At 53.6% G+C, this 137105-nt stretch overlaps 7 protein-coding genes across 12 annotated transcripts in view; 3 read left to right on the forward strand and 4 right to left on the reverse strand.

Annotated features, from left to right (window-relative positions):
* Nucleotides 1-5977: 5977 nt before the first annotated feature.
* Nucleotides 5978-18283, reverse strand: PTGS1 (prostaglandin-endoperoxide synthase 1). The gene is made up of 11 exons (XM_032982606.2): nucleotides 18130-18283; nucleotides 12215-12331; nucleotides 11920-12060; nucleotides 11092-11235; nucleotides 10483-10664; nucleotides 10292-10375; nucleotides 9729-9975; nucleotides 8870-9156; nucleotides 7966-8113; nucleotides 7265-7640; nucleotides 5978-7187 (listed from the first exon to the last, which is right to left on the reverse strand). Exons 1-10 carry the CDS (start codon nucleotides 18230-18232, stop codon nucleotides 7285-7287), a joined length of 1809 nt encoding a protein of 602 aa, XP_032838497.2. The 5' UTR covers nucleotides 18233-18283; the 3' UTR covers nucleotides 5978-7187; nucleotides 7265-7284.
* A 10404-nt stretch (nucleotides 18284-28687) lies between these two features.
* MRRF (mitochondrial ribosome recycling factor) lies at nucleotides 28688-43007 on the reverse strand. 4 transcript variants are annotated; one of them, XM_042786645.1, is made up of 7 exons: nucleotides 42903-43007; nucleotides 41344-41572; nucleotides 40798-40953; nucleotides 39448-39566; nucleotides 36491-36582; nucleotides 30738-30897; nucleotides 28688-29208 (listed from the first exon to the last, which is right to left on the reverse strand). In XM_042786645.1, the coding sequence occupies exons 2-7, from the start codon at nucleotides 41516-41518 to the stop codon at nucleotides 29131-29133; spliced, it is 780 nt and encodes a 259-aa protein (XP_042642579.1). In that variant the 5' UTR covers nucleotides 41519-41572; nucleotides 42903-43007; the 3' UTR covers nucleotides 28688-29130. The 4 variants fall into 4 exon arrangements, with proteins under 4 accessions (XP_042642579.1, XP_042642578.1, XP_032838599.1 ...); XM_042786644.1 differs by lacking the exon at nucleotides 42903-43007 and adding an exon at nucleotides 42362-42409 and having other exon boundaries at nucleotides 41344-41573; XM_032982708.2 differs by lacking the exon at nucleotides 42903-43007 and adding an exon at nucleotides 41887-42091 and having other exon boundaries at nucleotides 41344-41573.
* Nucleotides 42425-53906, forward strand: RBM18 (RNA binding motif protein 18). The gene is made up of 5 exons (XM_042786646.1): nucleotides 42425-42685; nucleotides 48565-48691; nucleotides 49911-49997; nucleotides 51824-51909; nucleotides 53281-53906. Exons 1-5 carry the CDS (start codon nucleotides 42573-42575, stop codon nucleotides 53438-53440), a joined length of 573 nt encoding a protein of 190 aa, XP_042642580.1. The 5' UTR covers nucleotides 42425-42572; the 3' UTR covers nucleotides 53441-53906.
* Nucleotides 53907-57383: 3477 nt separating this feature from the next.
* On the forward strand, nucleotides 57384-75930 carry LHX6 (LIM homeobox 6). 2 transcript variants are annotated; one of them, XM_042786837.1, is made up of 10 exons: nucleotides 57384-57458; nucleotides 57931-58071; nucleotides 58325-58510; nucleotides 58580-58701; nucleotides 64316-64536; nucleotides 67202-67302; nucleotides 67386-67481; nucleotides 69427-69601; nucleotides 70299-70402; nucleotides 72127-72262. In XM_042786837.1, exons 1-10 carry the CDS (start codon nucleotides 57384-57386, stop codon nucleotides 72145-72147), a joined length of 1242 nt encoding a protein of 413 aa, XP_042642771.1. In that variant the 3' UTR covers nucleotides 72148-72262. The 2 variants fall into 2 exon arrangements, with proteins under 2 accessions (XP_042642771.1, XP_042642772.1); XM_042786838.1 differs by lacking the exon at nucleotides 70299-70402 and having other exon boundaries at nucleotides 57426-57458; nucleotides 72127-75930.
* Nucleotides 75162-90328, reverse strand: MORN5 (MORN repeat containing 5). Of its 2 annotated transcripts, XM_042786840.1 has the most exons (6): nucleotides 90241-90328; nucleotides 90008-90155; nucleotides 89563-89674; nucleotides 88506-88637; nucleotides 76502-76617; nucleotides 75162-75267 (listed from the first exon to the last, which is right to left on the reverse strand). In XM_042786840.1, exons 1-5 carry the CDS (start codon nucleotides 90285-90287, stop codon nucleotides 76538-76540), a joined length of 519 nt encoding a protein of 172 aa, XP_042642774.1. In that variant the 5' UTR covers nucleotides 90288-90328; the 3' UTR covers nucleotides 75162-75267; nucleotides 76502-76537. The 2 variants fall into 2 exon arrangements, with proteins under 2 accessions (XP_042642774.1, XP_042642773.1); XM_042786839.1 differs by lacking the exon at nucleotides 75162-75267 and having other exon boundaries at nucleotides 76533-76617; nucleotides 89820-90155.
* A 23-nt stretch (nucleotides 90329-90351) lies between these two features.
* NDUFA8 (NADH:ubiquinone oxidoreductase subunit A8) lies at nucleotides 90352-92657 on the forward strand. The gene is made up of 4 exons (XM_042786841.1): nucleotides 90352-90492; nucleotides 90585-90748; nucleotides 91775-91940; nucleotides 92410-92657. Exons 1-4 carry the CDS (start codon nucleotides 90442-90444, stop codon nucleotides 92545-92547), a joined length of 519 nt encoding a protein of 172 aa, XP_042642775.1. The 5' UTR covers nucleotides 90352-90441; the 3' UTR covers nucleotides 92548-92657.
* Nucleotides 92658-108094: 15437 nt separating this feature from the next.
* LOC116964829 (carboxyl-terminal PDZ ligand of neuronal nitric oxide synthase protein-like) overlaps nucleotides 108095-137105 on the reverse strand; it is a 38311-nt gene continuing 9300 nt past the window's right edge. Inside the window, exons 3-11 of the mRNA XM_042786963.1 lie at nucleotides 118271-118363; nucleotides 117520-117578; nucleotides 115957-116065; nucleotides 115421-115562; nucleotides 114891-115051; nucleotides 113166-113333; nucleotides 111551-111716; nucleotides 110585-110942; nucleotides 108095-110149 (exon numbers count right to left, since the gene is read on the reverse strand). Coding sequence (XP_042642897.1) covers nucleotides 109660-110149; nucleotides 110585-110942; nucleotides 111551-111716; nucleotides 113166-113333; nucleotides 114891-115051; nucleotides 115421-115562; nucleotides 115957-116065; nucleotides 117520-117578; nucleotides 118271-118363 — 1746 coding nt within the window. The 3' untranslated portion in view covers nucleotides 108095-109659. The remainder of the gene's footprint in view (nucleotides 110150-110584; nucleotides 110943-111550; nucleotides 111717-113165; nucleotides 113334-114890; nucleotides 115052-115420; nucleotides 115563-115956; nucleotides 116066-117519; nucleotides 117579-118270; nucleotides 118364-137105) is intronic.

Consider the following 137105-nt stretch of genomic DNA (forward strand, 5'->3'; position numbering starts at 1 on the left):
CATGAACGTTACAGCTACTAAATGCAGCAGCTGCACGTTATGCTTCCGTCCTGCAGCACCTCTGTCATTACTGTTTGTCAGTGATTACGTTTTCATTAAGGTGTGTTTGTTTATTTTGTTTATGCTCTACTTCCTTCATAAATCACATCGTAATAGGGGGAAGTAATTTTCAGGGTTTCTACGACATTCAAGTTCACCCTGCCTCCAGCAAGTCTTGTGCTGCAGAGGTGTGAGAGAACCTGGGCAGCGTTTGAAGCATTTAGTGATGTAAAGCGAATGCAAGCGGGAGAATGGCTGCTGCAGAGCGAGGCTCAGACAGCGTACGCAGCGCAAACGAGCACGCTGAGCCTGCCCGCTCTGCACTTGGTTATTAGTGAATCGTTTTCTGCGTGATTAATTTGATATTGCAACATGTTTGCTTTCTCATGCATTGCTTATTTTGCTTGTTATTTTTTAATTTTGAGGGAAGTAGACTATCATTAGCTAAACATTTGACCCAATGTAATGCTGTGTTTAATGATTAAATTTAATTGCAAGTTTTATATAAGGCACTTTGGAACTCCAGGAAGAAAGGCAAACATCTCTGTGTAAGCACTGGGTTCTTAATAATGGACCTTAGGATAGAAAAAGAAGAATTTGTAATTGTATCGATTTGAACTGTGTTTTAAAAAGTAGTATAAGCAGAAAAATAAATAATTTGTGATTAAAAATTACTGAATTGGCACAAATTGTAGCAGTTTTAAGGAAACTGGCAGAAATCCAGTATTTAAGATGTAGTAAGAGATTATTTCTTTCCATCTCAGACTTGCAGGGAAAAAAACATGGAAGTTACATGAAATTAAATCATTGAGCGTGGATATCAGTACATTTAAGAAACAAAAGTCAAAGTGGCTGTAATTCATATTCAGGATGAGATTCGGTGAAGTCTGTCGTGCAGACAGGGTGCATATTAGCATCATAATAAAACCTGGCTTGGAGAGGAGGTCAGGGGAGAGTTGACTGCTTGAGTTGCTTTGAATTTTTATTTTTATAAAGTGCTTTTTTTTTTTTTTTTTTTTTTTGCCACTGTGGCAGCAAAACTGTAATAGGATCAAACCCTCCCCTGCTGCTCCGTGTCGGCTGGCCTGCAGCAAGGTGACTCCTGGCTATTAATCTCCAGTGCTCAGGTATGTGATAGATGGTTTGCAATGCCCATAGCAAAAAGATAAAAAGGTCAGAATCCAGTTAATCATTGATCTGGAAGAATATAATAAGCACAAGGGAGAGCGGGGGGTAGAAAAGATGTGCTGTGGTGCTGGGTCTGGTGCTCGGCACAGGCAGCACCGCTCTGAGGAGGACGGGGGGCTGGCGGCACTGCTGCGGACGCTTCTGTCCATTCTTGAAGCTAAATCCTTCCAAACTGGCCAACTGGTAATGCTGTGCCCTAAAAAACCAACATTCTTAATGTGCATTAAACAATAAGACAAAACTAATTGAGAATAGGCTAGTTACTAATCTGTGTGTGTGTGTGTCCTATCCACTCAATACAAATAAAAACTACAACTCATACCAACGCTGTATCTGTAAAATTTCGCTAATTTTAGATGTGATCCTGACCTGCAGATTAAGAATTGGGGTGTATTTATATTCACGCAGGGGAGACTAAAGTGAAAATGAAATTGTACGAACACCTACATAAAAATAAAACCGTTTTGAAGCATGCAGCTTGGCATCAAGGGCGTCAGGCTTTCGGTGTGATCCAGGTGCCTCCCCCTTCCCCCAAAGCCGTTGTACTCTGTCAACTTCATTTACATCGATGCATTCCTACTAAATGAATAAAGGATGTTTTTTAATTTTGTCAAAGATGTTTCATCTATCTTTTCTGGCACAGCAGCTTCCCTGGCACGTAACAGGGCTCTTGGCAGCGAGCTGTTTGACTGGGGCAGCGGGTTTTGGAACGGTGCAGAGCTCTGGTGTGGCGGGAGGTAGAAATTAGTCAACACCAGTGGCTGAAGGGGCTGTACGCTCGAATCTTTTGTCACTAGACCTCGCCTTGCCTTGGCCAGGTGTCCTGCGTGCTCCTGGATACCAGCTGAAGTTAGGAACGGGTTGATTTGCCCACCCGCTCTCCCCGGCCGTGGAGCCACGTGTCCCTGTGCCCCTCCTGGAGGGGTTTCAGCTGCAGCCCAGGCAGCCCCCACCCGCAGGAGGGTCTGCGGGGACCCCGGCCACGGGACGGGGCGTCCAGGGCCAGCACGGGGACGTCAACCCAGGTACCAGCCTGAGGGTTTATGTCCCTTCACATCTCCCGGTTCTCTCACCGGTAACTGCCGCTTTTTTCCGATGAAATTGGTCTGAGATACGAACATCCCTTGTGAAAGGCCAAGGGAGTCTGGAGCCCTGGTGCAAAGCGACTGGGGTCACCTTGTCGCATACTGGCAGAGCTGTGCAGGCATTGTTCACGCTTTAACATTTCTCGGATGCAATTCTGCCAGCATCTAAAAATCATAAATAACAGCAAACTTTCTTGAATCTGTTTGTTTCAACAGGACAAGAGAGCTCAGAAAGCAAGCAGCTGGTCCTGGAAAATAAGGTTGGTACCAATCACTTAAATGTTTCAAGACATCTATACTAGCTGTATATCTAAAATATGACTATAGGTCAACACGTGGTTAAGATCTAACAAACAAGACTTCCTTCTACTGGGATGTTACATGCCCTGTTTTTGCTGTCTGTCCTTTTTTTTTGTCCCATTTTCTATCTGCTATTTCTCAAGCACAGGACAAACGTGCCAGCATGGCCCAGGTGGGTTTGGCTCTTCCCACGGGTAGCAGCTCTCCAGTCGGTCAGTTCTGTGCGTCACCTTGGCTGCAGCCTGCTCTGGTTTACACCCTTCAGCTCAAGAAGGTACATGTACCAAGCCTGTCACCTCTATGTCTGATTTTAATCTTCAAGAATTACTAAAAATAGGAGTTGAAAAAAACACTTGTCAAGTAGGTTGTATTGCCTCTGGGAAATATTTTGTTTTGGAAAAAGCAGCGTACTGCAGAGAGGGCAGCCAGAAACCGTGTTTTTTACATCAGGGTGTAATTCTCCATTGGGAGAGAGGAGTGTAAAATCACCTGAGTTTGTTCACATTTAGTGATGTTTCAATACAAACAGCAGAATTTGGCCACAGAATGCGAATGCACGAGGAATCACAGGCGGCTGCTTGGTGAGGGCAGGAATGAAATCACAGGGCGACCTTAACACAGGCATTTAATCATGGTGCTGACCTGCGTGCCAGGCAATAAGGGACAAGGTTTAGAAAAGAAAAGTTTATAGTGGAGTTTTTTTTTGGCCTCCAATCTACCACTCCTTTCTAAAATGTTCAAAATACGCCTTCGCTGAAAATCCAAACAAGCGTTTCTGTGCGATCGCTGGCGTGACTCACGCTGCAAAGGGGCCTGCTGGGGTGGGCTGGGGGAGCCCGGGGGGCTCACGCAGATGGGGGATCGCTTTTCCATTCAGCCTTGGGGCCCTGCTGATTTTTGCCACCATGGGGTTTAGACAACTTCCCATCGTGGATCTTGCTCAGGTGTGGGGCCAGAGGGGCACGGGCTGCCCGGAGAGGGAAACCGGCTGCAGCCTCTGCCCTTGCCTCCACCGTAAGGACAGCTTTGCATGAAAAAGCATTGCAAATGATTGATCTTCTGTGTACGGTGTGCTCTGGTCAGCAATAACCTCAGTGAATCATCGCTTCAGAGGTCGCACAACCACAGACAGATGTTTTCATTGTTGCTGCTCGCGCCGCACGAACTCAGGCAGCGCCGTCCTCCCGTCCACGTCCGTCCCTGCACGGGGGAGCTGCAGCTGGGCTCCTCAGACGCGCTTGTTTAAATCTTCAGAAGATGTCCTGTGAGTTGTGTTTACCAAGAGCTCAAACAGAGGATGGGGAGCCATCCCCAGGGCTCGCAGTGGCGGGGGGCCCCTTAGAGCCTTGCTTGGATGATGCTGGTGGATGCACCAGACTAAACACCGTGTTTAGATGCAAACTACTGTCTTCCACTGCGGACACAGCTGCTCATCGAGACGGACAAGTTGAGGTGGGGACGTGAGTGATTTCTACAAACTGCCATGGCTGGAAGACTGGCAAAGCAAACGCAAGGGCTTGGCAGTGCTGGGCTGGGGGAAGCTCCCTGTGCGGGGCTGTGGGTCCCCAGGCTCATGGCGGAGGAGGTTTCAGTAGCATGTTGGATGCTGTGCCTGGTGTTGGTACATGTTGGTCCTACAAAGAAACTATTTCAAAGCTTTTCCCGCTTTCAGAAGGGTGAGGTGCAGGAGGGAGATGCTTTGCTGTCCTGGACTGTGCCGTATGGGAGCTGGGGGCACAACTGGAAGAGATACCAGGCTTGCCAGTGTTGGCTCAGCTGAGCTAGTTCCCGGTGAAACGTTCCTCCTCGGTGGCAGAGGGCACCTAGGCAGCTCTCTGTGTGCCCCATGGGCTCTCGTACGCTTATCGGTCAGTACCAAAACAGCGCTGGCAGCCCTCGATAGCTACAGACAAAAGCAGGATGTTTGTGGTCTAACTGAAACGAGCCAGGCTCGTGCCTTTAGCCAGATGATGGAGGATGCTCGAGGCTGGAGCAGGGGCAAGGGCAATCGTACGCACATTCTGGCAGTGGGCTCCGGCTGGCTGGAGACACGGGGCGCGTGGACCCCAGCGTGGATTTGAGACACACCAACAGTCTTTGGACTGGGTGTTGCTCCCCATTTGCTGCCGTTTGCCTTTTCACAAGCGGTGCATTGCTGGCTGAGCGAGGGAAGCGCAGCGAGGGTCGTGGTTCTCGGGGGTCACCAGCCAGGGCAGACCCTGGGGGAGAGACCCCCCCACACTGCCATGTAACAGGCTGTCAGCGGGTGTTGGTCATTTTGGCACCACCATGCGCTGGCTTCCCACCCAGAGGGGAAGGGAAGGGGAAAGCTGGGGAAAGGGAGCCACGAGGTGAGAAAGGACCGTGTCCTCCTCTCGGCTTGCTACTCAGCACTTCTGTGCTACACGGTGCTGCAAGCTGTGGGGGAGCGGTCGGGCTGGGGTCTCTGCAGTTGCCCGGGCAGGGCCAACCCAGGTGAACAAACCAGCCCGCTGTGCCTTCGTGGGTCGGGCCTGCCTCTGCCTCCCTCCAGGCCATTAGGAAACTAAAATCCAGGTGATAGCCTGGTAAAGCCATCTCATTTCTGAAGGGTTAAAGAGAGGGAGTGAGAAGGCTCTTGCCTTGGGAGTCTCTGCTTGCAGATGTTCCCTTGCTATGACATCCTCCTAACGCATCCCTGCCAAGGCACCAGCTCTTTAAATCTCCCTGGTTTAAAATTCCCGTAACGCCTCCCTACAACCGGTTTTATTATTGCCTGGAAGTACCTCACGACCCCCTCTTGAGGAGTCTGGATCATGACATACTTGCTTGATCAGGGATGAAAACATCAGCTGGTGCGACCAGCAATTATTGAAACTTGCAGGGCAGGTGGGACATCACAGGATTGTCACTCCATCCCCAAACGGCCAACACCCTCATCCATCCTCACCCCCCCTTAGGGACAGGCAGCAGAGAGTAGGAGCTGTGTCTCCCTGGCTATAGCTACCTGGAAATCTCACGTCTGTTGTCCTCCTGGCCCCTGCCTGCCCAGTTCCTTGGGTTCTGGCTGGCCCCAGGGTTTGAGGCAGCACCCTGCACTGGGACTCCCTGCCCTGGTTCTCCCCTTGTCTCCCCCAGTTTTGCGTGATGGGCTGAGGAGCAGCCGGCAGTGCCCAGGAGGACAGGGGGGAGAACCCCGTGAGGAGCAGCGCAGCCCCCACGGCCTCGTGGCATGAAGTCCCTACGCCGGGTGGAAGTCCTGCTGGGATGGAGCAGGAGCCCAGGAGCGGTTCCCTCCTCCAGCTCAACACCAGAGGAAACCGCAGCCATCTGGTCTCTTACAGACCGTGGCTATTTCATGCCTACAAAGTACCTGGCCAGCAAGATTTACATGTGGATAGATTTTATGTGATAGAAATACACAGGGTCGGATGTAAGCGCCGTGTTATCAGCATCGGAGCAGCGCAGCACAGGGCTGTGGGGGGGTGGTGGATGGAGGGCAGCGCAGCTCAAACCTTCACAGGAGACTCAGGCTCGGAGACCCCCCACCAAAGCATCTCGAGGGGGGTCCCCGTTTACTTCTTTTGATGCAGTCAGCAATTACACGGCACAGTGCTGGCTGCATGGCCCCGCTGTGTCCCAGCAGGGACACCAGCCTTCCAGCAATGCTCCAGGGACTCTTCTTCTCCCCCAGCTCCTGCTGCCTCCTGAGCGTCCTGCCCTCTTGCAGGGCCTGGCGCTGGCAAGACAAAGCTTGGAAAATGGCTGGAGGAAATGGGAGGAGTTGGTAAAATCATTTATTTTTTAAAAATGTCCATTTTCCTGGAGGTGAATCAGGATCTGATGGGGATCCAGGTGACAGTGGCTGTCAGCTACCATGTCATTATGTCAGTGAGGGCTGACATCGGCGTGCATTTCTGGAGCAGGGCAGAAGCGAGGTCTGTGTGCCTTGGGGACGTCATTTGCTGAGCTATTAATGCAGGGAAGTGTAATGATCATAGGATGGAAGAGACTTCATCACAGAGGTAGCATCTTGCTCTGAGCAGCCCAGCACGGGCAGCCAGCAGTGGGTGCTGGGCTCCCACCCAGCAGCTGGGAAATGCAGGAGGTCTGGGAGGCCCCATCTGATGCTCCTCCCCAGGTCTCCTCCCGCAGAGACACTGCTTTGGCTCCTTCTTCTGGGCTGTGTCTCGGCTATGCCCACGTGCTGGGCAGGCTGGGGTGGATGGACCGGGAGGGGTCCCCGGGCTCCGCGCTCCTCTGTCCCTGTGAAAGAGGGGCTTGCTGGTGGCCTGGTGCTGGAAAGCAGCGGGGGCAGTGGGTGACGAAGCGGAGGGGAGTCCGGAGCGTTCCGGGGAGGCGGGCGTCCCCTGGGGAACCCCAAAGCTGGCTTCATGCAAGGTATTCACTAGCAAAAGAGTCGGGGCTGCTGAGGACAGCAGTGGCAGCCACACTCCTGAGGCACTCGAGCTTCTCACAGAGCTGGTACCGGCCTCTCCTCGAGGGCTGGTGTGGAGGATGCCCAGGATGGGACCATCTTCTGTCCTGCTTCTGCTCGGCACAGGGGTGGGCAGGTCCCTGTGTCCCCGCCGCTCCCTGCGAGAAGGAACGGGATAGTCAGTGCCAGGCTGGGAGCTGGGCTCAGCCGGCGCCTGGGCAAGGACGGTCTCTACCTGGGCAAGCTGTCCTGGTGCTAGAGCTCAGTAGATGATCCACCACCCCGAGGGCTGCCGTTTTCCACAGTATCCGGCACACGGAACGCCACGTACGGGCACTTCTTCACATTGAGGCACACGAGCTTCTCGAGCGACGCTGTCTTAACTATCTCAAAGCCGGTTGCTCCACCGAATGTACTGGGTTTCCAGTACTCTGGGGAGCAGATGGGGTTTCCAAGAAGCCCCTTCAGGGAAAACGGAGCTCCGATCTCTACCATGCTTTCCCCAAAAATACCATTGGGTTGGGGTTTCTCAAGCAGCAAGCCTGGATAAAACTCCAGAGCATCGATGTCTCCGTACAGCTCTTCCAGCTCCGCCGCTTTCTCTTCCTCTCCTGCACCAAATGAACATCACAGTGCTTTAGCAAGGGAATCGCCCCCCGGCAAGGACTGGCCTTGCTGTGGGTAACAGGAACGTGGCAGCTCCTGCAACCCAGGCAGCGGCGAGCCCAGCACTGCCCCCCGCACCTCATCCAGCCCCGCGTGAGGAAGGAGCCCTGCGGCGAAGCCATCAACCCCGGCTGCCCCGGCGCGAGGGGCACGGCCCGGCTTGGATGGGTGAGCAGTTTGGGGGGCAGCTCGTGGTCTCGTACCCCCTGCCTGCAGGCACAGAGCATCCGCGCAGCCCCGTGAGCTCCTGCGGCAGCCCCGCAGCCGTACCTGTCAGCTCCTGAAAGGACTTGTAGGGCTTCATGCCAAACCTCTTCCGATACTCGTTAAACGGCTGTAGCCTCAGCTGACGGGACTCCTTGATGACCCCAACGGCCACGTTCAAGATATTGGCGTTGATGGTTTGTCCCCCACCGATCTGGAGGGCAAGAACACAAGGAGGAGCACACGTAAGGCACAAGGCAGGACCAGCATCCGCCCCAGGGGAGCCACCTCACTAAAGCATCCATGTCCTGGGCACCGTGTCATGGAGACCCGCACGTCATCGCAGCGGCAAGAGGGACAGTGCCAAAAAACAGCTGTAGAGCACCTTGAGCCAAAGTCAGTCCTGTTCCCAGGGCAGGTCGGGGAATGGCGCAGGAGAAGCCCTGGATGGACGGTGACCCACTGGCCTGGGAGAATGGGAGAGATCACGGGGGTTTGGGGTCACGTGGAGAACCCAAACACCTAAATTGCAGCGGGTCTGTGCCTCAGCCTTGCCGTTTTGCACAAGCAGAGGGTCAGAAATGCAGATGTAATCGCTTGGAAGAAAACATCCATGTGATGGCAGCAAAGGACAGTGCCAGACAAGCTGCTCCCATGCCCAGGCTGCTCCACAGCCCGCTCCGGGCCAGGAGAGCCCGGCTTACCGCAGGCTCCTGGCATCACCCTGATGTTTACTACAGTCCCAAGAGCGAGCAAACGGGGCTGCCAAGGCCCAGCCTTGCTCCGGCGCTTGTGAGGAAGGCTCAAGGCATGTCCCTCAGGTGCTGCCCTGGGTAGAAGACTCTATGTGTGACGTGCAAACGGGGACATTCGTTACTGCGGTAACGGCACTGCCTCTACAGTACCACCAGCATCCCGCCCCGGGTCCCACAGCCCCGGCGCGGGCAGGGAGGGGACAGCAGGACCTTACCCTTCCTGCAATCTGCTTGGAAAAGGACTCCACCAGCGCCTCCACGCCATAGTCCATGAGCATGGAGGTGTTGTAGAGGAACTGCTCGTAGCTGTACTCTTCCCCCTGGACGATGAAGGAGTCGGGCATCAGCCCATGCCAGTGATAGAGCTGGTTGAACTCCACCGCGATGCGATTCCGGTACTGGAACTGTGTCCCAAACAGCAGCTCGGGGTCAAACTTGAGGCTCAGGTAGTACCCGCTGAGGTGCTGGACATAGTCTTCAATGACGATCTTAATGGTCTCCCCTGGGCAGGAGGGAGAGAAGCGGCCGTCGGCTGGCAGCAGCCAGAGGTACCAGCTCTGCACCCCGAGATGTCACCCACAGGCTAGGGCAGTGAGTCCCAGCACCCGTCCACCAACTGGGACCTTTCTGACTACGGGCTTGTTGAGTTGGTTGGGAATTTTCCAGTGAATTATTTTTTCACCAGCAAAGGTCAGTCTGCTGAAACCGAAATGGTTCCTGAGGAAAGCTGACCTTGATAGGCTTCTTAGAGAGAATATGGTGACATGGCTTTTGTCTGGATACTGGTAAAAAGGGCATTTTCATGAGATTACAGTAAATTTATAATGAACATTAAAATGAAATCATTCCAAATGATGACAAAATTATTCAAAATTAATTTTTTGGATGGACCAAAGCCAATTTTTGCTATACAGACCCAAGCCAACGATCCCCAGAAGGCTTCCAGAGAAAATCCTCCAGCCTCTAAAGCCAGCCTGGCCACCATCCTCAAACGCAGACCGACCAACAGCCAAGCTGGGAGGTGGGCCACGGGGTTCCGTGGTGCCCGTGCCCCGCGGTGCCACCGGTCCTCACCGATGAGGATGAGACGAGCCGTCTGGAAGAGCTGCTCATCGCTCCAGGTGGGATGTTCCCGTTTCAGGACGTCGCAGACGCGGTTGTGCTCGCGCAGCCAGAGCGTGGCATACATGCAGAGCCCCGGCAGCAGCCCAAACACCTCTTGCCCCATCGCCAGCTGCTTCTCCTTGGGGATGTCGGATGGGTAGACCATGTGAACCGGAGCATCGGTGACCATGGGGGGGTACACCTCTCCATCCACCACCTTGGGGAGACAAGAACAGGATGGCAGAAAGGGAGGAGGGGAGAAAACCACCGCAGTGGAAGCCTGCCCAGCCAGGACCTGGCTCCCTGCGGGCACCCTGGCTGCTCCCCTCCACGCTGTGGGCAGGACAGAAACGCCTCCCTCATACAGCCCCGGATTGCTGCCGTCAGAACAGCTACACCCCAAATATTGTCCCTCCGGCCAGCAGCCACATGGGGCATCAGGGCTGGGGTCTCCCAGGAGCTGCCAGAGGACCTGGGTTTCAAACCACCCTGGATCACAGGGCTGAGATGTTTGGGGGCGCGCCAGGCGGTACCTGGAATTTCAGCTTCCCGTCTCTGAAGAGTCGCAGCTGGTGCTGCCGCTGCAGGTTGTCCCCGTACAAGTGCCCGAGATCCACCTGCCAAGACAGCAAGGCATCAAGGCTGTTCCGAAAGGCTGTGAGCACCCCGGTCCCCCTCCTGGCTCCCCACACGCCCCCGCACCCCCAGCTCCAGCACCCCTCACCCCGTGGCCCAGCGCCTTGGTGAAGCCGCGTCCCATCTTCCCGGACGTCTTGAAGAACTGGTGGGTGAAATGCTGGGCGAAGAAGGCAAACATCAGGTTGGTGCCTTGGGGATCGGCTTCAAACTTCTGCCGCAGCAGGAACCTCTCCGCCAGGAGCTGGGGGTCGGGCAGATGCTGCCTCCCTGCAAAGGATGGAGGTTGAGGGCAGATGCCCCACGCCGACCCAGCCGGGTACTGGCGCTGGCTGCGGGGCTGTCGGCGAGAGCTGCCGTGTCGGCTGCAGCACCAGGCACTGACTCCTCTGCAGAGACACCTTACAGCCCTCTTGCACAGGCTACGACACAGCCCAGCAGCTCAACCTGAGCTGTCCCAGCAGCACATCAGATGCCATCAAGCTCCTCCTGCCCGTGGGACCAGCTCGGGCAGGACAGCGGTGGCACGTGGCATTCCAGCGGTGCCTCGCAGATGTGTCCACGGCAGGGAAAACTTGAGCATGGGGAGGTGGGAAACACCGATGCTGCACCAGGTACAGACCCAGGGTGCTGCTCCAGCAACTCAGCCCCACACCTGGCACCGCGCAATGCCGGACCCCCCGGGCCAGCCATTTACCTTTGGTCCCCATGGGCGTCGGGCAGTTGTCTGGCACGGGTGGGAGGACGCGGGTGTAATAGCTGACGTTGGCGTAGGCCTCCCAGCTGATGTAGCCGTAGTCAGAGTTGAAGGTGGGGGGGCTGGGGATGAGATTGGCACGAACTGAAAGGAGAGAGAGGGGGGGGGGTCACCACTGTGGGGCACGGGGCAGCACCCCGAGGGCTCTGCCCCCAGCCCCTGCCCACCCACTCCGTGCTGCCAGCTGCCCTCCCCTGACACGCCGAAAGCAGGAAGGTACCGGCAGCGGAGGCATGTGGGCGTCCCGGGGTTTGCTCTGAGCCTTTTAAAGGCTGCAATTCCCCGCAGAAGAGGAGGGATTGTACTAATGCACCACATGGATTCTTGGATGATGAATGAGATGACAACCACACAGAAATGGTAAAACCAACAGCCGGAGCCTTGCAAATGTGCTGCTATGGCTCCAAGGGCTGGAACCTAAATATTTATGCAAAGAGGTGAATGTAGGGACATGAGTAACAGAGGCCATATTTCCACAGGCTTCTTTCCGTGCAGCTGCTAAGAACCCTTTGGCCCGGGGGGCGCAGTGTGCTGAGCTGCTCCTGTTTTCCAGCTGGCTGGCAGCCTCCCCCAGGCAGGGTGATGGGGTGATGGGGTGATGGGGTGACAACCTCCCTAGGTCTCCCAGTGAGGTGACTCAATCCCGCTGCCCACCGTGCCCATGGGAGCTGCTCAGCATCACTGCAGCCACACCACCCACACCTCTGCTGATGCCCCGGGGGGGTCCCCAAGTCCTGCTGCACCCCGAGACCCGCTCCAACCCCTCACCTGTGAGCACGAGCCTCATGAGCGTGTCCCTGATGAAGGTGCTGTTGATAATGTCCCAAAACCACTTGAAGTGGGTCAGGATGAAGTGGTAGAAGGCAGGACTGGGCTTCAGCAGGTCGTGGAGGCGCGTCCAGAGCTCGGCTGGGGGAGACAGACCAGGCAAATTGCTCACCCCGCTAACGAAGCCCATTAACAGCCCCGGCCCACCCACGCTGGCGAGAAGGCGTGCTGCAGGCGCAGCGTGCCGCGCCAGGACCCACGGGGGCCAGAGGTCCCGCGGGCGACAGGGACTTACGGGAGGTGCAGTTGTCCCCGAAGTATCCCGTCCGCGTGCAGTCGCACTCGTAACCTCCCGGGCCGACCCTCACGCACACCCCTTGGTGCTGGCAGGGGAAATAGCAACAGGGATTCACTGCGGGGAGAGAGAGACATCACCACCCAGCCGCAGCGTCACCGCGGCCAGCGGCTCCCTGCTCCTCACGGGGTGACGCCGCCCCGCGCAGCGCCGAGCAGGGTCCAGCTCGGGGGGGTCTCCCCGAGATGAGGAGCTTTGACGGCAGCCACCTCCGTGAGCCCAGGCTGGTGTTAACGGCGTGCTGCAGGAGCCGAGCACTGCCCTGGCCGTTGCAATATCAGACCTGCAGTAGATATTACTGCTCAGCTTTTACCTCCCTGGTGACGCATTTTGGGCAGGAGCATTGCTTCGGCACCGTCCCTCCTTCCTTGTGGAAGCCACCCTTGTCTGAAACACTCGGGATTGCCAAAGGAACCGTCCGCACCCCGTGGTGATGCACCGATGGGTGCTGCAAGCCCCGGTCCCAGCTCGGGCTGTTGCTGCCGGGGCTGTGCCCTGCCCGGTGCCCCGTGTCACCGCGGGGCCATGTCACGACGGTCTCCTGCGCGGCCAGGGCCGCAGCCTCGTGCACAAGGGGCTGCTGTGCCCCCGGAGCCCCAGCGTGGGACAAAGCAGTGCAAACACAGCACCGGTGTTAATAAGAATGACAATTGTCAGGGCTGAAGTTTGCTTTGGCAAGCGGCTCCCGCCACCCGGAGTGGATGAAAAGGGCCGACCGCTGGGCTCGCTCCCCCGGCTGCCGCCCAGCCCCTTCCTCCGCCGCCTTCGTGCCCCAGCCTGCAGACGCGAGATAAGGGCCCCCTTCCCGCCCACCCCACGGCAGTGGGATCCCGTGGGTCACAGGGAGACCCCCCCACCCTGTGACATAAACAGCTCCCGGCTCTGGGGCAGCGCTAGGCACCCATCCATCCGCACCAAGCCCTTCTGATCCCCCCTGGAGCCCGCAGCACTTTGTAACTCCACCATTTTCAGCCCCTCCAAGAGCAGCAAAACTCAGGGGAGAATGAGAGCCGAGAGCTGGGGCAGCCGGAGAGCCCTCTGCCCTTCATTAGCCCAAGGGCTGGGCTGGAAATTCAGATGTCCTTTGCCTCCCGAAAGCCTCACCGGTGCCAACCTCAACCTCACCAAGCTGGGTCGGTCCCCGCAGACCCGGGATGGAGCCTTTGTGCCAGGAGAGTCAAAGTGCCAAGAGACAAGACCTCCTGGAGCACACCTGGCTGAGGGTTTTGGTGCGCATCGGCAGGACGGCAGGCACCAGCCCCACCGGGACGCAGAGCGCTCGGGGACAGGGGTGCCACCGACCACAGCGCTCAGCTCCGGTGCCACCGGCTGCGGGGACAGGGACAGGTAGCGGGCCCGGAGCACTAGACGGGACCGAGAGCCGTTCCCAGTGTGCCCAGTGTCGTGGCTGATGAGGGAAGGTCTCCCAGGTCCATCGGCTGCTCTGTGTGGTCCATGAGCTCACCAGGCCCCTGCCAGACCTGGTTCAGATTCTTCTGGAATCTGGGAACAGGTTCCAATGCTGGGGTGGAGGGGCAGGCACGCAGAATGGAAATCACATTTTTTCCATAGGAAATTGCAGCTAAAAATTAACATCTTTGAAAAATAAAGCTAATTTTGTAAAGTTGCTCAGTCTCCCAGCCAGCCACAGGCTGGGGGGCAGGGCAGTGGCTGCCCAGGAGCCCAGGGCTTGGCCAGCAGCTCTGCCCCGGCTGCGCTCAGCCCTGTGACCCCAAATCCCTCACATCACGGAGGCCGGCTTGCAAAGACGCGTTCAGCTCCCAGCCCTTCCATCAGACTCCCTTTCATCTCAGATCTTTTCATGTATCCAGATGGGAGGCAGCAGGCAGGTTCTTATTTATCTCAGACAAATTAAGGTCAGACCACCCGTTTGGTTTTTTGCAAGACGGGAACTTTTGCAAAGGGGGCCGTGTTGAAGCACAGCTGGTGCATCCTCCGGGCTATTCCTGCGTCGGCAGCTCTGCACTTGACTCCGCTGCAAACTTTGCAGGCACCTAAAAAAGCAGCCCCGTGCCGTGCCTGGTGCAACCCCGGAGGATGTGAGGCTGCCCGTGGGCACCGGGAGGATGCTCCACGCCGCGGGCTCTGGCACGGGAGGTTGTGTCCTGCCCCATCTCTCCAGCTGACGTGGGAAGCCAGAAGTTCGCTTTGCCGGGGCTCTCCCCGGCGCGGGGCTCGATGGCATGTCGTGGCCGAGCGCTCCTCCACGGTGGGTTTGGCAGCACGCCGGGCTTGGCCGAGCTGTCTCCTCCCGCGGTTCACGGCGGTGTCAGCGCCGCGGGGTCCCGGAGGTGGGGTGGGACCGGCATGTTCCAGCCAAAAGGGCGGGAGGGGGATGCAGCATGTCCTGGCCCGTGACAGCAACCCCTCTCACGTCCTTTCGGAGCCTCCCTCCCGCGGTGGCTCCGTGCCTCTCCCCACCCCGGCCAGGAATCCTGCACCAGCCCTGCCGGGATGGCTCCAGGTGTGGGGAAAGCTGCTGCCAGCCTCCACGCTGGAGCACAGCCCCCTCCGTGACGGCAGAGCTGGTGAACACATTCCATCACTGCTGAAAAATGCCAGATTTTGGGGACAACATCTGCTCTGAGAACCGCAGCCAAAGCAACCTGGGGTGACTCACGGCCGGGCTGGAGCAGGCTTGCTTGATGGGACACGGCTCCACGGCCGCAGGCTTTGATGATGATGAAAGGCTCACGCACTTGTTTTTCTGATTCAGGGAGGTTTCCTCAGGCCCACGAGCTGTTCACAGCACACGCAGTGAAGCCAGATTGTCATCTGCAACCACTTCTGGCGGCACCACGAGCCAGAGCAGCGTGCCAGGGCCGCAGCTGCATGCCACGTGGGGCTCGGCCATCCTCCTCCCCGCACCTGAGCCGGGCTGCCAGCCTCAAGGACTGGCGGGGGGAGACACAGCCCCGGGGCTCTCGGTGTGGCCACAAGCCCCACTTTGCAGCCCAGGTTGAAGCTTCATGTCCCCTGTTACAGAGGGGCTGTGCTGGGAGGAGGCAGTTGATGACGAGCTACCGATACAGGCATAAATCAGAAGCGGCTCGGCCAGGGATCCCCTCACCCTCCTCTGCCCTCACACCACGGGGCTGGTGATGTTCGGGTGCTGCCGCACCTCCCATTTGCCAACGGGTGAAACGTGGAATGGCTGTGGAGAGGACAGTCAGGTTTATTTTGCAAGAACACTTGTGTAAAACTACACCCCTGAAGGCAAGCCAGCAGCCAAGGGTAATATCTGCAGGGGAAAACAGAGAAACACCATGGGACCGGCTTGGCTCTGCTCACAGCCAAAGGAAAATTCTACAGAGAGCAAACATCATGGCTTGGAGCCAAGGTGCAGCCAGAAAGGAGTCAAGTAGAAATGCTCTAAGCAGCAAACACTGAGCGAGCAGATCCCAGCCGAAGCCCAACATCCTGTTATTTGGTCTCCAAGAGCAGATCCGAGGGCAAGATTAGGGCTGTGGTCCTCCCGACGCAGTGCTGAGAAGGAGCAGGAGCCCAGCCGCTCTGCTGACAGCACCTTGGGGCACAGTGCAGTTCCCCTAATTCCTCAGTCAGATATTTCCCTCCCTAATTAAGGCTTGGAAGAGAGTCATCCTTTCATGTATATCCCAGGTATCTTTTTTTTTTTTTTTTTTTTTTCCCCCACGTAGCAAAATTTGCTTTGATCCCGCCATGCAGCACTCAGCTCCAGGGGCTGGTCATGGCTGAGCCATCCCAGTGTGAGCCCATCCCAGCTGCTTCAGGCATGCTGGTCCCCAGTGGGTCCCCAGACCCTGTCCTGTGCCCAGCAGGACACACAGATGGTGCTCTTGGCTGTCCTCAGTCCCCAGGAGGATTCTCCGGGAGATGAGTCCCATGCTGGGAGATGGCCAAGCCGGAGGAAGAACTGCACAGGGGCTGTCCCTTGCCTGTCCCCACCACCTGTGGTCCAGCCCAGTGGGGTGACAGCCAGGTCCATCCCATGGGGTCCCTCCTTTTGTGCAGACGGACCCGACGGGCCCCGCAGCGGGGTGCCCACCCCCTCCCCAGCACCAGCCCTCCTCCTCCAGCGTTGGCTCCTGTTGCTCCTGGCTCTGACCCTTCAGCCTGAGGCCAACCAGCCCCGAGAGGTTTGGCCATGCTGGTGGCACCCAGCCCTGCTGTCCCCAGCAGCTGGACCTGCCGCTTCCCGCCGGGTCGCACCCCGACTCCCGGCGTCGCCCGCAGAGCAGGCACAGGCCACCCTCTGCACAGCCACAGCCACGGGGCCTCAAAGCGCTGCAACCCGGAGTCATGTTCCCCTTTCGGACATGTACGCTGCTGAAAAAGGGAAGCCTCCACCTCGGGGTCACCGGTTTTGCATAGGACCTGCTGCTCCAGCTCGGAGAGGTCCCCCCTCGCCCAGCAGGATGGCTGTGGGGAGGGGACGTGGGTGGTGGGAAGGGTGACAAGCCCCGCTCCGGCACCCAGCTCTGCCTGCCCAGCCCAAACCAGCTCGGTTCGGGTCGCTTCTCCCACAGTTCCCACTTTCCCTGCAATGGTGTGTGGGGGGGGGGGGGTGGGGGGGTGTCCCTGCTCAGCTCCACACGCTCACCCTGTGCGTGTTTTGGGGGCTCTCGGGTTTGGGCGTGTGACTTCCCACAGCGGCGGGTGAACCCGGGCAGGCTGCTGGGGACAGGGTCACCATCAGCACCGTTTGCACCCCAGCCGGCCGGAGCCCCGCCGAGGGATGCAGCCCACGTGCTTGGGCTGGTTTTGCTGAGAACATTCTTTCAGCGAGGAACTGTAAAACCTGCAAAGTGCCACGAGCTTCGTGCTGGGACGGCGTTTTTCTGCGGGGAGGAAGGTCATTTCACGGAAGAGGGACTGGAGTCAATGCCCCGTTAAGGACCTGGAGGAAACTGCAGTGGAGGAGCTGGGGATGGAGCTGAGGGGATTCGAGATGAGGTTTTATTTCCCAGCGCACTCTGTGGATGCCTGCCATAAGCAGCGTTGCTCCTTGACATCCCCAGGTGCACGGGCAGCCTGAGCCCACCGGGGCCGTGCCAGCACACCGTGAACTGCTGCGGCACGTGGGCACGGGAATGAAACGATGGCTCGGACCACCAGAGCCATCCCTGCCCCTCCCAGCCCTCCATCCTCACCCCCAAACCGCAGCTTCCCCTGGTATGTGTCTGGGGAGAGCAGGGCAGGGCCCTGGCTGCTGGATTTTCATGGATACTGTCCCCCTTTTTTTCAAGAAGCCCCATCCCAGCTGGGAGGCTGCAGGGTGCTGGCCCTCACCCCCGTGGGTCACCCCAGGGTGGCCGCAGTCCCGGGACGGCGGGGGGCTTGGCGGGAGCCCAGCCCTGTCGTGCAGCCGCCCCTCAGGCCAGTGACGGTTCCTCGGGTCCCTGCGTGTGGTCCCTGCGTGGCCGCAGCGGGAGGGAGAGGGGAAGTTTGTTTTTTCACGGGTGATTTTACTCTCCGGTCAGGCGTGACGTGCCAAATCCTCCAGCTCCGGGTGCTGCGGGGACTCTGCCCCAGCGGCTTCTGCCCGCGGCCCGGCGGGGACAGGACCGGCGTGGGGCGATGGGCACGACCCGGCCCCGTCCCGCGGCGCTGAGCCGGGGCTCGGGGCAAACGCCCCGGTCTTTCCCGGCGACCGCCCCCCCGTCCCCTGCGCTCCCCCCGGGACCAGGTGTCCCCCCTCGCATCTCCCGCTACCGGATCCCCCCCAGGGTCCGGTCCCCCCTTCACTCCCCTGGTCCCCCCCCCGATGCGGGATGTCGCCGCTCGCTCCCGCCGGTACCGGCTGCCCCGGGGTGCCCCCTCCTCCCTCCCGGTGCCCCCCCCGCCCCTCGTACCGGAGCCGTCGGTGGCGGCGCTCCCGGCAGCGCAGAGCAGCACGGCGTGGGCGAGCAGCAGCCCCGCTCCCGGCGGGGCCCGGGCCCGGTACCCACCGCCCATGGCGAGAGGCAGCTCCGCCGCGTCCCGCCGCCGCTCCCGGCCCGGCCCCGCCTCCCCCCGGCCCCTTCGCGCCTCCTCTCGCTTCCGAGGGGACGGGGCGGCCTCCGACAGCCCGGCCCGCCGCGGGGAGGGGGGGGGGCTGCCCCATCCCGCGCACCCCACTCGGGGGCCCCGTGGCCACCCCGGGTTCCTGGCCGTGCCCTGAGCCCCGTATCCCCCGGGAGCCCCCCGGCCATCGCCAGGTCGCTCCGTATCCCTCCCAATCCCCATGTCCTCCCCCAGCATCCCCATGCCCACTCCCTGGTTCTCATGTCCCCCTGCATGTCCACACTCTGGTCCCCATGTCCCCCAGCATCCCCATGCCCACGTCCTGGTCCCCATGTCCCCCTGCGCGCCCACACCCTGGTCCCCACGTCCCCCAGCATCCCCATGCCCACGCCCTGGTCCCCATGTCCCCCTGCATGTCCATGCCCTGGTCCCCATGTCCCCCAACATGCCCGTGTCCACACCCTGGTCTCGAGGACCCCCCATGCCCATCCCCTTGATCCTCAAGTCCCCTGCCTCGGGTCCCCATGCCCTGGGGCACCCTGTTACAGCTCGGGCAGTGGCACAGTCCCCGTGGCGTGGCCGTGGGCTGTGGGCCTGGCCCAGCTCCCTCTGACCCACTGCGGGAGGCTGCCCCAGCAGCGCTGCCCAGCTGGCGCCAGGAACCAGGCTGCCCACAGCCACCAGCAGCCAGAAAAGCTGAATTTATCAGTGAAACCATCACTGGTTGTTTCCTGCCTGGCTGCTTTTCCCCTCACTGCACCAGCCTGCTGACAGCGGGGACAGGATCAGGCCAGCCCAGCCCAGGCAGGCACCAGCCACCCCGCAGGGAGCGCGTCTGGCCAGGAGAGGCTCTGCGGGCAACTGGGGTGGGCGAGAGCACGATGGGCTGCAGACCTCGCTGGGCCAGCCTCAGGGGATGTCCCCAAGCCTGGTGGCACCCAGAGACAAGGAGCTGTGGCTGCTCGCCCTCTCCTGTGCTGCTCTGCAGCAGCGGCAGTGACCCTGGTGTGGGCCTGGGAACGTTTCACGATTATCTCGGGTTTTGCTGTCACCTCCTTGCAGAGCAGCAGGAAGCCCCAGCAGGGTTGGGGGGTGCACAGTTCCTTCGTGGTTCCTGCACGGTTCCTGTGCTTGGCGTGGAAAGCGGCTGTGGGGTGGGGATGGGGCAGGAGCGGGGCTGTGGGAGGGGGGCTCATGCTGTGGGGGCTTTGCTGGGTTTCAGCTGCAGGGAGGGACTGTCCCTGCAAGGCAAGCGTCCTTCGCAGCTGTCCAAAAATGAACAAGGGCCTCAGCTCCAGCGTCAGTGGGCAGATGTACCAGCCAGGACACAAACATGAGCTCAGCGGGCTCTCGATGAGCTCTCATAGGGTGGGGACACCAGTTGCCTCCCAGTGACGAATATGTGCTGGAAACGAGGGGCAGGTTTTGCCGTACGTGTGCAGTCGGGGCCGTCAGCGTGGGCTGGGGCTGGGGCTGCTCCTGCCCGCTGCTCCTGCCTGCCGGCAGCACCGTCCCTCTGGGCACCGTGTGCCCAGCCGCTCGCCCTGTCCTCCGGCCTCTGCGACAAAGAGCACCCAAACCGCCTGGATGGGCACCAAATATAAAGCCGTGGCAGGCTGGCGGATCAGCACAGAGGGACGGATTTCATCAAGCCGTCAGGATGGTTTCAGCAGAAGCACGGGGAGGACGGTGTCAAACAGGCACCCAGGTGCTCCCCGGTCCCCCCCCCCCAGCCCCGTGCCTGTGTGCTGCAGGGCTGCAGGAGTGGGGCAGCGCCGGTTCTCCCCCCCCACTGCCACCACCTGCCCCATGGTGTCACAGCCCCACAGAGGTTTACCCTGTGGGTGTGCACCTTTCCCCTCCATCCTCGCAGGCAGCACCACCAGCTCCCTCTCTGGCCTTTCCCCCTCCCTCCCCGCACACTGTTGGCCGCAGCATTGGGACCAGTTAGAACCCAAACCCCCTCTTTGTGCCCCCCCCCGGCCAGCTCCGCAGCCCTTGGGGATGTCCTGGCTCTGGCAATGCTTCCATGCTCGCAGCTCTGTTCCCTTCCCCCCCTTGTCAGGTTTTAATAATCATTGGCTCCCACAATACGGGAAATGGTTGCAACAGCCCCAAAGCCAGCTGTCTCGCCAGGGCCACCGAGGGGGAGCCGTGGAGGGGCTGTCCCCGAGCTGCAGGGTGAAGGAGGGGACTGCTGGGGGTGGGGGGGTGTCCCAGCCATCCTGCACACCCCCATCACTTCTGGCATCTCATCCGGTACCCAGACCCCTCGCCCCAGGCGCTCGGTGCCACGCTGGGCTGCCCAGCACAAACCCGGCAGCTACCCACCTCCCCGCTGCCAGCCCCAGCAAACCTCTCCCCTTCCCCTTCGTGGCGGCAGTCTGTCTGAGCTGCAACCCGGGACGTCTGTCCTCATGTCCCAGCCTGGAAAACAGCCCCGGGTCCCCAGACGAGCCCCCGTCCCCAGCCAGGGCAAGGGCGGGTGGTGCTGCCCAGGCAGCACGGTGGGTTCCCCTGGCAGCGTGGCCACTGGATCTGGCCGGCAAATGCCCCGACATCACTCTGTAGTAGCAAGGGAAATCTCCAGCACGGTGCTGCCAAGCCTCCCCCGCCGTGCCCATCGCCGCCACGATCCTGGGGGAAGGCGGGAGGAAAGCAGACAAGCACAAAGGTTTCCTTCGGCCTGATGAACCCCCTCGGAGGGGCGAGGGGGGCTCTCGCAGGGCAGCGGCGCCAGCAGCCGCTGTCTCTGAGGTGCACGCGGGGTGGGAGGAGGCGGCTGCTGGGCCGGTGCTCGTCCTGGGGAGCACCGAGCCGAGCCGGCCGGGTGCTCGCCGCTCACACCGCAGCAGCCGGCCCCAGCCAGGAGCACGAGCACCGTGGGGCCATCGACGGGCCGAGGTCCAGCCACGTCTGGGGGCTCACCAGAGATTTGCCCCCCCCCCTTCCATCCCCATCGGTGGGACTGGGGGAGGTGAGCGATGCGAGGGGTCTCCCCCAGCCTCTTGACCCCAGACCATGGCGTGGCGAGCGGCCTCGCTGTCACGGAGCGTGCAAGCTCCCGCAGTGCACGAACAGCCCAAAGTTTGCGCTGGGAGAATAAACTCACACGAGCAGCTTTGGGAAGAAGAAGAGCCTCTCCGGGGCTGGGTGGATGTGGGATGGGTGGCTGCTGCTCCTCTGAGCACAGGGCAGCAGCAGGGACCTGGCCGTGCCGCGGCTCCTGGGAGCACTCCTTGCCAACCAGCTGCCAGCAGGATGGACGGTCGTGTGGCAGAGGCAGCCTGGGGTAGTCGGGATCTGGCTGGAGGGTTTCAGCCCCGAGCACCCAAAACCTTCTCAGATTTGACTGGAGCAGGTCCTGACTCCTGAGAATCCTCCTCTCTCCTCCCGTGCGGTGCCGGGGCCTTGCCGCGCCTCGTGCCACACTCCCAGCCAGCTCCCCTTGCCAGCACCGCGCCGGTCTCATGCTGCTCTTCTGCTTTTCACAGCAGCAGCCGCAGCCATCAGGCCTGTGGCTTTTCCCCTTTTCCTCCTGCAGCTTCCCTCCTCCTTCCGGAGACATCGCCGGAGTTTTGCTTCCTTTTTCTTTCCCCCACCAGTGCAGGAGGGATGCGACTGTGGCTCTGCCCCAGCACCAGCTCTCTCAGGGCTGTTGGTGCTGCCCTGGCGATGTGCTGGTGTCGGTGCTGGTGCCGGACCTCGCTCTCTGCCGAGAGACAGCAGCTGAGCAGGACGGGCGCGGGGACTGCCACGGCTGTCTTGCTTCAATGTAAAATAGGATGGGGAAGGCGATTTTGGAGCTGCGCAGCAGCCGTGCTCGGCGGCACGCTGAGCCCCTCCGGAGGAGCAGCGGCTCTGCCTGCACGGTGCAAGGCCTGAGATGCCGGTGAGAGGTGGCTGCCATGGCGTGACCCCATCCCGGGCCCCCCCATGTGCACATCCCGGGGCAGGGGACAGCGAGACCCCAGTGCTGGCGGAGGAGCCGGCGGGGCTGCAGGAGCCGGTGCTGCCGGCGCGTCCTCCCGTAGGGAGGCAGCAAAACACCGTCTATGGCAGCACGGCCTCCGCCGGGGCTGTGGGAGGCACTGGGAGACACTGGTCCTGAGCTGCTCTGCCTTGGGCTACCCTGCAGCTCCTCTCCACTCCCCCCCAGACCCCTTTCCACCAGGTTTGGGGTGCTACTGCCTCTGTGAGCCTCTGGGGCAGGACAGCGGGACCCAAGACCCTGCAGCAGGTTGGCACCCAAAACTCCTCCCCCCTTCCCATCTTCCCAGGGGTGCTGGAGCTGGGGGGACACCCCGTGTCGTGGCCTCACAGCCTTGGGGTGAGGGGGGTGAGGTGGCAGCTCAGGGAGCCCACCCCGGGCAGTGAAAGGCTGGCGTGGAGCCTCCCCGAGCCCCGCGTGGGGAGCGGAGCTGTGGGGCAGCTGGGCACCCCACAGCTCCCCAATCTAAGGCTCCGGGGGTGACCGTGCCTGGGAGGAGCATGTCCCCTGATCCCAGGGGATCTGTGCAGCCCGTGGAGCATCCCCTGGCCTGACCCATCCTTGTGCATCCCTGAGAGGCTCCGTGGGTGGGACGTGGCTCAGCATGTGGGCCCTTGACCCTGGGCTGCAGGGGCTGGGAACAGGGAAGCCAAACCCCCCATTTTTCTACCGTAAGGTTAAGAAGTGTCTGGTGACAAGTCCCCCATGGGGAAGGTCCCCAACAGCCGCAGGAACTCCAACCCAGCACCACGGCACAGCAGATGCTGGTGGCTGGAGACCCCACACGGGGCATCGGTCTGGTCTGGTCTGCCCTGCACTGGGCTCAGGGGGGCTGTGGGGGTGCGGGGCCAAGGGGGGGCTGCAGCGGGGCAGCCCGGGGGGTGAAGCTCTTCCCAATGGCCGAGCAGGGCTGGCAGCCCCTTCCCCAGCTCCGTCGGGCACGGCAGCAGAGGACCCAGCGTTTCCTCCGGCGCGGGGAGCTGACAGACGCTGTTTGGGGGGCTACAAATCAGAGCTGAAAAGTCAGGGCTGGACAGGCTGTCTGGGAACTCGTAACCTGAGCCCCAGGAAAGGAGGACTCAGGAAAGCGCTTTCAGCAATCATATTCATCATCTTCAGCTCAGAGTCATTAGGCTCGCGGAGCCCAGCCCCGCCACCGCCAACGCCTCCCGCACGCAGATAGAGCCGCTGGCTCAGACAAATAAATGTTTCCAGCTTCCCGGTGGATGCGGCAGGTCAGGGAGCATCTGATGCCAATTACCCGCGGTGTAGGGTTCCCCGGCCGTGCTCACCAGCAGCGTGCAGCGAGGTGGCTCCCGCGCCCCAGCCCTCCCGCCCAGGTCTGCCCCGGCCACAGGGGTGCTTGGTCGCCTGCATGGCCCCTCCAGTTTGGGGGGGCCCCATGGATCACCCTGTTTCCCGGGGTAGGAGCCAAGAGGGCAGCCAAGGTGGGGGGGAGTTTTAGTCTCCCGTCACAGGGGGAAGAGCAGCCCTGTGCCACCCGTGTTTTGGGGTCCTCCATCCTAGGGTGAGGGACCGGCGCAGGGATCGCCCAGCCGAGCGTTTCAAGGGATGCTCGAAGGCCACCTCACCACGTGGCTGTCCCCACCGTGGCGGCAGGTTTGGAGTCACCCTGGCCAAGGGTTTGGCAGAGCCCCGGGTGCTGGGCACCTGCTTCAGCGAGCACTGGGAAGCGTGTTGGGGCTGCGTGTCACCGCGTGACACCACGTGGGTGCCCTGCACCCTGCTGTGCCCACCGTGCGTGGGTCCCAATGACATTCCTGGGGTGGCACATCCCCATCTCAAGGTCCAAGCAGAGGGGGAGCCGAGGGAGTCTCCATCGGGTTCAGGACCAAATTTACAACAGACCATGGTAACCCACAGGGCTGGGAAGGGACGCCAGGGTCCGGGGAGATGATGGCAGTCAGCAGAGCCGTGCAGCCTTGCTGAGTGCTGCTGTGAAATGGGCGCAAGCGGCTCTCCTCTCACCCAGCAGCTCCTGGGGGCAGCTGCACATTTCCACTTCTCCGGGCTCAGCCCGGCCTGGATGTCCTTAATTGCCCAAAGGTCGGCGTCCCCGAGCCCGGGGCCACGTGTCGGAGGGACCCCGGGCAGGAACCTGACACGGACGCGAGTCATTCGGGATCAACGCTGGAGGCCAGGAAATTGCAACGGACGTGAACCTAAATACGCCGCACGTCCCCCCAGGTAATCAGGGGTCGGGCCAGATTCCGGCTGACAGCTTAAATGCCTTAATTCCTCGGCCGCTGCGGTTCGAGGGGGTCCCGTGTGCCATGGGCTTCTCCCAAACGGTCTCTGAGCTGGAGATTTATCTGTAATTGGAGGCATGTTGCATTCCCCTGAAAGTAGCCAGGTCCTGCTGGAGGGGGGCTGCGGGAAGGCAGCCATTTCCCTTATGGAATTATTTACCTGATTAGAGAGTTTATTTTATCAAAATTGCTTCAGAATGGGGCTGCTCGGTGTGTCCAGCATGGGGAGCTCCCCGGTGGGGCTGGCGGCCTGGAGACAGGTAATTTGTGTGGTTAATGGGACTAATCCACCAGGCAATTGCACCAATAGATTTCACGGCTGCAAAGTGCTCTGTTCCCATTAATTAAAAATCTGTTAAGAAGATTAGTGCATAAAGGTATCAAAAGAAACCAAGAGTTTCTTTCCCCACCGGCCCCCAAAGGCGAGTGTGGGAGTGCTGGATTGCTGGCATTAGCACAAAAATTATTCTTTTAAAGGTAAGGGCTTCACATCCAAAGTAACCGCTAACAGTTTTCCCTGACTTCCCTACCAAGAGGTCCTTTATGTTTAATTATAGTTTGTTTAAATTAGCTCTGATTGTTCGCGTGGAGCGCTAGCTTAAATATATTTTGAACGCGTGGTTCCCCTGTGCCCCGCCGGTGCGGTACGAGGAGGGCAGCCTCCGGCCGAGCCCTGCGCCCCGGCAAGTGCCCCCGCCACGGGACAGATGCTCGGGGACACCCGGGAGGAGTCGGGGGCCCAGGAGGGTCTGAACTCAGCATCCCCTGGTTGAGATGGTGACGGGCGGGAGCTGGGGACGGTGGTCCCCACCATCGGCCGGGGCTCGGCCGCCAAGCCCGGCTCCGTGGCCGGCGCCGCGGCGGGCAGCTCGCCGGGGCGGTGGGCTGCTGGGCTGGCCGGACCCCACCGGCGGCTCCTCTGTCAGCAGGAGCCCCGTGCCGTCACCACCCGCACCCCGCGGACACCCCGCTCCCGTCCCCGCGCTGCCGCGCCCGGCCCGGCACTGCTCAGCCCCTCGCTCGGCGGCCGGTGCCGCTCCTGGCCTTTGTCCACAGCCAGACACTGAGCAAAACAAAAGCAAATTCCCCGGCAGCTGAAGGTGCCATTTTTACGGCTCGGCTGAACGAGGAAGTATTTTTTGATCTCTTAAAAATCCTGAATATTATCTGACAGTTTATCTTGTTTCTCCGCATCCGTGTCTTTGCAGCAACGCCAGCTCATTTACATGTGTATTGCGCCTGCCTCCACGGGTGCTGAGGTCAATTGAAACTCAAGAAAAGAGGAGAAATTTATGCAAAACTGTTGATTGCATTTGTATGTAATGAAATCATCCAATATTCATCTGACTATAGACTCTAATCTGAAAGGAGAAGTGAAGGACATAAGAGTCACTGGAAAGCAATAATGAGCTTCTGTAGTGATTAAAAAAGCACTTGAGCTTTCTGAAAATCCAGCCAGAAATCGTGTCTAATCAACACGGAATATAGGAGGCAGAGATTACATTGATACATTTTGCAAAGCTCACTGTTGAAAATGTATGCGAGCTGTAAACTCTGACATGCCATCCATGGTCTGTTTTATACAAATCCGGGCGGCACACAATCAGCGCCCGGGCTCGTCCCTGGCACAAAGCAATCTTGGTGTCTCTGCTCGATGACTCACAAGGAGCGCAATCACATCTATTTTGAAGAGCAATGTTGGTTTTTAACTGTGTCGAGAGCTTCCAGCTTCCTCGGAGTTTTTCCTCCCTTTCACCTCCACTTTGTGTTTTCCCGCGGGCGCGGGGCTCGGTCAGGGAGGCGGCGGGAGGCCGGTGCCCACCCCAGTCCCTGCCGCAACCCCCCCGGTTCAGCGGCTCGGAGCAACCCGGAGTGTCCCGGCAGAGCCGAGCGCAGCCCCGGGGAAGGGGGGGGGTATCTCTGCCTGGGGTGCGATGAGCGGGGATGCTCACAGGGGGTACCGCTCGTGCCGGGGGCGCATCCCCCTCGGGGACCACCACCCCGCCAGGCCACGGCAGCGGGGAACCCGATGGTGCCCCAAATCTGTGTGTGCTGGGAGGGCTCCCGGTGAGCGTGGCAGGGCCTGGAGACCCCGGGGTGCAGCTTGAGGGGGTCCGGCCACGGCCCCTCCCTTCCCCCCCCTGCCCTCACCCACCCAATGGCACTTGCTGCTGAGGCCAAACTGGTGATGAAGAGACATCACTGACATCAAATCCACCTTCCACACATTTTCTGGCCCGTGGTCCCTTTCCCTCCAGGGTTATTCAGCGCAGCTGGAGCTCCTTCCCCACCCGCCAACAGCATCAGCTGCAGCTTCTTATCAGCTCTGGGTGCAATCCAGCCTGGAGCCAAGCAGGAGAGGTTCTTGCTGATGCTGGTGGAGGAAGCTCTTTGGAGCAGGCAGGCCTTGTGCTGCAGCTCCTGGAGTGGAGCAGCAGGCGATTTGGGTGGCAAAAAGAGAAAGTGGGACCTGTCCGGAGCCCACCCGGTGCGCCAGCCGGCTGCGGTCGCAGTGAGTGTCTGTCCTCTCTTCTCCTGGGTGGTTCGCAGTGGCCCGTGGCAGGCGGGGGGTGGCCCCCCCCCCCCCCCGGTCCAGCACGCAGCTGTGCACCCGGCCGTGTGCGGCTGGAAGGTGCTGGGGCTACAGCCACTGCTTTTGTCCGCCCGTCCCGCGGTGTGAGGTCCCACCAGGAGCAGGACGGGCCGCGGTGGTCGCGGCTCCGTGGGCTCACGTGCTGCCTGCGCCGCTTCGCTGGTACCGGGGGTGAGAGCAGCATCTGCGGGTGCTTTGCTGGTCCTGGCTGATGCAGAGCACGGGGGGGGGCGGGGGGGTGTGAGCTAAGGATGCAGGCAGACTCCCCAAACCTTCCCTTGCCATGGGGTCGTCAGCTGCGGGCGCTCAAACAGGTCTCTGCCTTTCTTCGTATTTAAAAGCTATTTTTGCACCTCGTTTTGCCTCACCAGTGTGGCCAGCCCTGGACCCCCCTCCCCTGTCTCCTGAAGGTGTGTTGGGGACGGGCAGCTCCATCCCCAGCCTGGCCCTGGTGCAGTTTTCCCGTTAGGATTTAATTCATGTGAAGTAGAGTAAGATGCTACAGGGTGAGGTATAGCAGTAAATACTTGGGGAAGTTCCTCTGTGCGATGACCGCCTGCAGCTCTGCTGCCTGCCTCCACCAGCCCACCACCATCACTTCGACTTGGAGAAGGGGAAGAGGCTGGAGAAGCTGAGCCTGAGCCAGCAGCAGCTCCTTCACCTACCCTGGCTCAGAGGAAGGAACACCCAGCTCAGCAGCCACAGGTACCAGGGAAACCCTTTAAGCCCAGGCTGTTACTGGGATGCTGAGGCTGCAACAACAGCAAAAAACAAAACAAAAAAAAGAACAAAACTAGTTGATAAATGTCAAAGAAATACAGTAATTGGCTGAAAGCAATTTACTGAGCCATGTAACTGCCCTGGGCTTGCCATTTTCCTTTATTCATTTATCATGGTAAGCGCTTTGGCCAAAATACACAAAGCAGAGAAATTGTTGACATGTGGGGCCCTAGCAGAGCAAATCCTTCATCCTCTTCCCCCCCTCCCCACTGCGCACAAACTAACTTTTTGGGATTTGTTTATTTAAGGACTGTAGAGCACTCGGTGCTCTTTGAACCCCAGCGCCTTGGGAGCGGGGCTGCGGGGCTGGCCACCACCTTCCCTCCTCTTGCCACCACCCGGGGCTGCGGGGAGGCCATTTGCTGCTGTCGGGAAGTACCTGCTGGTAGGGAGGAGTTGAGCTGTGTGATGCTCTCAGGACCCCGTTCTGCTTCTACCTCCCCCACCCCCTAAAATGGGGTACTAGTGGCTCGCATGGGTATTCTGTAACTGGTCAGTGAGGGCAGATGATGCTGGTTTTGGAAAGTTCCTGTGTTGGCTTTCGGTCTTCACTCATACTGACAGCGCTGGCTTTCATTCTCTATCCATGAAGGCCAGAGACCTGCAAAGCCTGTCTCCCCTGCACCCCTCCGTGGGGAGCTCCCTCGTGCCTTGCCCGTGGCCAGGCTGCAGGCAACTCTGCTGGCCACGGCAACGGGCGAACGCTGCTCTGGGGGGAGACGTGAAGCCAAGGCAGGGACACAGCGACCAGGAACTGCCTGACCCAAGGCTGCTCCTTCACATCTCATTTCAACTTTATTTCAAGCAAAAATAAACCCTGAGGTTCGCAGCAGGACAGCGCAGGTTTCCCTGGCGCGTGGTGCTGGGGCACAAACCGGACGGTGCAGAAGGCGAGCTGGGCAGTCGCTCCCCCCACCCCGTGCCTCGGCCTCTGTGCTGGGAGCTCCTCCAGCAGCCTCCAGTTCCCCCTTCCTGGTGTTTTATTTTGAACCTTAGTTCACCCACTTCTGTTGCCACCTGGATGAAAAACAGCGAGGAGAGTTCCCCCGTCCCTCCAGCACAATCCAAGGTGGGGGATCGGAGCAGCCAAAGCACGGAGCTGCTCTGGAGAACTGGCAGAGCCCTCCAGAGGCCGTGACTCCGGGCAGAGGTGCCACTGGGGTGCGTGGCAGCCCGTTCTTGCTCGAGGGGGGGAGCATGCCCATCCGGATGGTGCTCATCCAAGCAGCTCCTTGGTCTTGGCTGCCAGCAGCTTGTCCATCTCCGCTGTGGTGCTGTCTGCCATTTGCTGGATCTGTGTCAAAATAGCACAAGTCTGAGTTGTATGGTAGGTGATGCCAGAGTTTAAAGGGAAAGGAGTGACTGGATGACCTCCTGAAACAAAGCCTAAAGTCCTAATAAACCCCAAAATAGTGCTGGGGCACTAACTGGCTCTTCCTGGGGGCTTCCAGCAGCCCTCAGTGATTCTGTGCCGGTGTTGCATCTGAACAGGGACAACGGGGACTGGTCAAAGGCTCTGAAGAGACACCCAACACAAACTCTTGGCTGAGCTTCACAAGTTCCTTATTCAACCTGCTGGTGTTGGCACCAGAGAAGAGAGGGCTCATCTCACTACCTCCTGCAACCTTCCCACTATTAGAACAAGCAAGGCAATAGCAGGAGCACAGCCTTAGTACACGCTAAGAATTCACACACCAAGTAACAGATCTGCTTATTTCTTGTAAAATTAAATAAACATTGATTGTTAAAGCCCTGCCCAGGGATTAGGTATTCTGGTAACACAGGACGGGCATAGCAAGCATGTAAACAGGACCAAAATGTGCATGCACTTATTTGAGTGAGTGCAGATAAAGGCTGCAGCACATAGTGCGGGGTTTCTGTGCTAGTTTTACAGGACTGATTAAGATGCACATGCTCCCAAGGTCCAGGGTATATGATAATGACCTTTTCTCATGCTGAAAAATTTGGGTACAAGCAAAAATTAGACTTGAGACGCTACCTCTACAAATGCAGAAAACCATCTGTCTGCTCTGGGAGAACTGCTTCCCAACAGGATTCAGTTACAATAGCATGGCCATTTTTCCTGCTTGCACAAATGCTCTGTATATCAATGTTTATTTTTGTGAGCACACAGAGAACTGTCCTGAAGCATTTGCAATGTATCTAACTTTAGCTGTTAATAAACAAACAGCTAAAAAGTAATGGCCTGCCTTCAGAGGCATCAATTCAGCAAAACACTTAGGCTTGTGCCTGAGTTTATGCCCAAGTAATTGACTTTAGTGACATCTGCTCTTAGGGAATTAGGCATGTGCTTAAGTATTTTCCTGAATTGGAGCCAAAAACTCCTAACAGAGATAATCTTGCTAGCCTTTTCATTAATAACAAACTGAAGCAATCCTCATTAACACCAGCTGTTCTGCAGTGGCCAGGCACTGTGTAAATGGTGGTAAAGCTATGGATGGGGGTCGTTTTGTTCCCCAAGTTCAGCTGGTTTGCGCAATAATCCCTCACAGTATAAAAGCTCTCGGATAACGTGTTTGGTTTTTGTTTGTTTTTTTTTTTTTTTTTTTTCATGTGTCAGTTTACAATGGTTCATATCATAAATTTGCCTCCGAGATTGCAGCTCCAAATCTCACAAAGAAAAAGCAAACACCAACATCCATTGCCGACTCTGAAAATCCAGCCCAGGGCCACCCATTCTCCAGCCAGGTTCTCAGTGCTGGAGATCTGTCGGCAAGGGCTGGGACAAACGCACCATTGAGCTGTGAAATGTCACGATACAGCAGAAGGAAAAAAAAAAAAAAAAAAAAAAAAAAAAATTACCTGCTTTTCTAGCATCCAGATGGTATCTTCAGACACTTTGTTCTTGAACTTCTTTATCTGGTTGATGCTTTTGCTTCGCACCTTTCTCAGGGCTTCTTTGGACTTGTTGGTGGACTGCTTGGCAAGCTTGGCCAGGCTCTCCCTGTGCTCTCTTGTTACCCTAGCAGTGCAGGGAAAGAAAAAACACCAAAAGGAAAAACAGTGTCAGGTGTAGCCCAGCCAGATTTATTTTCTGCGATGGACCTGAGGTACATGCAGCAATCCTCTCGGCCACGGCACCTCTCCAACTGGCCTAGAGAGCTGCCGTGCAGCACCGAGCCGGGCTGCCCAGGGACGCCCCAAATCTGCCTGTGTTGAGACAAACTCACTCTGCATGGAGGCCACATCTGTGTCGCGAGGGCAGAGGGATTTAACAGCTCAGGGAGTGTTTTTATCCTGCTTGGGTCCACCTGGGTGAATCGGCCACCCCTGCACAGCGTCACCGGGGCAGCACACCCCAGTGAAGCAAGTCTTGAGCCTAGAACAGAAAGTTCTCAGCACAGCCCTAAGCTGAGGGACTCGGTCTGAATCTTACTTGTTCTATAGCTGTCACTGCAGTGCCTGAAAGTCATGCTGAAATGTTCAGACCTTCCTGTTTTCTGCTGCCAAAGCATCTGCAGGAAAGAGGGAAAATCCAACTCCAGACCTGAGAGATGGAGCTGAAAAGTGTAATCCTGCAAAGCCAGGAGGAAACCTCCATCCCTTCCTGAAATTCAGTATTGTCTCCCTGTAACTGAAGAGCCTGAATTATGTATCTGGAAGCTACAGAGTTTGTTTCACTCCACCTTATCCCAGCTCATCATGACCAGCCTTTCCCACCAAGATGATGTGAACACGCAGTTTGACAAGAGGATGATGCTTGACATGGCTAGGTAACCTGGCCCAGGAGAACTTCAGCTCCACCTTCCCCATGATGTGGGGCCAGTTATTGCTGTGGTTTCACAAGAAAAATCCTCAACTTTCCATCCCAGACTAAAAACTGCAGGTGATGAGGGAGTCTGGCCATCTAAATAAGGCACAGGAATGGCTGATGTGTCACCTCAGCTCTGGTAACACTCCGGCACCTACAGCTGATTACTGTCAACATCAATTGCTAATGCTTAACAATAATATTTTCATTTTCATGGCTATTGAAGTTTCCAGACTGCTTGGAGAATGAAAAATCCTGGTGCAGTCACCGAGACTCACTAGCAAGAGAGCGTCCGTCTGCTCGCAGAAGATATTGCAAAATAAACATTTCACAGGAGTATTTAGAAATTGGCTGCAACAGGCTGGGTCACCAAAACACTGAGGTCAAGACTCTTTCTGCAGAGAGCTCAGGAAACGTGGGATGGGGGCTCCCGTGTGCGTTACGGGGAGGCTGCCGGGGCACGATGAGACCCCTGGCCCTTCACGAGCTCGTGCTCGGCCCAGCAAGTCGCAAGCACCGATACCTTCCCTCGGCAGCCAGGTCGCTCACAGCAGGTATCTGCAGAGGCTCTGGCTTCTCTCCAGTTATCTCTACTTCACAGCTTCCCAGAACTGATTAGTAATTACAGGAATTTGGGATGGCTAGAAAAGCTGACAGACCCAGAGAGCAGCGACCCAGCCCGACAGCCGTGGTACCCCCCGCCCTTTGCAGTCCTGCTCCCCGCTGAGGGATAGCTGGAGGGAGACGGCCAGCGAATTTCACATGTGGCAAGAGGCTTCTGGTCAGCGCAGGCTCGAGCCTGGACCGAATGCCTAATGAGAAGTGAGCGGGGTTACTTGTGGTTTCCTCTGCATCCCAACACCGATGCCTTTAGGGCTTCTCGAGTTCGATCTCCCCAGCCAGAGGTCCCGCGGCACATGCGAAACAGCAAAGCCGGCTCGCAACCAGAGGTCCAGGTGAAGGTCAGATTCTCGGGCAGCTTTTTTGGGGGGTGGGCGGGGAGTCAATCCCGGCTCCTGAACTTGGAGGAGGGAGCTGGAAATCTCTCCCATCTCCTGCTGGGTGGCGAGGCAAGCCGGCCGGCGGCAGGGCTGCCTCAGCTGGGGGAGAGCGAGCTTTGCCGTCAGCTCTTCGCCGTCCCGCTCCTGCGAATTGCGCCGAGGGTATCACTCGCCTCCTCGGGGCTGCCGAGCCTTTAAGGAAATGTTTTTGTTTATGCAACGCTGCCAGATTTCCTATGCTTCTTGGCACGGGGTCACAGCTTTCATGCCTCCTTGTCTGTCTTTATTAACACCAATTTCTTTTTATCACTGCGCAGCGCCGTGGAGTTTCTCAGAGGGTTTTATGTTCCAGCCAGACTGTGTGTAAATTCTCAGCAATGCTACCAACCATGCCAGAAACGGACACTTTTTCAAGCAGATGCTGTTTCTGGTTAAGGACTCCATCAACGCGAGCCAGGCCCGTGGTTTCTAAGGACAGTTGTTTAATCCTGCCTCCAGATCTGGGACTTTTAAGCTGTTCTTAGATATGTTTTCTTTTCTGTCTAGTAACCATTGCCCCTACCCCCTCTTTAAAGCCAAAAAAAAAAAAAAAAAAGGTGTGAAGTGAACCTGGGGAAGGGGTGCCAGAAGTGGGGAACGGGGACAAGGACCCCGATCTCCCAGGGGGGGAACGTGGGACCAGCGGCTCAAAGCTGCCGTTGCCCCCGGGCCGGTCCTGCCCCGCCAGGGCCAGGACAGAGCCCGGCGACTCAGAAACACGGGTGACATCTCCCCTTTTTCTCCTTCCCCCCCAGCACCCCGTGGTTTAAGCCCTGGAGCCCTCGGCCACTCCTCTCCCCGCGCAGGGCAGGAGCAGACCCGCAGCGACCACGACGCAGGCCGCGTCTCGCCTCCAACGCAAGACGTTTATGCGGGTAAGAGTAATTTCTGTATCTCAAATGCTAGGAATTTCCTGTGAACGAGAGGGATCAGTTAAAGGAAAGTAGGCTTAACTAAATACTCCGCATGCATAATTGCAGATAAACACAGGGTGCAACGTATATTGCTCAACAAAAAGCATGAAAGAGACTTCTGACGATGAGCGAGCCGGAGCAACGCAGCTCAGAAACAGCTTTGGGTTTTTTTCAAATTAAATTTTTTGCGTCCTTTCTCCCCATAGTAGGTATCTTTGCATATTTCTTAAAGGGCAAAGGGAAAAAAGCTCACAATGAGTCATTAAACTTTCAAATGAGTCATCTGGCTTTCAGTAAAGCATGTGCAAAAATATTACTAATTTACAAACAATATCCAGTGTAACACAATGGGTCCAAAAAAGATGAATCTAAAAATGAGGCAATTCCATAAAAGACACAAGGTCAGGTCAAATTTGGCCAAGAGATCAACCAATACAAATGTTCCCATGGCTGGTTTTCTTTCTTTTTTTTTTTTTTTTTTCTTTTTAAGCCCTCAGAGAATACTTTTTATACAAATAAATATTGCCTACGCAGTGCCAGCAATACAAACAGGCGAATGCCTTAGGGAGCAGAGGGGATCCTAGCAGGCAGCAGAAGTAAACACGAATGAAATGAGTGTATTTCTTCCGTTAAAACTGCAATGAAAAAACTAAACTAATAGAATAAATACTGAAAAGTAAACTCCATTTTAAAACGCTCAGTTGAAATGCTCTCAAGCACTGAAGCATAGCTGGACCTGCATAAGGCAAAATATGACACGTGTGTCCAGCTGACAGGTCAGCCTAAAAAGTGGTTTTGATAATAGGAAAGGACAATTTGGTTTTGATCTTACTTTTACTGTGCCTGCCCTCATGAAAGAACCAATTTTTGCAGAAATAATATTGTCTCTTAATTTCTGATTTGTTTGTTCATTTTGCACACCTGCCATAATTTTGGCAATTTCACCACATCTTGTCTGTCATATATTCTTTCATAAAAGTCTTTAGAGTTGGGAAAATGGAAAACTTAGGAAATGAAAAAAAGTAATTCAGGGATATAGTATTAAAGAGAGGCCTCTAGCAGAATTTGATTATTTCTGCCCCGTTTCACATTAGAAGGTTTTAAAAGGTTGAAACTGCCTGTCTTTTGGGTAAATGGATGAAACTCTGGAAGACCCAGTCGTGTTACTGAAGCGGGGCTGAGCACCCGGGCCTGGCGGTGCCCGTGAGGGCAGACCTGCAGGACAGGACACGTCTCCTCAGCCAAAAACCTCTTTAACTGGGACTCCCCAGACTGCCAACAGGCAGGGAGCAAGGGAGCACACCGGGCAGACCCGCCCTGGGGAGAGAAGACTCATTTTTGCACTGCAGCACCGCAGAAGATAGTGACAGACAGTACACATTTGTTTAAAAAACAGTATTTTTTTTTTTTTTTTAAAGATTGGGATTTGTAGTTTTGGAGTTTCCTCCCCTGCAATTCATATTCAAGGATGACCCAAGTGCCCATTAACAATCAAACCACTGTGCAGCAACCCAGGAGCCTCAGCAATTATGAAGATAATGGTGCCCTCCTCCTCCTCTGCCTCCTCTCCTGAGGAATGGGGGAAGGGCAGGGAGCACGGGGAAAAGAAAATCAGCAAATAGAATGATAATGTCATTCCCTCTCACCGACAGCAACGGAAAGCTGCAATTAGACTTCTCTGATCAAAATGCTAGATAAAATTCCATAGAATTTTAAAAGTAGATCTCAAGCACGAGAAACACTTGGTTCGTCTTTACCGAGAAGTCACCTGCTTGTAAAACGCAGCGCACGTGCAAGGTGTTTGTGCGCCCCGGCAGGGTACGGAGCCGTCTCCACCCTCGGTGGGAGTCGTTCGCAGCCCCCCGCCGCCCCCCCGAAGCCCAGGGTGTGAGACCACGTCCATCCCCACCTGCCCGGGGTATTCAGACGGCTCCATCGCGCCACGGTCCAAGCACCCACGGGAAGTCGTGAATTCTCCTTGCACCGCCCAAACCTGGGCGCAGAGCAGGGCTTACGGCCCCTGTGCCAGGTTTCCCAGAGGGTTCCCCTCTAATTTCATTTCCGCGGACAGGCCCCCCCCGCTCCCAGGCAGGGACCCCAGCCTGCCGCAGCCCCGGGCACGCTGAGCAGGGATCATCGGGCTCGCTTCAAAAGCGCTCTCCTGATCCAAACCCAAGCACTGATGTGGTGGCACCTCCTGCCTTGTCCGAGGGCTGGAATACCCGTGCTGGGCGAGGGAAGTGATGCTCGGTCCTCAGCCAGGACCAGCCTGCTTTTCTATCGGCCCCATACCAGAATTTCCACGCAGTGTGCATTACACAAGAACAGGGAGTGGATTTTTTTTTCAGTCAAAGCCATCAATTTCCTCCCTCTTTCTTTCACCTCTTCCTTTTTGTGTTACCTGCAGCAAGGTGCTATTCACCCCTAAAACCACTGGTTCACTCCTGCGTTACTGCTGCTCTACGCTGGTGTAATTCAAGGAATTTACAGCAGAGTAGCAAAGAATCAGCCCCTACAGCTTCAAAAACCTTTGGCTTTCTCTTGGAAAGTGCTGCAGCCAGCTAGGACCAAGTTTCCTCTTCAGGGGGAAGATAAAGAACAATAAGACCAACTATCAGATGCCAAAATGTGGTGACTTAGAGCTCAGACGCTTGGAAGAGGTTCCACCAGACGCTTTTAGGGACTCAGATTTTTTTTTTTTTTTTTCCTGAACCTGAAGTACAGCTATTTGGAAAGCAGCTGCATCACAACATTACAGCAGCCGTGCATGCCTACCCTCTGAAGGGCACTCACTGCAACCTGCTGCGTTACCCTGCAGGACGATGGACTCGGGCAGCCATCAATACTCACTTAGGAACTGGCACCCGAATTATGGTCCCATCCACTTCTGGGTTCAGGTTCATGCCGCTCTCCCTTATAGCCTTCGTAGCTGCAGCTGTGCTCTGTAAAACAGATCAAAAGGTAAAGGGAATTAGGAAATAATCATTCCCATATGCCAGAACTCTGTCAATAGTTGGCAATCCATCTCCACGGAACATGGAAACATTTACTTCTGTTACCAGTAAGATCAGGAAGTTACATTGGTGCAGAGAGCTTTGATCAAACCGAATGGGAAACTACGGCCGTGCTCAGTATCAGGGTAGGGGGGCACGAAGGGGGGGAGAGGGGAAGGGAAGCAACAACAAAAGAAAACTGTTTTGCTTCTTTGAAACTATTTGAATGGTTTGAGGCAACGCAGAGTGAAACCGCAATAAATTCCCAAGGCATAGCCTGACTGTGGCGAAGGAGATGAAAGATTCTGAGCATTTAAAAATTCCAGTTGAATGTTTCCCACTAGAAATCACACAGTGCCAATTTAGAAACGTTAACTAACTTAACCACTTCAGCACTACAGCCTAACCACATTACATCAGGGCAGTAGCAGTTGGCTGGGAAATAGTGCCTGTGCCCAGCTCTATGTTTATTTTACAGCTTATTACTTAGGATTAACTTCTCAAAACTCCACCACCGCTGGCTGACACTCTGCTCTGCTTAAAAAGTGGGGTGCACAGCTTTGCCTGGTAAGTGCAGAGTGATTAAAAGGCTTCCTTCCCCCTCCCAGGGCGTGGGTGCACCTTTACAGCGCATCAAGCTTTATGGTTAAATCGGGGTTTTGCCAGGAGCTCCTGCAGTGCTCTGCCAGGTTGCTTCGTTCTTGACACTGACAATAACAACACCGAGCGAGTCTGTATTCTTGTGGCACTCACGTGACATTTCCTACAAGGCACGTTGCTATTTCTGATACTCTTCCTCATCATTAACTTTAGCTCCAGGCCGCTGCGGTAAACTGTATTTATGAAGTTCAGCCTTTGTCAACTGAGGCACAAAGTAAAGCTCTGCATATTTGTTCAGGTCTCTGACACGTGACATCACTGAATGAAATGAATGCTCTGCTAGTGTTTTGTAAGACATAACTGTCGTCCTCTAGAAGACAAGGGCAGGGAAAATGTAACCAAGATGAACTCGGCACGTTAGGAATGTTAACGTGTTATTCTATGGGCAGTGCTTGCTCTGTAGGAAGGAAATGGTCAGTAAAAGCCGTGTTGTTTAACAGACATATTGGAGGAGATAGAGGAAGGGGAAAATATTGCCATATTGCCCCCATTCTCTTGCAGCCCATTAAATAAATAGCTGTGCTTAAAAAACATAGTCTTGTTTGGTTTTATAACTCTTGGGCAAACACAATTTGGCCCTGCAAGTCCTTTTTTAGGATTATTTTCTTGCCCAGACAGACTCTTGAGGCATTTTTACTTACTTTTCGATGCCATGAAGTACTGACTTTCTGCTGTAAATAGTGACATCAAGTACACGTGTCTGTAAAGGTTTTTAAGAGTTCAATCTATTCATGGAACAGTTACGACACAAAACAATTGCATTGAGAGAAATAGTTCTAGCTCTAGTTCAAATGAAAAATGGTCCTTTGGCTTAGAAAGCAAATGTAGGCAATGGTACATAGCGTGATATTTAATTTCACACAGGCCCATTTCTCAGCCCGAGCTCCGGCCTGTGTCATGGAGTGACTTCTGCAGCCTCTGCGCTCTGGCACTCCGAGGGACCCCAGTGCACTCGCTGGTGAGGGGCCTCCATTCTTCAAAGCCATTACACATTCTGGATACACTTTAAGAAACACTTAGGCATCAAGTGCCTTAAACTGACCTCCTCTGAGACTTCGCTGACTTAATTAATTGGGGAAAGCCTTTGCAAAATAAATAGAGATAAGCTTTGGCAAACCTCCAGACCTGGAGCAGGATGAATGGCTACCCTTGCGCTCGTTACTGCTCCTATCTGCACGGCTGCCCGGCTCTATCCGCGCGAGCCTGCTGCAGGGGACCACGAGTGCTTGATCCTGAGGTAGGATTCAGATTTGCTGCCTCATTTAGGGGCAAGGCTAACGAAGGCTCCTGCAGAAAATTAAGGGAACTTGGCTCTAACAGAGGACAGGTCAAAGCACCTAATTTAGGTTCGGAGCTGCAGGCGCTTGCTAACTGCAGCAGTGCCTAATTCAGGCCCTGTGACAGCATTTAGCAGAGGCCCAGCTTAGTCCTACCCAGGACGCTTTCCAGAAGCTCACAGGCTACATCAGCAGCTTCTTCCACGAGCTCTCGGGGGGGTGTCACCACCCCAGTGACAAGTAAGCAAGTTTTAGAGGAGTGTGATTGTGTTCCCAGCACAAATACAGACTATTCCAACCACACGTCTGGTTCTGTGCGTGGCCACGTCTTCATAAGGAACTGAAATGAGCTGAATATAACGGGCCAGATGCAGCACCGCTTCCACGTGTGTAATTCAGGTGAGCCAAAGGAGCGTGTGTGTGTGTGCTCGAGAGTACCAGGTGCTGTAAACGCACGGGAAATGGGGAGACGTGTCAGGGCAGGGTGAATCCAGGCACGCGGTCTGCGACACGCTCAGCGCCGCTTTACAAGCGAGCTCTTGCACAAACCAGTCCCCAAAGCAAACCCCTCGTAGTGGGGCATTTCCTGGATACGGCCCCGAGGGCAATCGCGGCCTGACGGGCAGCGTGTCGCTGGGGTCCGACCCTGTGCCGCTGCACGGGAGATGCTCGCCCCGTGCAGTCATTGGCAAAATTCTGTTTTGAAGCAAAAAGCTGCTGTTTTGCGCTAGCCGTGAAGCGACACGCAGCCCAGCCAGAGCTCTCAGCCCTCCCGGGTTTGACTGATTTTGTCTAAATTTTCCTTTGCTTAGCATCAACCTGTTTGCTCCCGTCGTAATTATCTCTCGTCATAACGCCTTCAGTAACGTGTCCTTACCTCTGGAAAATCAGTCATGTTCACTATAATGAGCTGCGGTGACTTCTGTGAGATCTGCCCCAGCTGGTTTAGCGGAAACTTCCCATCTTTTGTCATCACGATTATGTGATCAAGGGCCCCTCAAAAGAACCAAGCACAGGGGAGTTTCAGAATGATAGAGCAGTTCACAGTGATGCTGAAGCAAAATGCATATGCAGCGTCCCACTTCCCTTCTCTTATGCAAAATATAGATGTTACAAAAGAAAAAACCCTCATGTTTATTCAGAATTCAGGTGCTGTTTGTGTTCATGCATCCCCTGTGGTATTTGCTAGCTAAATATTTCAATGCTACTCTAAAGCACAAAACCATGAAAACAAAACTCTTGTTTGTTTTTGTTACTAGAATAGGAAAACTAAGCAAGATTGTTAAGAATTAAAAGGAAATCATAAATTTTTAATTCTGAGAACTTAAAGAAAAGCAAAATGTTGTTATAAAAATCAAGATAACTATTGTCTTTAACTTAGCAGTATTCTCTTAAACCCCTCTTTTTTTTTTCCCAAGTCCCAAGAGGAAGTGTTGTACACTGCCTAATTTAAAGTATTCAGTTTCTCCCTGAGCTACTCTTAATCTGCTCTCTGGTTTCTGCTGCAAAATGTTAACAGGCCAAAAGGCACATGGGACAAGAGGTACTTTATCAGTGCAATTAAAAAAAATACCTATGGTTAAAATAAATAGTTAAGAGACTGAGCTATGCTTTCCAACTCCATTAAAGACTGAAGTGCCCCTGCCAGAGTGGGGTGGTGAATGATTCAGACTTGGTCATTGTTTAATGTTAAATTTTATCCCTGAAACTTGATACTACCTACAAATACGTACGTTCAGAGTGTTATAGTAACTGTAGCTTAGTCAAATATATTCACATTTCTCCCTAAAACACAAAATTCACTAAGTGAACAAGGCTTGTAAAGGTCACTAACCACAAAGACGCACAGCAAAAGAAGTTTGTATATGCCAGACACCAGCCCGATGGCAATTTCCAAAAGGCTAATTTAATGGCAATTGGATTTTTCCTGCCCTATTGCACCATTAGCTGACAACCTGCTTCTTCATCACATCTGCAAACAGTTCAGTTAGACACTTTTGACATCTCCCACTTACAAAAGCTATTTCCAGGAAGTTATTAACAAAAATGGATTCTTCCTGGTCAAGCTCAGGGTAAAGAAAGCCTTTAGTTGGGGACGTCAAGGCTGTAGTAATTGGGTGCCCAGTGAATAACTCCATAAAAAGAAAATCAATTTTGAAAAACTCAAGAGTTCTCTGTTATTAGGGTTGGTATAGGCAACAGAGCATCACACAAGGATGTTACCAACCTGGTGAGGTTCTAACACTGAGATTTCTGCTGAAATCTTCTTTCAGAGCTTCTACCACTGCCAGCATGTCTTCATTGGTTTCCTCCAAATTGATAATATCCTCAACTAGGGAAGCACTGATATTCACTCTGGCTTGACTCTGCCCTTTACCTTTAGCTGCAGATTACACATAGAATTAATTTGACAACAGTTAGTTGTTGCATTAGAAAGCAGAGATACTATGTTAGATTCAGAACCGAGTCTAAGATAAACCGAAGCAACTGTATTTTTTAATGAGTAAATAGCCCAGCACTTGGGCACGTAAGCCAAAATATATTTGCAGGTCACGCTGCGTGCACCGACTCCAGCCTGGGCGACTGCTGCCCACTGCCCCAGCGCAGCAGCAGCCCCGTGCCGTGCCTCTGCCGCGGGAAGGGCTGAGGCTCCAGAGCCGTGTTCCGCCTACGTCAGATCCATCCTGGTACACGAGATGAAAGGGATAAGGAAAGAAATTCTGGCAACATACCGAGGGGTTGCAAACACTAAGAAAAAGGCTGCTGCCTTTACCTTTTTTGGTGGCTAGGTGTCTGGTCAGCAGCATCTGATGGGCACACTGCCGGCAGCCGTCCCGCAGCGGGGCTGGGCAGGGGGCAGGAGCCTGCGGCTGCCCCCGTCTCATCGCCAGCGAGGAACGATAAAGCAGGGCAGGCAGGTGACGGAGGCACCTCAGGGCCACAGCCATGGCTAACGGCGCTTCTCCAGCTCACCTAGAAAAGGGAGGTGGTCCACCCGGCATCCTAAAAAGAAACAGATTCAGCTCTTAGTCACACGGATCAGGGCAAGGCGAGAGCTCAGCAGTGTGGGTCTGGGCGACCGGTGGGTAAATTCGGTGGAAGGGGGCTCGGTGCCAGCCCGCACCCCTGTTACCTGCACAGCCTTTGCACATCTGCCCAGTGGGACACGGCCTGTGACGCAAAAAAAAAAAAAAAAAAACCAAACCACAAGCAAGAGCAGCTCGTCAAAGTATCCGGTATTTGCATGTCAGCCGAGTAGAAACTTTAATTTCTGGCACACGAGGTTTGGGACCCCGACCGCCCCCGCGGAATTTACGGGATTTATTTCAGCGTTGCGGGCTCGGAGGCGTTTCTGCAGAAACACGGAAACCCCGGGCGCGCTGCCGCCACCGGAGGGACCGGCCCCTCCTCTCTGCCGCTCCGAGGACGGTCCCGGGGGGCACCCAAACCCCCCCCGTACCCCCCCCCCCAATCCTGGCCGGGGGGACCCCACGGGGCTCCCGCCACACCGTGCGCGCAGGCCCCGCCCGCCACGGAGACGCCCCGCCCCCTCCTCCGCATCTAGCCCCACCCCATCCTCCGCCCCGCCCCCTGACGTGGCCGCGCCCACCGCTGCCTCTCGCCTCAGGGCGCGCCGGCCCGGGCCGGCCCGGTCCCTCCCGTTCGCGCGCGCCCCTCCGGTGCCCCGCCCCGCCCCGGGGGACCGGGGGCGGTGAAAGGGAGAAGCGGAGCGGGGGGGGGGGGGGGAGGAGATCGGGTGGGCGCGTTTGCCCGCCCGCGGCCTCGCTCACCGTCGCGCAGCCCCGCGCGCCTCGCCGCACCGTCATCGGGCCGCGCCGCGGCGTTGACGTCGCTGACGCGGCGCCGTGAGGGGCGGGGCGAGGCCTGCAGCGAGGAGGGAGCGGCCGCGGCCTGCGCCGTCCCGCGGGCTGATGGTGAGTGCGGCCCTGACCCCCGCCCCACGCACACCCCCCCGCTCTCACCGCTGCCCTCCGCAGAGCCATGGAGCCGGGGCGCCAGGCGCTGCCGCTGGAGAACGCCTCCATCCTCTCCGAGGGCGCCCTGCAGGACGGGCACCGCCTCTGGATCGGCAACCTCGACCCCAAGATCACCGAGTGAGTGGCTCTGTGCAAGGCACTCCCCCCCCCCCCCCCCCCCCGGTAACCTCCTCCCTGTAACCCCCCCCCCAGTAACTAACCCACCCCCGATAACCCTCCCCCCACCTTCCCTGGTAACCAACCCACCCCCGATAACCCCCCCCCCCCCCCCCGGTAACCAATCCCCCTCCCCCGGTAATCCCCCCCCGCCCCCAGCAGCGGTACCGACACCCACCCCCCCCCACGCCGGGGGTGTCCCCCGGGGGCTGCTGTATCACACCCGGCTCATCCCTCCGCCCCCGCGGCGGGGGGGTGATGGTCGTCCACTCCGCGTTTGCCGACTGCTCCCAGCTCCCACGGTGCTGCGTGGGCGGCCCCGGGGTTGCTGTGGGTGGCCTGAAGTGTCTGGGGGCGTGGGGGGGGCGTGGGTGTCTGCACTGGGGGCAGGCGCTGAACCGTGTACGCAGCGGTCACCCCAGCCACCGCCCGGGCTGGAAGCGCAGGGGTTGAAAACATCTTATTTTTCTAAACTAGGGAAATGTTAGAATTTTAGCTTTGAGACTTCCAGGGTGGCCAAGAGCCTTGTTTTATTATTTTGCTGGTGTGAGCAGTGGGATGTAGGTTGAACAGAGAGTTACTCGAGTAACTGAGTGGTAACGAGGTGGGGTGCGGTGTGACTGGCTGCTTGGGGTGGATAAATGTATAAATCTAACGTGTGTGTATGCGTCTTGTGTTTTCTGCAGACTACAGATCATTATCTTCTGAGCAAACATTTGAACAGCTAAATTGTCAAGGGAATATGACTTGCTGTCCAATATTTGCGTAGTGTGCTGAAAGATCAGTAGGTCATCTAAAAACTAAAACAAAACAATTTGGGGTTTATGTACTTCTAAGAGACAAGCACCTTTGATTAACTATTGTATGTGCCTGTCATGGAATACCTTTTCTTCCTGCTTCTTTTTGTGCGTGTGCAGGTGCTAGGTTTTTATTCTAAATGTGGTTCATCTTAACAGCAGTTTTCTAATAGCTTCTAAATGGAATCATTAATGCATTGTGCTTTTCAGCCATTCAGCTTTGGGTGGTTTCTGCATTAATTACTATTTTTATCCCACAGCGATGTTACTCTAGCTTGTCCGCATTCACTGACCACATAAAATTGGATATAGGACTTCTTGAGAGTGTTGTTTGCTGGGTCCTTAAAGATTCAGGAAACTGGGTTAGTGTGAGGGGAAGATAGTGGGTGTTTGTAAATGCACTGGATCCTTCACTTCCCGGGGTGAGTGTTAGTGGTGTGTTTAAAGACCCTTTCAGTCTAGGGTGTTCCTCTAGGCTAGACAAGCAACAGCTTTATATGGCGAAATTTACTGTTTTCATAGCTTGGGTGAAGTGAGTTTTGTGGGTTTCAGTCAGCTTCTGGCCTGAACAGGCTGTTTCTTTTCAAATAACCTATTGCAGCTGCATGAATTCAATAGTCTGGGTGTGGGGCACGGCTGCCCTGGCACCCTTGCTGCTGGGGACTGTGCCCAGAGCAGCATCGTGGCTGTGGGCCAGGGGCTTCATTCTCCAGTGTCATCAAACCTAGAGTGCTCCCGTGCCACCAAACGTTTAACATTTGCCCACTGATGAGTGACAGTGCTTGTTACTTATTTCGGGCTTTATAATTCTGTGTTTTGCTTTTGGTTTGGCTTCGGAAATGCGCTATACTGTAATATCCTCTTCCTTGTGAATAAAAAAAGAGGAAGTTCCTTTTAACACGTTCTCAGTGTAGAGAAGAGTGTGGTTCTATGTTGGGTCAGTAAGTTTCTGTAAATTGTCTTGACCCTTACTTTCGTACCCTAAGGGCTTACATCTCTGCTCGTAGTTGCTCATCTGAGTTATTCCTGTTGAGGTTACTGATCACGTGACTAAAAACATATATACCTGAAAACTAAATAGCTATTTCTTTATTTGTTGCTTTTATCTGATTTTTAAAGCATTGCCTCTGCAATTTCTATGTTAGATTTGTTTAAGACAGAGTAAAGTTGATTGAATTGTTAGCAGGGTTAATAACTGGTTGTGACTTTCTCAAGCAGAAATGAGTTCAGAAAGTCTTGCATTAATCTAAGACTTCCATTTAGAGAACAACCTATAGCTGCAATCAAGTGCTGGGGAGTTAATAGGTAACGTACACATTTAAGCACAAGCTGCACTAATAAGAATTTTAAAATGTAGGGCTGCCCGCAAATTACAGCCTGAGTTGATGGCTTGTAGGAGGTTATTGCACATACTGAGTAACCGTGATTCAAATGGGAGTCTCAGAGGACCTTGAACCCTGACATGCCCTACGTACTGGGGTATGGTGGGTCTTCTGGTCATTCCACCGTACCAGTGATGTTTGTTTGCGAGACTTCTCTTCTTTTATCCAGCGTGCTTAGAGGAGCATTCTCCCTGTGGAAGAAGATAGTATTAGGAGTCTACTGAGTGTATTATTAGCAGCTGGAAGGAGGTGAGCGGGCACCATAGGACCTCACAGCTATTCATGACACAGGACACTCTCCAGGTACTTCTGATGCTGAATAATCCCTGCTGTGGGGGTCTGCCACGGCAGCGCGCGAGGAGAGCAGCCGGTGGTAGGTCTGGGTTTGGTATCACCGAGCAAGGAAGCCATGGAGTCCCCTCACCGTCGCCGTGAGCATTGCCTGCTGTGGCATTTGTCCCCCAGCTTCACAGTAGGGCAGGAGATGTGCTGTGGCACAACTGTGGGGGAAAAACCCCATACTTCAGTTATGTCTCCTGTGCGGCAAGCAGAGTAGGACTTCCTCCTCTGCTCATTCCTGTTTGTAAAGCCTTTTGAAACTTTTCAACATTTTGGACAGGCAAAAATTTCGTTTGCAGCTCTACAGTTACACATACGTATTATCTAGTTTCCAGTAGCCTTTGAATGACCATTCATTTTCCACGGGTATGTAATAGCGGGTGTTCAACTTCCTTGGCTGTTCTGCCGCTTGTCTAGGATCCCATCTTGATGAGTCTCACCTAGAAAACAATGTGTGCATACGTTGTTGTTACAGACTCCTACTGACTCCCAGTGGGGCCAAATTCTTCGCAATAATAGGTTTTGCATGTGGCCCGGTACCTTTGCGGTATCCTTGGGACAGTATTGTTCAGAGGAAGCCTTGCCTGTGTTTGAATAGCGCTTGGGGTGCCAGGAGGAAGAGTGGAGGAAAAGGAAATGGGGGAGCTGCTGGTTTGTCTCGCATTCACATCAGATGACAGGAAGTGGAAATTGAGGTTGGCTGTGGTGATCTGCACAGCGCGGTGGGGCCACATCTGTGCGAATAACTTCCAAGCTCTGGATAACCCAAGTCGTTGCTATAGTAAAGCTTTTTATGTGTTCTCACTTTATTTCTTTTTTTTTTTTTTTTTTTTTTTTTAAAGGCTTAAGGTTTTCCGTGACAGGTCTTCCGTCGGTACTGAAGTCCTCTTGGCCTGGAGAACTACTTGTCAAGTTACTGTTAATGCCCTCACTATATTAACAATAACAAATCGTAATCACAGCCTGAACCCTTTTAGTTATGCAAGACTTCAGTTCAGAGCTGTTCCATGGAGAGTAGGTGACCTGCAGTTGTAAAAATTGCGTGAATGGTTGGAAAAGAGCATTAGTATCATCTACGATCTAAAGGTTCTAAATAAAATGGATTACATAGGTTGCTTCTAGACTCTCAATTAAATTTGTTCTAAAGGAACAACTACCACTTTGCTGCTATGAAAGTATTATTTGAATGCAGAGGTTCTCAGGAAAAAACAAAACAACAACAAAAAAAAACCACACACACACACAAAAAAAAAACCAACAACAAAACAAAACAAAAAAGCAACACAAAATACTCCTTTTAGCAGGACAGCTGCAGGGTTTTGTTGTTGCTAAACAGAATGCAATGAGAGTCGTCATTGCCCTTCCACTGCCTCTGTAATTGTCAAAAAGGGAACAGCATTCTAGTGGTAAGGACTTTATTTTCATACTGCTGAAATTGCAAGTGCTTTTTGTAGCTGTATGTTTACAGAAGAAAACCTGAGGTGCATATTTTGGAGGCCCTGAAATTTCAACATGTGGGGTTTTATATACACGACACGTCTCCAAAGTTAGTGTTTTTGCTTGTACATCTGTGACTGCTTGTTGATAGCTTGAGGTGTGGTGGTGAAACTTGGCTACTAGGTAACCAGCTCCTCCTTTTTTTCCTGCTCTTGCTTTTCTTTCTCCCCTGCCTTCTGAGCAGGGACTGAGGGCTCATAGGCCTCTTGGAAGACCATGGGCTTCGTCAGTATTCCGAAGCATGTAGGAAGCCTTCCATAATCAATTACAATGTGTTTATTCCCCTGGGAGATAACTTGGCCCTTCTGCACTGCTCATCTGAACGCTTGCTGCACCTTCACCTCTTTAAAAGTGCATATCCTGAATGTCCACCATGACCCATCCTGTGAGATGACTCACATTCCTGGAACTTTCTTGCCTGGCTCCTAGAGCTTAACAAAGGGCTGTAGCCCTTTTCAAACATCCTATCAGGCTTTATTAGGAAAAAATGTTGTCTGCCCTTCCTATTTGGACTGTCCCTAAAGTGGCCTGGTGCATTTGGCTGTCTTGGGCCACGACTGACCATTCATATCAGGACATGGAAGGTGTCATCCAGTGCCAGGTGCTCTGCGTTCGCTTTGGGTGATCCTGGTAGGCTTTCAGCTTGCAATTTGAAAGTTGGGCTGAGACTGCGTGGCTTGCTAGTGAATGCTGTGCAGCTGATCAGGAGAAGATGAGTGCTAAGACACTCTTATTAAACCCGTAGACAATTCTTAAATTCTGGGGACGGGGTCAGGCAGTGAAAGAGTAATGGGTGTCATTTTCCTTCTAGATCAGCTGGTGGTGTTAAACACTTTGATCTCAGGGAACCAAAAAAAAGCTGCAAAGAACTTGCCGGATTAAATGTGGCCTGTACAACAAATGTGCTCTTCATTTTAAGTTGCTCCATGCACTAGATACTAAGCAGACAGATTTACTCTGGCTTTCCCCAGTTTTATTGGAAACAGCACACTCCCCACTGGATGGCAGGAAGATAATTGACTAAATAAGTGTCTGACTTTCATGTGCATGTTGCTGAAAAGCTGTCTGAGCCAGAAGCACTGTCAGATTTGGTCTGTATGATCCTGAGGTCGGTCTGGTGACAGTAGACTAGGCAAAAAAAAAAAAAAAGGCAATTCCTGGTTGCAGTTTGTTCTGTTTATTGTTCTGTCTTCCTGCTTCCCCAGCTCTGCAAGGCGAGTGGGAGAGCGGCTGCGTTTTTGTGTGATCTGTGTTTTTGTTAGTGCACTGGTAACTGCTTGGCAGAGGGAAGGGTTGGGACTAGCAGTGCTTGTACAGGGAGAGGGAGGGCAGCAAGAATAGTGGGGATCCTGAGGGATGCAGGATGCTGGGACTGCTTGTGCAGGGAGAGGAATACAGGGGCTGGAGCTTCAGGCAGTCATGTCAGGGCTAGTGAGGGGGGGACGCGATGGTTATGCTTAAAAGTAGGTGTGATTTTGAGAGGCAGGAGGCAAAGTGCTCCCAGACCCCCAAGGAGCCATTGCCTAATTGTCCAAAAGCCAACTATTAATAGATCTCCTGCATGCCCTTCAGCTGCCACTGCTGGGAGGGAGGCTTTGTGCCTCAGGGTTTTAGAGCAGTCGCTGATGATGCAGCCCAGGGCTATGGATGCTGAGGGGGTGCCCACTCCTGCAGGTATTTGGGAAGATGTGGATGGCACAACTGCCCTGTTTGTGTTACCAAATGCGAAACTCTGTGTGTGTGTGTGTCTCAGGGGGGTTTCTCTCTGTCTCCCCACTTTCAAAGTGGTGAAAGGTGTCATAAAAATGTCTTCTCTCCCCTTCAGATACCACCTTCTCAAACTCCTTCAGAAGTTTGGCAAAGTAAAGCAATTTGACTTTCTCTTTCACAAGTCTGGTGCTCTGGAGGGGCAGCCGAGGGGTTACTGTTTTGTGAACTTTGAAACCAAACAGGTATGTTGCTTTTATCAAAAAGTCTGATTTAAATGACTGGCTTCTTTCCCCATTTTTTTTATGTTAATGTGAAGCTGAAACAGGCAGGGATAAATTTAATACCTTGTCTACACAAATCCACAGACTCTTTGTGACTGCTCCTGGAAGTAGCAAGAGTGATTTCCTTTCTCCTCTGCTGTTCTTTTCCTGAATCCTGCTTTCTAATGCTAATCAGAAAGGGCGGGTTCTTTAGTCCACTTCTGTAGTGAGCTCATGGAGTTGTACGGTGGAGATGCTGTGATCCACACAGAGCCTTGAATCAGCCTACCAGACCACCTGATATCCAGAACTGCTCTGAAGTCATCCTAGTTTTTCTTTTGTGCATTCATGAAGCCAAACACCAACTTCTATGATGCTGTCAGATGTACATGACACATCTGCAGCACCCTGGAGAGAACTGTCCCTTGGCTGTCCATTTGGGGTTTCAGCTCTTGTTACTAATCAAAATTTCAAGTCGTGCTTACCTGCAACATCAGAGTTGTAGTTATTTTTTCATAATTCTGCTAGAATTGTTCAAAAGTTAGGAAGAACAGTGTATTTGGAGATTGCTTGTGGCTGTATGACCTCATCTTTTTGCTGTGCAGTTGCCTGTAAGGATGTCAGAAGAGCCCTGACGCAGTGTGTTAGCTCTAGAAAATTATTCATAGCAAGGTGAAACAGCATTGCAACACGAATCTTCAACTGCTGTAAATCAAGTTTTATGGGAGTGTCCCAAAGCTGAGATTCCACTGCTGAGCCTAGAACCAGGACCAAGTGGATCATGTCCCCAGCGCTCATGAGCGGGATCTGGAATAAGCATAGATAGGTGTTAATGAGACACATGTAATCACTGTAATGAGTCACAGTATTTTCTAGAGAAACTCCTGTACCATCAACCTCCCTCAGAATGCTGTTCCAGAGGCCTCCATGTTTGGTACTTTGAAGACTCCTGATCATTTTCCCCATTTCTTCCCCCAAAACAAGTGAAAGAATAAACCAGTAAGGCTGATAAAAGCCTAGTTACTAAGATGTTAGAGAATTCCAAAAATATTCCTGGATTGGGCTACAATAGGATAAACTTTCTTTGCTGTCAGTTAGCTGTACTTAGAGAAGACTGATTAACAAAGAAAAAAGGCTCTTTACATCTGAGTCGGTTTTGACTAAAGACTTGGTTTGTTTATTGAACTGTCTTCCTGTGCAGGAAGCAGAAAAGGCGATCCAGTGCCTCAATGGAAAGCTGGCCCTTTCCAAGAAATTGGTGGTGCGGTGGGCGCACGCACAGGTCAAGGTAAGCCTGCTGTTGTAAATAAGAATTGCTTTTAATTTGCAAAATTGAAAAACTTTAAGGAACCGTTCGTATCAAGGCTGTCTTAGCCTGGCAAGATAATTTCAGTCTGTCCGTCTGTCCTAGGAAATAACTCTCATAGAAACAGTATTAACAGGCTACCACTTTTTGTCTACCTAAACTGTGCTGGATTAGCTGTAAGAATAGGCCATCTAACCTGATGTTTGTTGTGAGGGAGTTTCTGTTCAGAGCAGTGTGACCTGATTACTTTTATAAACGTTCATGTTTTAACTTTTCCCAAGCTGAGCGAGTGATTGGCTGAAAGTTTGAATCCTTCCATCTGTGGTTTTGTTCCCTTTTCAGATAGGAGATGTATGGAAATTCCCTATTACCCACTACTTTGTTACTTTGTTCCACTTCTGAAAGCACTTACCTAGCAGCATCTCTAATTACTTCTGACTTTAAAGTAACATATTTCACATCTAGAGTAAATATCCTTTTGTTGCTTGCTCTGTCACATAAAACATCAAGTTTTTAATACTAATTTAGACAGTACCTTCTGGAACATCCCTGTTTTAATTTTTTTAAAATTCTTGTCTTGTTTATCCTGCAGTTACTATCTGGTATTTGATAAAGCAAATTATTTTTAATAACTTTTTTTGCAGATAAATGGATTTTAGGGGAGTGGGGTGGGGAGAGCTGCTTGTTGCTATTTGCCTTTAGGTAGTTTGCTTTTAGCACGTGCTGATTACTCTACAAGCAGCTTTCTACCCTTTTTCTTATCAAGTATACTAGTGCATCTGTTTTGGATGCTAAAAAAACCAAAACAGGTATCTTCATTAAAGGAGACCATGTTGTTTTAATTATTGGCTTCAAGGGCTCCAGGCTGTTGTCAGCACATCCAAGCTTGCGCAAATCCAGTCTCCATTTGCTTTAGCTGTGTAGCTACTAAAGCGCCACGTGCTTCCGGATGCCTGAGGAGTGATCAGGCCGTAAAAGGAGTTTCGGCCAGAGGAGTGAGTGTCTGTTCAGCAGGGTAGCTCAGTGCTTGGCTGGCCAGGGTATGGTGAAGAACATGGATAAATAATCACTGCAGTTTGCATGGCATTTTCTAATCCGCGAATGGAAAGATTCAACAGCACAAAACTTTTGGTGTTTTATTGTAACGGGTGTTTATTTTAGACAATACCAGCGACATGCTAAGTAGTTTTAGGATGAGTAGCCAAGGTTTACCAGACACTGTCGGTTTGAACAGCTCTGCTGAAAAACAAACTTGACTTTGTGCCAAGCGAAATAAGGAAGTAGAACACTGCGAATAGTTCAGGAGGCCCTTTGCCCACAGAGATGACAGACTCACAAGCTGCTTTCTACAGAAAGGAGGTGGTTCTAAACTGGACTCTTTTTTCCTTTTTTTCTTTTCTAGCACTGCAAGATTCTGTGCAGTTATGTGCAGAGTCAGAAGGTAACTCAATCACAATGTCTATATAAGGAGCATAGCAATACAGTACAGTAGTTACCTTAAAATTTACTATCTTTGCTTTGTGCCTCATAGAGGGGAACAAGAAGTGGTAAGACACGGTAAGGTTTTAGGATCCATAGTACAATGCACATAAGTGTTCAGTATCAAGATTCTATGTTCCATGTTGGTACTAAACAGATATTATGGTTGGGATTTGTTTTGGTGTTTGGCCACCAAAATCTTCCCTAGCTTCAGAAAAATCTGAGGTGATGTTAACTTTAAAGTGATGGAACTTTAAAGTGTACCTGTGGGCAAATGTTTCTTTGTTTGTAATTCCAGCTGACTTTAATCCTTGGTCTCTTGTTCACAGAGATATGATCACAATAAAAATGAGAAGATCCTTCCAATCAGTCTGGAGCCCTCTTCCAGCACGGAGCCGCCCCAGTCTAACCTAAGGTAGGAGATGGGATGGGTGAGAGGTGACCAAATGGCGGGGGCGGCAGGGAACTAACTTCTTTGATTTCAGTAAGATCTAGAGTTGCTTGCATTATGTTTGTACTGGAAATCTAACATGATAAAAAAGCTGTTTTTAAAAGGGCAACGTGGTGCAAAGTAACTCATTTAACGCAGGATATTTCAGACCTGAAGTTCATTTTCTAACGTGTGAAGCTACGGGGGCAGTAGGAAGGAAAAGAGGTGAGGAGAGGAATTGGGAATGTGTAACATTCCAGCTCCTTTGGCCAGAATGTGCCTTATGAACTCCAGTGAGAGGTTTCGTACTGTACTAATTTGATTAATCAAAATGCTTATGAGCAAGAATTTCTTCTACAGTGGCAAAAGTTTAAAATAAAATCACACGTAGTACTTCACATAAATTAATTTTTTTTATTTCTTCTTTTTGGCCAGCATTAGGGCTGGTAGGGATGTGGTTAAATTCTCCAACCCCTTCATTTACCTAAAGCACGTAGTGCTGCTTTGCTAATTCACAGTTTGGTTGAAAGGGTATGTGATTTTCCTCGTATGTTCTGTCAGTGGAACTGTATAAGGAACCAGGACTGGGGATAATGAATTTGCCTACAGAAAAAATGAGCTTGGAATTCAGAAATAACACGCCAGTAAGTAATGAGCAGAGAGGCTTGAGTTGTGCAGATTGTTAGCTATGTCAGTGGCATGAAGGAGTTGTTTTAGTGAGGAAGGATGCTGCAAGAAGCCACGGCAGAGAAGGGAGCATTCCTCGGTCCATACCCAGTGGAGGATAGGAAATAACAAAAGTCCTAGGAACATGGGGTGTAACCTGGGATAGCTTCTCCCTTTGGGATAAACCCTGCTAATGCTGAAATAATGTTTCTTCCTGACCTAATTAGAGTCTGGGGTTTTCCCATCCCAAGCGGTCTTGTAGCTGGGAGGAAGTCTGGCTTTCATTTCTCTGCTGTTTCCAGCAGCCTCGTCTGAGCTGTTCTCTGCTGCACATGCTCAGACCTCTTTAAATGACATCATTTTACATGAAGGAGGAAGCCTTGTTGTGTACTTGTCTCGCTCAGTGTCCTCAAGAAAGTGCTGAGTAGGTGCAAGGACCGTTATTTTGTGGTGCTGTGATACATCTTGGAGGAGCAGATCCGTGCTGAGGATTGGAATGAAATAGCGTGGGCTTTAAGCAGTGGATTCCTGCCTCCCAACTTCACGCTGCTTGTGAATGCAGCGGTGGGGGCTGCCTGGCCCCTCCTCATATGACTAAGTATTTGCATGTCAACGAAATCTCTGGATTGCTGTAGTCTGATTCCATGCTAAGATCAAGCTCAATTTCTCTTCTGCTTTTCCTCTTTCCAGTGTCAGTGCAAAGATAAAGGCCATTGAAGCCAAGCTGAAAATGATGGCAGAAAATCCAGATGCGGAATACCCTGCAGCACCTGTTTATTCTTACTTCAAACCACCGGATAAGAAAAGGACTACTCCTTATTCCAGAGCTGCCTGGAAATCTAGAAGATGATGCTTATGAATGGATATTGGTAGCAAGAAACACTGCTTTGTATACCTGGAGTCCTCCAATGCTTTTGTACTTTGTAGAGTGAGAAGGACACCGCCACCCGGGCACGCCACCGCTGCTCATGGCACAGTGTGTGTAACACCTTAGGTGCTCTGCGGAAATACTCCTTACTGCCAGTGCAGCTTCGCAGCTGAACGCTGTTCAGAAAAGTAGGTTCCCTTCAAAGCCTCTGATGAACACGCAGACAACCTCTCGTTAGTGTGCATTCATTAGCAAGATTAGAAACAGTAACCAGTGTATGGAGTAAAGCACATCCAAAAATACTTCATTTAACTGATCACTTTTTAAAGTGTTTTTGAACAAAAAGTATTCCGATTCGTGTTTTTAATGGAGGGCACTTGGTTTTGATTAACATTCTGTAGTTACCACGGAAAACTTTTTCATCTCAATAAAACTCATTTTAAATAGATTTTGCAACACTTTTAGTAACTGGGCATGCAGTATTTTATATGCACCAAAGCAAAGTTATTTTGCGGTTCGATTTGCAAACTTTAAGGTATTCCTTTATGATGCGACAACCTGAAGACAACGACACAGCGCGGGTATTTTCAGTGTCATTTAGGCTGTAGGTATGTGCCTCTGTGTAGGAATTGGTGTGTTTACACACCACCGAGGCCTGCGCTGTGCCTTAAGCTTCAGAGCACAGCAGTAGCATATCTAACGTTTGCGTTCAGTAATCCCCTTCAGTGGTAGCTCTTCACAAACCAGATGTGACAGCGTGAGAATAACACTGCAGCCTCCGAGACATCTGTCAAGCACATGACCTCAGCGTTTGCCCACCAACCAGTCCAGCTCCTGGTGTTCACTGGCTGGTAAAGGGGGGGGGGGGGGTCAGTTGCCTCTGGGTGTCAAGCGGCGCAAGCGTTTGTGGCAAAATGGTTCCGCTGTGTGCTGAGGATTACCTGCACCAGGTGCTTAATTTGCAAGTCTGATGGATGGCATTTCGCTTAAACCGTTTCATCCGCGGCACGTTTTTCTCCCTAAATGTTATCTGCAAAATAGAAATCTGAGGGGGGGGGATGGGGGGGGGTGTGGGAAATTGCCTGGCAGCGTTTTCTCCTTCGTACACTCAGCGCTGTGACTGCGTGTGCAAGGGGGATGTTGGAGAACACGTGCGCTCGGGTCCGGGAGGTACTGGTCTGATTTTGCCGATGTTTGCTCTCTCTAGTCCTGTCGGCGGTGAACCTTTACCTCTTGAGTTGCCTCCCCAAGCTGGTTAACAGTGGTCTCGAGCAGGAGGAGGGAAAACCATTTTTAAGCAGCCCCTGGTTGCTGCGCGCAGGTGCTGCTCGCTGGCGTAGCAAAGTAAGGTTTGTATTCCCACCTCGGGGCAGAGCGCGCTCCCCAGAGCTCTGCATGTCTAGGATGGATGGATTGTTAAAAGCCTGAATTGTTCAAAAGTAGGTTTCGTGCTGTTAAATATTTGCTTTCTAGTTTTTTTTGGTACCCGAGTGAAGAGAAAAGTAGTATCACTGGGAGTTTGTACCTCTGTGAGTGTCAATAACACCCGTTTACATTCCTCTGTGAACAGCCTGTGTTTTGTTCTCGCGTGGTCTAATGTTTGTAGTCCTCTGGATCTGTATCTGCTTTATTTAGAACAGCAATTGATTCTTTCAGGAATTTAGAAAACACCTAGATTCAAATAGGGTATGTGGTTGCGTTCCCTTTGGAAACATACTTTGATATTTATTTGTATTTAAATACATTTTGTTGAAATTCTTATGGCTCTAAATAAACATTTAAAATGCATGTTTTCCTCCAGGAAAGCGAGGGTGGCAAGCAGGAAGTGAGGGTGGTAAATGCTTGGCATCAGCTGAAGTCCACTGATAGAAATCTGGGTACAATAGCATCGGTCTTTTTATGTACTTTTTTTAATTTAAAAAATTTTTTTTTTTTTTTGCACTGCCACAGTCACTAACAGAAGTGCCTTGTCTGTCGCTCGGCCAGACTCAGACCTGGGGGAGCTTTACTGCGGGTCAGTGTCTGTGTCGGTCGCTCCCGCCGCCGCCGGCCCGGCAGGCGCTGGTGCTGCCTGCGCTTCCCCGGAACGCTGCGGCTGCGGCAGCCGGCGGCGGTGGCGCGGCACAACCGGGGACTTTCCAGCCTTGGAGCTCGGAGGAGGTAAATGCCCGGTAATGTGGGGGTTTTTTGTTGTTTGTTTGTTTGGGGTTTTGGTTTTTGTTTTTGTTTTTTTTGTTTTTTTTTTTTTTTTCAGGAGCATCAGCTCTGGGGCTTTGCATATCGACCATCATAAAATAGGTTTGAACGGCACGGGGAAGCGCTGCGGCGCTTCGGTGGAGGATGGGGCCGGCTCTGAAGCCGTGAGTACAGAGGCTGGCGGGGGGGAAGGAGAGCTGGGCTTGGCGCCCGGCTCCCCCGAGGAGGAATCAAGCCGTTCCTCCTAACCCCCGGCATACAGCCCTGTCCTCTTAGGGTTTGCTCTGCTTCCCCTGTATTTCCAGCAAATCCCCGGGGGGCAAGCTGGGGTACGGGGGACAGGGTTCACCATGCCCATAGTGTGGGGTTTGCCTCCGTATTTCAACAATCTTCCCGCCTCTGGTGCGACTCCCTCACTCAGGCCAGGTATGAAATCATACCCTCGCCCACGGGAACGTGGAGCGTGCCCGACCCCAAATCTTGGGATCGTAGCTGGGCGACACGCAGCCCCCCCTTACCGCTGCCTCGCGGAGGGAGCACGCGGGGAGCGAGGAAGGGGATGGAGCCGCTGCTAATACCCAGGAGCTGCCGCTTTGCTGCGGGGTCCCGGTGCGGGCAGCAGCCCTGGAACTCCCGCTTCGGCCGTCTCCCTGCTCCCGGCCGGGGGCAGCTGGGCTGGAGTCACCCTGTGCCCATCCCTCCGCTGATTTTGCAGAGCCCGGCATGCCTGCTCTGTAATAATCAGAAAAAGCCGTCAGCGTTATTGTAGTGGGGTGGGCCGCGGCCGCTCCAGCCCTACGTCGCTCGGGGATGCAAACAAAACCCACGTTGCCCAGTCCCGGCTGGTGTCGTGCGAGGGGGGGGGCAGGCAGCTTTCATGCCTCTGTCTGTGGAAACTCCTACGTGTTTCTTCTGGAGCAGCCGGGGCTAATTCAGACCCTGCCAGCGTGGATGAGTGGTTTAAATTGTCCTTCCTCAGCACCGCTCCTCCGCACTTGTCCGTGTCCCCCCTCCCTGCAGAGCTGAGGACAGAGGGGAGGACGAGCTGGTGGGCCCGGGCCTGGGTTTCCTGGGGGTTTCTCGGGCTTTCTTGCAACCTCAATGTTTAAACCTAATGTCTTGTATTTATTCTAAAATGGCTTTCATCTGATTTCCCTCTCAGTTAACAATTTAGCTGTCAAAATCAATAACGGCGAGGATCCATCCCTGGCCGCCATCAGCTCACGTTACCGTCCTGCAATTACTCCGTGGTGGAACCGCTGCCGGGGCTTTGCTGGGGAATTATCAGGTTACTAATGAAGCCCGGGCAGAGGCGGGCGGCCAGACGCCGCGGCGGTGGGTGCGATCCCCGCTGCCGCACCCCATCCTGCCCCCGGGGTTTTGGGGGGGCGGGGGGGCGCTGCTCCGCGGCCGGTCCCGGCGCTGCGGCGCGGCTCTGCCCCGTGCGCCCCGTCGGGGCGGGCGGGGGAAGAACCGCATCGGACCGGGGTTCCCCCCCCCCCCCCCCCCTTCCTTAAACTCCCCCCGCGGGCGGTGCCGCTGCAGGTAGCGGGGCCCGGCGGGGAAGGAGGAGGCGGGGGGGGGGGGGGGGGGGGACGGACGACGACGCTTCCTGCCCGGCCCGCGGCCGCCCCCGGCGGGGGAGCGGGGCCGGCGCGGCTCCCCGCCCTTCCTGCCGCGGCCGCGGGCACGGAGCGCGGCGGCGGGCGGAGCGGGGCGCGCCCGCCCCATGCACCGGAGCCATGGGGGCGGGCAGCCCCGGGGCCCGGGCCGCCGCGCCCCGGCCGGCGCCGAGCCGGGCAAGGTGAGCGCTGCCGTCGGGGCCGGTACCGGGAACGGGGCCGGGGGGGGGGGGGGGCCCGCTCGCTGCTCCCCCGCGCCCGAGAGGAGGATTTTCCATCCCGGCGTTTTCTGGGGCGTTTTGTGCTCGGCGGAGGGAGAGGGGGAAGAATTTCGATTTTTAATTACTACCATTAAAAAAATCAAATTTGCAATTCTTTGGGTGGCCTGATGGATTCCCTGATTGACAGCCGGAATTGACACTCTGGGTACCTCTTATCTCGGGCATTTACGGCAATTTCTAATTGCAGGTAGTTTGTGGGGTTTTTTCAGCGCTTTGGCTCGCATGGGAACCGAGCGATTACTTCAAGAGGCCCGGGTTAAGTGCAGGCAGGGAGAGAATTCAATCCACATTCAAATTGCTTCATTAAAGAGACGCAGCTTTTGTTGCAAAGGATTTAAATGGCCACTAGAAAGTTCTTATTTATTGTTTTGAGGCGGTTTATATAGGGTGCCCCGCTCTCGCCCGGCGCATGGAGCCGCAGCCTCCCTCTCCCGCTCTCTCCCGCAAGGTGATGCCGCCGGAGCCGCTGCCCAAGGGGAGCGCCCGCTGCCTCGACCCGCACTCCCGCGCCATGGTAAGCGGGGCCGGGGGCTGCGGGGACCCGCCGGGACCCGCCGGGCCGGGGGCTGCGGGGACCCGCCGGGACCCGCCGGGCCGGGGGCTGCGGGGACCCGCCGGGCCGGGGGCTGCGGGGACCCGCCGGGACCCGCCGGGCCGGGGGCTGCGGGGACCCGCCGGGCCGGGGACTCACCGGGACCCGCCGGGCCGGGGGCCGCGGGGGGACGTGGGGTCCCGGCTGACGGCCCCGCGGTGGCTCTGCCCCGCAGTCGCAGCCCGATGGGGAGCCGCTGCCCGGCGCCCTGGAGAAGGAGGACGCCCGCTCGGCGCCCAGCACGCCCTCCACGCCGTCCGTCTGCTCCCCGCCATCCTCCTCCTCTTCCTCCACGCCGTCGGCCGGCAAGAACGTCTGTTCCAGCTGCGGGCTGGAGATCCTCGACCGGTACCTGCTCAAGGTGAGCGGCGGCGGGGGGCGGCGGGGGGCGGCGGGTGGCCCCGGGTCTCAGCCCCCTTCTCTGCCGCAGGTGAACAACCTCATCTGGCACGTTCGCTGCCTGGAGTGCTCCGTGTGCCGCACCTCGCTGCGGCAGCAGCACAGCTGCTACATCAAGAACAAGGAGATCTTCTGCAAGATGGATTATTTCAGGTAGGGGACACGGGCTGGGTGGGGAGGGGGGGGGGGGGGGGGAAGCTCCGCGCTGAAACCCCGGCTCCAGTGGGTTTCTTTGGGGGGGTCTGGGGGGCTCCGCATCCTTGCCGGCTGCCCGAGGGCTGCAACCCCGCCGGCGGCGGGGAGAAGGTTTGGAAAAGCCACCGGGCTCCCCGGAGCGGCCCGGCGGGGAGGCGTCCCCTCGGGGAGGAAGGGGATTTGGGGGTGCAGCTGCAACACCTCCCCCGGTGGTTCCTGACCCCCTCGGCACCGCGGTGGGATGCTCCGTGGGGATTGCGCGGCGGGGAATGGTCCCCCTCGCCTTGGGGAAAGGGCGGTTGTGCGGCCGCGGCCCGGCTGCTGCCGGGGGGGGGTCGGTGTGAGCCCGACCGGGCTGCGCTGCCCGAGGGTTTTTGGAAAGTTCCCTGTGATCTGGCACCCCAAATGTCCGAAGCGTCCGTGCCGGGAGCGAGTTTAAGAACCGAAACAAATTACCGGCAGCTCAAAGCGCCGCGGCCGGGCCGGGGCTCGCCGGGTGCCGGTGGGCTCGGGCCGGACCCGCACCCCACGCGGGAGCGTGTCCCGCAAGGAGGCTGCTTCTGGCTTCCACGCTCATTTGGTTAAAAACCTGCAATCCACGATTTTTTTCCTCTAAAAGAGCGGCATGAGAGGGTGGAGGGTCCTGAGCGCCTTCACTGGGGTTTAACTAAACATCAGAGACCCCCGCTCGGAATTTCCCCATCCCACCGGGATGAGGGAATACGGTTTTTCCCGAGGGGAACGGGAAGCACGGGCAGGACGTGGGAATGACCCGGCGGGGGGGCTGGCAGCATCCTCCCGCCGCAGCGGAGCGGGCCGGGGGTGCCGCGGGCAGGGTGTGCTCGGGGGGAAATACGGCTGAGATTTCTCCAGTGGTTTTTATATTGAGAGGGTCTCCAAATCCTTGATCATCCGCGGCTCAGCCCCCGATCCGGGGCTCGGTGCCGCCGAGGGGTGCGGGGCTGCCGAGAGCCGGATCAGTCCCCGCTCCGCGTCCTGTTCGGTTGTTGTTGTTATTCTTCTTATTATTATTTTAAAACTGCTTTTCTTTTTTTTTCTTTTTTCTTTTTTTTTGGTGATTTCACCGAAATCTCCTTCACTCTCAACAGAAAGGTTTAGGGAAGTCCGCGGTGCTGCTGTGCTGCTTCGGGGCACTTTCAGCGTTTTCATTTATTAATAACCATTCCGATTCCGTTATTTTTATAATTTTTTTTTAAAGACTGGACCTTTCCAAAGGCGGTTTTTAAGTAGCGGCTGGATCTCTAAATTGCCTTCGAGCAAATACAGCGAATAACATCTGTTAAAAATAAATCTATTTAGCTAGAACCCCCCGGGCAGCACCCTCCGCGCCGGCGGGCGCTGCGCGGTCTCTGCCCGCGGGGATGCCAAAAGAAAACTAAAACGAAAATCGCTGAAGGCGCCGCAGGACACCCCCAATTCCTGGGTTCGGGGGCGGGGGGGCTCTCAGCCCGCGCTCTGTACTTGCCTTTTGCACAAAAAGATGGGGGGGTTGGGTGTTTTTTTTTGTTGTTGTTGTATTTTTTGGTTTGTGTTTTTTTTTTGTTGTTTGTGTTGGGTTTTTTTAAATTTTTTTTGGTGAAACGGCGGGCGCGGGGCCGCCCCGCTGGTCCCCAACCCCCGGGGCCGCGGGGTTCGCTGCGGGCTCGGCCGACCCCGGGGCGGTGCCGGGGGGGGGGGGGGTGCGCAGCGGGCGGGGGTCGCTCCCGCTGCTTTGAGCCGCCCCGTCGGTGCCGTTCTGCGGCCGGGAGCCGCTCGCCGGGGCTGGGGCAGACACCCCTCGGGGGGGCAAACCCGGCTTGGGGGCCACTGGCCCAGCCCCGGCCCCCTCCTGCACCCGCACGGCTCCCGGGAGCACCCTGACCCGCAGGCTGAGGAGCCCGGGACCGGCGCTTGGTAAAGGAGAAATCTGACTTTTGAGATTTTAATTTTATTATTATTATTTATTATTTGCTGCAGATGAAGTGTGCGGGTTTTTTTGTGTGTGTGTGTGTGTGTTTTTTTGTTTGTTTGTTTGTTTGGGGTTTTTGGGTTTTTTTTTGTTTTTTTTTTTTTTTAAAGCAAAACAGAGAACCCATCCTAACGCGTGCGGGTCTTTGGAGCCAAGGCAGATGGGAAGGGGCGGTGGGACGCGCATCGCACGGAACTCACGGCAGCTTTTATCACACCGGGGCGCTGGGGCTGCTGGTGGACAGCTGGGGATTGGTGGGGGGGGGCTGTCAGGAGTGGGGCTGCCCACGGGCACTGCCCAACAGTGAGCGCGTTTCGGCCTGGGTTGCCCGACCTTCCCTGCCCCCTTCACGTGAAGTGCTGGTGCTGCCGCGGCTCCGCGGCCTCGTGTGTGTGTTTTTAAGCAAACGCTGCTGTTTCCTGTGTCTTGTCAAATAATTGCATTTGGCATCCAGGGCTCCGGCGGTTCGAGGAGAAACGGATTAAAATTGGAGTTGGTTGAGCGGAACATTGCGTTCCCGGGCGATGCGAGGGCTGCTCACAGCCAAGCTCCCACAGCCAAGCTCCCACGGCTCCGGTCGCAGGGGAGGCCCGGCGTGATCCACGGGTGATTCCCACAGCACCCTGCCGTGACCCCCCGTGGCTCCCTGCCTCGCTGGGCAGCCCTTGGGCATGCGAGCGTGGGGGTCACCGGCCCCGGCACGTGTCCCTGGGGGCTGGGATAGAGAAAGAGCTGTGCGGTGGGTGGGCCAGCACCCGCAGCCCGGCTGTGGCCCAGGTGGCCTCCGTTGCCCCTTGCTGTCGTGCCCTGCTGGGATGATGCTCCTGCTCGAGCACCGCTGGGGCTCGGCGGGCAGGTGGGCTTGTGAGGCAACCCGCTGCTAGTCCGCTGGGCGGTTTGGGGGGTGCCTGGAAGCCACGGCTGCCTGGGTGGGAGGGGGGGGGGGGGGCTGTGTTAGGAGCTTCCTACAGAGCTGGCCCAAGAGGGGACGAGGATGTTTGGAGCTGTGGGTGGCCCTTGCCTGGTCCCCGCGGGCTCAGGGACCTGCAGCACCCGGGTACAAGTGGTGTGTGAGAGCCAGGACGCGCCCGGGCGTCCTCCCGCCTCCGCTCTTCCTGCGCCCCAGATGCTGCGGCTGCTCCTGGGGGAGGTGGGATGAGTCTCTCTGGGACGAGTCTCTCCTGGTAAAGCTGTTGGCAGTTTCCATCTCCCGGCATTAACCGTCGCGGAGAGGCGGCAGCATCCGCTCGCCCGACCACAGACCCGGCGTGCGGGACCTGAGCCGGCGGCTCCAGCAGCGGTTGCTGGTGCCCGGCCTGCGCCGCAGTGCTGGGCTCAGGGAAAGCCTTTGGCTCTGCGTCCCCCCGCTGCAGCGCGGCCCTGTCCCACCCCCGTCCCTGCCGTGGGGTGCCCCACAGCCCTGAGCCGATGGGGCTCGTCGGGCTCTCACTGTCCTGTGAGCTCAGTGAATTCGAGTCTGCTTTATTTTCGAGCCATTGTTTCCGGTGGTGAGGGGTCAGGGCAGGTGTTTCTCTCCCCGTTCCCGCGTTGGTGGCGGTCCCTGCGGTGACAGTCTCTGTTGGGTGGCAGCGGGTGCCCAGCCCCAGCTCAGTTCGGTTTCTGTAAAACCCGATCGGGTGCCGGAGGCAGATGTTGGCCAAGAGCTGCAAAGCACAGCGCGGGCAGCTGCCGGTGCCGCAGCCCCCGCGCCGGGCGCTGCTCCTGCCGTGGCTCTGCCGGGGACCGTGGCCTCAGCCCCGGCTGCTGCGGCCCCGGGAACCCCCACCAACCCCTCCTGGCCCCGGGGGGGGTCACACCGTGCCCTGGGTCTGGGGCCACCTGGGTGTCTCCTCTCCCAGATCCCAGTTGGTGCGTGGTGGCGATGGGTGACCTTTCCCGTGCCTCAGTTTCCCCTCGGTCCCAGAGGCGTCGCGATGTGCCCGTCCCCGTGCTGTGCTCCCCCCTCCCCGCGGCAGGCTGTGATTCAAGCGGGGAGCAGCGATTACCACGTGCTATTAGCTCGGTAAGCCTGCCCCTCGCTTGATACCATTCAGCAAGTACGACTGTTTACATAGCACATTGTTCAAAGTAATTCAATTTACAGGAATGATCTTTACTTCTAAATAAAAAATTAATACAGTTCTTTTGTTTGTGCGTTTATATAAACTAGCTGGCACAAAGTCAGTTTACAATGTTCCCATCTGAAGTAAATTAGTGAAGTCTCTTAGCTAAGTCTGTATAATTTCAGCACAGAAATGTCCTCTCTAAAGCAGCCTTTTTTTTTTTTTTTTTGGTTTGTTTTTTTGGTCAGCTATGGTCAGGCTGAAAAACTGAAACCTTTCTTTTCCTCCCAAATAGTTTTGCAATTAGTAATTCCAGCACAGGACGGTCTTTCTGCCTCTCGCTGAGCCCACGGTGGGCAGCAGCTCTGCGGCGTGGGGTCGGGCACGGGCAGCGTTGGCCGAGCTGGGCTCGACCCGGGCTCCTCCACCGCCCGCCTGCAGCGGCTGGGGCTGCTCTGGCCGACCGAAACCGGGGGGCTGGCGGTGCGGGGGGGTGTCCTGCTGCCTGGTGCAGTCATCTCGGTGTTTTGTGCCAGCGCTGAGAGCTGCTGGAGCTGCTCGGGCAGGGCTGGCGGCGGCTCCGCGTCCCGCGGGGGTCAGGAGCGTGGGGGGCCGGGGGGGAGCCCGAGGGGGGTGGCGGTGGGTGCGCGGGGAAGCGCAGCGGCTGCGGTCGGGGCTGTGTCGGAGCCAGCACCAGCTCTGCGGTGAGGGAGGAGATGCTCGCTTCCCCCCCCGCTGCTCTTGCTGCTGCTTGCTGCTCGTTGCATTTATTATTTTTTTTGTTGTTGCTTTTAAGCAGCAGAATACTAAAATGCAGAAGCCAAAACAAGGCCGTGCCTGGCCCTGCCTGCACTGCAGGCAGCACCTCCTGGCAGAGGCTGGCGTGGGGGTGCAGGGCCACGGTGGCCACATCTGTGGCTCCCCGGGAATCGCTCGCCCTTGGCCAGCAGCATCCTGGCAGAAGTGGGGTTTTTTTTTTCAGGAGCATGTGCAAATGCCCAGCGCCCAGCGTGGGGATCCTGGCTGTCTTGTTGCCTCTTCGTTGCATTGAGCTACTTTCCAGCGTAACTCACTTAAGCGCAATCGTTGTCCTCTTGCAGCGAGGAGACTCCTCGTAGGAGGAAAAAGTAGATGCGTGCGCCTGTACGTGTGAGGAGAAAACACATGTTTTGATTTATGGCAACGGGAGAGAACCGGCTCTGACAGAGTTTCCATCCGAGTCTCACACTGGCTGTTATCAAAATAAAAAGCCCATGGGCTTGGAAGCTGATTCATGGCGCTGCGTCACCTCGGCCGTGTCTGGCGCCGCGGGGCCGTGGCGAGTCCCACCCCGCTCCGGCCCGCGCCGCTGCCCTGCCGCGGGGGAACGGCACCGCTGGGGCGGTTTCGCTGCAGCCCCTTCCCCGCGTCGGCGTTGTGGGGTCGGGGCTGGCTGGGGCGAGCGATTTGGGGCTGGCAGCAGCGCCCGGCGCCACGGTGTCCTGCTGCCTGCTCTCATCCTGCCCGCTCTGCTCTCATCCTGCCTCTTCTCCTCCCGCAGCCGGTTTGGTACAAAGTGTGCCCGCTGCGGCAGGCAGATCTACGCCAGCGACTGGGTGCGGCGAGCGCGGGGCAACGCCTACCACCTCGCCTGCTTCGCCTGCTTCTCCTGCAAGCGGCAGCTCTCCACCGGCGAGGAGTTCGGCTTGGTGGAGGAGAAGGTGCTGTGCCGGATTCACTACGACACCATGATAGAGAACCTCAAGCGAGCAGCGGAAAACGGTACGCAGCCCCATCGCCAGGGTCGCGGCCTCGCCCCGGGGACCGTGCGGGGCCGTCCCTGTCCCCCGCGCTGACCCCCAGCGTGGGGTGCTGGGGTTGGTCCTGCTGGTTGTGAAAAGAGGGTGATGGGTGGCTCTGGGGGGTGGGGGCTTGAGCACGAGGCTTGGGGTGATCAACGTGCCGGCAGCACCCGCGGCTCGCGGCAGACCCGTGTGTCCCGGGGTCGAGCCCTCGGCCCCGTGCAGCCACGCAGCGCGTGAGGAAGCCACTGGGATTTTGAGGCTGTGAGTCATCAATCTAGAAGGTGGGAAAGCTGGCCATCCGACAAACCCTTCCCATCATTTTCCACCCGCCCTGCCCGCCCGGGGACGTGCCGCTCCCAGCTGGACCGCGCCGGGTGCTGCTGTCCCCACCGCAGCACGCCGCCAGCGGCCAGCCTCTGCTTTCCCCATCAAGTCGGTGACACCGAGGTCATGCCGGGCCACAGCTCCCGTCCCCTTGAGCCCAGCCCCATCCTCCTGCGTGGCAGCGGCCGGGGGGATGCTCAGAGGAAGAGATTGCTGGGGTTAGTCCGACGCGGTGCACAGGGAGGCCGAGCGGTGCCAGGGGCTGTCCTGCGTTGGAAAGCACCCAAGATATGTTGACAGGGGAGCGAGCAGCCTCGTGGGCTCAGCACCGCAGGAGCTTGGCCGTGCCGGGGGCATGAGGGAGCCCGGCTGGGTCCTGCCCATGGGCTGGGGATGAAGCCAGGTTTGTCTTGTGCCCGTGGGGAGCGATGGCCACGGTGGCTGAGAGGCTGTTTGCTTTTGTCACGTGGGCCCGTGGCGTGCAAGGGAGGGTGCCTGGGGATGCTGTGCGGCCACAGCCACCCAGGGAAGCGCCCAGGGCCACCTTCCCCCAGGCCCCTGTGCCCAGGACCCTCCTGGGGCTGGGGCATCGTCCCCGGCTGGGAGCAGGGCTCCAGCCCTCTGTGCCCCTCGCTAGCTTGGTGGGCACGGGGAGGCACACGTCGTGCGCCGGCATGTCGTGTTTCCAGCATGTGGAAGCCATTAACAACCTGACGTGAAAATAATCAGTGTTTCTGTTTACAGTGTTTGAGTAAGAGGATGAAAACAGAGTGCCCGGTTGGGCTGGGAGGGTTCTGGGTCGGGACGCGACTCGCGGCGTGTTGGTCCCTGTGGTTGGCTGCTGCGGAGGCGCGAGAGAGGCGGTGGGGAGCAGGGATAGAGGGGACAAACCGCGGGGCTGGAGGAACGGGACGGTACGAGGACGGCGGGGTCTGGTGCTGGGGGGTCCCGCAGAGCCACTGCCCCAGCCGAGCGTGGGTTTGATGCTGCTCGTAAGGACCTGCCGGTGTGGGCTGAGCCTCAGGGCATCGGGCGGTGCTGGGGCACGTGGTGAGTGTCCTCTGTGGGTGCCCGCGTCCCAGTGGCCCCTCGTGTTGAGGAGGGGATGGGATTGCTCTGGAGAGCTGCAGTTGCTGCGGAGTTGGAGGGCCACGCTCCCCTCCTCCAGTAATTACCCAGCAATTTCTTCTGCACATGAGGTTTTACATACAAGAAAAATAAACAGATGTTGCTGAAGTCAGAGTCCCATTCATCATCCGAAAAGAACAAGTCAAACTATATGAGAAAGTCCTTCAACTCAAGCCAAGACAATCACAGCCCGGTCCAGCTCGCAGAGCGAGCGCCGGGTTGTGCAGGCGCATCCTGGGAGCGGGGCGAGCGCCAGCCCCCTCAGGCATCCTCCCCTCATCCATCACTCGGTGCTTCACCCGCACCCGGGCCCGACACAGGCTGCAGCAGGGACCCTGGTGAGGAACGAGGAACCCCGTCTCCAGCCGCCCTCCCCGCAGGCTCCATAGCTGTGCGAGCACGACCGGGCTCACCCTGGTGCCTGGGGAGGGGGTGGACGGTCCCCTCACACCAGCACATCCTCCTTTCAGGGAGGTTGTTGCTCAGAGCCCGGGCACCACGTAACGGGGCGGGGGGGAGGGTCACTGGCACCCCAAGACCATGGAGATGGTGCTGCTTCTGACGCTGCTCCGGGATCCAGGTGGAGGAGGTCAGGGTGGGTTTGGAGGATTTGGGGCTGGAGCAAAAAATCCCATTGAAAGGCTCTGAGCGAATGAAATGAGTGATGGAGGCAGCGCCCGCAGGGGCCGACGGGGTCGTGGGGAGCAGCGTGGGGCAGGAGTGATGGATGTTGGTGAGCCCGGAAGAGGCAGGGTCCCCTTCTGAGCCGCTTGCTCGGGGACACGGCCGAGCGCTGACCATGCGTGAAGGCCGGCAGGACATCAGTGCTTTCCTTCGCACGCCGCCTCGGCACCCATCTTCCCGCTGCCATCTCCCCAGCCCTCATTCCCCATGGCTGCCGCCAACTCGCTGTGGTTTTTTTTCTTAATTTAGTGGTAAACACCTTGGAGGTGGTGGGGGGGGTCTCCTTCCCGGTGCGTGGAGGGGCTCAGCAGCCCGGGGCAGCTCCCGCGTGGCAGTGCCGGCTCCGCTCTTCTTCCTCCAGCCTGCAGCAAGGGATGCTGTGGGTGCCCCATGGCGCGATGTCGGGTGTCCCCCCCCCGCCCCGGTCAAGCGGCTGTTGCGCGCGGGGGTGACGGGCAGGCAGGGGAGTTTGCGACCTGCGGCACATGGGGGCTTCTCTCTCGTAGGCAACGGGATCACGCTGGAGGGGGCTGTGCCCTCGGAGCAGGACAGCCAGCCGAAGCCGGCCAAGAGGGCTCGCACCTCCTTCACCGCCGAGCAGCTGCAGGTAGAGCGGGGGGACCGGGGGGAGCCGGAGGGGCTGCGGCTCCCCGGCCTCATCCTGACCCCCTCTCTCCTCTCCCCTCCCAGGTCATGCAGGCACAGTTTGCTCAGGACAACAACCCCGATGCACAAACGCTCCAGAAGCTGGCGGACATGACGGGGCTGAGTCGGAGAGTCATTCAGGTGAGGGGCAGCCGGGGCGGGCAGGGATGGGCAGGGTGCAGGCGGGGAAGAGGGGGGCACCCCAAAAGGCTGGCACGAGACAGGGCTCGCATCTCTGTAGCCCCTCGCTCCCTGGGACTTGCAGCAGCCTCGACGGCGTGTTGGCTTCGCCGGCTCCCGCTGCGATGCCAGCACCTTCCTTCCTCTGCCTCGCTCATGGGGTTTCGGCTGGTTTTTCCCCCTTATGGTGCAATGGCAAAAATCCCCAACGCGCAGCCCCAGCCAGTCCCAGTCAATTGCCAGATGGGAAAGCTGCTGTTAGCACAGAGCCCCGGAGCTCCGTGCTCTGCCCTGACGGCGGGCATGGGCGCTTCCCCAGCAGCTGCAGCCATCCCCACCGTGAGCAGGCAAAGTTGGCTTGCTTTGGAAAGCGTTGGGATCGAGAAGTTTAAAGAAAAAGGAGTTTGGCAGCCCCAGGGGACACGGTGGCAGGGAAGTCCCCGCGCTTGTGCCATTTGGGAGGGAGGGAGAGCGGAGCGGTAGGGACTGAGAGAAATGCCCCCTCTGCAACTCCCAGCTTGCCATCTCGTAGACAGCCCAGCTTTGCCCCTCAGTGACATTTATACTCTTCACATTAATGTTCTGCTGACACACTTTCTGCATGCAATAAAAAACATGACTGATTAAAATAAATTTGGAGCTTTCATCCAGGACTGTTTTGCCAATGACACATTTCAATTTCGTGTGTGAAAATCTGGCTCGAGCCACAGTTATTGAGATTCTTCATTTAGCTAAAGATCAAGCAGTCTGAGCACTGGACTATTTTTTATGTGGATATTTTTTAAAGGCGCTTTTGAACAGGAAACAATTTGTCAAATGCTTACGACTGCTTCCTTCTCTGTGGTCCAGCATGCTTGACCTCAGAGAACTGAGCTTCGCTCAGCCTTGGAGAAGATTTTTTAATCCCAGCTATCTTTCAAAAATTAAAGCATAAGAAAGAAATCACCATATTAGCATAAAAAAATCCCCCTTCCATGCATGTTTTAACTCTGGGATGTAATCCCCTAACTATTCCTTTAATTAAAAGCAGTGAGACATGGTCAGAGGGCTCATACCTGCTGCTCACATGGACTAGGGCTGTATCCCACCCTTCCTTCTCAGCCTTAATGTTCTGCTGATGTGGTTTTTGAATATGATAAACCACAAGTGATTAAAACAATATTGTATTCATCGTTCCTAAAGGCATATCTTCTCCTTGTCTAAGCTTTTACTTGGTTTTGTCTCCCCTCATTTTGCCATGTGCTCACGCGTTTCCCAGCTGATCTCAGCTGTGCTTTTTAGGCCAGGCTAGCTGGGGTTGAAGGTTAAAATCTAAATAAGACCTTACAAGGTGCTCCCATCGTGTGCAGTGGAAGCTGTGCAGGGACGAAGCTTTGCATATGCTGGGATGGATGAGTCCAGCCAAAGCTGGGGTGCGGGGGGTGTTGCTGCCCGGCTGCTCCCCCGGCCGGTACGGTGCGGCTACCGAGGGCTTTCACAGCCCTTCGAGCTCGGGGAGCAGCTTGCCTTTGAAACCATTTCGGTGTGGAAGGGAATAGTGTGATCGTTAATGTGAGTTTCTGCATCTCCTACTCAGGGTGTTTCAGTCAGTGACTCCTGCAACAGGCTTGGAAGTTTTAATTACCCTAATAAAGAACAGTGTTAGTTTTGACCAAGATAGCAGAGATGCCACTTCAAGCACCTTAATGTCTGTACTGCCTTGAGACAAGACTCTCGCTCTAGTGAGTGTCATACAAGGCTATTGAAGCTGATGGAGTGCTGATGAGGTATTGCAGCATGGCGATTTCTAAATCAGATTCCTTTTTCTTAAATACTTGGAAGAGACACCCATCACAGGGTCTTGGTGAAGGACCACACGTCAATCCAGCTGTCTCCACTGACACGAGGTCTGCCGCTTCTGTTTCAGGTTTGGTTTCAAAACTGCAGAGCCCGCCATAAAAAACACACCCCCCAGCACACGGTGCCGCCCTCGGGAGCCCCCCCGTCCCGCATCCCTTCCTCGCTCTCCGATGACATTCACTACTCGCCCTTCAGCAGCCCGGAGCGGGCCCGGATGGTGACGCTGCACGGATACATAGAAAGTAAGTGCCGGCTCGCAGGGCTCCGGCGGCCGGGCGCTCGGGGGCGGCGGGGCGGGGGGCTGCTCCCCGGGAGCAGGCGGAGGCACCGCGGCACGGAGCGCTGTCAAAACCCCCTTTGTGCTGTGGGTGCACGGCTGGAGCACGGGCTGCTCCTCCTCCTCCTCCTCGTAGCTGATGGACTTTTGTCTTTGGGATTTGCTGCAGGGCTGTTTGTGAGGAAGGAGGGGAGAGGGGGGGCTGCTGCAGCCTCTTTCCCTCCATACCTCATCCCCAGGAAAGTCACTGCCTGGGCTCTACCTGCCTGCTCCTTGGCCCTCCTTGTGTTTTCTTTGTCATGGAGAAAGAGGCGTGAATGTGCCCCGTTGAGCTCGGTGGTCAAGTGGTCTCCTTCCTGCTCACAAGATCAGAGCTGCTTTCTCTAACAGTTGCCAAGCGCCGGTGAATCATTGCGAGTGGCAGGCAGCTTTGGTCATGTCTGGACGGAGGTTTTGGCTCCGTGTTTCTCGTGAGGCTTCTCCCCTCCCTCGCCCACGTGAGCGGTAGCAAAACGTGCGTCCTGCTGCCCCTCCGCCTGATCCACCGGGCACCTCTTCTTCCACGCGTGTCCCGTCCGCTCCCCGGTGGAAGCCTGGCCGTGCCGGTTGGAGGGTGTGTGTTGTTTGTAGTAACAGAGGCTGAAGCCTCTTCTCATCCACAGGTCAGGTACAGTGTGGACAAGTGCACTGTAGACTTCCCTACACTGCTCCACCAGTGCACCTCAAAGCAGACATGGAAGGACCACTATCTAATAGGGGTGAGAAGGTAATTGTAGTCCCTGTTTCAGGCTTTGGGGCCAAACCTCAACTGTAGCAAAGATTTTTGTGTGACACCATTGCCACTGCTGTCTCTTGTCAGCATCACCGCTTCTCCATGATCTCTGCCAGCCGCCGCCCACTCATGTGTCTCTTCTTAATTTCGGTGGCCCTAGATGGATGCACCAACTGTTGGTCAAAATGGCATCACGTTGCTCTTCACTAAATACCCCTCGTTGTCGTGATGTGCTGGGATGCTGTGCCTGCATTCGCTGAAGGCTTTTGACATCCTCCTACCTGACCTCCTCTCTCTCTGATTTCTCCCCTTCCCCTGTGCAACGAGCTCCCTTCTCCTGCTCCGTCCCTCTGCACGCGCTGTCGGTGCAAACAGCGACTGGCCGTTAACAACGGAGCAGGGGGAACTTTTATCCTGCGATAACTTTCCAGTTTTCCATAAGAAAGATTAATTTCTTGGGGATTCCAGTATTGCTTAAAAAAATAACAACTGGCTGTTACAATAACTAAAGTAGGAATGTTATTTCACAATGTCTGGCCAGGAAACAGTATTGCATATTGATATTTTTCTGTTCAGCATTTAAAATATCTTGTCTGTTCTAACACACAGCTTATTTTGGGGCAAGAATTCTGAAACATGCTTAGGCTCACGAGAATTTATTTAGGATCCAAGTTTAAGTGGCTTTGCTTTGAGGAAACACTGAGCCTTTGGCAACTCTTACTGGTTTTAGCATTTGTCTTTACTGTTAGAAGTTCTCAGCATCTCTTTTCAAATCTCTCTATTCGGTGCAGCAACGGTAGCATATTGAGCTCTGTTTCGCTAAGCACAAGCAGGGGCACAGCAAAGTTACTTTTTCAGTCTAAACACTACCATTTTGTCATGATATCTGCAAGCGAGCTGGAAAATCTTACACAGTCCTGGTGCTGTCATTCAGAGAAACTTCACTGCAGCAAGTAGCTCCTGTGATTTAAAAGTCATTCCTTGCTCGCAGCTGTTGTAGAACTGGGTTCTCAGGACACGGAGCTTCCCCCCCAACCAGCTCTTTTTCCAAACAATCACTTGCATGTTGAGTTCCTGAAACCTGAAGCAGCCTCTTTTTCCACATCCAAAATTTTTTTTAAAAGCAGTGATAGCTGAGATCCTGGGAAAACACATGTAAACGCTGAGTCTCTGTTTCCCTCTGCCCGTGGGGCACCCAGCCCCTCTCCTCTCGGGGTCCCCAGCGCAGGGGCTGTGGAAGAACCGATCGGTGACCAGCTCAGAGGCTGCTTCCGCGGCCTGATGGCAAGGGTGGGCGCTGGGTTTGCCGAGCAGCGAGGTGCAGCAGCGTGAGGGAAGCCCGTGCTGGCGAGCAAGCGAGGTAGAGTGAGGACCGTTGGCAGTGATCTTCATCCTTCTCGGCAGCTGCCGTGTCACGGAGCAAATAAATACCGGTGTCGGTGTGTTGCCCGGTGTGGTGCCGCTTCCCGGCCCTCGCTGTGCCCGGAGGTGCAGCTCGCTCTCGGGCTGCCGCCTGTCCCGGCCGGCCCCTCTCCTCGGGCAGGGCCGGCGGCTCCCGGCCAGGCTCCGGCTCCGCGGAGGGTTTTCCAGGGGGAAGCGGCTGCCTGGGCGCCCGCGGGGCACGCGGCTGTTCCGTCGGTCCCCGACAGCACGTTTCCATCGCGAGGGCTGTCTGCCTCGGAAAGGAGCTAACGCTCGATTCCCGTTTTTCCCACTAGGTCATCCTCTTTCAGTACTGACTGCGCGAACTCTTCCTCATCTGCCCATGGCGCTACCAGCACCACTGCCCCTCAGCCGCTGAAACACAGCGCCCAGCCCAAGGCAACTGTTATCAGTCACGCAGGAGAAACTCAGATCCAGCATTCTCAGTTATTTCCATTGACCAGCACCTAACATCCACTATTATTTCTCCAGCGACACTCTGTGTATGTGTGTGTTGAGTGCAGAGTTACATTTTTCACTTGTTTCTTGTGGACTTGTAGAATGACCGTGAGTCTCTCCAAGGCGATGCCAGACACAGTCAAAATTAGTGACTCTACTGTGCTTGCAAATCTTGCTCCCAAACCCATGGGAATATGAACAAACCAGAACATGCTGAGTCTCGGGGGGGGTCGATGATCACCTCTGAACATAAAGGAAGGAGGAATTTACGTGGTTTGGCCTGATTCTCTTTTTGCACCAGTGAAGCGCTGTCGGTTCCCGGACATCCCTCCTTATTTCCACTTGCACGTGTGAAATCTGAAATGGGCTTTTTGTCTCAGCAACTCGATATATACACAGACCTTCCTGAGCCAAACTCGCGGGTGGCTGAGACTCCACTAAGTGGAAAACACGATGCCAGCTGGAAATAGGCAGTTTTTCTTCCTCCTCAAAGTGCTTTAGAATCACATGTCCTTTGATCACTCTAAGGTAAGTAAATCTTAGTGTTTTTCCCCCCCGTTTTATAGGAGGGGAAACTGAGATGTCCTAAACTGAAAGGAACCGTGGGGGTTGGTGGCAGAGCCAGGTTTAGCACCCTGAAGTTTTTGATTGCTGACTCGTTCTTAGAACACTGAATATCTCTCTCACAGCCATCTGCCAAATCTTCTTCTTTTTTTTTTTTTTTTTTTTTTTTTAGTTTTTACTCTTGTTCTTTTTTAACAAGCTACTTTATTTCCTTGGAGTCATATTGGATCACAAATGGGTGATTTCAGAATGTACCTACACAAAACTGTCAGACACTCCACACTCTGGGAAATCGTCAATGGAAGCTGGCCGTAAAGGCGTAGAAATGTTCTGCCCTGGTGTGGACCCAAGTTCGGTCAGTGGAAACAGCGGGGTAGAAAGTGGAGACCAGTTAAAAAGGCGAAAACCGCAGTAAGGCCAGCAGGAGCCAGTGGCTAGCTGAGCGGACAGCAAGGTGATGGCATGTTCCTTTATCTGGCAGCACGGCTGCGCTCCCCTCGGCCCTCCTGTTGTGCTCCCTTGCTGGAGCACGGCCGCGGCTCCTGCCAAGCCCCGGGACAAAGGCGCAGCCCGGGAGGACTGCCGCCGGCGGGGCAGGCACCGCAGGGCTCGCTGCAACAGCAAAGGAAGCGCTCAGCAGTCTGGCCCCAAATCAGGAAAAAACTCCGAAATGATCCTTCATTGACGGTAATAACAAAAAGTAAACAAGTAGCCTTTGCCAGCCCTTCTCAGTTTGCACCACGCCAAGAGCAGGTCTGTAACGAAACCTCTCTCCGCGCAAGCACAGGGGTCTGCCTTGCTGCTAAGTGTCTGTGAGGCCACGTTTCCAAGAATGTGAAAGCCTACTATGAGCCACAGTTAGCGCGTAAGAGGACTGAACTGTGCCTGAGGAACAGAAGACAGGAATCCATCCGTTACGTAACTTGTTTTCAATTCGAACTGCAGATAACACGTGTTTTTCTCTCTGGGAGATGCTGGATCAGTCTCCGCCGTCGGCCGGGTGGTCAGCCAGCCCCGGGGCTCGGCCAGGCCGCACTGCACGCACGGCAAGCCTTCTCCCGCCCGTGCCCCCCGCGCTCCGTGTGACGCTGACGCCCGGCCGCGGGGCACGCTCGCCGCTCGGGGAACGGCGCGAGGCGGCGCGGGTGTCTGCTGGGGTGGCCACCGAGATCTCTTGGTTTGAGAAATGACCGAGTACAAGCATGCATTGATGCTCGTTGGAACAAATATATACAGAGGTATATATATACACACACGCGCACGCACACACACATACCTCTCTGTGTGTGTGTATGTATATATATTTCCAAAAAATGCAGAGCGTGTGCGATGGTAATACCTTGGACAGTTAGGCCAGTATTCTGTCTAATTGCAACCAGCAGCTAGCAGCTCTATCCCCGATTTAAAAAAACATGTGAAAGGAGAGAGGAAATTAAGTCTGCGAAGTCTTATTGTCACCTCCTGACGTGCGAATAACCGTTCCCAGTGTGTAGCCAGCGACAAGGCGCTCCCGCGCGCCTGACCTGGCCGGAGCCACTGCCGCAGGGCCGTCCCCTCGGGGAGGGGGCATCACCAGTTGCACCCGTTGCAGTCACTTTTGTCCCCGTCCCCGTCGCCGGCCGTTGGTGGAGCCTCTGGTTGCGGGGGCTTTGCTGCGGCCGCCCGCGCGCGCTGGCGGCGGGCGGCAGGGTCGCCGCGGCCCGGCTTGCTTCTCCGTTTGTGCTCGGGCATCCTAACGATCGTTTCGTTGTGGAATTGGTGCCATAAACGAATGGGTAGTTATTTAAGACTGAAGGAGAGACTTCAGGCTGTAACTTGACCTGACATCCCACAGTACTTGAGATTTCCACAACTGTTTTGTCGAGGGAGAAAACGGTTTGATGCATTTCTCTTCTGTCTCGGCGGTGCAATGAAAGGGAAGCTGTTAAATATGTATCTGCTAAATATCAACTTAAGTTACGGATCAAAAAAAAAAAAAAGCCACCCGTGAAATGTACTGTATATCAAAGTTTCTGTAACCGATACCGCCGACAGGACCGGAGTGCAAAGCAGAGGGAGCGCGGGGGCTTCTCGCCGTGGCAGTGGGCTCCCCAGCGCCCGTGGGGCGAGCTGCCCCGCACCGGCTGTGCTCCGGGGCACCTTCCCCCGTAAGTAGCCAGGAGCAGCTTTGCTAATTCAGAAATCAGGCTCTGTTTATATTAAGCCCAAATTGTTTGCAAAAAAAAAAAAAAAAAACTGGAAGCAATTCAGCTTGTGCAGTTTTAGAGCTAATTATGTGTATGGAAAATAGTCAACTGTACCAAGAATGTAAGAAATCCTCTAATTTATTCAATACATTGTTTCACAACATATTTCACACTGACTGTTGCCACTGAACCAAACCTTATCTCAGGTCATTTGCATTCATCTCCTGTCTGTAGATTTAAAAAAAATAAAATTAAAATCATTCTCATTTTCTTAGTTTATTCAGTAATTGCCAAATGGGTTCTGGTGCAGCAATGCAGACTCCACGTACTAAACTTTTCCAGTTGCTATTTACAAAACCTTTTGCAGACAAAATGCAATGAAGATAGCCAGTGAAAGGCTTTTCACTCTAGTTTAATAAGGTAACTAAATATGGCTAGGGTCTGAAAGTGGAATGGTTTACAGTTTTACTGCCAATTTTTTTTTTTTTTTTTGGCTCATGCTGGTTAACCCCAATGCCCGAGTTAAAGGTGCTTACACAACTTACTAGTTGGGACAGGGGAGTGGGAACAAATCCTGCACTACTATCAGTGATATATCTGTAGGATGCCAACTATAGACACATCAGTTTTATTTCATCCGCCAATCATTTTGTTGTAGCATGTTGCAATTCTGCATGTCTTGGCTACAATGGTTAAAAAAAATTTCTCTGAATGAGTGGACAGTCAAGACTAATATTTATTTTAAAAAAGTAAAACTAAATTGTAAGCACTTTTTTGTAAAACCAATGTCTGTTTTGTTACATACTTTTAATGTTGTGCTTTGTAAATGTCTTATTTGTGTAATAAATAAAGTTAATGCAAGTAGAAGTGCTGGCACTTACATCCAGAAAATGATGTAATTCCATTTTATTTTATTTTTAAATACTTTCTGGCTTACTAATCAAGCAGCAACCCACCCAGTTTTCCTCTTTTATTATTTTGTTAAACTCTGGCTTCAGGAGAGTTCAACAAACGTTCGTAGTAAATGGATATAATTTCCTAGTTAGCAAACCAGTCATTAAAGAATACCTCTGGTGTACATTATTACAATGATCAATCAATATCAACGTACTGAGCAAAAAGAGAGGAAAGGAATTCACCAGGACAGCTAACTAAAATCTGGGAAAATAATGTTGATTAAGATGGATTTGAATGACTTCAACACTGAATCTGAGGCACTCTTTTTAACAAATTGTTTTCAGGCTTAATAACGTTTATATATACTACACTACACACCTCTCAGGAATATTATTGTGAGTACAGTCTGCTTTTTTTCCATGGCTTTTTCTCAGCATGACTGATTAAATGATTATTTCAATTTTTGTTTGTGCTGACAAGGATGACAAAAAGATTATGTTCCTGTGGAGGGAAAGGGTGAGACAAAGCCACGAGGACAAATTAGATTTATTGTGAATCAGATTACCTGCGTTGGAATATTATCGTCTAGCAAAAACTGTTTTCACGGGTTTGGTTTATATTCAGTTGTTTCATCTGAAGCTTTCCGGCAGGTCCGAATGATCCATTCATGCTCATCATCGTCTAAAAGGGAGATAAAGAGAATGCCAGATATCACCATGTCAGAGCTGCTCTTTGCATTGCTAGGGTCCAGCTCAAACAAGCAATTTTTCCTTTGAGAAATAAACCCATTTTTAGCCATTGGCATCTCTCAGAACACATTTTTTTGTTTCTTTAAAAGATTGTGTCCTATTGTTTTGGAATTTGTCAAGGCAGGAGGTACTGGATCTATGGCAATGACACCGATTATTCACCTGCTTGATAAGATTAGCTTGGGCAGAACTGCAAGATTTACATGTATAAATTTTATTTTTTTACTTTTTGGGCAGGAGATGTGCGGGAGATATGTTGAAACTATCAGAAATGAAGATACACATTTTTTAAATACTATGTCTGTGTTGCTTGTTGATTTATGAAAAGTGAAGGTAAAGAAAAATCTAGTCAAAACCTAGGTTCGTGACTTCCAGCTTTTCTCTCGATGCTGTTTTTGAAATGCATGTTATGACAGGTATCAATAAGCTGATATAGTGGCTGATAGACGTGGTTTAGACCATCTTCTGTGTCCCTTGTTAGTATTCATGTCTGTCGTGTTTATTCTCAGAGCATAATGACAGTGTGGAAAGAAAAAAAATCAAAGACAATGTAGGAAAAAACAACTGTCCAGCAAAGTTTGAATAGAAATTCTGTGTATGATTACAAAAAATAACTCAGCAAATGTGAAGTTGTGGGCTTCCTAATTCCAGGGATTTTAAGAGTCTTGTCTCCAAAAACTGTTCTGCAGCCTTTTCTTTTGTGTTTGTGTAGGGAAAAAGAGATCTATGTAGTAGACAAGGAAAAACAAACTTCAAAAAACCTTGAAAAAAATCAGCATATTACTTAAAGCAATACCTGTATTTATTTTTATATAAATGGAATGTATTAGAGCTGCTTCCTGTGTTTACCACTGTCTTAACAAATTCATATCAGCTGCTTGTGACGTGTGTTTCAAACCTGCCTCCATCTTAATTTTAAGGGGTTTGTAGCAGCCCTTATTACCTGAAAGAACAGAGGCTTGTGAGAAGGCTGGAGCCAAGGGGGCTGTAGCCCCGGCACTGTGACCACCGCCTGGCAGAGCGCACAGTCCTGTTTATTTACACAGCTGAGCGCCCTGCCTAGGTAGGTCAAAATAGATCGAGAAAGCAGCATGGGGCTTGTAAGGAGTCAAATTTTCATGGAGATCTTTTGACTTTGGAGTTGTACCCTGAAGTTAAAGCGACACAGTAGCATTTGAAACGCAAAAGGTGGGATGGTCTTGGGAATGAAGTTGTGCTAAGAAGTGAAAGTTCACAGAAGGGTACGTGACTAATCAGGTCTGATGCACAAGCTGGGAGGTTAATCTTTGTGATTGCAATGGGTTTTGAATCAAGCTAGCTTTGTCTTTCCCTTTTTTTCTTCCTTTTTTTTTTTTTTTTTTTTTTTTTTTCCATGCTACCATTCCCCTTTTCTCATTCCTGGCTGAGTGAACTGCCTGCATGCCTTCGCCCCTCCTGAGGTGCTGCTCACGTGCAGCTCTGTTGGCATCCCGGTGAAAGCAGGCTTACAGAAAGCGTGTGCCAAGGCATTTGTCCCTCGGCTGAATGGCAGCAGCACTCATCTGTCACCCTGGAGAGCCAGTAGTCAGAAAGGCTGGTGACTCACAGGAGGTTTTCCCTAAGAGCCCGCTCTCCAGTTTGCTCTTTGCATACAGTCACTGGTTTCCAGTGCCTACTGACCCTCTTCTTGTGTTCCACTCAAGGGTATTGGCTTGCAAAAGCTCGGTTTTGGTGGTGAGCACCCACCTTTGAGCAGCGCCCCAATGACAGTGAATGGGTAGGAGAACCCGCTGGTGCTGCCATTGTTCCACCAGCTCAGCCTGCAGGCTTGCTCTAATGACTGAAAAATGGTTTTACCATTTGGATAGAATAGCCAAGTTCAGCTCTTTCTGTGTTTTACTGACGTGATTTCTTTTTTCTTCCCCATGCCTATGAATCAATAGGTCCATAACAAAATACCCTGGTAGTAGCACATTTCTTATTCGGGCATAAGCTAGGAGAAAATAAATGCTGAAAAATATGCTAAAAGGGAAATTAAAAAGATGAGCACTGAATCTCGCTTAAAGACCGAGCAATCCTTACAGAGGCAGAGATTCCACTGAGGGCTGCAGCAGGAATGCAAATGTGGTTCTTAAGCTTTCTTAAAAACAACATCAAAGCCATAATCAATGTGCTGGCTTTTGTTCTATGCACTAGGTGTTCCAGCACGGTAACGATGTGATCACATGAGCCTCAGCTATAACAGATATTGTCCAGCCTGGGTAGCTCTGTGATTTTAGCTGGAACCACCTTAACTAAAAAACAGTTTATCGGAGCTTGTAATAATTGCACAAAAATGAAACTTTGTCTATTTCTGTCATGGTGAAGGAATAAAAAAACCTGACACGTGCTATACATCACCACTGTCTAGCCAATATTTCGGTACAGATATACGTGGCTCACCTGACTACAGGAAATAATCAGTCTGCCTTCCTAGTGAGAAATCTACAGCGCTCACTTAGCTGAGCGTCAGGGGTGCGAGCCCTAAGAAAGGCAGGTGTTAACTTGGCTTCATATAACAGGTTTCCAACAGACCCTTGGTTTGCCTAGGTTGTTTCCTTCCACACTCTGGGTTTTCATGGTCTCCCAGGAAAGCACACAGGACAAGTTGCTCTAAGGATTTTAGCCTTCCTAGACCCACCCCAAAATGTCTCGGTTCATGCAGTGATCCAATCCCATGCAAATTAAATACCTGTTCATAAGCGCTGCTTAACTTGCATAGAGTTTAATCAGATGCACAAACTGAATGAGCTATATGAATTTCAACTTTTTATGCAAAAAGGGAAAATAGATGTAACGACTCGATATTCCAAAAAACAACCTAAAGCAAATCCCTAGAACTGCCACCCAACCCCGTGCACCGTGCTACTGGTCCTCGGTCTAGATAAGGGGAAATGAAAGAACTGATCCAGCATAGCGAGAAGAACCACAGACCCAGAGATGAGAATGGCTCTGGGGCTAGCTATGTGAGAAGAGGCAGGGAAATATTAGAATGTAAAGAGTTAAGCTATGGTAAAACATACTTTTGCTACACTAAAGAAGACTGGTTGATAATTACTGTAGTTTTAGGGCTATTTGAATCAGTGCAGCTGCAACCTCTTCAGTAGTAACCCCTGAAACAAGACAAACTGGGTTTATTGTACTGAACAAGTCTTAAAGCTCCTCCCTGATTGTTAGTAATTGGCAGCAATGGACTTAACAGCCTCTTGACTACCCTTTTTACACTCTACCTGACTGTGCAGCTAACAATTTAAATCACAGATGCCGATCCTTCTTTGTGGCAGCTGCTTGTTAACTACACGTTCCTCTTTTTCTGTCACTGGCTGCTTCCATAACCCTGCAACACCAGGGTTAGATTGGAGAATCACATTTCATCAATATTTAAAATGGAATTAAACCTTGAAGTTTGATTAATGCTACCAGATAGTGAGTTGTAATTACTATTTTGCAAATTGCAATTGTTTGAATATGTTAATATGATTGTCTAAGCACATCTTCACCTTCAGAAGTAATTTTCTCTTTAAAAAAGATTTGAAAAAAATACAAACTCTTTAATCAGTGGCAAATTATCACTCTCTGCACAATTAGGTAGTATGAGGTTCTTCATGTTGTGTGCTGAATTTTGTGTCAGCATATTTATCTTTGAAAGTTTATCCTTTTTTTTTAGATTTTTTCTCAGTAGAATAAACATTCACAGAGCAGACTTTGCTGAAACAGGACTAACAGTGTTGATATTTGAAGGTAAAGGAAAAAAGCTTTGTCTGAAAATTTTATTGCAATCTAGTGTATCCCTGTTCAGTTAGTAAATGTTAACAAGTTAGTTCTTCGAAAGTTAGTGAAATATAATGACTGCTATCACATCAAATCATTGAAATCTTGAAATGGAGAGACATAGCAAAACATCTTAACAGATGGGCTGTTAGAATATATGTAAGGATTGACTGCTTCTTTTGAATTATTTTCTTGTGTCTCAATCAAAAATCAGATCGGTTTTCTAGCACCCCAAAAATATATTTTGAATATTGTGGGTCAGATCCTCAGCCAGCCCAAACTGGGATAGCTTCTCTTTTATTTTTGTAATTAATTCAGGCTGTTTTCATTAAGCAGGCAGAGGCGTACGGAGCCAACCCTGGTAGCCACCTGCACGACTGATTCCCAGAAACAGCATCTGCCCACAGTAGGTGATTAACCAGGGGTGCAAGTCCTACTGATCTACTGGTGGACACTGTCTACACAGTCAACAGGTCAGTTTGGCTTGAGTCTCTTTAGGCAAATAAGACCCAACTAAATCTATTGGTCATACTTTGTTCTTGTCAGTAGCTCATTTCAAAATTAGTTCTTCTCAACAAATATTGCTTTGCAAGTTTTTTCCTTGTTTTGGGTGGCTTTAGGGGAAGCTCCAAACTCCAGCAAAGTCCATACAGGTGTCTGTCAAAAATGCTGTTAGGTGTATTCCGCGGTGAGCGCAAACTGCAGCCCACTTAAATCAGTGGATTTCTGCTCAGCATCTCTGCAAAATGAAACCACTTGTCTAATTTTCAATGTTCAGCCTAAAAGTAGTGGCAGAAGAGACGTCCCCAACTACACACTCCAGATTTATCTCTCAACTAGGATCAGAAACAGCTGAAAATTCAGGGTGGGCTTGCTTCAGGGTGCTTCCAAGGGATGACTTGAAAATACACTGTAATTTAGGTGCATTTAATCTTCCTATATTAAATGCATATTGCAAAATTTAGAATTATTTGTTTATAGCTATCGCATTTCTATGTTGCTTATGGAAACATCAGCTGTGAGAGACTTCTTAGGACTCCACATGCTTAGGTGTCTGCCATGATGCAGAGTGGAGACCGTCAGCAAACAGCAGCATTGCCGTGTAGGCTTCCAGATTTGCCCTCTTGACTAATGCTTTCCCAGGAAACCACCTAGAGGTGTGCAGGAGGATGTACTGCATCAAAATTAGAATATTTGGTGGCTTACGCATGGAAAAAACCTACACTGTTCACCTTAAAACCCTTGTCTGACTCTGTGTGAGGTGTTCATGCTGCACTTTGTAGCTCTATGTGTTCTTGGTGTCTCAAAGGCTTTGTCTACACTGGAGCCCTGATGCACCCTCCGATAGACTCCAAAATTCACATCCGTGGCTCCCTCCTCTGCCCAAAGGCAAGTTGGGGCCAGACGTGAGTGGGCACGTCCACGTCCCTTCAGCCACTCTCGCTTCTGTTAACGGCCGTGCGAGCAAGGGGGGCAGTAGCTGTGCCCTGGCACGTGCCTCCCTCGAGACGACCAGAGGGTGACAGCTCCAGCGTGCCCCGAGCACACAGCTGTGGGGGAAGAGCAGCTTTCCACGATGACGGTTTGTAAGAGGGTGTGTTCACAACAGACAATCCTTGAACAAGAGCAGGGTTTCCTCTCTGTTTGCAGAGGGCCAAGCACGCAGGGACCACTGTAAACAACAATATCATTTAATTCTTTCGCATGCCTGACTCCTCCCATCACCCGCAGTGCAGTTTATCATGTTCTTCCACTACACAATTGCAATCAGATGTGATAGCATCTCAGCCGTGGGTTCTGCCTGGCACACCCCTTCCATTTCCACTGCCCGCGCCGGGTCCTGAGCACCACCTTCCTTACTGCACCTGACCCCACCAACATCAAGGCTGGCAAGAAAACAGAAAATACGTTTTCAATTAACCTTTGCTTCCACCCACAAGTTCTCACCCTTCCATTTACTTTTAATTATTGTAATTCCAAAATGGCCCCCAAATGAACTTTCCATCTCTTGTAAAACTTGTTTTCACACGAACTGTATAGTTGAATACAAGTGCCTTCTAAGACTTGTCTATAATGTATTTAATGGATTCACAATAGGATGACGAGCACACAAACAAAGTTGTTATTCTTGGCATGCCACTATTTGGAACTGAAACTTTCACAGTTTTCAAAACGATAAGTATTTTAAGACCAGGAAACCACAAGGAAAATCTATAACTACTGAAATTACTGTGGTAATTTACATCATGATGCATATATTAATATTATCATTGCTGGCTATAGTCTTGAATATAAATCACACTGGTTCATAATTTATTTTACTGAACAGAGGGTATTTTATATTAAAACATGTAAGCCAAATTGAATCTAAAATATTTTCTTGGTTACACAGATGAGAAGTCTCCAACTATCTCTGTCACCTGAGGAGACTTTGATGCTGGGAATGACATAATAACTATGCATTTTTCAATGGCATTCAAAATGTGATTGATCTTAACACATTTCTGTATAAAAAGATATGAAAAGAGCATATGATGGGTAGGAGAATTGGTCCAACATTTTAAAAAGTGTTTAGGGTAGAGTAAGAATAGACATGAAGCTACTTCTCGTAGGAGTCCGGGATCTTCTCTTTAAATGAAGTAGACTCAATTTCCTTCTGCCACCTTTACTTCAATACTCATTCATTTGCCTTGCCCACTCAGCAGTCTCCAGTTTGATATTTGCTAATGTTTTGCCTCTCCTCCTTCTAAGATTTGGCTCCTCAACTAATTTACTTGTTAAGCATTGAAGATTATTTAGGTCCAAAGCTCTTACAGCAGGACAAAGCTATCTATCTAACTAAAAAATAGCAAGAGCGAGACAGGAGACACTTGGAGATGCAGATGAAAGAGGTATAATATAATTTCTAACCTTCCTCTTAACATAATATTTTTTAAATCTTCTGACCATCATAGAAGCAGTGAGTCTGGAAAGCAAGTACCAGCAAACTGGAATTGTATGACTGTGGGCAGAAAAACTATGTCCTGGGACTAGGCACAAGATAAAAATGTGTCTGGGAGATAGAGGAGACAAGACCAAAGGGTGAATTTGTATAGACTTGTGTAGAGCCTTGTGGGCAAAGAAAACAAGCTGAGTGCCGTAGCAGAGAGAGAAAACATTTTTTGCAATGGTGGTGTGGAGGAATATGAATCAAAAAGGCCAGAAAGAGGAGTTAACAGTAAAAAGGACAAGCACTCCAGCTGTTGCAAGAAAAGCAAAGGGCTACTCATATTCATATGCTCTACTTGTGTAAATGGAGAGTAGTATTGGCTCTCTGTTTTACAAAACCCTGTTTTCAGAAATAAGTTTGTCAGCCAAAGTAAAGAGAAAAAGATCAATGAATTGCAATAAATGGCATTTAACATAAAAATGAGTAAAATTTACAATTCAGTTAACTTGTTAAATGTTAGAAAATCAGCAAACAATAGACACAATTTGTTTTGTTCAGAGCCCAGAGGTAGAGACCAAATCCTCTAAATTAATTTCTGCAAAAGCTGGGGTTTTTTTTCCAAACAGGTCTGGATCCTATTCGTTGTAGAATATACTGATTACCAACTATTTTTAAGAGCTTTACACAAACATTATTTCTTTTGTTGTGTGAAATGCAGAATCAGCCATCTGGCAAATGCCCCAGAGCTAAAATCTTTTACATGACATATAATTCAAAATGATTAAATATACAACAGAAAATAGCTATAGCATTGCACTTAAAATAGCATGAACTTTTACTGCCGATCAAAACTGATTTCTTTAGCTTAACAAGTATCCAAAGAACAATTATTTGAAGAGCTTTTAAGAGTTTCAATATGTAGGAACTAAACCTCATCTAAATTCAGTATCTTAAGTAAAATAAAAAAGAAACAAATGTACAAAAGATTAAATGGTCCTGTGTTATAAGTAGACATTTAAATCTATGGGAAGCTAAATTCATTCGAACAAAAATACTATATTCCCTCTGTATGTGTATTGCTGGGGCTTTCCTCTGCATTGCTAAGGGCATCTGCCAAAACAACTCTTACATTCTTAGGCAATGACTAGGGACTAGCTTGGAATCAGACTGTTCATCCACTCCCTCCATCATCAGAATGGGCAATTTCAAAGAAGAACAGGGAATAAAGCTCCGTGCATGATCCCTAAGTGCAGTCAATCTTTTTTTCCTGCACCACAGTCGACTCAGTTAAACTTGCTGTCTTTCTTCCAGAAATACTCCAGGCCTGAAAAATTGCCAGGTCCTCATCCCACACCCAGTTCTCCAGTAGTTTAGGAGAAAGAGCACGCAAACATCTGCGTGTATTTGGGGTACGTGAGGGTAGGTACAGAAATAATACCCTGCGTAATTATTGAGTGGTTATGGCTCTGCTTCTCAACTACGTTTTTCAGACAAGTCAAAGTCCACATTTCCCAAAAAGCACTTGCTGCAAGTCAGATCTGAGTTGTAAGACAAAAAAGTCTAAATGTAGATGATTTATGTCATGGCTTTGCATACTTGGATAAACCTGAAATGTATGGATACATTGCTGCTGACTTTCCAAAAAATGTTGCTTCTAAATTCTTTCAGACCAAGCATGAGAGAACCTTCACCCCAAGATAACAATGTGAGGAAACTGTAAATCTGTGATTACTAAAGTTTAGGATTAAAATGGCTTTGCACCCTTGCCTGGGGAGTTGGGTCAGCCTCACAACCAAGGAACCTCAGACGTTCTAACCCCAGACTTTTTTAAACCATAATAAAATAATGCTCTTGAATCTTGATTTTTTCAGCTCATAATGATCCTGAAGTCTACAAGACTTTCAGGCTTGTAAAAATCTTAATCTGATTGCTGCCTCGTTTGGGATTGCAGCAACACCAAAATCTCTCCTCTTAATAAGACATTTGTCCTGGTTTTCAGGGCCTAATCCTGCTCTTAATAACATTCATATTAATTCAGTTACCTGACTGAGCTTTTAGTGTAAAGGCAGGCTTTGTGTCTTTCTGCTCTTGATGTTATTTGAAGAGATGCATATATTTCAGGTAATATTGACTGCAGCATAGAAAGCTACCCTATGCACCATATACATACTAATTAAACCTGAAGATGGATTATGAAAGTAGTAGCACAAATATTCTCATATTACAAAGAGCAGAAGCATGCTTTTTATTACTTGTCCCATCCTTGGGAGAACCACAGGAGAAACAGGGCAATTTTCTTTGCTTTTCATCAAAAGAGAGGTGTCCCAGGCAATCTCTTATAATCTTTTCCATCTCAGTATAAAAAAATTTCTATTTTTGATGGTATTTTCTCTTTAAAATCCATGGGCTTCTCCAATATCCAGTGTTCCTAAAACCTGAATGTCACAGCTCTTCTTGTACCTCCCTGCTTTGCATTAAACGTAACATCACATATTTTCTACTTTTCACTGAAAAACTGGGAAATCTTCCCATCTTTCTATTGACCAAACTTTGTTACAAAGGTGCCAGGAGTTCTATTTCGGGGGGGGGAGGAGGGGAAAAAAAAAAAAAAAAAAAAAAAGAGTAATACTCCTAGTGAAACAGGAGTCTATTCCCAGTATCTATTTAAAATAAACAACGTATCTTCTTACAAATGAGCGTTCCCATTCTTATTTATGTGTCCAATTTTGCGTACTTCGCAATACTGGAAAAAAGAAAAGATTGAAGAACACATGGAGAATCAAGAGAAATTTGAGCATCCCTGAGGAAACAGAGGTTTAGGGACGGAGTAATAACTGCAAGTTTGTAATGAGAATTTGGAAAACTTTGCTAGATAAAAACATATAACAAAACTGTTGCTGTCATTTCATTCCCTGGGCCTGATTATGTTCTCATGATGGGCCTTTGCACTGGTTTAACAGTAAGAGCTCTAAGTAAATGAGTATGAGACCTCCACGCTAGTGAAATGCAGGGCTTGCCAAATTTAACAGGAGTCTCTACGGTACTCTACATCCACTCATCTTAACAAAGAAGCGGTGGAAGCAAACTCAGAAGTTTCAAATGGCGTCTCTTTTCTTCTCTTCTGGAATGGTACCTGGGTGCTGCCAGTTTGGAGGCAAGTCAGCGCCAAGGCTGCATGCTTCCTTGTCCTCTTTCACAAACAGCCGAGAAACAATCAGAAATTGCTTCATAATGGGGCCAGGGTGAAAGGTGAGAACTGGAGTATTCTGAAAGCCTGCTGCCAGACCTGAGGAAGATAGTGTCATTTTGGTAAACCTGTCAAGCTGTTGTAAGAACTTCCTGAATGCTTCCTACCATCTGCTTTTGATGCTTTCAAGACTTGGCTGGAAGCCTGGAGGTTTTCCTGCTCCTTCCTGCCCAACCTATAATGGAGTAATTCTGGATCTGTTCCCTGTCATCCCAGCCTCTTCCTCAGTTTCTTCTGCTTACAGCTGGGTTTTTTTAACTTTTTTTTTTTTTTTTTTTTTACTGCAGTGGCCTTGTGCCCTGAATCATCTCTCCTGGGGCGGTAAGAGTTCCTCTGATGTTGAACAAGTGCCGGGTTTTTCAATTGTGTTCATGTTCTTGAGAGGAAGGGTCTGGCCTACATGACACATTCCTTCTTCACACTCACATCAACAAGTTTAACTTTGTGTCCCGGGCTCTCAGTGGAACGGCCACACAAAGCACATCTCCAACAACTCCGTCAGACTGCACGCTGTGCTGGTCTGGTTAGCGAATATTGATTGATATAATTTGTAGGGTTTGAGATAAATGTCATAAAGGACAATGAGTTCAAAGAACAGATTAAAAAACAATAAATTGAATTCCAAGGCGTTCCCTCCTGTACTAATCTGTGTAGGTTCCTGTGTTTTTGGAAAGCATGTTGCTTATCTTCCTCATCAGTAGGCCCACTGCATTCCAGTATTTTGGATCAATGCCATTTGTAATAATCTAGATCAGTTTTTATTCAACGTTTATAAAACAGGCCATGTATCATAGGGTATATTTTATAGCAGATGGTATCTCCAATTCATTTAACGCCCCCCTTCACTTCCCTCCTCCAATATCACAGTGCATACTTACAAAAGCTCTTGAAAGTAGAGCTGAGCAGAATTTTTTTCAACAAATAGTAAATTTGCTGAAAAATGAAGTTTCCAAGCAACAAAACTGTTAAACTGTGGCACACTGAAAATGAAATGTTCTAGAAATACAAGGTCTTGCAACTTGGACATTTGGGAAAAAAAAAAAAAAAAAACAACAACCAAACAACAAAACAAAGAAAGAAAGGTGGGTTGGGTGGTTGATTTCAGGAAGAATTTTAACTAAAAAATAAAATCTGCACTAAAAAGGTGAAAACCACAAAGGTTAAATAGCCAGAACACAAAGCATTTTTTTCAGGTCAGATTACACTTTTTGAGTTAAGCCAGAGTCAACTGTTTGGGGATCTTTTGTGTGGTTTTAATTTGAAAAGTTTCTCTTTTGGCTTGATGAGAACTGATTTTCCCTAGGGCTTATTAATTTGGGGAATCAGCCACAAGACCCAGTATTTGCCAGACTCTACTCAAAACACAGATCTACAAGGTGACAAGAAAGTTGCCTGCTCAGGAAGGCATTTAAACATAGCCCTAAGACTCATTTTAATAAAATGGACTATCCTTACATGTAGAGATAAGCGCATGCTCACTAAGCACTTTGCTGGCTCACAACACAGAGTGTATTAGCTTTCAGGATCAATGATGTACACCTTATGACCACTCCCTTGATTGAGATCATAGTGGAAAAGATTGAAGATTTTCCTGAGATTAACATACCAAGTGGTAATAAAATATATTTATTCATATCTGCTTGGGAATACTTCATTGCAATTTTGCAAAATATGATTTATACAACTCTGGGGATACATAAATCGCTGACAAAAATAAATAAATAAATAATATTTTAGCTCAGTGATAACAGAACCAAATCATGGGCTTCTTTATGTTTTAGCTTTAATCACATATCCTAGAAGATATGACAAATAAACTCATCTTAGTTTACCTTGCAGCAGAAGTTAATCATACCTGCGTTTCTCAGAAACCTGAGTCTGTAGTCAACAATAACTTTGGTTTCAGGATTATAGAATCCATCACCACAGTCGTAACATCCTTCTGGGATTTTTCTGGGAGGATCCAGATTTGTGAGATGAAAAACGTCTGAAGATAAAAAAAAAAAACCAAAGTGTTTGCTTTATTTCTCTTTGCTTCTTTTTGTTTCATTTCTGCCTTTGATGAAGATAACTAACAAATATTACACCTCCATTGCATGTTCTATAAAAACAATGCAGTTACCTTACAATAAATTTTATAAAACATTTTGACAATTTTGCAGATGGAGAAAATGAAAATGGAAAAATCAAGACATAAAAAGTGTGTGATGGAAAGATATCCCTTTGATTTCTCCATTCACAGTCCTGTGATTCAGCCCACGAAGCTAGCATTACAAATATGACCCCAAACTCCAAAGTGGGGCCAGGAGAGTCTTGCTGGCCTCACAGAACAACTACATGTCATCGCTGAAATATTCTATGTATAAAGAAGAGTATTTTATGTATTATGTCACATATTTTAGAAATCCTTTTTACCTTTTGTCTACAGACAAATAATAACACTACAAAACTCTTTAGCAAAAATATAGACTGGACACAAATGTTTATTTTGGTATCCATTAAAAAGCTACGTGGGACAGATGCATTCAAACTTTATTTGATGTTCTGGATGTAAATGAATTGCTTTTGCTCATGTTTTCTATATTTGTCCTGGGTTTGAGTGAGTGGTGGGGTTTTTTGCACACTGCTAATGCAGTGAAGGTGAAACGTATGGAAGGGCTAATCAGGATATCAAAAGCTGTAGAAAACAAAGCCCTGTGCCATGGGTCATCACTCCAGAGGAGACCACGCTGCATCCTGGGCTGGTGGAAGGTGGTGTCAGCATTCTTCTGGCAGCATCGTACCGCCGAGTCCTGAAATTAGCCAGAGCATTTCTGCTCCATGTTACTCATGTAGCCAAATTAATCTTTCTTAAGCAAAGTTGTTAGTTTAATTCCTTCCAGACTCTTAGGATCGCAAATGCAATTCAGTACCTGCTGGTTTAAGACCAGAACAGATTTCTGTGTAAAATCTTCTGTCGTAGCCGTCACAGTAACGCCATTTTTTATCTTTGTATTTGAGACCATCTGCAAAAGTGTATTTCCCCTGCAAAATATGTTCAAGCACAGCGTTAATAAACATGATGGATGGATTGAGTATGACCAAGGTCAGCATTCCCACTGACAAAACCGCGCGTGAGCCGAGCGGGTGCGCAGTTCAGCTCGGGCTGAAACAGCGTTGGGAACCGCACCTGCGGAGCAGCAATCCCCCCTCACACACAAGTTTGGGTGCAAAATGCCACCGAGGGGGGCGAAAAATTGGCTCGGCTGGGAAATCTGCGTACTCCACTTCAACACTTCCCCTGCAGTGGGGCCTCCGGGCAGGGCCTCCCCGGCAGCTGAGGCCCCTCAGGGTGAGGCGTCCCCCCGCCTGGGGTACCTGCGTGGGCACCCCGCGTTCCCAGACCGCCCAGTATCTCCCGCCGTTGGGGAAGAGCAGCTCTCCCTCGCCGTCGAACATCCCGTCCCTCAGCGCTCCCCGGTACTCGGTGCCCGTCGGCAGCGTGTAGCAGCCTTGTCCCTCCATCCTGGAAGAGACGGGGCGGTTGGGGAAGGGGGGGACGGAGCGGGGGTGCGGGCAGCCCCCCCCCCCCCGCGCCCCGACGGCCCCACCTGCCGCGCACGGTGCCCCCTCTGTAACGCCCGCCCGTCCCCTCCATGGCCACCCGGCTCGACGGCGCGGCCGCGTCGCCGTGGCAACACCGCCCCCTCCCCGCCACAGCCCCGCCCCGCGCATGCGCACTCCCCGCCGCCCCGCCGCCGGCGGCGGCGCACGCGCGGGCGCTGAGGGGAGCTGAAGGAGACCGCGCCGCCATGGCGGGCTCCGTGCAGGTCCCCTCCTTGGAGGAGCTCGACGTGCAGGAGGTGAGTGAGCGCTCGCCCGCCCGCCCAGCCCTTCCTCCGCCCGGCCGGCGCCGAGGCGGGCCGCCCGTTATCGCCGCTCTGCCCCGCTGTAGGTGAGCGTCAGCTCGGCCGTGCTGAAGGCCGCGGCCCATCACTACGGCGCGCAGTGCGACCGCCCCAACAAGGAGTTCATGCTGTGCCGCTGGGAGGAGAAGGACCCGCGGAGGTGCCTGCAGGAGGGCCGCCAGGTCAACCAGTGCGCCCTCGACTTCTTCAGGTGAGCGGGGACCACCCCCCACACCCACCCCCCCCCCGGCTCCCCGCGCCCCGCAGGGCGCCCGGGCGGAGACCCCGCGGCTGCGCCCGCCCGGCGGAGGCCTCGGCGGCCCCCACGCCCTTGCGGGGTTCTCCCGGTGCAGGGCGGCGTTGCCGAGCGTTGTTATCAGAGCGCTAGCGATCACCCGGTTTAAGTAAAACTGCTGCCACCCCCGTGACCTTCAGAGCCTTTATTGTTGCTTCTTAAACTGTTACCTCTGGAGAATGGAGGCCGTGACCTTTTTTTGTTTTGCGTTAGTTACTTATACTTTAATTTATCTGTTCATATGAAGCTCCGTGGCCAGCGTAAGTGGCTCCAGTTTTTGCTATGTTGGCAGAGGAATGCTGAGGGGGGGTGGAAGGCTTGCTGCTTCTGCACCTTGCAGCTGCACTACAAAATCCAAGAAACAGACCTAAGCTTTGCACTGCCTGTCCTCTGTTTCACACGTGAATTACTGCCAGACCTCAAGTAGATGCATCATTTGCCTCTTCTAACCAAAAATGTAGATCCAAGGCCTGCACCAGTATCATGTCCTTAAGTTGCTTGTAAAAGGCCTAGTTTAATTACCTCAAAGTGTGTCCACTTCCAGTATAGGAGCTAGTAATCAGAAATCTCTGTTCTAAGCATGTCTTCTTGGGCTTAAGACATCAAAATAATTTGGAAGCGTTTGAGCGTTGTATGATATACACCGAAACAAAGGATCTCATGGAGGAGCTGAGTACATCTACCTAGCAAGAATACCTTTTACATATAAGTTAAGTTCTTCTTGTCCTTACTTGTAGCTACAATGATAGAAATTTTAGTGGTATTGATATCAAGTTCTGTTTAATGATGCTTCAAATACTGACTTCTCCAAATAGTTTAAATGTTTCCAAAACCTTAAAACTACACAAAACTCTGTCACAAGTTGAGGTTTGAATGGGTAAGAGAGAAAAGCATTAAAATTACAACACTTGCTAACAAGTTTCTTTCTGTGATTTCTTACAGGAAGATTAAGATGCACTGTGCAGAGCCGTTTACTGAGTACTGGACATGCATCGACTACACCAACTTGCAGGAGCTCCGTCGATGCCGAAAGCAGCAGGCAGTATTTGATAACTGTGTGCTGGAGAAGTTGGGTTGGGTGAGACCTGATCTGGGAATGCTCTCCAAGGTAACTTCATACTGTTCTGATGCGGTAGCCAGGTTCTTCTCTCCCTTACGAACATTTTGTCCAGACCAGATCTCAAACCCTTCTTCCAGTCAGAAAGTGATTCATGAACTCGACACTGGAAGCTTGTGGACTTAATAAAGACTCTCTCAGCATTCTCCAGGGTTGCTTTCCCGGAAGACTTGCACTTTTCTTAGACAATGACACTTAGTTTTGGTTTTCCTGGTGTAGAGACTTTTCCTTTAGGAGTGAAGCTCACACACATGTAGAACTACTCTGTAGTCCTGAGTGAAATGCCCCTCCCCTGCCTTTAATTAGAAGTGCTTTGGAGATAGGAGCCTTCATCAGATCGGCAGTGTGTCCTTAATGTTGCCTGATACTTCTTTGTAGTTCCTCTGTGGAGCTGTGACTCAATCTAGCTTTTCTGTTAAATGCTGTGACAAGTTGTATAATTTCTTCTTCTTCTTTCCAGGTTACGAAAGTGAAGACAGACCGTCCTAAGCCTGAGAATGCCTATCACTCTAGACCTAGGCCAGAGCCAAATCCACCCATTGAAGGAGAGCTGAAGCCTTCTCCTTTTGGCAGTAGGCTCTTTTTCTGGTCTTGGTAAAGTAGGCAGAATGTGCTGTAACTACAGTGCAAAGATGTATTGCTTGCAAATGTAAATTGTCCCGTATGCGTTGGATATAACTTTAATGATTAAAGAACCCCAAACCATTACCTGGCTTGGTAGACTTCTTTAAACACACTCGCACATCATAGCAACTGAAAAAAATGTGTTTCCCTGTTCTGCACAGTGCTCTCGGCAGTCACAGGGCCCTTGGGACCCTCTGAGCACTGGTAATGCTGGTTGCTTGATAGTGACTACCAGGCTTGTTTGAGAGGTGTGTAAATGTAGCCCGAGTCTTTGACCACGGTTTCAATCAATCAGAAACTGGTGTGAGACTTTATTTGCTTTTTGAGAATGCTGCCAGTTGGATCAAGGAAACTTTGAGAACAAACAAGTCATTAATATCTTCCCTTAGTCTTGCAACTGATAACTGTTGAATTTTTTCCAAGGGACTCCTGTATACATTTAACCTAAAATCTGTCTTGGGGCAAGGGTTTAGTCAAATCTGTGGCTTTTGCTAGGTACGAGGTCAGTGCTGTTTCTGACATGGAGATCCTTGTTCTACTTACCAGCTACTCATTCCTCATGCAGCTGGGTTAGTGGCTTCCATTTTTTTATTGGTGGAACACAAGCTACTTCATCAGAAAAACTGTACTAAACTTTTGGCACCTTTTAAAGAAAAATTATCTCCTAAAGGATCTTCTTGTCCCATTAAACAGTGTAAGAAGGTGGCTTGTCTTCTGCCTCAAGGCCCTGACTTGAGGGGCTTGGGGCAGATCCTTCCCATTGCTTCACTGTGATAGTCTTTTTGGTGGAGGAGTAAATCAGCTTTCTCTATCTTTTCTATAATATCTAAAAGTTGTATGTTTCATGAGAAGTAGATCTAGTCTTTCATCCACTTTGACCCAAGAGCAAGAACCTTACTAGAAAGGTCAGAAAGAAATTAACTTTTTTTCACAATGCCAGGTGCAGTTTAGCTTTCTCTGAGCCAGTGTGTGTAGCCTGAAGCACAGCAAAGACCAGACTAGCACTTTGCTCCTTGAGTAGCCTAGCTGTTACTAGGATCTGAAGATTTACCATCTCCTTGTTTGGGGTAGGATTAAACTGTAATGGGTCTAGCTGCAGCATATGTTTCTGATCCATGGAGCTAGAGGGAAAATTGTATAACATTTATCTAAAAATAGCTCATGCACTGTGTGGCTCATGGGTTCTTGCTACTTTCTGCTTGGGTGTGTTGACTGGAACTTAAAGCAGGTGCTATGGCATACATGTTTGCATTTTAACGTACTTATGTTGTCTTAGCAGCACCTTGTCTAAATCGGTGAGATGGTGTGCACCTTTGCAGTTTCTTGCAGATCCCTGCCAGCATTTGAGAGCAGCCACGTACTGCTGAAGAAAGATAACCCCTTGCTATGAGATTGAAATTAGGGCAAGCTTGAGGTCTAATTATATTCAGCTGAGTGAGTGAAATGAGGTTTGGCCAAGTAGAGGATAAATTGTTCTGGGGTGTTAACACATGTCACATCTGATCTTTTGTTGCTGACCCACTCCAGTAGTTAGGCAGCCTTACAGAAAGACTTCAGATATTACTTGCTAAGTTTTGCTAATAACTAACTATTGTCAGCATAATGTATGAAACATTGCACTGCTGAACATCTGCTTTTGAATAAACAGGCATGGGCATTCCAGTAGTCAGCCCCTAATCATAATTAAAGAGTATTTTTCCTATTAAATTGCTTCTGAAAAGAATGACGTGCATGAATAGGGGGGCAATTTTTTTAAACAGCCTTCTATGACCCCCACCCTTAAACTGGCTAGTATTGTAAGCAAAAAAAAAAAAAAAAAAAAAAAAAAAGTTATGCTGGAGACTCAGAGGTTTAAGATTGTTCATGTGTTTTATGACAGCTGAATCTACTACCTCTTGGGTCAGAAGTGGTTGATCCAGTGTCCTGGGTTGAGGACTGATGCACTGACCACGTTTAAAGCCGGATTTAACTTACCTGCTTGCCCGGATTCCCACTTCGGTTTCAAGCAGGAGTGTGCAGGTGAATGTACAAAAAAACCAGCAGAGGAGGACGATGAAGTGATAAAGTCAAGTAGAATTCAGCTGTACTGTGAGCGCTTCTTTCATTAACCTCTGAGAGATAATTGCTTCTTGTCTTTATCTTTTGGCTGACTCTGCAAAAAAGTGTTGCCAAAGGGCTGTTTGTTTCTTGGCGCTTTGGACAGTGCCTGTGTGTAGCTGTTTCCGTTCAAAATCGTTGTGTGGCTTTACTCAAACATAGATGCCCCCTTTGGAGCTGTAATGTTTTCTTGGAAACTTTAGAACAAGTGAATGTCAGGATTGAGTAAAGACCATAAAAGTATTTTTGCGGAATGTATCTTGACATTTTTTTGGCAGATGGAGAGCAGACACATACAGATTCAACACAGATATTTTGCTGGTGATGTGAGAAGTGTTATTTGTTATGTTGGAGGCTCTTAGTTCTGCCAGAGCTTCTAATGACGTGTGTCAAATTAGCAAAATATGAAGCCAGTGTCGTGGTGGCTTGCCATACCATGGCTTAGATTAGGCAGAACCTGCCCTGTTCTTTCAGATTATGGATGGGAAGAGTAAAATCCTAGTGTAATTTCTGATCTCAGTCTGGTAGGAGTGTGTGTTTCTGGTGCAGCAGAATTGCATGGTGCTAGCACAACAGCATCCTTCTGAAGAGAAAGTCCCCCTCCGAGACATCTGGGCGTTTGACAAGCCCTGGTCCCAAAGGGTTCTGCTGAGCTCCCGAGGCACGAGGGCCGGGAAGGTGTGCTGTTAGCCAAGGCAGCCAGAGGTCTGCCAGCAACTCCCACTCTGCTTACAGCCACCAAAGCAGCAAGCGGTGGGAAGTAATCGGTTTTATTTAGCTCTCCTGTGAATTTCATAACTCTTACATGTTATGCTGCGCATATTATCATCCTTGCTAGAAAATACACTTCTAGGAGTCAGTTTAGGTGGAACCAGCCTTTCAAGCATTTGTAAACTGAGATTGGCTTGGGCAAAACCTGTTTATTTACTCCTTTTCCCCTGCCTTCAATTGCACTATGGTTCTAGAATGGATAGAGAGGGTAATTTCCCTCACCCCCATTCATAAGAAAAGAAAACCCAGCATCTTTATACCAAGGATTTGTCATTTTAAAGAACCTCTACCTTCAGAACGAGGATGCTCCTATACATCTAGAGAAGAAATTTGGAGCTCAGGCTAACTTTGTAAAATCCTTTTGAAAGCTTGCTGTGTACCCTTGTACTAGACAAGTTTTGAAACTAGAATCCATCTGGGTATAAATAGGAGATTTAAGACTCCCTCTTGTGGCGGCATTAAACTGATCTTGGGCATCTGTGTGAAGACACTGCCATTCCGAAAGTCCGACAGCTACTTCAGTACTGCAGATAGAAACTTGATGAGGTCTTTTGTCTTTGCTACAAAATACACTTGAACATTGTCTCAACCTGATTTTTCCTACATACAAAAAACTCTTGAATTGAGCATGAAATGAGAAGAGGAAGAAACATGGTTTGAAAACTTTCTGATCACCTCAATCACATTAAATATGACTTATGGAAGTTAAAGTAAAGCCCAAGTAGATGGAGGTGGCTGGGAAATCCCAAGGTAAACTATTTGCTTCTCTGGATCCGGAAAGGGGGTGTCCCTGGTGCTGCAGAGAACAGGGTGGTTCTGAGCCTGCGGGGCCGGTGCTAGTAGGCAAACACGGGAAGTGGGTTCGTTGCAATATTTAACTTCATATAAAGGCACGTTCTTTATTAGGAACAGGTATGACCTCACTCAGTGGTCTTAATGTAACCCTGTGCTTCTGTTAGTAATTCTATGGTTATGGATTTTCATGTGAGCCCTTCTAGCTGGGGCCTTGATCTGAATCTAAGACACCTTCTGCATGGCGGAGTGTGGTACAAATAGTGCTTTGGCAAAGGGTGAAGATCGGAGAGAATACAGAACAGCAAACTAGAAGCCTGTAGTGATGTTTTGGATTTTACAGCAGTAAATCAGCCCCGCAAGCAGAAGCGGACACTGAAAGGGGGGGGGGGGGTTGGTTCCCAGACCCCAGAGGCAGGTCAGCAGCCCCGCTCGCTCGGCACTGCGGGGGTTATTCCTGGCTTTGGTTTCTTTCTGCTTCAGCAACGTCTCTGCTCCCTCACACGTGTTGGAAAAGCTTCAGCAAGCCTGACGCACGCGTGGGCGCGGGTTCCTCTCGTGCGCGCAGCGAGGGCAGGCGGTGAGGGAGCCGCCTGCCCCGCGGGCCGGGAGCTGCTCGGGCTGTCGCAGGGCTGGGACAGAAGCAGAAGCTGCTGGGACGTGAAGAGCTTTGCTGTTCCTGACTGGATCCAGGAGTGAGGGCTTAAAGACAACAAATTAAAGTCTTTAATAAGGTAAAAGCTGTTCTACCCTGCCTGTATCCCAAGCGTCTCCCCATTGCCGCTGCCCTCGCCGCCTGCGCAATCGCTTCGATCGCGTTTGTCTGTTGCAGATGCCTGAACAAAAGGATTCCAACCTGCGTGTTCCTGTGTTCTTGGCAGGGCTGGCAAATGCAGATGGTTCAAGTGAGTGTTGCGTTCACGCTGTGTTCTGCAGCACAAAATGGCGAACAGCTTTTGCTGTTTTGATGGGGTTTAAATTAATTTCTCCCTTCTCACTAGGGGAAATGAGGGCTGGGAAGAACGGCTGTGCCTGTTGCTTTGTTAAGCTTGGCTTTGGCTCCGATTCTGGCACCAAGAAAGGAAATAGAAAGCAGGGAAAGGTAGCTTTATAAAAGAGCTATGGGTCTGCTCCCAAGTTGATAGGTTAAACCATACAAAACACCGACTCTGAGGCATTGCTCTAATATGTGTAAAATCAGCATGGCAGCTCTGTTAAGGGCTATGAGTCACCCCGAGGGTGGTTCAGCTCTTTATAAGTAGTAGCACAGCCTTCTGCTTCCAGGCGAACGGGAGCGAGAATTTTAATGGAGGCAGAATTACCCCTTTGGTTAAAGCTCCATCCGACCTCTGCTTTGTTCTTGCTGCCTCCCGCTCCCAGCTGTGCGGAGCGTGGAACCTGACCCATCGCTGGGAGAAAAGGGCTGGATGGAGCCCTTCACCGTGAATCACCCCGTCTGTAATCGTGTGTCCCCTGCCCTGTCCCCAGCCCACAGCTCTCCCCAGCCTCCGGTGGCCCAGCTCTGCCCGGCTGCTCCTGCGGGACGCGGTCAGGTGTGGCCCGGCTTGGCTTTCGTTTCCAGGAAGCCGCTGACAGCAGGCCTGACCCCGGCCATGTGCGCGCAGCGGGAGGCTCTGCCTGTCCCCCGGCGCAGCCTCGGGCGCTCGTGGCAAGCCTGCGCTCCAGGCTAAACAGAGGAAGGTGAGGGTCAGCGGCAGAGAGCTCTGCCCAAGACTCAGGAAGCACATTTTGGCAGAGGAAAGAAATACAATACAAGCAGGGAGGGAAACTCAGCTTCCATCCAACCCCCTCCAAGAAGCTTTTGGCTCCCTACAGCTGCTGGAGTCTTTACTATCAGTTATTGGGCTCTTTATTGTTACAGGCTTTCATGTGTTTGTTTTCTGTCTTTACACAGGCGCGTTGCAGAGGGGAAGGAACGGAGCAATAGAGGAGCAGCACGGACTGGAGGGTAGAGCCCTGCACTGGGGGACAGGCAACCCGGCTTCCCTTTCCTGCCTGTCACTATCTCATTGTGTGGCCTTGGGGCATGTCACTTCCCTCTCTGCCCTGTGCGATGGGGTGGTTCCACCCAGCAGAGCACTCTGTGCTTGTTTACTCTTGGTAAAAAAGTCTTTGTCCTTGTGAAGTGTCTTGGAGGAGCCCTGGGGCCAGGGCAGGACCCATGGCTGGAGGGCAGCCGCAGCCCAGCACTGCTCCCCAGAGGGAGCACAGCGAGGGGAGGGCGGGCGGGTGGGGAGAAGGGCTGGAAGAGGAGAAGTGTCGCTCTGAGCGGTCTCGGGAGAGGATTTCCCCGTTCTGAACAGCGCGGGTCTCTCCTGCCGTTCAGAGGTTGCGAGGGCAACACCCTGCTTTCGGCTCCGAGCCCGTCCTGGCAGCGGCAGCAGCGAAGTGTGTGGAACAGGCCGCGCACGGGGAGCCGAGGAGCAGGGGAGGTGGTTACAGGAGCAAAAGTCCCTAAAAACACGTGGCACCTTGTCCTTGCAATCCCCGCTCTGCTCCCCGTCATCGCTTGCTCAGAGCCTTTGTTTCTTCTAACCATGAGTGAAACCAGTTGTGGGAAGTTGTGTTCGGGGCATGACATAATCTGGAGTCTGGGGCTGCTTTGGAGGAATCCTTTTGAAGGTTTACTAGTCTGGCTAATTACAATAAAACGATGAAGGTGCTGCACTCTAAATGATTAACAGTTAATAAGCAGAGGTTTCTGCTTTCTCGTGCTTTTTGCTAGGAAACAAACCAGCGCAATTCTGGCTACGTCAGTGGCATTTTCTTTGAGGAAGGAGCTCTGCCAGAGGCACGCTAACACGTGCTCACAAAGCCACTGTCCATCTCTCTGTCGCTGGTAGCAGGTAATTTGGTTAAAAATGTAAGTTACTTCCTTGCTCCTTTCGCTGTATGTTGCCTTTCTGTGTTTCTTTAAGCTTGTGCAGTGGCAATAGCCTGCAGGGTTTATTTGCTGTTTGTTGACATTTTCACTTTCTGATGCTCATCCTTACCTTACCCTGGAGAGTTCAGCTTGTGTCAACCCCAGAGGGATGGTCTGAGGAAAGGCAGCGTGAGCTGGAAATGCCCCTTCTGCCATCATTCCCTCCCCAAAAGCCACATTAACAACACACTTAAAAATTCCGAATTTGAATATCTACTCCCATATATAGTTCCATTTAGCTGTTACTGTCCTTAAAATATTTGCTATTCATTCCAGCATCTTTATCATGTTGTTGAGAGGATGTGCCATTACATGTCCTCTGTAGTAAGTCTGTAGTGTCGTTCTGTGCTGCACCTCAGTGTTCCTGTACCCGCCGGTGCGCTGCCATCTCGCCTCCTGTTGCTTTCCCGGGGCTGCCCTGGCGTTGCAGCTTTACAGCTTTAGCATCTGGGGTTCGTAGGTGTGAAATTCTGCGTGCTAAATAGAAGCTGTGCGGGGTGAGTGTATGGATGTGGGAAAGCGATGAGGGAGGGTCTGGGCTGAGCTGAAAGCTGGTGGGTGGAGGCAGCAGCGTGACACCCCCAAGGTTCTGCGGCCGTGGAGAACCTCGGTAATTCCAAGCCCAATCTTGGGGTTTCTTCCAGCCATCGCAGGCCAAGTGCCCCCTGGATCTGTGGGGGAGAAAGGCCGAGCCCCACAGGCGCTGCTGGAGCCCCGTGCCCACCTGCCTCCAACATTTCCAGAGCCGGCAGCTCCCAAGGGGCGACCAGAGCTACCGGGTCCTGGCCCTGGGCTGAGCCCGTGGGCGGGAGGTGGGTGGCTGGGCCCTGGCGCGGCAGGCAAAGTGCTGTCGGAACAAAACTGAATCGAAGTGATTCTTTTTCCTCTCCCCTTGGTCTGCGAGGAAATCTTTTTCCATTTACTATAAAACATGGTCCTTAATAGTGCTGAAGTGTTCTACGTATTTTAAATAAACATGAGTGGATTTGAGCCCAGGAGGACATGAAAGAATGCAGCATTTGCAGGGTACCGGCCCGGCACACATGTCAGCAATTTGGCTGCCTTGTGTACTTTGGCTTTTAAAAAAGCATTTAAAAGTAAACAAATGAAGGAAAATCTGGCAGCTGGATTTCAAAGTAAATTGCTTTCAGCTGATATACCCCGTTTCCAGCTTGCTTGGGTAGTATCAAGCCATACACATCCAGCGAGAAGAGTGAGCGGCCAAGGAGAAGAGCGGGGGTGGGAGAGAGAACAAAAGCAGGGAAGTTTTGTGGATTTAATTCTTCCATTTCCTTCCTTCGCACCAAACACTCCCTGTCTGTCACTGCCCTCATGTCAGACAGGCAGGTTAATGCTTCAGACAGCAAATACGCTCCATCTTCTCTCAGCCCCTGTTCTGCCGAGCTCTGCCTCCCTTCCCTCAGACCCGGGGATGGGATGGGGTGGGGTGGGGTGGGATGGAAGCAGTATCCATGGGACGGCGTGGGCCAGGGCGCTGCTCCCCCAGGACTGCCAGCCCGGGGAGGGCATCACCCCTCTGCCGGCGGAGGGAAGCGGCTCTGGGGACGGCAGAGATAACACGGTCGTTAGAGGAGCGCGGGCTGTGGCGAGGCCCCGCTCCTCCGGAAGGGCCTGGTGCGTCCCTCGAAGGAGGAGACTCAGCAAATGCTGACAGATAATAACGAGGTCTCGGGCTGGACAAAGAGGGGAGGTTGCTGAGGTCACGCTTTGGCTCAGCTTTGGGCTCCTTCTGCTTTGACTCGCGTTTCCTCAAGTTTATAAAACTTTCTGCGGGTTGGCTCAGTGGAAAGGGCAGAGGAAACTGGTGGGTCTTAAATCCTGGCAGTGTGGGGCCAAGGCAGGGCTGCTCCGAGCGCTCCGGCAGACCCTGCACGCACGGAAAATGTTCCCCGGGGCTGTGAGCAGTGCAGGCTGCGAGCTCGGGGCGAGGGCAGCAGCCACCAACGTCCCTTTGGGATTTCCAGCGGTGCCACGAGCTCCTGCCGTGTCGTGGGAGCGCCCGGGGCTGCGCTGCTGCAGCAGCACCCCGCCGGGCCCAGAAAGCCCTGAGGTGGCCACGGTGCGAGCTCGGTGGCTCGTAGCCCCGCGGGACAGCGCATAGAGCCGGCGGGACCTGGCGTGCCTGCCTGCGTGGGGAACCCGCGGCGTTCGTCCTTCGTTGGGACGCCGGGCTGTGCTGCAGGGGATGCCCCGGGGCTGCAGTGATCCCCTCGAGCACCCGGGAGCTGGGGAGGGAGGCAGGCAGCAGCGAAAGAGGCGGCGTCCCTGCGCAGTGCTCGGCTCCCTGCACCTCGCTGCGAGAGCCGGCTCTGCTCCCCAGCCACGCTTTCGTGGCTGCGGCCGCGCCTCGGTGCGACGCGCCGTGCAAGGGAGCGATTCGTTAGCGTGATCCCCTCTCAGTGGCTTTCCTCCTCCCTGCAACTCAGCAAATGAGCTCCCTTCCCCGGCTCAGCGCTACACCTCTCGGCTCCTGGCAGCGCAGGGGTGCTGCCAGCTGTAACCTGCAAGGCAAAACCCTCTGGGTGAGCAAACGGCAGAAGGCAGCCGGGGCTCCGCCAGCGCCCTCGGCACACGCTGCCGCGATGGGAGCCAGCCGGGCTGGCTGCGCCGGCGCTCCGGCACGGCTCTCATTATCCCTTGGCACAGGAGGCCCCTGGCACCGGTGCCGGGAGCTGGCAGCGCCCGCACGCACCTGCCGGCACCAACGAGCTCACCGGCGATTTCTTGGCTCTCGTTAATGTGATGGAAAGTCATTTTTCGGGCCCTTTCCCCTCTGCCACCCCCACGGGCTCCAGCACCCTGCCCTGGCTGGTGGGCACGCTGGGGGCGGCTTCTCCCTTCCAGGGAAGGCAGCCTGCCCGCCCCATGCAAAATACGGTCAGAGAAGAGGCCGCAGGACATAATGCAGAAGAATCTTCCAATTTCACTGCTATTTCTTTTTTTTAAGAAAGGCAGTTGGCTCCCAGCTGGTCCCTGTGGGTAGCACACAGGGCTGCTGAGCTTTGCTCGAGCTCGGGAGGCACCTCTGCACCCTCCGGGTCCCACCAGCATTTAGTCACTCCCCGGGTGTTATTTTCAAGAGCGAAGCAGCCAAACGTGGCCCCCACGAGCCACAGGGTCCCCTCCACGCTGGGAACGGCCACCCCACGGCCGTGCTGGCTCTGGGAAACCCGGTGCCCTCCCGGGACCGCTTTGCTTTGCCTCCTTCGCCCGGGGTTTGTGCTCACCCTGCCCGGCTTTTGCTGCTGCTCCAGCTGAAGCAAAACGTGGAGGTAACCCCCTTGGCATCCTCCACGCTGGAGGGCAAAGGCAGCTGCAGTGGGTGGAGGAGATTGGGAACTAAAATCCCTGAGGTGGGGTTGATGTGAGTAAGCGTGGACATCTCCAGCTGACCCCACCGCTCCGGGTCCTCTACTGATGACAGAGGTCACACAAATACGTCTCCAGCAGCCAAGGGTTTGATTTTTTTCCTCCCGATGGGGAAAGTGACCGTAATGATGGAGGACTCTGGGTGCAGGCAGCTGCCCATGGCACCGGGGCACCTCGTGAGGGCAGGGGGCTGGGGGGGCTCCGGGGACGGGGTGATGCAGAGGATTTGCTCTGCGCAGGGGAGCGGCCACGGATAAGAGGTGGGGAACACTGCGGCCCTCCTTGGGCAGGATGGAAACAACCCCCGGCGAAGACGGTTGCTTTGGATGCCCCTGTGATTAACGGGAAGAATATGTAAATGTATATGGCCGTTGCCATAGCTACCGCAGGAATCCCGGCTGGTGCTGGGGAAGCAGAGCCCCCGGCCCAGCCCGGGTCAGGATTTGCATTCCCGGCGCAGCGGCACCCCCGTGCACCCCGCGGTGCTGGCGCGGGAGCAGCCGGGCTGTGCCCACCCCCGGGGCCACTGCCACGTCCCCGGCGCGGGGGGACGGTCCCCAGCACACCGTCCCACCGCTCACCAGCGCCTGCTGCACGGCAGCATCAACCCAGGGCGCTGCAGCCTCTCGTTGAGATGGGTGCACCCCCAGCCCGGGCATGGGGTCCCCAGGGAGAAAACACCCTCGTGGGTCCCTCAAGTCCCACGGTCAGGTCTTGTCACGCAGCAGCAGAAAGCTGGGTGCAACCAGGAGGTGGATGGGGATGGAGCTGGGGATGGGGATGATGCCCAAAGACCCTTCTGCTGCTCCAGGTGCTCCGAACCCCCAGGACCACCCAGCCCACCTCACACCAGGCCAAGCAGAAGCCCTTCCCAGCAGCTCGTTTCTGGCTGATCCTATAAAGCTGGGAGGGAAAAAGGGTTTCCCCTGCCTGGAGCCTGTGGAGCTTCGCTGCCTGCCTGGGGCTGGGGTGAGTGCTGTGGGTTTGGGGTTGCAGGGGGGGGTGTGGGGTGTGTGTGCTCTGGGCTGGGCTGTGTCACCCACCAGCGTGGCTGTTGTGAGCCCTGACATGAGCCCTTGCCCCTTGGCAGTTCTTACACGTGCTGTTGGCAAGTGCTCGTGCCTACACACGAGCCCCGCGGCCCAGGTGGCTGCAGCCGGAGGGTGAGGTTGAAACCTACAGGCGTTCGAGCGCTCAAACCCAAAATATTCCTGGTTACCTGTTGTTTGCACACCTCCTTCCCCCTGCGGGGTGAGCAAAGGGGGGTTAAAAATTGTAGAAGAGACCAGTTGTTCCTGTAAATTGTGAAATGGGGGCGGGGGGGAGGACGAGAACCGAGCCTGCACCCGGTGTCGCTCGTGTTGCGGATGGCGATGAGGGTTGCTCAGGGGTAGGTTTCATGCTGAAAGCGTTTGGTTTTCGTATTTATTCGCAAACTATTTTGCAAACCTGCCTTGAAGTAGGCCTGTGGGTTGCCGCTCCCAAGCTGAAGCCCCTCCAGGTGTGGTGGATGGGGCTGGGCAGGGACCCCCCTGGTGCCAGCTCAGCCCGTGGCTGTCCCGGGTCCGGCGGGCAGCGGGGGTGCAGGGACCCCCGGGGTGCAGGGACCCCCGTCCCGCAGCCCCCTCCCTGCCCGGCCCCAGGTTTCTCCACTGTCTGAGGGCTCAGCTGTTACCAATGGCAGGCGTGTGCGGCCGGGCTCCCTGCCTGCTATTTCCTTATAATTTAAGAGCCTTCCTCACATTAATCTTTTTATTTTTATTTTGACAAATGTATGTTTCCAGGAAGTTGCTGAGGTCAAAGCAGCATCTGTTGCTCGTTATTTTGGGGGATGCAGAGGGTCTTTGTGAGGGTTTCCAAAGCAACAAGGAATTAAGTGGTTTGTAAAGCAGAGAGCAGGAATGAGGAGCGGGCTGGGGCTTCCTGAAAAGCGGCTGAAGATGCTGATGAAAATCAGATCAACTCGCCTCTATTTTCTGGGAAACTCGATCTGTTTTTCTTGTATGACTGTCAGCCTGACTCCTGTATTTCAAGTGCTTGGCCACCCCAAGCTCTGCGTTTCGGTGCTGGCATTAGCGTGGCCCCAGTCAGATTTCTTCTCGCCGGGTTGTGCTGTGCTGAGCATCCCACGGGCTCTGTGGAATGGGATTGGAGTGAAGCTTTTTGGGAGCAGCAGTGCAGGTCCCCTGGTGTGGCTCTGGCTGGGGACATGGGCCAGAGACCCCCAGGATGGTCACCAGCCCCCCCACCCCCACCCTGGGGACTTTCCTCGTCCCCTAAAATCGCACCATAGATTGCCCAGCACACCCCATGGTGGTGGGGGCCTGTGGCAAAAGCTGCTTTTTCTTTCAAAACAACCCAAGGAGGGTCGGGTGCCAAGGCGAGGGCTGCGAGGAGCCCAGGAGATTTATCGCTGAGGAAATACTTTCTCCAGTGAGGGCCGACGGCCGCAGCAGGAACAATGGGAGATTCGCAATGGGAACAAAGCTGATTTCGTTCTTCTTTTTATCAATGCGTTTTCCTTGCGGAGCCTCCCTTCCTGGAAGTGGGAGATGCAGCTTCCCCCGCGCGCCGGCCGTGTAATCAGCAGGAATGGCCATATCCTGGCTGGGAAGCGAGCTGTGAAACGCTGTCGCCCGCCGTGATTTATGAGCCCGTGGCAGCGGCCAGTGGCGGGGCTGGCCTGGGGACAAGGTGCCAGGGCGCGTGCAATATCCACGTATTCTTTCTCCTCCTTGCCGGGTCCCCAGGGAGCTGCCAGAGGAAGTTAATGGATTAGACACACACGTTCCACTTGATTTTTATTTTTTTTTATTGCCGTGTCTTTCCAAATGCTTTTACCAGACGCGTGAGCACAATGGGGTCGGGTGGCGAGCATCCCGGTCGGGCGGGCAGTGGGGCAGCAGCCTGCCTGGAAAGGTCAATACAGAGAGTTTTTGCCTGGGGACCTGGGGACAGCCTGTCCCAAGCTGTCTGGGGGTACAGTCCCTCCCCGCCGGGGAGGGCTCGCGGGGTCGGTGCTCAGCACCGGCTCGTCGCCGCGCATGGGCAGAGTTAAGGTGACTCCAGCTCCTCCGCAGCCGGCAACCTCGGGGCATCGCAGCACCTCACCCTCGGGGCGATCGGCAGCCGGCGCTGAGCTGGTCCCTCGCCGTGCCCAGAGCTGGAACGTCCTTCCCGGGGGGGCCCGTGGCTGCGGGCACGGACAGTCCCACTCCCGGGCTCGCGCCCCTGCCACGCCGCATTATGCAATCCTCACCCGATACCGGGAATATGAAATAATTATTCCAAGTGATCAGATTTTAATTATGCCACACAGAGGATGATTATTGTACGCCAAATTGGTGCCGAGTGCTTAGTTATGTATATGCCAAATTTAGTCTATACTATTATACCCAGTGGGTGGCCGTAGACAATCAGGAAGTAATTAGTTTTGCTGGAGGTTGTTCGCCTGCCTGGTTCGCTGTGCTGTCTGGGGAGCGTCTTGCTGTGCTCTGTGAATACCGCGGGCTTTGAGTTCAATACCGTCTTTTTGTGACAAGCTAATAAGCTGTCTGCATGGCGGCCTGTAATTAGCGCTGTCGATATTCATTTGGAAACGGAGACCGCGCTGAGCGGCTCCGCCGACGGCGCTTCCCTTTGTCGAGGCTCTCGGCCGGTCCCCGCTCGCCTCCGAGGAGCGGCGGAGGGATGGGGATGCGGCTGGGCGCCGGATGCGCCCGCGGGCGCGCAGCACCCTTGGGTCCCCGCCCGGGAAAGCACCCAGGCGTGAGGGGGTTGAGCCCCCAAAACCAAACCTTGGGCCCCATCCCTCGTTGGGGATCTGCCGTTGGCCCCGGGCGAGGGCTGTCCCAGTGGCTGGGATGGGAAGGCTGAGCTGGCGTGGGGCGTGCGGTGCGGGGAGCTGCGGTTGGGGTGGGCGTCCCCTCCCCAGAGCCATGAGCTGCTCCCCCCCCCCCCCCCCCGGGGACCCCCGAGCATCGCTGGGCAGTGCCAAGGTGCCGTGTGGTGGCTCCTTTCCAAGGCGGCCTGATCCTGCGGGGTCTGGGCTCGTCTGTTGGGGTCTCACGTGCAGAATTGCTGGGGGGGGGTCTTGGGCTACGTTGGCTGGGAGGTCACTGGGGCATCCCCCCCTCCCCGGGATGCCATCTGCAGCGGGTCAGTGGCGTGGGGCGCTGGGAACCGGCCGCCTCCGCGGGAACGGCCCGGATCTGCCGGGCGGGAATTGTCTGAAGTACGGAGCAACTTTTACCTCTGTTACACAAAGGAAACTTTCCTCCTCTTTTTGTTGGAGATGCTCACTCCATTGAGATGATTGGCATACTGGAGAGCTGAGAAACTAAATTGTTTATACACTAATGAATAGAAGCTTGATTGCAAGATCCTGTTTGGAAAATTATAGTGCTGAATTGAAGCCGTACAATTACATCCAAAATGCTGCATATTCATTTCATCTGCTTTGCATAGAGATTAACAAGCAAGCCCTAAAGCAGACTCTGAAATTAAAGCTAACACCAGATTTAGTCACAGGTTACAAACTAAATGGCATTGTTTGATGGATATGAATCTTTACCACCTGCCTGCCTGATGATTGCTAGCAGCTTACCAGACAGCAAAGGAAAAAGTTTCTTCCCATGAAGGAAGCATAATAAGACGCTGGGCTGGAAGTGCCCCCTCCCCGAGCGGCAGCCCCCCCCGGCAGATGTCTGCAGTGGGCCTGGGGAAAGGGGTCCCAGCTCCCCCGTGCTGGGGGCTGCGCCCACTCTCTGGAGGGATGGAAGGTGGCCCCGAGACTCCCACCAAGGTCCTGGGTGCTGGGTCCCTCCAGCTGAGTCCCCCCTGCTCCTGCACGGGGGGAGTGTCTTGTGGGGTCTCCATCCCTCCTGGGGCTTCCATGCTGAATCGCCCCTGGGTTCCCTTCCTCGCCTTGGAGGGGCCTGGGTCAGGATGCTGCAGGGGGTGGGGGGGGGTCTCTCGCCCCTCTGGGCTGGGGGCAGCCCCTGTGGGGTCCCGGCACCCCTGGCACGTGGCTGGTCCCGTCCCATCCCGCAGCGTCGGGATTTGCCGCCTGCTCAGGCTCCGTCTCCCCCCGCGGTGCTCCCATCCTGCGGGTTGGGCTCAGGATTTATTTGGGGGAGCAGAAATGGGGAAAAGAAAGGGCCAAGGGGTTGCGTGGGGAGCAGGGCCCTGCCCGGGGGCTGTGGCAGGCAGCGTTTGGTGCCGTGCAGCTCGGGGCAAGGGGTTGGCATCGGAAAAGGGCCCCATCCCTGACCGGGGAACCTGCCCCCCGCCCCGTGCGGCAGCGTGGGTGGGGACACAGGACCTCCTGCTGCCTCTGGTTTGAACTGGGGCTGTAGGATGGGGAGGGTGCAGGGCAGCGGCTGGCGGCTCAGGGCAACCTCCGTTCCCATCTTTCTTCTTTGGGAATCCTGGGGGGTCCCCAGTCTGCACCCGGGGGGGCAGCGGTGTGACGTGGGGCTCCCTGTGCGCAGGCCCCAGTGGGACAGAGACCACAGCACTCGCTCTGCAAATCAGACACCTTTTATTTTTTTATTTCCCCCCCCCCCCCCCCCCCTTTAAAAGTCAGTTACCAAACCACGGAGTACTTTATTCCTACGGACGGGCTGGTCTGTCTCTACCACGCTACGGGACAGCCCAGCCCCAGCTTTACAAACCCCCAGGCCCAGACACCAGTGGTGCTGCTGCCAGTCCCCACCCGGCTCCTCCCGGCATCACCGTGGCTGGCTCTGGGGTGCAAATCCCATCACCCCCCATCTTCCCCCCCCCCTCCCCGTGGGAGCAGTGCTGCGCCGGGAGCGGGCAGTGCGGCTGCTCTGAGTCTCCATCTCTGATTGACACTTCCCCAATCTCACCTCTCCAACACTTTCCCAATGTCCTCTCACAAACAATCAAGGTGGAAAAGCATCTCCTCGGGTCTCTCCCCAAAACCCGCTGGGGGTTGAAGGGGACACGACGTGGCACCGCTGGGGCCTCCCCTCGGCCCTTCGCCCAGAGCTGGGCTTCTTCCTTAAACCTAACTCATCCCAGGACCCTCACACTTCCGAGACCAAACCCAAACCACATCCTAACACCCTAAAATCAGCACGATGGAGCAGCCTCCTGCCTGCAGGCACCAGCAGCTTGGATACGCACGGGAGGGCTCTCGCACCCTGACCCCAAGACATGGGGTGCACCCTTTCTCTGGGGGGGGGGGGGGGTCACCCACCCCAGCAGCGGGCTCCCAGGGCTGGCCCTGCACCCGATTAGTGGCCTCTGGGGGGTGCTGGGTGGGCAGTGGGTGCTGGGGTGTGGGAAAAGGCACCTGTGGAGGGAGGCAGTGGTGGCTTCACCCTGTGGGGACACGGCGGCGGGGCTGCTGTCCCCAAAATCAGGGCTGGGCTGGGTGCAGCGTGGCCTGGAGAGACCCGGCCCGTGGCAGCGCGGCGGCAACCTGGCACCCACCGTGAACGGGGGTCAGTGACAGCAGCCTCGTGTCCGGGTGTTCACAGCCCTGCACCGTGCCCGGGGCGGGGGGCTCCAGCTGTGCAACTCCCCGGGGGTGTTTCTGCCGTGGAGCATCTCGTGGGGAACGCTGGCTGGGTGGGAACCTCCCCAGAGTGAGTCAAACCAGCGCCATCCCCATCCAACGTGCCCTGGCCTTCAGCAGGGCTGTCTGCCAGCTCCTCGTCCTCCGGAGCTGCCTGCCAGGGGCTGGGAAAAGGACCCGTCTGCTGTGGGAAGGCTGGGGCTGGTGTGGGGCTGCCTGCGGCCGCCTGGCCCACGGAAGGGATGTAGTGACAAACGCGAGTTGTGCGAGAGAGAGCTGCCCGCGCCGGGACCCCGTGCAGCACCCTGGCTGTGCCAGCAGGGACGGGACAGCGGGAAGGCAGTGTGAGCTGGCGCAGAGTGAGGGCAGGGGCTGGCCGGGTCAAATCCTGCGTGGCAGCCCCGTACGGGGTGGGGGGAGCTGCTCCGTGGGGTGGCGACAGCGAAGGGACTTGCCTCCCAGCCTGGGCCCCCAACCCCAGCACGGGCTGGTGGATGGAGCTGCTGGCACTGCCTGCCAGCCAGCTGCCACCTGCCGCAGTCCCACTAAGAGGGGACCCTGCTGGGTCCCAGGGAGGTGTCCAGCTCTGGTTCAAGTAGTTCATCTTCGGAGAAGCTGATGTGCAAGCAGGTATCGTCCGCGGGGGAGAAGGGCAGCGTGCTGTCCGTGGGGCCGGCCAGGGCGGCCAAGTCCTTGGCTGTGGCCTCGCTGGCGGCCAGGTCGCGGATGCTGGCCAGGGGGGACACGTGCCCGCTCTCCCCAGTCCAGTCCTTGCCCAGAGCGCGCTGGCAGGTCCCGGCAGGGACGGGCTCCGTGCTGGAGGCAGCGCTCCGTGCAGGAGTCCTTGCCTCGGGGTCCAAGAGGGTGAGCGAGCTGGCGGCGATGCTGGTGAGGCTGGAGACGCCAGGGCTGGGCAGGCTCATGTGGGCAGCGCTCTCGAGCTTCACCTCCGCTTCCAGGCTCGGGGAGGTTTTGCTCGACCTTTTGCGTAGGATGGGCGGTGGCGGGTTGAGCTTGGGAATGGGCTGCTGCCGCCTGGGAAGCGAGAGCAGAGAGAGGAGGTGACGGGCAAGTACTTACCTGCACGGGGGGGCTTGGGCTGGCTGCCCCAGGCCCTCCAAAAGACCTTTGCTGGGTCCAAACAGCACAACCCATCGCCTACAAATGGAGCTGGGCTGAAGCGACACGGCAACGGCCGTTTTGCGGCAGGGGGACAGGAGCAGGGCAGGCAGCGACCCCCACGGGGGGACGCGGTGGGTCCCTTGCCCTGGCTGCTTGCACCTGAGTGGGCGCGCAGCCCCTGGGCTACCTGTCCTTGTTCTAGAGCGCCCAGAACACAGCCCTTCCTCCCCAGCCCCTGCTGCCGCGAGGCCTCCGAAACGTGGCCGGGGCGGCAGCGGGGAGCGGGAGGGTCTGCTCAGGGTGTTCCTGAGCTCCAGCCGGCGGGAGACAAGAGGTGGCACGTCCTACCTGTCCTCGTCCCCTCTGTCCATGTCGTCCGCCTTCTGCCGGCCGCTCCCGTTGGGCAGAGCGACTTCGCTGACCTCGGAGCCCTCCACGCGCCGGCTGAGCCCGTCCTGCCCCTCCAGCACAGCCAGGCACTCGTCCCCGTCCTTGCTGCCGTAGCGGCGGCCGCCCCTCTCCAGGCTGACGAGGTTGAGGTAGGAGTCGCCGGGGCCCAGGGCTGGCAGCGAGCCGGGGGCCACGGGGCTGCCCAGGATGCTGGCGGGGGTGGAGGTGGAGGGCAGGTGGACGTCCAGGCTGTAATGGTTCTTCAGGTTCAGGGAGAGGGACTGAGCCAGGGACAGGCTTTGCAAGGAGCGGTCAGCTGGCAAGAAGAGGGACGAAGGGCGCGTGAGGAGTTGGGGGACCCCCAACCCAGCTGCTCCCCTGGATCCCGAGGGGCGCGGAGATGCTCCAAAGCCTCCCAGAGCCTGCTGGGATGCTACTGGGGGCGCCCCAGCTGGTCCTGGGGACCACGACGGGTGCAGAGATGCTCTGAAGGGAGGGTGCTGGGAGCACTGCAACTGCTTCCCAGGACCCCGGAGGGTGCAGGGATGCTCCAAAGCCCCACCAGAACCTGGCAGGCTGGTGCTAGGAGCATCCCAGCCGCTCCCTGGGACTGCAAGGGATGTTAGAGATGCTCCAAATCCGCCCCCCCTCCCCGAGCCTATTGGGATGCTACTGGGAGCGCCCCAATTGCTTCCCAGGACCCCAAGGGGTGCGGAGATGCTCCGAAACCCCCACAGGGCCTGCTGGAATGGCGCTGGGAGCATCCCAGCGGCTCCCTGGGACTGTGAGGGGTACAGGGATGGTCTGGAGGGATGGTGCTGGGAGCACCCCAGCACCCAAACAACCCCCGCCCCGGGGTGAGGCGGGGTGTGGAGGAGCCACTGCCCCTCGGCTTCCCCCCGGCGCGGGGGCCTCTGCGCTCACCCGGCTGCCGGTGCTGCTCCCGGGCTTCCAGCACCGTCAGCTGCCGCACCAGCAGGGAGACGTGTTGCAGCAGGTCACGGTTGGTCAGCAGGAGCTGCCGCACCCGGGCCTGCGCTTCGATCCGCGCCGCCGTTTCGGCCGCCAGTTGGTCCTTCAGCAGCTGCACCTGGGGGGGGACCGATGGGGGGGATCGATGGGGGGGGGACAGGATGGGGTGATGGAGGAGGATGGGGTGATGTGGGACATGGGGCGATGTGGGATGGGGAGATGGAGGAATGGGGCGATGGGGGGGATGGGGTGATGCAGGGGGACAGGGCGATGCAGGAGATGGGGTGATGGGGGGGACGGGGAGATGCAGGACAGGGTGATGTGGGATGGAGTGATGGGGGAGATGAGGCGATGGGGGAATGGGGAGATAGGGGAGATGCAGTGGGGGGACGGGGTGATGTGGGACAGGGTGAAGGGGGAAATGAGGAGATGGAGGAATGGGGAGATAGGGGAGATGCAGTGGGGGGACGGGGTGATGTGGGACAGGGTGAAGGGGGAAATGAGGAGATGGAGGAATGGGGAGATAGGGGAGATGATGTGATGGGGGGACAGAGCGATGTGGGATGGGGCAATAGGGGATGGGGCGATGTGGGGGGGCAGGGCGATGCAGGACATGGGGTGATGGGGGGGACAGGGCGATGTGGGATGGAGTGATGGGGGAGACGAGGCAGTGGGGGAATGGGGAGATAGGGGAGATGCGATGGGGTGATGTGGGACAGGGGGATGGGGGAGATGAGACGGGGGAATGGGGAGATAAGGGAGGTGATGAGATGTGGGATGGGGCGATGTGATGGGGGGACAGGGCAATGCGGGATGGGGTGATGGGGGACACGGGGAGATAGGGGAGATGATGTGATGGGGGGGCGAGGTGATGGAGCAATGGGGGACACACGAGGTGATGGAGCGATGGGGGGGGGACACGAGGTGATGGAGCAATGGGGGGACACGAGGTGATGGAGCGATTGGGGGGGACACAAGGTGATGGAGCGATGGGGGGGGACACGAGGTGATGGAGCGATGGGAGGGGGACACGAGGTGATGGAGTGATGGGGGGGACACGAGGTGATGGAGCGATGGGGGGGGGACGGGAGCGGCCGCCCCGGGCTCAGCGGCCCTCGAGCGCCCCCTGCCGGCCCCGCCGCGCCCCCCCGCTCCGGTCCAGCGGCGGGAGGCGGCTGCATCGGGAGGGGGACGGGGGGGGGGGCGGGATAGGAACTGTGACTGTTCCCCCCCCCCCCCCCCCCCCAGGTAACATAAAACGAGTTGGGGAGGCGCCCAGCCAGGTGGGGCACCGGGCTGCCGGCTGCGATGCCGGTTTGGGGGGGACGAGGCACGGGGGAGGGGACGGGTGCTGGTGGCCCTGCGGGAGCGGCCCGGGGTTACGTGTGCGGCCGGCTCCGCGCCTGGGGCAGCCGAGCCGTGCTGCGAGCCGTGCTGCGAGCCGTGCTGCCAGTGACTAACGCTGCGAGCCGTGCTGCGAGCCCCCCCCCCCCCCCCCGCACCGCTCCCACCCCGGCACGGGGCTCCTGCCCCCCCCCGGGGCCAGCCCGGCCGGGGGGACGCGTACCTGGGCCACGGCCACCTGCGTCTGCTGCTGCTGCTGGAGGAGCTGCTGCTGGAGCAGCTGGAGGCAGTGCTGGGAGGCCAGCGGGGTGATGGAGGCCGGGGAGCAGGGGCTGCTGGGGCTGAGGAGCTGCTGGGAGCTGGCTGGGTGGAGGGAGCAGTTCTCGGCATCCTGGGGGCAAAGAGAGGGGAAGGGTGAGCAGCCCGACCAGCTCAGGGTGGGATGTGGATGGTGGTTCCCCACGGCGCTGGGCCCAGTTCCCCACTGGCACCGTGCGACTGTTGAGGGGGGGGGCAGCCCTGGGCTGGGTGTCAGGCTCTGCATGTCTCGTGGGACCCCCCGGGAGAGCGTGTTTTGGGGCGACTCTGCATTGCTTGTGCCTGGCTGTAGCTCCAAACAGGGAGGGCGAGTCCCCGGAGAGGGGATGGCAGGGAGTGACCCAAATACCCCACTACCTTCTCCAGGAGGAGGCTGCCCAGGCTGGGCAGTTTCTTGCTGCCTGAAGCGTTCACCAGTGGCAGCAGCAGCAGTCCAGCGTCAGGGCCACCGTCTGCAGGGGTCCTGGCCCTTGGGGACACCCCATGTGTGAAGGGCGGTGCACGCACTCACCGATTTCAGAGCAGCTCCTGACCCAGCCATGAGCCCCCCCCCCCCCCCCGAGCCCCGGGGGCTGCCGGTTCAGCCCAGGGTGGGCGAGCTGGCAGCCACCTCACGTGCCCTGGGGACCGGGTGCTAGTCCCGCACGTGGCTCCCCTGGCCCTCTGTAGCACCTGGGGGGGGGGGGTGCTCAGCACACAGCCCAGAGCCGGGCAGCGTGTGTCCCCCCCACCCCCGGGCAGCCAGCCTCCCACCCTGGCAGTGGGGGGATGTTTTAGGATGGTTCCCCTTGCAGGGCTGCCTTTCCTCTGCCCTGCCCGGGCAGCTCCAGCACCCCGAAGGAAAGCCCTGCCTTTCCAGCCACGGAAATGAATCCCACCGAGCGCTTTTCACCGCAGCTGTTTTCGGCCAGGCCCTGCAAGCGATGCGATTGTGTGAGATGAAGCGATGCCATTCAGGCCGCCGGGAAGCGCTCACAGAGGAGCTCTGCAGAGCAGCTATTCATTACGGCGAAACCGCCGCCCGCGTCCTGGGTGCCTGCGCTGTCGGGGGATGCTGCTCCCTGGATCTGGGGGGCGAGGGGAGCTGGTGGTGGTGGTGGTGGTGGGGGGGTTGCTGCTGGGGCAGGCAGATGAGCGACCGCTGCAGAGCGGCACAAAAATCCACCCTGCGCGGCGGGGAAATGGTCGCCTGGCCAGAGATGCCTCCTCTTAGTTTCCAAGCTGTTACGTGGAGGCTGCTGCAGCAGCGGGGTCCTGCCCCGCTTCTCTTTTTCGGGCTGGGTGACCGCTCCAGCAGAGCCCCTCCGTGCTGTGCTCTGCCCTGCCCGCACCGGCGGGCTCTCCCGGGCTGCGTTTGAAGCCAGCTCAGCCATGCGCCGCGGCCCCGCACCCAGCTCTCCCCTCTCCCCCTGCCCCAGCACACAGCTTAGCTGCGGGTAAACTGGGTGCTGAGCACCCTGTCCTGCCACGGGGGCCGCAAGAGCAGGGAGCCCAGGAATGGGGCGGGGGGGGGTGGTGGTGTCTGCAATGGGGTCTCTGTGAAAGCCCCTCCAAACCAAGCTGTGATACAGTGACCCTGAGCAGAGGGACCCCAGCAGTGGCAGAGCACGTGGACTGTCCCCCCCGTTACCTGGCAGTTCTTATCCTTTGAGGCTGGCCCAGGTTTCAGCGTGCCGAGGTCCCCCCTGGCAGCGGGCAGCTCTCCGGGTCCCCTCTCGGACACACAGACGCTGTCAGAGTCGATGCCAACCTCGTCTGCATCTGTGATCTTGGAGCCCTTTATCTGATGAACTTCAAACGAGATGGATAAATAAACCCAAGCCCACCCCCCCACCCCCGCCACTGCGGGATCGCCAGCTCAGGGACAAGGCCAGGGCTTGATTCACGTCTCGGCGTGCTGCGGAGGGGCAGGAGGAGGGGGCTGGTGCCTGTTGGGCAAGGGGGGCTCAGCCTCTGCCTCCCTGGTGCCCAGGGCGAGTGGGCAGGCAGGGCGGATTCCCTGTGCCCCCCCCACCTGGAGGGTCCCGAAGCTCTCACTGTCACAAGAGCTGGCCCACAAAGGCCATGCCGCCTCGCAGTCCCCCACCCCAAAGCGTCCCCGGTGCCACTGCTGAGGGAGGGGGTGCGCCCACGGTCCCCAGGGAGGGGGCTGCGTGTCACCTTCCAACGCCTGCTCCTCGGCCGACTTGTCGCTGGCGCCGTCCGCCTGCCCGTCGGCGTTCTGCAGGGCGTGCTGCAGGCTCAGCTTGTGGCACACCTCGAAGGCCTGTCCCACCGTGCGCACCACCCGCATCGCCTGGCTCTGCCGAGCAAACCCCGGGGGCGGCCGCTCAGCCCCGCTGCCGCATCGCCCAGGGGACAACCGGGAGCCTTCCCCCCCCCCCCAACCCCCCGCTGCCACCTCTGCCTGCCGGAGCTGACACACGGCACGCCCCCCCCCGGCCCCCCACTCGTGGAACTGGGTGCTCTTATCTCCACCTGCCCTGCGCTGCTCTTCCCCGGGCTGGGCAGGAGGGGACAGGCACCAGGCACGGTTTTTGGGGGGACATCCAGCACTGGCGCTGCCTCGGGTCTCTCCCCGGGGATCTCCACCCTCGGACCCAGCAGTGGTTTCACCCCCTGCACGGGGAGGCGCGAGGTCCCTCGGAGACCCCTCACCCAGGGATGACCCAGTCGTAGCCCTGGGAGCATCCTACCTTCTTCTTCGATTTGAAGACGTTGCACCTGAAGGAGTTGTTAGCGCCGTCCCTTGCGATGTAACTAAATATTTTCAGGTCTTGTGAGTCGTGCGACACGTAGAAGATTCTAGGGGGGGAGAGAGACAAAGGGAATTAAACCCCAAGAGGAGTCTCTGCTCCCGACAACCTCGGTGGCTCCCGTGTGTCCCCAGGACAGGCTGGCTCACAGCACCCAGGGCTGAAGGAACGAGGCAGTGCTGGTGCACGGCCCCTCCTGCAATTTTCAAGGCAGGAGGTGACAGATGTAGAGTGTTTCTGGCTTGCTGGAAAACCTTCTGCTTTCTAAAGTAGGCAAAAGGTTTTTAAAGATGCTGTGGGAAAGCTAAAGAAAAAAACTATAGTATTGGAAAGCATGTGGCTATTTTTAGCCCCAGCAATTAATCCCTGCCCGGGCTGCAGCGCGGCACAGCACACGTCCTGCCCGCCTCGGTGCTGCCAGCCCGGGGACCCACCGTGGGCAGGTGGCACAGCACAAAAGCCAGTGTCCCCTAGATGCCTCTCGCAGGGATGCTGAACACACTCGGAGGATTTCTCTCTCTCCTCTTCAGACTCTTTCTCTTCCCTGTGCTGCAAAACCATTTTTAAAGACCTTTTTATATGTTTGATTTAACTGGGTAAAAACGTGACAAGCGTGTTCGGTTCTGAATAGAGGAGAAACCAAAGGGATCCTTGAAATGTTTTTTTTTTTTTCCTTTATTCTTTTCTGTCATTGGAATTTTTTCGCGTTGACCTTGCAATGGGAGCAATTATTGCTGATGTACCACATCTCGTAATAACCTTTAAAGCACGCCAGAAGTGAGAGGTAGGCACGGATAGGGCGTCAGCACGCCCTCCGCTCCTTATCTCCTCACCAAGGGCTCTGATGACCCAGAAAACCAGCGCTGGTGATCCCAGCCCTTGGGGCTGTGGGCTTCGCACTCGCCCGCGGTACGCTTACTCCCTTGGCAGTTCTGACAGCCTGGAGCAACCTCTGCTTTTACCCGTGTCTGCAGGCTACGCACCATTGCTGGGGGTGCCTCCGAGAAAGCCCTGATGGCTCCTGAGGCCGTGGGTTTACATGCGGCGCAAACCTCTGGGTGAGGCCTGTGCTCTCCAAAACGGTTTGAGATCCCACAGAAAGTCAAAGCTACCTTACCATGTCCTGTACGGGTTAATTCCCTGCAAGCACTTACACCTTGGAGTAAGGCCCTTCTTCAGAAGCACACGGTGAGCCATGCTCTGAAGGACAACCGCGGGAAGCCTGTCTTCAGAGTCGGAACCCGGGAGTAATTTGGGTTGAAGGGGGACATCTAGTCTAACCCTGTGTTCAAAGCAGAGCCAGCTTCAAAGCTAGATCAGTCCATCTCACTCTCAAAAGTGCATGAAAAGGATCCCCCATGGGTGGTGGTTTTGCAGCCTCGTTAATTTTTCATGGTCCTTTGGAAATCCAGCCATGGTGGAGGTAACTCAGCAAGCGGGAGGGTGGATACGCACCGCTCAGGACTGACTAGACCTCGCTGGTGTAAATCCCCTGCCGCGTACCTGTACACGGGATCGTGCATCACCACCATCTTACTCTCATCCCAGGTCCACTCCTTTCTCTGTAAGCAGAGAAACAAAATTAGAGTGAGTCAGGTAAAAATGAAACTCCACCACGCTCGTGGGTTTGGAGAATGGTGCGTTTGTCCCAAGCCAAAGTCCAGGCTACAGTTTGACTGTATGAGCAATGGCTCTTTCATCGGTATCTTGAGTAAAAATAGATTTATCCAATCATTTATCACATCTGGTCATCTGATCACAGCCCTCAGGGCTGAAAATGGCCCCTAAGATTAATTTACAGCATCAAACATGCAGAAGAGTATCACGTTCTGGGGAAGAAGACTGAGCTAGGGCTTAGGAGATCTGGATCGAGCTGCTGGCTCGGCTCGGTGGGAAGCACAGCCTGGGTGAAGAGCTGAGGGGCGCTCGGCCCAGGCAGCACGGAAAAAGCCTACGGGTATTAACAAGAAAATGAAACTCTATTTCCTGAAAGCTTGACATTTTTTGATAGAAAAAAAAAAACAACAACTCTTCCCACAGTGTAATTTTCCCACTCTTTTTTCAGCAAGGTTTTGTTAGTAGTTTGATGAAAAATTGAGTGTTTTCTTGTGAAAGTTCTGGGTGTTTTTTAAGAAAAGGCCAGTTTTGGTAGAAGTGCGGCTATCCTGCGCAGCAGCAATATCCAGACATGGTCAAAGCCAACATCCCAGGTGCTCTGGCCCCGAGTGCCCCAGCTGGGCTGGAGAAGTCTCACCTTCTGCTTCTTGCGCAGAATCACCTTCACCCCATCCACGGACACTATAATGCTCACTTTCTTCTTCTTAATGTTCTTGGCTTTGAATTCATACTGATGGGAAGAAAAACACAGGTTAGAAGAGAGGTAGTATTGGGGGCTACTTGGGCCAGTGTGTGGTATTAGTGTTTTACATGAAAATGACAGTTCTATGTTTAATCCCAACTGCTGAGGGAAGTGGGAATTTGTTTTATCCTAAGAAAACCCACGTTGGGAAGGACCTGCTGCCGTAGCTGGGATGCCGGGCAGGATCCTGCCTTTGTCAGGAGCGTCCCTTGGGAGAGGACAAGAGGAGCTTGATCCTCTGGACTACATCCAGAGACTGTTAATTCGGATCCGGGAAGAACTTTCCTGATGCGTTGGCCATGCCTCACCCAGCAGGACTCTGCACCAGAGGCTGGATGGGGAGATGGGACTTGCAGCAAAAACCAAGCAGTGATTTATGGCATCGCCAGTGCCCTTGTATGTCAGCACTGCAGTGCGTGGGGAATATAAAATCACTCGTGAATTGCAGGGAGGGCCAGATGGGTGGCAGTAATGTAATTATACCTCAGTCATTTGCATAATCACATTAACCTCAGTGGGCTCGGTATCTCTGGAGAAAAACCCAGCTCCTCAGCTGCAGGTGTCTGCAGCTTGAACTCACCTCCATTTGTGTGAAAAATTAAACTGCCGGCTTTTAAATGTTGCTTTTGCTGACAGCTAGCAGCATGGCAGAGCCCTTCCACGCTGCAGACCTGTGTTTATAGCACTGATCCTTACTGGCCCCATTTTAGGCACTATTTTTGGCTTCCAAATACAGCATTTTGATACCCCGTGTATTTCACAGTCCCGATCTGAAATCCAGCTTTCCTGGGCCAGTTCCTCAACTTAAATCAGCACATCCACTACTGGCAGTGCAGCTATTGAAAAATAAATCCTTTGGATTAGCTCAATGCACGGTTACCACAGCTGGAAAGCAGAGGTTACAAATCCCTTCTTTTAATAACCTAACAGGTGCTGTAATGGAGCTGGGACTCGGCAGAGGGGACATCACGGGGACACCACTGCGGATGTGTGCGAGCGTGGCCGAGCCTCTCCCCGCCCTGCCCCTGCTCTGCCCTCGCTCCCCGACGGCTCCTGGCTCTCTCCACGTGCTCTTGGGTATCGACTACCAGAACACAGGCTGTGCAGGGCTCTGGCTTTATCTGCCATCGGTCTGTCAAATCGGAAGCCGCTTGCAAGCTTTCCCTGCTAAGGGGCCAGGGTGATGCAGCCCCCCTCTGCGGTGTCCCGGCCCCCTCCGAGGACAGCCAGCCACCTCGCTGGCGAGCACCGTGCCACCCCGAGCCTTCCCGGGCACGCCGTGCCTGGCTGACGGGGACTGGGGGTGCCTCTGCCCCACCGCCAGCCTCCCCCCATCTCCGGGGACGCCTCTCGCCACATCGCGCCGGAGAATCAACGCAGCCGGCGTGATCCGTAGCCACGGAGGACAAGGCGATGCCGAGCGGCGGAGCGCAGCCTGAAGCCTACCTACACTGTGTAATTAGACATGTAATTAGAAATCTTATCTCTTTATACAGTCGGCGGGGCTGCAGGTAGCAACTGCGATGTTAAGGGAGTCCAGGCACCTCTTTCAGGAGCCTGAAGTTGGAGGACTCTGTGTGTGGCACCCAAGCACCGCAGAGGAGATACGCATCTTTCCAGCTCCTCAGCACCCGCTGTAAGCCACGCCAGCCTTACAGGCAAAAAATTGGGTGGCTTTCATGTTTATCAGGCTTTTGATGCTGCTCACTGAATTCGTAATACTCTGCAAGGTTTATGGTATCAGACAGATCCCAGATTAAACCATAGCCTTTTGATCTCCCCATGAATTATTACTCTGAGACAAGCTCTTTAAAAATCTATCTATAGCACCATTGTGTGTGAAGCCAGAGCTAAATTTGCTGTACGCGTTTTTTATTTATAGGGAGGAGTGAAATGATGAGTGAGGTGGCGAGGGCCTCCTGCAGACTGGGGGGACCCACGGGAGATGCACACATCCGTGGGGCCGGGGCCAGGCAGCCGGGCTCAGCACCCGGGAGGGCTTCTCCCTCCCTCCCTCCGCCCGCGCAGCCCCCGGGTGCCCCGGCACCCCCAGCCTCGCCGGGTGCTCCCCGCTCCGCCGGGCTGCAGCTTCCCCCTCCCCTACGCTCAGCACTGCCAAACTGTTTCTCCTTGTCTGCTTGCATGAATGTCAATAAAACCGGGATAGATTGTTCTGCCCGCTAAAGAGCTATTTATCTTTCTTTATACACAAATGGCTGGGAAAATACTAGCTGAGCTTTCCAAGAAAGAGAGCGCAATACAGTGTATTTTCCCCTTGTAGCAACAGGGGTGCAATTACATTCAAACAAGGCTCTTTACTCAAAGGCTTTAAGCAAAGTCCAAGTCTGGATTTTGCAGAGATGCTTTTTCTTTCTCTCTCGGACAGAAATGAACAATCGGGAGCAGCACCAGCGCGGCTCCGGGTGCTGCCAGGAGTGATGGCAAGTCTCTGCAAACCCAGGGGACTCCAGTCAGCGACCGCCCCGCACCGTCCCAGCCTGACTTCGGGACAGGTACAGGGCTTCGGCCCCGAGCAGAGCCATCCAGCCGGTGCTGAGCCGCCGAGCCATGCTGGGATGGCCGGGGCTGGGGGGAGGCACACGGGGCAGGCGGGAGCAGAGCTCGGAGCCTCTCCCCTGCCCCAGCGGCACGCATGCCCCACACACGGCGCCTGAAGCAGTTTTCCACCCTCGCAATCTGCAGGCAGCATCCTCAGGCTCTGCTCAGGATGTGACCCTCTGCCACAGCAGCGTCAGCGGGGCAGGAGGCCGGTGAGTTTGCCTGCCCTGCTCGCCCCGTGCAGCTCGTGGCGGCTGCAGCTTGTGCCGTGGGGCTGCACCCTCGTCCTCGCACCTGCGCACGGCCGAGGCGCGCTCCCCACCGCCGAGCTGCCAGCGTCCCAGCCACGGGCAGAATTAGCTTGGCCTGGAAACAGTTCAAACTCACCGGGCCTCAAAATCCTTTCTGAAGGGTGAAAACCCTCAAGCAGCAGGAGCCGTAGGATGGCCTGGCCCCGACTCAGCGTGCGGAGCAGCTGGGCGAGAGCACCGTGCTCCCGAGAGCCGGGCTGGGCGAAAGCCCCGCCAGCCCACGCCGCACCAGCTTGGATTGGACTCTCTCTCCATCTCTACACAGAAGAGGCAGATGGGATACAGCTTCGGGCTTTTAATTGCTTCCTATCAAGCAGGAATCAGTATTTTAATTAACTGTGATTTATATAAGGACAAAAAGGCACATGTGAAAATGCACTCTGAGATAGCAGACTTTATCTCTTATAAAAATGTTCACACATAAACCAACATCCATCTGAGCACTAGGCTCCTGGCTGACCTGGCACTGTCGTCAGAGAGCAAAGTCTAGTCACTGATTTTTTGTTTTCTTACTATTGAATTGATGTGATTTTATTTTTTTTTTTTTTCAGAATTTGTCAAGGTTACTGACAAATCCAAACCCACACAGCAGTGCTCATCTTCTCTGCTGCCTCCTGAGATTCAATCGTTATTTTCCTGCTGCTTGTGCTATCCTATGGGGGAAAGCTTTCCGGATGTTAAAGGATCTGGAGTTGCTCTTACAAGTGGCGATTCGGCAGGCGAGCCTGGAAGCTTTCTTAGCTACGGAGACAAGATGGGACATTTTATAAAAACATGCAGGTCAAAAAAGGGCAATGCATCTCATTTAATTTAGCAGCTTCATTAATTCTATTTCTGATGTGTCTGACCTAGAACACTTTCCATTTCTGCTTTTAAATCCCCATGTTCGAGTCCTTGCCTTTTATATGGTCCTACACACTGTTGGTATGTAATATTAACTTACCCAAGAGCGAAAGACTGTATGACTAGAAATGTTAATGGTGCCGTGTAATGCATATTTCATCTGATAATTCCACCCAAGCAGATATAAATTACACATGCAGTTACCAGCTTCCATCTGCTGATGAAAGAGATGGGCTAATGCACATTGGAAATCATATGCAGTTTCCAGCACTAAGAACAACTTGCATGAATAGAGTTATTCAAGGAAGCAATTCTTAATGTGATTAATTACTGAAGGTATCAGGGCCTTCATTATGCAAATGAAAACTGTCATAAAATAGTTTGCAAGTCCTAGAGGCAGCCTCTGTTTCCAAAAAACGCATCTTCCCCATTAACAAAGCGCAGAAGGACTACACTTGAGAGAGCAGGCAGAGCCAGGACATGCTCCCTGCCATGGTTCGGACGGTGTTTGCTGCTGCGCAGCCCAGGTGGTATTAAGGGAAATCAAAGCAGAGGCTCTCCAGGATTTTGAAATAGGAGTACCTCAGCACTCCTAATTGCTGCTGGGTATATACTTTGTTTGCATGCCCAAAGGAAGATGCCACGGGCTTGGAAATGGATGACTTCTTCCTGCAGCTGGAGATTCTCCAGCCAGCCCATAGCCTCCCCTCGCCCCGGCCCGGCCTGGCAGGCTGCAGGATCTATGTGTCCATAAACAACCCCACGACAATAAGCACTCCCAGCCCCTTCCCCAACCTCGCCTGCCAGGCGGACACAGGGAGCATGGCAATGAGGAGGGGGGAGATCTGCCCGGCTCTGCCCCCCGACCGACCGGCACCCCGGCAGGACCCGCCGGTCCCTGCCCGCGCTCCCGGGCTGGCACCCGCATCCTCCCCTCCCGCACCACACCAGCGCCGGGTTAGGAATGAAAGCCCTGCCGAACCCAAGCATTTCAAGCTCAGGAACGTTACTGGTTTCAAACCGAACTGACCCACCCAGCACGAGGACACGGCGTTATCTCGACTGTTGTTTGAATTACTGATGCTTGGGAGTGCTGCCCCTTGGAACTGGTGCTACAGAAAACTCCCGAGCTCTTCTCCCAGCCAGGGCAGCTGAGCCGAGCGCGGCGTGCCGCCTCGGGGCTGACAAAACGAGCCGTGTCAGTTCCCATACCCTTTGGACCGCAGGCTGCGCTCCAGCCACCAGTCCCACCCCCCCAGCCCGAGTCACCGCGGCCCCTTCCCCATCACATCACACCTTCCCGCGCCAGCCCCGCTTCCACCGCTCAGCCCCAGCCGCTCCCTCGCGGCCTCCGCCTGGAAACGGCTGGGGTAGGGCCTTTCCTTTGTTCCTCTGAATCCTATGAACTCCCAGTGCCCGGTGGCGGGGCGCACGCTCCCGGGGACGCGGCCGGGGTGAATGCGGCCGGGCATAGTCTGGGTCTGTGCTGCAGTAACTGGGCAACATGGACACAAAAGCGACGCAGGAAGCGGTGGAGTCCAGGAGTGCACCTCCTGCCCGGTGGAAAAATGAGAATTTATGATCCTTGGAAACATAAAACTGTTCAGTGGAAAGCAGAAACCGAAGGGGGGAGTACAATAGGCAAGGAGAATGCTGGCAACATACCCAAAGTCTTTTTTTCTCATTTAAATTAGCTCCTTCCACCATCCAACAAATTCTCTGCAGATACCGCAGACTGCTCCCCACACAGCGAGCTGAAGGGGGCCGAGGAGCTATCAGAGCCCTGCTGGGTTTCTGGGTAGGTCCCTGGAGGGTCAGCAAGGAAATGTGAACACAGTTCATCACACAGGATTTATTTGTTTCTTCCTAGTTCTGTGCTTTGGCTGTGGTGTCGCTGCCTGCAGAGCCAAGCAGGATTTGGAGTTCGATGGTGCAGGACAGCGTTTGCAGGTTTGTGCTCCAGCCCTGGAGTTGGGGCTGGGGTGCTGGGATGTGGCTTCAGCTCGTTTGTGGGGAGCAGCTATCTGTGCATGCTTCTGTGCCAGACCTCGGGTCAGGGCCCCGCGTGGCTACAGGCCCACCGATCCCCTTCTCTCCTTTTCCAATTCCTCTCGGGACCTGGCTGGCCAAGGGCTGAGTTTGCACATTTGAGTGTAACCCTCTCTATCCCCTTTCTAATTCAAGTGCAACTTCTGGTGACTGCCATCGAGCATTCTCCCCTCTTAGCACCATCCACGGGGTTCAGGCCCCCAGTGATCATCCATCAGAAGGTCCCAACACCAGGTCTCCTCCCCAGGACTCAGGCGCATTGGTCCTTTCCTGCCCAGCAGTTCACGAAGATAAACCCCCCGGAGATGTGGGCAGCAGGAGCAGGGTCCCTGGCACAGCACACTGTCCCTGCAGAGCTCCATACGCTCCTTCCCCAGGACTCTACCTAAACCACAGGCTCAGTCTCCACGCAACCCACCTGGCAATGCCGATGGCCCTGGCTGCAGCCTGAGCTGCAGAGACCTGCTTACAGACTAAGCTTTGATTAGTCTTGGCAAGAAAAGCACCACGGGACAGACTAGCCACAGATGATTTATTGATGGGGTTGCGGCGGCCAGCCTGGAGCTGGTGCCCTGCGCGTGATGGATCTGCAGATGCTGCTCAGGTACAGGAGCTGGAGACAACTTGTCCCATAGCTGTGAGGAAAGGATTAATGGGAAAATCCAGCCTATGTGCTCAAAATCTCCCCAGCAGACCACATCTAAGGTACATGGAAATCATCTGCTTCCCGACCCTGGCTTGGTCAGGCTGACAGGTGACTGCTCTTTGAGAGCCGGGAAGTGGAAGCAGAGGTACTCGTAGGCTGGCCAAGGGGTAGGGGTCGGACTCCAGGATTGTGGAGTCCCAGCACGTAGCTCTAGCTGGAGGACAGCCCTCCTGCTCCAAAGCCTCCCACTGAGCCCAGCTGCCTCGCTGGGACCATCTCACAGTGAGCTGTGCTGACACCTCTGGCTCTTCTCACTCTGGCCACTTCACAGTGACTAGCTGTGAGTAGGTGTTAACGGTCCTGACCAGCCTCACCTGAGACCCACACCCACAGGCACAGGGCCATTTAAGCTCAGGTCTGGGCCTCCAATCCTTCCTTGAGCTCCAGTGTAGGAGTGTTGGTCTCCAGCTCAGCCGCAGCCACGCCTGGCTATGGACCTGCTGATCCTCAACCTGAAGACTGACTTCTCAGCTTGGCCTCAGATCTGGCTCACCGTGGACCTGCCTGATGAGCTGGACTCTTGGCTGAACCTGAGTCCTACCAGCTCTGCTCATCTTGCTCAGGTACGATGGGATGGGGCCCTGCCTGGCCAGACCCCTGCCCTGCCAGTCATGGTGTCGTGGTTGGCTTCCCGCTCCACCTCGGCGAGGGAGCAAAGCCACCCTTGCTGCTCCCTGATGCCAGGGCAGTGCGTGGCCTGTCGCAGCTGCCTTGGTACACGGGCGTGCACAAGCCCCTCACTAACGAGGGGTCTGTTTGCCAAACCCTTCAGTGATGTCCAAACTTGGTGGTCAGCCCCTCACTGCAGCTAGAGCTGAGCGGTGCTGTGGATTGAGGGGGGAGGAGGGATGAAAGGCAGTGGAGGAAATTGCAAAAACTTGAATTAAGCTAGGAAAATATTTGCATCTCTGGATTCGCCTGTTTGGCACTGTCAGCACTATTTTAATTGGTCTAATCTGCAGGTCTTGTTGGACCTCTGCCCCACAACCCCTCAGCCAGCATGAGGGCAGTTAAGCTGTTTTTAGCCTGTTCCTGACTTAGTTCACAACTGCAGCTCCGAAAGTGGCTTCTTGGAAGTTGCCTGTAAATAGAAAAGGGCATATGGGCTTGGTCCAGTACTCCTTGTCCTGGTTCTGGCTGTGTTTCAGCTCTCTGCAGAGATGCAGGTGTTTTCTGTCTCCCTTTATAGGATGCCCTTTAGGGGTCAGAGGCTTCTGGAAGAGGCAACAGCAGGAATGCTGGGCACGCCTGCCCTGTCTGCCTCCTGCTAACTCCTGTTCTGGCTTTGGAGATGCTCTGGGGTGATGTGTGTGAGTGAAGCCACAACAGTACTTAAGGTCTAAGGGGAAAAAAATAATCCCTTAGGAAGCAGTGCCAAGTGTCACCCTCCTGCCAGGCTTTTGGAAGCCGCAGAGAAGCAGTTTGTGGATAACAGGAGAGCAACCTGTGGCTCCAGGCTCTCTGGACACTCCTTCCCCAAAACAGCTTTAAGGCTCTGGTTGCACTGAAATAAAGCACTGACAGGTTGCTTCAGTCAAAACAGCTTGCGTGCCTTCTACGTCCCCTTGCAGACACCCTGCGGGCCATCATCCGAGACTCCTGCCTGTCGCCTTGGTGGAGTGAGGGTTCCTGGAGAGGCTGAGGTAAACAAGACTCCAAGCACTGTTATGGGAAAACTGTTCCTTTCAGGAAAGGAGCTGTACAGCTTGGCAAAACATGCCTGACAATTTTCTGCTCACATAAATATTCAAAACTAGACGCACTGGGAGCTGACTAATCTGAAGGCCTTCCCTGAACAGAGCTTTCCACGCTCCAAATTCTTTCACAGACGTGAATTGTGAACTGTAGCTTTTCCCTGAGGTGTGCAGATCTTAGCCAGAGTCCCAGCATGGGAAGCTGAGGCTGGCTTCTCCATCAAGAGTTCACCTGGCAAGTGAAGGCAGAGCAGAGAGCTGAAATCAGGAGTTTCCAGCACCCACTCATGGTGAGGATTACACATCCCCACTGCACGGCATGTATGAACCTGTGATCCCCAGTGGGGTTGTGGTCCCCATGGCCACTCCACATCTGCCTATGGAGCAGCTCAGGACCCTGCTGCACCCTGCGGGCTTGAGCAGTGCTCTCTCTGACTGTTTACAATGTAGATGGATTTGGAGAAAAAACCCACTAAACTGCTCCTGAGTGTGAGGATGGAGAAACACAAGCAGGAACCTACTTTTATCAGTAGGAACTGAGGTCTGCTCCCCTGCAGCAAGGTGCAGGTAAAGATCTGCCTGATGTTCCCCTGCTCGGGAGGGTGGGATTCATCAGTTGTACCAGATGGCCTGGGAAACGCAGGTTTCTAGGAGGACTTGCTGTGGGTTGTGCTTCAGTTAGGTCATTAAACCTTTAAGAACTTCATCTCACCCCTCGATTTGGGAAAGAGGCTGCTGGGGCTTGGACAGGGCAGCCAGTGGTGCTGCCTGACCTGCAGGCAGGAGGCTGTGAGGATCCTGCCTCTGGCTGCAGCAGATGAAGGTTGGCCAGATAAGGGGGAGGCAGGGCAAAGAGCTGCCTTTTATCCAGGTCTCCTTTGCCTTCTGAGGCCCCGCAAAGCATTCAGATGGGCATGTTAATACAGGCCTTCCTCTTCATCGCCCTTCTCCCCATCTTGAACAGATCTTATCCTTGGGAGGTCTCAGATTGTTCGAATCTCACGCAGCCTTTAAGGATAGCTTGACCTTTCCACCTAAAGGTAAGATGGCAAAGGACAGGGCTGGAGTCTATACATTCCTCTGAGCCAGTCAAAAGGATGTGGAGCAAGAAGTGGTCAGAGTTACACCCAAGGGGGAGAGCAGAGCTCCTGCAGGTGATGGGAGCTGGTGGGGAGACCAGTAGTGGCTCTTTAATTAGTCTTTTCCACCTCTGAAAACAAGCAGACTGTTCTGGAACAAAGCTTCATCTGCTTTTTAAAAAAGGGTGGGTTAAAAGCAGCCTTTCCATTGCCTCTTCCCTGTTAAGGAGATACTGCGATACTGCTGAGCTCCATCCCACGAGGCACAAGCAGCCTCGCAGCCCAGCGCAAGGTGACATCATCTGGCCTTTGGTGCCTCTCTGACAAAAGCACCATTGTGTGACTGTCACTTCCAGGAACCCCCCGCTGTCCCCAGGTTTAATAAGGAGCTTTCCCACACACAGCCCTTCAGTCCTTGTCTCACCAGGGCAGGCCAACCCCTGCTCACAGGGAAGCTGGGTTTTATTTTCCTCCCTACCTCTATTCATTTTGCAGGAGAAAACAAATTACCTTTTCCGTCCGCAGTGCTCTGGATGATTAATTAGTTTCAGTAATGAAGTAGTGTCTTGGGACCCCACCCCAACAGTCTCATGTACCAGGCACTGATTGCACATGGACATGAAAATGATCCCTACCTCAAAGAGCTGCTAGGTTACTGCAGATAAAAAGTGCTAATTTCATTAGAAGCAGGTCAGATTCACCTGAAATAACCCTTAGAAGTGAAACCGCAATTATACACTGCGATACCTTCAAGTAATTCTGTATTTCCCTATAAACATCAGTTTCATGAGGCCCTGCAGAGAAGGTCCTGGTTTTGTATGCATAAGGTTTCATATCCTAGTTGCCCTCCAGTCTGGTATGTAGGACGAGAGGCAAGTTAGATGATTAAATTGTTTTAAACCTTGTTCATCAATGTTCAAACAACAAAGCTCAGAAGAGCAGGAGCCAGGACTCTGTGGCAGGCTCAGAGCTCCATGAAATAACCTCAGACCCCCTACGTGGCTGTGGGAAGGTAACGGAGTATTCTGTGCCTTGGTTTCTCATCCACCAAGCAAGGATGTTCATCTTCTACCTCATCCATTCAGTTGTTCTGGTTACAGCCAGTCCTCTCTGTGACAGCTACTCAGCACCCAGTCAGCAGGGCCAGGCCACCAGATACTGCTCCTACATAGACGTGAGCAGGGAGCAACTGAGGACTTCTGCTGCTCGCTCCAAAATCCCTTTTGTACGTTTGGTCCCCTTGCAGCACTGCCGGCGAGCCTGACAGGTCGCTAACGCAGCGGCCCAGCAGCGAGCGGTGAGCCCAGCAGCAGGGGATGCTCCTTGCTTGCTTCGTGGTATTGGAGCTGAAAGGTGCAGAGAGGGAAAAGAGGAGCTGGCAGGGGAGATGGGATAAGGGTGATTAGCAGGACTGCTTCGCCCTGTCTCTGGGAACTGGTGTTTGTTTGGAGAGAGAATAAGAATCGAAAGCCAATTTTTACTTCTTCTGTGGTTCTTCACAGGTGCGTTTGTGACAGCTGTCCTTCAGGGAGCAGAGCACCCACACAGACCACGAGCAGTCTATGGCCATGGGAGCCGGACCCACCACGGTGCAGCCGTGGGGGTGGAGGGAGCTGCAGTGCGTGGGGTGGGGGTCCCAGGGGTGCTTAATGGGGGCCGGGGCAGGGGCTCCCACCGGCACTGCGGAGACGGGAGAAATCCTAATCCTGCTGCCATGCCGAGGCTCTGGCAAAGGCAGGCGCCAGGATGGCAGGCCTCGAAGTAATGCAACGCTTCCTTTCGCATTTATGTAATGATGCTATTTTGGTGTAGGTAGTCCAAGCGAAGGAGGATGGCAAAGCAGAGGCAAAGGCAGTGAGAGAGGGAGGCTGGGCGAGCCACGCTCCGCGTGCGGGGATGGGGAGGAAGCAGCAGGGCTCCTGGGGCTCAGCGCAGGCAGGTGAGGCCGAGGTGCAGAAGGAAGGCCCACGTGTTGAAACCAGTAACGAAGTCAAGCAGGTCCTGCTCCCCGGAGACCCAGGTGTGACCTACTGCGGTTCTCCACCTCCAGCACCCGTGCTGCTCTGCAGCCAGGAGAAACCCAGTGGCTGCAGCCGCTTCCTTAAAGCCTCTGTGACTTCAGGGTGTGGGGGAGAGTGATGCTGAGCATGTCCACCCCGGGGTGGATGCTTATCCAAAGGAGAAGGAGGAATCTAGTTTGCTGTTGCAAATCTGGAGAAGCTACATCTGCATGACTAACACCTGCTTTTGGTAAATGCTGCAGGGAGGGACTATCTCCTGGCTTCTAACTTGCTATCACACACCATATGCATCTCGGGTGCTGTCCTCCAGCTCTGTGTCTTGTGGTTTCTCCTAGCCACCTACTAGGGAAATTAGCATTTTTCTTGCACATCTACAGCAGAGGTAGGAAGCTGGACTTGGCACCTCTATCTTTGAGCAAGCAGAATTCAAGCTAGAGTGAAGACTTGATCTTCATTTGCATTCCGAAACAGCACTAGATTACAAACCAGACCAGAATGAAAATGGGAGGGATGCTGAGCTGCCTAGCTGCTATGTGCAGACCAGGTTTCATCCCTCGTTTGCTAGGTGCAATCAGGCTTCATTCTCTTTCATGGCAGAGAGCTCTTGGTTAGCTCAAGCCCTGGGTGCAGCTGAACCTTTCTACTTCTCAGTGCCAGCAACTTCCATTAATAGCTCTGCTATGTACTGGTCTATGGCAGTCAGGGACTGAAATAATCTGCTTTACTTCCAGAAAAGGAGACTTTTCCTGTGTAGCTGTTAGTACTATCGATCTCCAACAGTTTCACTTGAGAACATCTCTTACAGAAAGCCCAGTGACTTAGCCTCCAAGTGCTGCACAGAAGGGATGTGTCTGCATCTGAGAGCACCAACAGTACAGCAATTCCAGCCAGGAACAGGCCACTGAGCTTGGAGGGGCCCAGTCACCGTAGAGCCACAGGGACTGTGTGTGTAAGGTCTATTAGTAAAGACTTGGTGTGCAGTACTGAAAGATCCTGACTCCTTAGTCAAATCAGCAGAGTTGGGTCCAATGTTTAGATGCAGCTATTAAGAGGGATTTTTCTAAAGTACACAATTCCCATTGACTTCAGGAGGAATCTTGGTTGTTCTGAACAATGTGCAGGGCACAAATGTCCTTTGAAATCTGCCCAAGAGCTCTTGTATCATGTGCATTTCTGGAATATGGCAAAAGCAAAGGCAGAAAGGAGCTCACCCCTCTCCTGACAGGCTGGGCAGACATCAGTCACACCCAGATGTGAAGATCTGAGCAGAACCAGGCACAACACGGCTGGCATGTTGCTTCTCACCAAGTGGTCCTTGGGTAGAAATTACTGAACAGTAATAAAATTGCCAATAGACCATAGTAACCCTTTTCTCTGGCAACCCCTAAATCTAAAGGAAGGTCTCTGGGTTTTCATCAAATTGTCCATAAAAATCTTATTCAAATGTGGAAACAAGACTGTTACTACAAGACAAAGAAAATTCAATGCTAATTGTGTCATTTCCAAAACTCCAGAATATTAAGCAGTTCAAGGACTCTTAAGCCTCAGGGGACCTACTGAGGTTAGTGAATCGTGATGAGAGAAACAGCCTCCTTTAGATAGTGGGAATTATGGATAAAGAGGGTTTTACGGTATCAGTATTTATTGTCACAAAGGTCTTGGGATCAAAACTACCAGAGTATCACAGCCAAGGTGAAGGCAAGCTGCCCAGGCTGGGCTTTCCAGCTCTCAGACAAGAGGCCACTGGATGATTTGTTTGTCAGTCGTTTGCAGGCTCACGGTGCTGGGCGGTGTATGGAGGTGTGCCAGGGTCCTCAGCTGGATATGCAGCTACTTCACTGATGGGTAAGTCAAGATGAAGAACTTGTTATGGACAGCCACAAAGAGTGGGAACCCACTCAGGTGCGCCCCGTTCGCAGTGTAAATGGGGCTATGACACGCTGTTATCCCACTGCTCAGCAGTGACCAGCAGCTGTCCTCAGGGCTGATGCTCGGTTACACTTTCCCAATGCCTGCTCTGCTCCCCAGTGCCATGCCCAGTGTCCCTGGGCTAGCAGTGGTGTCAGCAGCTGGGTGTGAAGCTGTGGACGTTTAATACATCCTGCACTGCTCGCGTAGAGGTCAATGATTAACCACAGTGTTCCCTGCCCCAGCTCACAGCTTCTGCCCTCAGCTTGGATGCAAGGAAGCAAGACAAGCAGGAGACCAGCATTGCCCTGGGGGGGCAACAACATGAAAATAAGAAAATGTGCCTGGGCTGGAAGTTTAGGCTCCGTAATCATTAACGGCAGGAGCACAGGCTGCAGCAGGACTGGGCCGGTCCATGACAGCCTGGGATCACTGAACCCTAGTGCTTCATGAACTGCACATGGCTCTGCGGTAGGTACAGGGCACTCAGAGGGGCAGCAGGTTTGACGGCAGACACCAGCATTTGGGCCAGTTCTACCAAAGGACCCATGTGCCTGAAGAGTAACTGTGTGCCTTACACCTTCCTGGAGCCAGCTGTAAAGGCCGAGTCCTCCATCACGCTGCATCTAGTTTTAACAAGTCCCACTGCTCTTCTTCCTGTGACAAAAATAATTTGTTTTTAGAAAGAAAAGCCTGGAGCTCAGAGGGTCTGGTGGGATTCCTGGGGGTCCGCTGGACCTGGCTGTGCAGGCAGCAGGGTGACTGGGAGCCCTGGTCTGTGATGCTCTCCACAGCGCAAGGGGCCGTATCCTCCCCTTCAGCAGATCCACTGTGTGACAGCAGCTCTGCAGCAGCAGTGACAGAAGGATGGAGGAAGGGGGAAGTGACTCAGGTGTCCTGAAAACAGTCAGGCGGTTGCCAATTAGTCCAAATAACCCATCTGGCCCAGGGAAAAGCCATTTAGAGAATGTCTAATCGCTGCTCCAGGAAAGAAAGAAAACCACTCTCTAATGCCTTTGAAAAATCCCTGCTCCCTCATCAAAGTATCCTTCCCCCCAGGGACCTATTCACGATTTTTATTCTGTAGATTTATCAGAGTTATTTGGTCAAAAGCTGAAGTAGCTTGGCAATGTGTTATGTTAAGTAACACCGATTCTGTTTGCCTTCAGGCTTCATTTAGTACAGAGGAAAAGCAGAATGAAGAAAGCAAGCGCAGAACCAAGCTATTGCTGGCAAATCCTAATTTACTAGGCAGAATTTTGCTTTGTGGTCACGGTCCCTCAGGGTCCCCTCTCCTCAGAACACTGATCCATAAAGTACAAAGGGCCCTTGCATTGGACAAAATCCAGACAGCATCTAGGACAGCACCCACTGCTATGGCACTAAGTCTAGCCTTCCTCCTGTGTCCAGTGGGGACACTCAATCCGAGAACTGGAAAGGCTGAGGTCAAAGCATGAGGTTACACCATACCTACAAGCTGATTTTTATTTTTTTTTTTCCCCCCTGCATGTACATAGCTTTACCCATGGGACAGATTTAAGTGTTTGTCTTTTCATGGACCGTGCTATTTTGTTCCTGAAACACGTCATCCTGCTCCAGTGGAAATCAATGCGTGCGCTTGTATCAGCCACCCAGGGAGGTTCTCTGCTCCACCAGCATAAGCAAAGGCACTCCACACCATGGGCAACCCCAGCTCCTGCGCCCTTGCCCATGCAGTTGTCACTCAGATTAAGGCACCTCCTTGTTAACAGGCTAATCCAATGTGCTCGCTACCACCCTGGTTGCCATCTCAATTACATTTTTTCAGACACCAATAAAGAAGCAGCTCTGAGTTGTGGCTGATTGTTCTACACCAGAATGTAATTTGAAAGCCATTGTACTTCATCACTGTAATACTCTACAACCAGTAACAATTGTTGAAAAAGCTGCTTTATTTCAAACTAGATAGAAGTTTTGCAGATATCTGATACGCTGATATTTTAGCCAGTGAAATCAAATGCTTCAGTAATATAATAATAATAATACTGTTAAAGCCACTTTATTTTACAATTAAAAGGTACCTATCTCAAAGCCAAGATTCAGCATCAGGCAAAAAGCTCTGCCTTGTTCTATTTAGTGCTAACATTTTAATTTAGCTTTTATCTGTTTAACTGCTGCTTTTATTAGCCTTCAACTAAATTCCAACCCATCATGATTCTTATGCAAAACAATATTAATATGTCTCACTAGTTCCACCCCCTCGTTGGAGAAGCCATCCAGTTTTCAGCACTCTGAGGAAGGCATTAAAAGGTCGTTGTTGCTTAGAGATGGCACACTTCATCAACTGATCCCTCCATCCATCTGTTATCAATCATACATAGCACACTCTGAACAGGGTATAAGAACAGAGGCATCTATAATCACCAGTCACTCCTCAAAAACCAGGTCACAGCACATGGCTACTGAAAAAGCTCTAAGCTGTCTTCTGTTACAGTGGTCTGTATTCACAGCTGGACCAGTCCCCAGTCGCTTCAGGTCAGAAGTGGCAGAAGATAACTAATCATTGCTCTGTGGCAAGAAGTCCAGAGGTGATTTGGGTTGGTGATGAGCAGGGTGGAAACCTGCAAGAACTTGTAAGTCATTGGGGTGGCTCTATGGCACAGTGAGACATCCCCAAGCCGTGAGCAGAAGGCTGGATTCTCGTGTAATCTCAGAGGTGTTTATTCTTCTCCTCCCACTCAAGATGTACAAGCAGAGAGTAGTCAGTTCTCTACCACAGCCACACAATGCTGCCTAGAAACACTGTGTATGACACCACTGCAAAAACATCTCATTATGAGCTTCTTCACTTTGCATTATGATCATACAAAGAGCAGAAACTGGATAAAACAATCGGGTTAGTCTGAGACATAGCAGACCCAATTCTTCTAGAAAAGCAGCTTCCATATTTTCAAAGCTATTTCTTCAGTTCATGAAAATTAAATTTTCTGTAAGGCTGGTAAAGCAGCATATGAATGGAACACACCTGAGCCTGCCAAGGCGACCATGGACTGGAGAACACATGTAGAGAAGCCTAAGGAGCTGCACCTGCAACACCCAGCCTTCCCTCCTCCTTGGGCAAGGGACCTCGGGGAGACACAGTCCCACCTGGCATTTTGGCTAATTAGGCTGCAGGGCACGCCGGGAATGGGGAGAGGCAATAAAACCCAGTGGCAGGCTAGGAAGCCCCTCCTGAAGGTGGGGTGGGAGCAGGATGAGGAGCAGCAGCTGGGAGGTTGTGGCTCTGCAGCCTTGTGCTGAGGCCACTGGTTTTGCCTGGGGAAATGGATTCTTGCCAGAGGGCTCACCTCCTTCCTCAGCATCCTGGCAGTGCCTGTGCTGCAGAAAGGTAAGACTCATAATGTAAGGTGGCTTCCTCTCCCAAAGACATCTCTGTCAGGTCTGTTATTTTCTTAAAGACCAGCAAACAGACTGCGGAAACCAAACTCAGGTGCCGTTTGCAGTGTGGAATAGTAAAATGCTTCTCAGTAGAGCTGGTCACTGAATAGTGGTAGGTTCAGTACTGTTTGCTCTTGTTAAACCCGCTAGCTAGTCCTCTGGTATGGGAGAGGGCAAAGAATCTGCTAAGGTGGCTGGTGTGATGAAGGCTCCAGCAAAAGAGTAATAGGAAGGGATGTAAAATCCACTTTATTGTGAAAATGGGCTAATGTGTGTCTGGGCACACTGGAGACCTGTGCAGAGCTGCTGCCTAGATGCTAATTAGAGCATTCAGGTCTGAGGGTCTTTGTTTCTACACCCAGATCTCCTCGGCTTGGGTTGGAGGAGGCAAGAGGCTTCCTGGCACAGAATAATTCCAGGTAGGGCCCTCAGAGCACAGTGCAGGACTCCTCTGCCTCCTGGAAAGCCCAGCCTGATCCCCATCCCTGTGCAGGAGACTCTGCTATAGCTGCAACAAATAGAGGAAAACAAACTAATGAGGCATTAGGGCTAAACTTAGCTGCAATTAACACTTAATTACCATCCTGAAAACACTTGCTGTATTTTGCTAGGGCCTGGAAAGGTAAAACCAATTAGCTTAATCTTGTGTGGTAGAAACCTTAAACTGTCTTGGATGCCTGTCGTGGATGGGACCCTGGGAGTAATTGGCATTTCTGGGACCAGTAGTGCCTGGAGCTGAGCAGTCCTGCAGGCGGGTTGGGTGATGGGACACAGCCCTGCTTGGGGCACCAGGTGCCTGGGGAAGAGAAGGGCTTTATGGCAAGGATGCCTTGAGCCAAGTCATCCCCTCTGTTCTTGATGCCCTCGTGCCAATCACAGTTTTCCTACTCTGCTTGTCTGAGAGACCGTTCTTCTCTTTGCCTGCAGCTTTGCTGTGTTGACTGGTATCTTTCCTTAATAAAGCAGATAGCAGGTAAGGTTGTAGGCAAAGGTATGTGGGCTGCTGGACAAGGAGAGACAGAAGTACAGAAAAATCCAGAGAGTAGGCGGAGGACAGAAAGCCATCCATGATTGCCTGTAAATCTCCTTCCAAGTCACCAGTGCAAGCTCCTCAGGTTTTTTTGGGGGTAGACAGTACTGAGGACTGACTATAGTCTGATCGTGTACTGCTTGTGTGAAGCTGCACGAGCCTTTCCTAGGCCTCTGCTTTGGACAAGAGCCAGACTTTCTGCAGACAGTATCAGAGCAAGTTAGTACATGCTCATGTATACTTGGTTTGGATACCTAAAAACACTGCTCTCTCCCTGAGGCTACAGACTCTGTCTAATATGTGTCAGCGTAAGCAACCCTTGCATGGTTCTCCAGAGAAGGGGAGGTATCCGAGAAAAAGATGCTCTCTTGGACCATACTTTGGGGTAAATACGTAGCCGTTTTGGTACAGGGGAGAAGGAGGAAGAGAAATGTACAGGCTTAGGGGAGCTTGTCTCCCTGAAGTCTTCCTCCCATCTTCCCGTGGGGTCTACTGTCTGCCTGTTTGCTTGTCAGTGTAAATGTTGATTGGACCCCTGACCAGCATGGGACTATCTTCTGCAGTACTGTTTCTCATGAGATCATGTGAATGGCACTATGTGATGACAGTATTTATTTAAAGGCCTTAGGTGAACTGACATGACCCAGCTCTCCTGTCTGTAAAGATTCTATTAAATGACACATAGTTATCAACATGGAGCATTTCCCCACCACCACTGTGTACTACCAGCTGTGTCCTTAACTGGCTCGAGGTGCAATAGCAGTTTGGAGCAGACACGAGATGCTTGTGTTTTACCCTCTCACCGTGTCATCTGTTCTTCCTGCACCTTCCTGTAAATGAAAGGAAGGTGCATGGCATGCTGAGAACTAAGGTCCCCAGCAACAGTCTGAAGACTGCTGAAATATTTTAAGATGCTAGGATTGTTTTCTTTCACAGCCCAGGGCTGTCATTATCTGAGCATTTGGATGCTCTTCCAAAGAGGCTGAAAGGAAAAGCCCTCCAGGAACTGCAGCAGAATAAACTCCCATCCAACAACAACAAATCCTGGCATGCAGCTACAGAGGTCTACACCAGGGCAAGTACTCCAGCAGTTTGCACTTTCACATTTGAGTC

This window comes from Tyto alba, unplaced genomic scaffold (genome assembly GCF_018691265.1).
Source record: "Tyto alba isolate M040663 unplaced genomic scaffold, T.alba_DEE_v4.0 Super-Scaffold_11, whole genome shotgun sequence".
NCBI lineage: Eukaryota > Metazoa > Chordata > Aves > Strigiformes > Tytonidae > Tyto > Tyto alba.

Bases quoted from the DNA above. Each gene is read 5' to 3' on its own strand.
- PTGS1 (XM_032982606.2), bottom strand. From the start codon at position 18,232: ATGGGCGGTGGGTACCGGGCCCGGGCCCCGCCGGGAGCGGGGCTGCTG. The intron at 9,976-10,291 runs GTACCGCCTGGC...TGTCTCCCCAAG, and splicing joins ACGGGAAGCTGAAATTCCAG to GTGGTGGATGGAGAGGTGTA. The intron at 7,641-7,965 runs GTACGGCTGCGG...CATTTGGTGCAG, and splicing joins GTCCTTTCAGGAGCTGACAG to GAGAGGAAGAGAAAGCGGCG.
- MRRF (XM_042786645.1), bottom strand. From the start codon at position 41,518: ATGGCTGTGGCCCTGAGGTGCCTCCGTCACCTGCCTGCCCTGCTTTAT. The intron at 40,954-41,343 runs GTAAAGGCAGCA...TGTAATCTGCAG, and splicing joins ACACCTAGCCACCAAAAAAG to CTAAAGGTAAAGGGCAGAGT. The intron at 36,583-39,447 runs GTAAGGACACGT...TCTGTTTTACAG, and splicing joins ACATGACTGATTTTCCAGAG to AGCACAGCTGCAGCTACGAA.
- RBM18 (XM_042786646.1), top strand. From the start codon at position 42,573: ATGGAGCCGGGGCGCCAGGCGCTGCCGCTGGAGAACGCCTCCATCCTC. The intron at 42,686-48,564 runs GTGAGTGGCTCT...TCTCCCCTTCAG, and splicing joins CTCGACCCCAAGATCACCGA to ATACCACCTTCTCAAACTCC. The intron at 48,692-49,910 runs GTATGTTGCTTT...CTTCCTGTGCAG, and splicing joins TGAACTTTGAAACCAAACAG to GAAGCAGAAAAGGCGATCCA.
- LHX6 (XM_042786837.1), top strand. From the start codon at position 57,384: ATGCACCGGAGCCATGGGGGCGGGCAGCCCCGGGGCCCGGGCCGCCGC. The intron at 57,459-57,930 runs GTGAGCGCTGCC...TATTGTTTTGAG, and splicing joins CCGGCGCCGAGCCGGGCAAG to GCGGTTTATATAGGGTGCCC. The intron at 69,602-70,298 runs GTAAGTGCCGGC...TCTCATCCACAG, and splicing joins GCTGCACGGATACATAGAAA to GTCAGGTACAGTGTGGACAA.
- MORN5 (XM_042786839.1), bottom strand. From the start codon at position 90,287: ATGGAGGGGACGGGCGGGCGTTACAGAGGGGGCACCGTGCGCGGCAG. The intron at 89,675-89,819 runs GTGCGGTTCCCA...CATATTTTGCAG, and splicing joins GGGGGATTGCTGCTCCGCAG to GGGAAATACACTTTTGCAGA. The intron at 88,638-89,562 runs GTACTGAATTGC...TTTTATCTTCAG, and splicing joins TTCTGGTCTTAAACCAGCAG to ACGTTTTTCATCTCACAAAT.
- NDUFA8 (XM_042786841.1), top strand. From the start codon at position 90,442: ATGGCGGGCTCCGTGCAGGTCCCCTCCTTGGAGGAGCTCGACGTGCAG. The intron at 90,493-90,584 runs GTGAGTGAGCGC...GCCCCGCTGTAG, and splicing joins AGGAGCTCGACGTGCAGGAG to GTGAGCGTCAGCTCGGCCGT. The intron at 91,941-92,409 runs GTAACTTCATAC...TCTTCTTTCCAG, and splicing joins ATCTGGGAATGCTCTCCAAG to GTTACGAAAGTGAAGACAGA.